General features: G+C 45.2%; 5 protein-coding genes and 5 non-coding genes across 11 annotated transcripts; 8 read left to right on the top strand and 2 right to left on the bottom strand.

The window, feature by feature from the left end:
• Positions 1-19378: 19378 nt before the first annotated feature.
• On the top strand, positions 19379-37046 carry Tgm6 (transglutaminase 6). Its single transcript, XM_042694651.1, has 12 exons — positions 19379-19548; positions 19956-20198; positions 20713-20831; positions 22158-22286; positions 23641-23818; positions 24544-24682; positions 26350-26453; positions 26529-26774; positions 27460-27801; positions 34780-34934; positions 35179-35312; positions 36893-37046. Exons 2-12 carry the CDS (start codon positions 19991-19993, stop codon positions 37044-37046), a joined length of 1908 nt encoding a protein of 635 aa, XP_042550585.1. The 5' UTR covers positions 19379-19548; positions 19956-19990.
• A 16221-nt stretch (positions 37047-53267) lies between these two features.
• Positions 53268-61260, bottom strand: Snrpb (small nuclear ribonucleoprotein polypeptides B and B1). The gene is made up of 7 exons (XM_042694731.1): positions 61128-61260; positions 58695-58846; positions 56976-57087; positions 55622-55774; positions 54865-55003; positions 54194-54319; positions 53268-53407 (listed from the first exon to the last, which is right to left on the bottom strand). The coding sequence occupies exons 1-7, from the start codon at positions 61128-61130 to the stop codon at positions 53382-53384; spliced, it is 711 nt and encodes a 236-aa protein (XP_042550665.1). The 5' UTR covers positions 61131-61260; the 3' UTR covers positions 53268-53381.
• A 7431-nt stretch (positions 61261-68691) lies between these two features.
• Tmc2 (transmembrane channel like 2) lies at positions 68692-106884 on the top strand. The gene is made up of 20 exons (XM_042694625.1): positions 68692-68725; positions 69253-69300; positions 72305-72620; positions 75294-75446; positions 81220-81310; positions 85922-86003; positions 86367-86473; positions 87619-87717; positions 88668-88810; positions 90724-90871; positions 91063-91251; positions 92670-92849; positions 94548-94697; positions 96681-96809; positions 100316-100383; positions 101137-101376; positions 102352-102477; positions 104100-104178; positions 104845-104950; positions 106667-106884. Exons 1-20 carry the CDS (start codon positions 68692-68694, stop codon positions 106882-106884), a joined length of 2706 nt encoding a protein of 901 aa, XP_042550559.1.
• Positions 106885-116699: 9815 nt separating this feature from the next.
• Nop56 (NOP56 ribonucleoprotein) lies at positions 116700-122789 on the top strand. The gene is made up of 12 exons (XM_042694262.1): positions 116700-116784; positions 116941-117030; positions 117342-117456; positions 119040-119201; positions 119339-119537; positions 119871-120058; positions 120156-120307; positions 120439-120539; positions 120890-121038; positions 121270-121391; positions 121584-121721; positions 122336-122789. The coding sequence occupies exons 1-12, from the start codon at positions 116782-116784 to the stop codon at positions 122705-122707; spliced, it is 1791 nt and encodes a 596-aa protein (XP_042550196.1). The 5' UTR covers positions 116700-116781; the 3' UTR covers positions 122708-122789.
• Positions 118841-118912, top strand: LOC122120584. The gene has a single exon (XR_006149746.1). It is a non-coding gene; the product is annotated as a small nucleolar RNA SNORD110 (small nucleolar RNA).
• On the top strand, positions 119628-119758 carry LOC122120577. Its single transcript, XR_006149742.1, has one exon. It is a non-coding gene; the product is annotated as a small nucleolar RNA SNORA51 (small nucleolar RNA).
• LOC122120583 lies at positions 120601-120686 on the top strand. Its single transcript, XR_006149745.1, has one exon. It is a non-coding gene; the product is annotated as a small nucleolar RNA SNORD86 (small nucleolar RNA).
• LOC122120575 lies at positions 121119-121185 on the top strand. The gene has a single exon (XR_006149739.1). It is a non-coding gene; the product is annotated as a small nucleolar RNA SNORD56 (small nucleolar RNA).
• On the top strand, positions 121438-121509 carry LOC122120574. Its single transcript, XR_006149738.1, has one exon. It is a non-coding gene; the product is annotated as a small nucleolar RNA SNORD57 (small nucleolar RNA).
• Positions 122790-122807: 18 nt separating the features above from the next.
• Positions 122808-129446, bottom strand: Idh3b (isocitrate dehydrogenase (NAD(+)) 3 non-catalytic subunit beta). Of its 2 annotated transcripts, none has more exons than XM_042694263.1 (12): positions 129388-129446; positions 129159-129239; positions 128930-129028; positions 128689-128809; positions 125204-125264; positions 124996-125128; positions 124777-124910; positions 124585-124687; positions 124345-124491; positions 124009-124103; positions 123846-123906; positions 122808-123231 (listed from the first exon to the last, which is right to left on the bottom strand). In XM_042694263.1, the coding sequence occupies exons 1-12, from the start codon at positions 129421-129423 to the stop codon at positions 123142-123144; spliced, it is 1161 nt and encodes a 386-aa protein (XP_042550197.1). In that variant the 5' UTR covers positions 129424-129446; the 3' UTR covers positions 122808-123141. The 2 variants fall into 2 exon arrangements, with proteins under 2 accessions (XP_042550197.1, XP_042550198.1); XM_042694264.1 differs by having other exon boundaries at positions 122808-122913.
• Between the last annotated feature and the right edge of the window lie 12130 nt (positions 129447-141576).

Genomic DNA, 141576 nt, shown 5'->3' with positions numbered 1-141576 from the left:
GTGTGTGTGTGTGTGTGTGTGTGTGTGTGTGTGTGTGTGTGCTTATTCGGGGCTTGAACTCAGAACTTGGGTACTGTCCCTGAGCTTTTTTTGCTCAAGGCTAGTGCTGCTCAGACCTTGAGCTAAAGTTCCACTTCTAGCTTTTTGGTGATTAATCAGAGATAAGAAGTCTCATGGCCCTTCCTCCCTGGGCTGGCTTTGAACCTCAATCCTCAGATCTCAGCCTCGAGAGTAGCTAAGATTACAGGTGTGAGCCACCAGCCCTTGGGCTTAACTTCTTTTTATTAGCATTAATTAGTTGTACATGGGGCAGGGGCTCACAGTCTGACATGTCAGTATATGCATACAGTATGCCCTGGTAAGGCTTGCTTTATGCTTCTGGATTTATTTGTTTGGAGTTTGTTTGTTTGTTTGGGTTTTGTTTTGTTTTTGTTTTAGGGGGCTAGGGATTTTTGCAAATCTCTTTATCTAAATGAAAGGTTTAATAGAGAACAGATGGGCTCTCACAGGGCCTGCTGCTTACAGTTTTTGGCAATATTATATATCATGTAGCATCTAGAACACTCCATGTATGAGGGAATAAGAGTGAAATAGGGAAATTAACAAGTGAGAAAAGCTCAATTGAGTTATGAAACTCCCTTCAAAGATTCTTGGGGACTGTGGCCCTCCCTTTGAGGACCACTGCTTTAGGTGGAGCTTTCCAGAATGTAATGTGAGGGAGAATCATCCACCGAACAGTTCACATACAGGGTCTTGTTCAGGGGCTGTGCTGGCAATGTTCTATTACTGTAAACCCTGAGGTAAATCAACTTTTTTGTTGTTGTTATTGGTCATGGGGCTCGAACTCTGGGCCTGGGCACTGTCCCTCAGCTCTTCAGTTCAAGGCTCTACCACCTGAACCACAGCACCACTTCCAGTTTTCTGGTAGTTGGAAATAAGAGTCTCCCAGACTTTCCTGCCTAGACTAGCTTTGAACCACGATCCTCAGATCTCAGCCTCCTGAGTAACTAGGATTACAGGTGTGAGCTACTGACACCCCCGTGTTAAATCAACTTTTACAAAGAAAAGATAGATAGGCACTGGTGGCTCATACCTGGAACGCTAGCTACTCAGGAGAATGAAATCTGAAGATCAACAGTTCAAAGCCAGCCTGGGCAAAAAAGTCCATAAGACTCTTGTCCCCAGTTAACCACCCAAAGCCAGAAATGGAACTATGGTTCAAGTAGTAGAGCTCTAACCTTAACAACAACAACAACAAAAAGAATACTCAGGAGCCAGGTGCTGGTGGCTCACACCTGTAACCCTAGCTACTCAGGAAGCTGAGATCTGAAGATCATGGTTCAAAGACAACCCAGGCAGAAAAGTCCCTGTGAAACTCTTATCTCTAATTAACTACTTATAAACTGGAAGTGGCCCTGTGGCTCAAATGGTAGAGTACTAGCATTGAGCACAAAGAAGTTCAGGGACAGTGCTCAGGCACTGAGTTCAAGCCCCACAACTGATAAAAAAAATAAATAAATAAACTAAGGTTTGCTTTAGTCTTTTCAGCTTGTGGTCAACTGGCCTGTTGTTTTGGGTCTGTGGCAAGACAGCATATCATGGCAGGAACACCTGGCAGAGCAAGACCACTAACCTTATTCTCAAGACCTGAAATCAGAAGAAGAGTAGCTAGCGGTTCTTCCATCTCCTTCCAAGCTGACAGACCAGATGATCTCCTCATAGCCCCATCCCTTAAAGTTTCCACCATCCCCCAGTAATGCCAAGCTGGGGAACAGAGCTTTACTCTAGGCTGGGGCCTGAGGGTCTACTTTGGTTTTCTTTAGTGACATAGTTTCACTGCATAACTCAGACTGGCCTTGAAATTATAATTTTCCTGCCTCTGCCTCTTGAGAGGCTGAATATAAACTCTGCTTTTCTACACATCCCCTCAGTGATGCCAAAGCTACTGGTTCAAGGACCACATGCTCATAGACTCTCATGAGTGATCCTGCCTCAGACACAGCCCACAGCAGCATGAGACGGATGTCCTGTGCCTTGAAAGAGCATAGAGCCGCCTCAATCCTTACAATTAAGATAATAGGAAGCTTAAAAGTAAGCAAACCTAGGGCTGGGAAGGTGGCTCAGTGGTAGAGCGCTTGTCTTGCATGCCTGAGGCCCTGGGTTCGATACCTCAGCACCACATAAGGAAAAAGAAAAAAGCTGGAAGTGGCGCTGTGACTCAAGTGGTAGAGCGCTAGCCTTGAGCTGAAGAGCTGAGGGACAGCGCCCAGGCCCAGAGTTCAGGCCCCACAACCGGACCCAAAAAAAAAGTAAGCAAACCTAAGAAAATGGTCTGTTTTTCCCAAGGAGACTACTTCGGTTTCAAAGTATTATTTCTTGTTCTTTTTCTTTTTTTTGGCAGTACTGGAGTTTGAACACATGGATCACATTTGCTAGACAGGTGCTCTACCACTTGAACCATGTCTTCAGCCCTTTGTTCTAATCACTTTTCTACTAAGTTCTACTTTTTTCCCCTGGGCAGTTTGGACCACAATCCTCCTACCTAGAACTTCCTGCATAGTTGAGATGACAAGTATGTACCACCACACTGAGTTTATTGATTGAGATGGGGTCTTGCTAACGTTTTTTGCTCAGCTTGGCTTCCAACCTGATCTCTTGATCTCTGCTCCCTAAGAAGTTGAGATTACAGGTATAAGTCACTATGTCTAGCCAAGCTAAAATTATTTTTTTTAACTGACTCGGTATGCGAAGAACCCCCATTTATTTCCTTCAAGGCTCAGGGCCATGCACAGGCCTCTGCCACCTTGTTCTAGGCTTTGTTGATCCTTTTGTACCTTCCTACTTGCATCCACCTACTGAAATGTTCCCATTTCTCTCTATTATATCAGAAAGGACTGGAGGCTTTCACATGACCTCTCCTGGGATCTGGAATTTGGTGCTAGGGAACAGACAGGCAAACATTGTGGTCTTCAGAGGCAAAACTGTAGCCCCATAATGGCTTCAGTCAAGAGGCTTGGAAGAAATTGCCCATTGTAGTACAACTTGTATAGATAGAAGGCAGCCAGGTAGACAGAAGGGGAAGCTCCAAGCAGCCAAGAAGCCTGCAGGCTGTGATGGTGAGGCCAGGCCTTCCCAGTGGGAGTTTTATCTGGCCTGTGTTTTGTAGCAGGAACAAGAACAATTGTCTGACAAGAGGAGCAGCCCAAGAATCATACAACAAAGCAAGCCGGGCATCGTGGCTCACAACTGTAGTCCTACCAATTCAGAAGGGGAAGATCCCAAAGATTGTAATTCAAGGCCAATCTGGGTAAAATGTCCACAAGATTTCAGTATGTACCTGTCATCCCAGATACTTCAGAGGCTAACATCAGGAGGATTATGGTCCAGGCTGGTCCCAGCAAAAAGTTTATCAGTATAGTCCCTGCCTAGCAAACATAAAACCCTAAGTTCAAATTCCAGTGATACTACAAAAAAAAGCTTCTTTGCTGATTTTTCCTCCCCTGATTTTAATAATAAGCCAAGCGCATATAGTAAAGTCAATCAACTTCAGCAACTATGAGCAATGCTAATAATTACAACTAATACGTCTTGGCTAAGTGCCAGGCTCCATTCTAAGTGCTCTGTGTTACAAGCATTTGAATTTCACAACATCCCTATGAGGCAGATACTACTTTTACCTTTCATCTTGCCAAGAAGAAACTGAGGCACAGAGATATTGAATTATTTCACAACATGGAATGGTGCAAGCTGAAATTTGTGTCAACAATCCACAGCCAAATCTGCAATGCAGCTAACCCTTAAAAACCCATTATTTACACTCATCTAAATAACTCATTCTTAAATCTAACTGCAAACTGTGGTCTCCTGCCTGAGCAGGACAAGAGACAGTTATTAACAAAATATAATTTTGCTTTGTTGTATTTATTTTGTGATGTGCTGTGGCTGAATTCCACCTTGGCTTTTTTTTCTTTTCGCTTATAGCTGATGCTCTACCACTTGAGCCATGCCTCTTGCCCAGCATTTTACTTGTTCATTGAAGATAGAGTCTTGTGGACTTTTCTGTCCAGTCTGGATTCCAAAGGAGAACCTCCAGGTCTCAGTTTCCTGTGTAGCTGAGATTATAGGCATAAGCTACTGGTATCTGGCTGGAAACCATCTTGTTTAGCATCTTCATGTAACCTGAGTGACCTGGAGGTTGCTGCTGAAGCTGAGTAAAAACAGCAACAAAATACCACTTGGGAAAAGTTACTATTGTGTTATCAAGGTCACTGAAGGCTTAGAACTTGACCCAACAGCAAGCATTCAGGATCTGAAGAGATATAAGCAAAAATACTACTTTGAAAATATTTGTGGACTTAAAGTGAAGATTAGTAAAACATTCTTTTAAATGATCTATTTGAAAGATAGTATACAACCACTGTAAAATATCCCCCAAGAGCTTAAAAATCAAGTTTCTCCCTACTTCTGGCCTCTACTGCAGAAAGAAAGAAATGAAGGAAGGAAGAAGAAAGAGGGGGAGGGAGGGAAAGAAGAAAAGAAAGAAAAATGAAAGAAAGAAGGAAAGGAAGGAAGGAAGGAAGGAAGGAAGGAAGGAAGGAAGGAAGGAAGGAAGGAAGGAAGGAAGGACAGACAAAATTTAACTTTTTGCTTTTAGCTTACCAAAGGTGCCTGGATTGATCCACCTTTGTTTATTGAACAGCTGTGATATATTTCACTGCGTGCATCTATCATGATTTTACCTGTTGATAGGAGACACAGTGCCTTCATTTGCCATTATAATCGATGTTGCCATAAATATCCTTGTACAGAAGTCTGAACCCAGTGTAGCTCCATCTGGCAGACAGATTCCTGTAGGTGAAATTGCTACCTTGAAGAATGATCAGTCTCAACAATCTCAGAAACTAATGCATTAAAGAAATACACAAAAACACATTCCAAAAATATTAAATTTCTTTAGAAGGGCAGGAAATGAAATGACCCAAATCCCTGTGGATTTTGGAAGAGTAAGCTACATCACATCCAGGCACTTGAGATGATGCCCATCTTGACAGAAGATTGGCACCATTCTATGACTTGAATAAGAATGAAATACATGACTGAACTCAAAGGGCTGGTAATAAAAAAGAAGGCTACATGCAATTAGAGCTGGGTAGATATATATGCAAATGTTTGTGGTGATGCTCATGTGTGCTCTCTTCTGTTTCTGTATCGCTTGAGTCTTTCTACTTGAGTATGCATTACCTTTATAGTCCTGAGAACAATTAACTACTTTTAAAGCATCTGATTGCTTCACAGACAAGGACTTTAACTCACAGTGTGCTCACTAGATGCTGGGCATTGGCCCAGGGGTTACAGGGTACAGGGTACAGGGTTCTGAGTTGCCCCATCTTCACTTCTATCAGTAATCTCTAGTCTGATCCTTCAGAACCAAAAGCCAAGCACTGGTGGCTTATGCCTATAATCCTAGCTCTTCAGGAGGCTGAGATCTGAAGATCATTGTTCAAAGCCAGCCTAGACAGACAAATCCAAGAGACTCTTTTCTTCAACCAAAGAGCAAAAGAAAGCTAGAAGTAGAGGTGTGGCTCAAGTGGTAGTACACACACACACACACACACACACACACACACACACACACACACACACACACATACACACACACACAGTGAGTAGCTCATACCTTACCACCTTACTTCACAGGTGAAGGTACCAAGGCCCAGAGAAGGTAAATGATCTGCTGAGGATCACACAGTCATTTGGTCCAGAAATAACAGAGCCCAGGGCTCTACTGCCAAGCTACAGCTACTTTGGAGTATGAATGGTAGAGGTACGATCTTAAATCTCCTGTCTTCCAGACAGACTCTGTCCAGACAAACCCAAGATGAAACAGAAGAGGGCTAAACAAGACTGTCATTAGTGGGGAGGAGCCTGACCCTGCACAGGCAGAAAGGAAGCTTCATGAGAGCCCGGGGTTTGCCCAGCCATCAGGCAGCAGGCTGCGGAGTGGAGGGCAGGTGCCAGCTGACAATAATTAGAAGGTAACCTGGGCCTGCAAATAGCCCATTAAAGATCTTGCTCTGTACCCACTAGAACACAGCCTCTTTGCTACTTTCTAGAATAAATCCAACCACATCAAACACTCTGGGTTTTTTACACTTTCCTGAACATTGGGGTAATCCCACAGAGCTGGTACGTCCCATAGCACTGGCATGCAGCCCTCTGCCTGCCCCTGCCTGCTCCCTTTTCACAGGATGCAACTCCCACCCCCACCACCCTGCTCAGCCCGCGCCAAGCCTCCGAGAGAGACAGCCCCAAGTCACCCATCAAAGCCTTTCCCCTACAAAGAAAAACTTCCCAACCAACTTCAATAAAAATTAAATCCCCTCCATTTAATTGCACATCAGACTTGAGAGGCTTGGAATGCTAGAGTCATTGAGCCCAGAATCTTAAGAAGACTTTGAGCTAGGATGGCTCAAAGAATAAGTTCTTTCTTTCTTCCTTCCTTCCTTTCTTCTTTCCTTCCTTCCTTCCTTCCTTCCTTCCTTCCTTCCTTCCTTCATTTATTTCTCTTTTCTTTTCTTTCTTTGCCAGCCATTGGGGTTGAGCTCAGTACCTGGGCACTGTCCCTGAGTTTTTTTTTACTCAAAGTTAGCACTCTACCACTTTGAGCCACGGCACCACTTCTAGTTTTCTGAGGGCTAATCAAAGATAGGAGTCTCACTGACTTTCTTACCCAGGCTGGTTTTGAACTGAAATCTTCAGTTATCCTCCTACATAGCTAGGATTACAGGTGTGAGCCACCGGTGCTCAGCTTATTCTATCTTCAGCAGGAGACACTCCCCAGATTCTGGGAGGGGAGAAGGCTTGCCCACCGTCATGGATACCTGTGGCTGCCAGGTTTCTACATGTCAGGCTGGCACCAGCTCACAGAGTGAGCAGGTGAGCCTCACCTCTGAATCAAAGGCCTTGATCATCTCTTCTTCTTCTTCTTCTTCTTCTTCTTCTTCTTCTTCTTCTTCTTCTTCTTCTTCTTCTTCTTCTTCTTCTTCTTCTTCTTCTTCTTCTTCTTCTTCTTCTTCTTCTTCTTCCTCCTCCTCCTCCTCCTCCTCCTCCTCCTCTTCCTCCTCCTCCTCCTCCTCCTCCTCCTCCTCCTCCTCCTCCTCCTCCTCCTCCTCCTCCTCCTCCTCCTCCTCCTCCTCCTTCTCCTCCTCCTCCTCCTCCTCCTCATACTTCTTCTTCTTGTCCTCATAAGAGTCCAGGTCACAGGGAGGTCTGCAAGATATCCAAAGGACAAAGGACCCAAGGAGAAGCCAAGTGAGGGCTTTCCTCTGGTTTCTGGAGTCATTGTACCCCAGGCAGAGACCAAAGGCGATGACTTCACCACTTTCCCACCTTAAAGCTCCAAGGTCCCAGGCAGGGTTGTTTGCCTACAGTGGAAGGGATGATGGGCTCTGAGAAATAGTTCAACCCCCAAATTAGGAGTGACAGTCAGAGTATGCCATGCTCACTAGGGGAAGGACCAGTGAGCTAGGCTCCTTCAGCATCCAGATTCTATCCACAAGACCGAGGTACCCACTTTACATTGCTGACCTGGCTTGGTCACAGCATGAAGTGAGCAGTAGGAACTGGGCTTCAGCCCAAGTGTGGAGACCAAAGCTGCCGAGCCTGCTGTGTCTATGTATAGATGTGTGGGTGGGTATGGGGTGCTGGGGGCATGTCCCTGCAAGATCAGAGGCCAGTTCTACAGAGGCCGAGGGGTGGGAGTAATGGCCCCAGAAGGAGAAGCGACAGCCCTGGATGGGGCATGGTGCTTGGTGACTCCTGCTCTCTGGTCCCAGCTGTGCAGTTTGTCCCCAGCTCAATTGGGGTTTCTCATCTGAAGGTTGGAGGGGTAAGGATGGCCAGCCATGACCTTTAACCACACACCCTCTCATCTGTTCTGCTTTGTGTTGGCCTTGTGGCCGTTCTGAGCCTCAGTTTCTCCTGTCGTACAGCTCTCAACCCAGCCACTCCCACACTGGACATCTTCTAGGTACAAACCAAGGCAATTACTGGGTGATTATGTGTGGTGTAGGTGTCATTGATGGGGGGAGGAGGGCCACACCTCCTCTTCGGAGTGCTGATTTTCCTGCCTAGCAGTGCCCTCAGAGCTTCCTTCTGGATGCAGGCTGGGCTGGGACTCTGACACAGCGTCCCGACGGTCCACACAGGGTTGTGCAGAAGAAAGGGGTCTGTCAGACTATCTCATGGCAGGTGAGTGGGCAGGGCCTGGGGACTTGGGACATGTGGCCCCTGAGCTTTTGGGGGTGTCTGTGGATAGCACTTTGATCGTTACTCATTAGGCTTTGAGCTGTTCTCTTGTATGCATTAGAAAATGGATGGAAAGAGCTGGACCCAGAACCACCCAGCAAGTCTATGAGTTGAGGCTAGGAGTTAGGAACAAGATGGTGAAGGCAGAACTCTCAGCTCCCCATGACTTAGTGCACATTATAGGGATCCAGAGACACTTCTGGGCATAGCTGGGGGGTATGGGGAGGAGAACAAGGCTGCAGAGGCTACATCCTGTCCTAATTCCTGCCCCAGGCAGATCTGGCAGGAGCAGCCCCATCTGGCCCTGCATTAAGGAATGTGCCCCTGGTGCCGCTGTCTTCTCATCTGTTCGATGGGGGCTAGAATACAGATTATCTCACAGGCTGCTGGGAATAGGGACCAGTGAGCTGCCCTATACTGCCCCCAATAGTTCATGTGGACCTTGTAAAACAGCAGACTCGGATAAATGGGTCCCCTGGCCTCAATGAAGAGTGGAGAAAAGAGAGGGGTGGGGGAGTGGAGCAAACTTCTTCCCTCTCTGCCAACTCAGGTACTTGTCCTTGGACGCTAGGTCAACCATTGGAGCCAGGCCCTATGCTTCAGAGGTCTCTAGAGAGGTCTCCAATTCTTTTTTTTTTTTAACTAGGGATTGAATCAGGACCTTGCACTTGCTAGGCATGTGCTCTCCCACTTAAGCCACACCTCCATCTCCTTCTTGCCATGGTTCTTTTCAAGGTTGGATCTTACCTTATGCCTAGGGCAGCCTGGACTTTATCTCTTCTACCTGTGCTTCTTTGTGTTCACTGGAGAATCACAGGTGGATGCCGCCATGTCCAGCCATGGGTTGAGATGGAGTCTCTTAAATTTTGTTCTCTCTGTTACCCTCCAGCTGTGATTCCCCCCTCAATCTCCACCTCACCAATAGCTAAGATTACAGGTGTGAGCCACCACACCCAGCTTAAGCTGTTTCCAATTTTATGCCTGCCATTTTCTATTATTCAGTAAGTAGCACGTGACTATACTGTGAATGAACTCTTGTTTACCTTTTGACTTTCAAAGGCAGGTATTTCCATCTCCTTGTCCTATTTCAAGTTCCTCTTCATATTTCCTCCTGGCATTATTACCAAGTAGCCAGGCTGTCTGGCTCCTGGGATGGGCGTACTCTGCAGAAGACAGACCGTACCCTCCATCTCCACAGCTGGGGCCACCTTCCCATCAGCCCTCATGGAGCACAGCGTCCTTTGCTCTTGCCAGGGTCTGATTTCCAGGACCCACCCTAATGGGATACCACCTCTTTCCTAACCATTTAATAAAGTAGCAGTCTTGAAACTGACAGGACTTAGCTTCATTGCTGTGGAAGAATGAAGTAGGGCTCTAAGGGTGAGGTCTCTAGCTAATTCAGTGAGTTGATCACATCTCTCTCTGAACCATCTAGATTGAGCCAGGTACTGGTGGTTCATGGCTATAATCCTAGCTGCTCAGAAGGCTGAGATGTGAGGATTGTGGTTCAAGGCCAGCCCAGGCAGGAAAGTCCATGAGATTCTTATCTCCAATTAACCATCAAACAGCTGGAAGTGGAGCTGTGACTTGATGGTAGCCTTGAAGGAGAAAGCCTAAGGGACAGCACCCAAGCCCTGAATTCAAGCCCCAGTACCAGTACAAAAGCAAAAAAAAAATGTTTGGGTTGGATCCATCTTGCCCTTCACATCAAGTATTTGGTGGATTAAATGCTATTCTGGGTCCTTCTAGATTCTTGGGGCAAGGGCTGAGGGGTGGGTATCTGCTCCTCACAGGAATAGGCTATGCCTATTACGTGATCTTCACATGAATAAGATGCCAGAGCCTACTGGAAAATGTGTCCTTGATCAGGGAGAGCCCCCTCCTCCATCCAGGATAGATATCACCAGGTGATGAGAGCACTCTTCCTTACAGAGCCTGGATGTGGCTCCAGATCTTCCTTACTCGGTAGAATTCTTCAGTAGTTCCTACCAGTGGATGAGTGCTCGAACTGAGATATGACCCTTTTCCCATTACTGAGTTGCAATCATCGTGCAGCTCAGAACTTGTAAGAGTGGGAAAGTCTGTGTGACACTGGCTCTGGGTAAGCCCTTGGTTGGTACTGATGGACCACTGTCAGTGGTGAGAGACAAACCATCAGCTTCCCACAGGCCCAGGAAGGAAAGGGACATTAGACAGTGGCCCCAGGAAGGCCCCAGGCAACTCCCTAATTAATCATTTAGCTGGGGAGCTCAGGTGCCCATGATGCATGCTATGGACAGAGTCATAATGGGACCATTAAAAACCAATTATCCTGAGTCCAGAGTTTGGGAGATATTGCTGGCTTCAGCACAGCTTCCTGGGCTCAGCCTCACTGAGTGCCTACCCAGGCTGGAGCAGAGTCGTGGGGAGGCTAGCATCATCCAGCTCCTTGGCAAGAGAGAGAATGCTATCGTGGCCTAGGCCAGGTGGGGATAGTGGGGACTGGGTGGATGGGAGGCAGTCTTCTACTGTGCTCCCTTTCCTGCAAGTAGTACTGTTTCTTAGGGTTCATTATTGGGTTGGCCACTGAATCAGTGAGCTGGAGAGGAGTGGATGAAGTTGGCAGAGAAGCGAGTGGTATCCAGGACCAAGGCCAACGAGGGACCTTGATGCTAGCAGGATGTGTGTGGATTTCATGGTTCTGGAGTCTAGGAAGTCACATATGGTCATCCAGGCAGTAGAGTGTCTCTTTTCTGTTGGAACCTCAGTTTCTCCATAGCAACAGGAGAGACTGATAGGATGAGCTGAAAATTGTTCCAAGGAAGTGTTGGCCCTGTAGTCACTCAATCAAGAGACGGAGAAGAAGAAAGAGAAAAGGAAACAAATATGTGAAGGAGTTGGGGATGGGAGGGTAGGAGTGATGAGCAGTTTTGTCCTCTTTATCAGGGGCTACACATGCCTCCTTCTCCCAGCCCTATGTCTTTGTGAGATAAAGAAGTTAGGAAGGAAAAGCAGGTTTGGGAATGTGACAGCTTGAGAGACAGGGATTATGGGGTGAGGTGTGGACACTAATCCTTAAGGGCAAACCCAGGATGCTGAATATCAGCTTTCTCGTCACAAGCCAGCCAAGAGTCAGGGAGAGACATTCACTGAGCATCTGTTAGAGCCAGGCTTTATGGAACTCTTCATCTAGTAAAGGAGAGAGACAGTAAGCAAAGGACTCTAACTCCATCCCTAACCACAGGTCTCTAAGAGCAGGACCTGAGCTGAGCATGTAGGGAGGTGACATTGAGTTGATTTTGACAAGGAGTCTAGAAACCATCTCACATATCTATCTCCCTCTTCACCATGGGCTCCCTTCCTCCTGTGCCCAATGATCTGTCACCAGAACAGCAAAGAGGACATCGGTCAAGAGAAAACTGAGTTATAATCACTAGAATGGTCACTTTTTGCCTGTGGGATCCTGAACCCCAGCCCTACCCATCATCCCACAAAAGGCAGGTATCAAGGGTAGGATGCTGATGGGTGTGGGTGACTTTGATTGCCTAGGGAGTAGCTGTAGGGCCAGATCACATAAGGACAGGGCCTGTGAGAGATCCTGGGATGTGGGGAGGTGTTGAGCTGGAATGGGAGAAAACAGGCTGAGATCTCTAGATTATAGCTTTACAGAACCTCCAAGGAAGACGTGTGTTTTATTTTTGGTTTGAGTGTGTGTGTTTTTTTGTCCTACCACTTTGAGCCACAGCTCTACTTTGGGTTTTCTGGTGGCTAATTGGAGATAAGAGTCTCACAGACTTTCCTGCCTAGGATGGCTTTGTTCCTCAGATCTCAGCCTCCTGAGTAGCTAGGATTATAGACGTAAGCCACCAGCACCCACCAGGATGTCTTCTTTGAGAGTAGTTGAAGAGCAGAGTACAGGTAAATGCGAAGAAGTTGCAAGAAGAAAGTCTTCAATTTAGCAGAGGAAAGACCTGCTAATATATAGATGGTGAGGAGCTGCCTCTCCCAGGGCTGAAATTGGGATAGCAATCTAGTGTCCCCAAAGAGTTTGACTGAGGGAATTTGACCCTGGGCAGGATGCTGTGAAAGAAAAGGCCTTTGAGATTTGGGTATAACAATGATGATAACAGTTCTGAGTCATCCCACCCGCTTCTTCCCACCTGTGCTACAGTGTCAATATCTCATAGAATGACAGGAGCTAGTCTGAGGTGTGGCCAACCAATAATTGAATCCTCAGGGCTTGAACCCATAACCCAAAGTCCAAAAGCCATCATCAAATCCAACTCCTTTTACATCCACCCAAGACCATGCCATGGCTGAGATAATTACCGCCTACCCAATAATGTCATTGCCTGCTCCTGACTCACCCCCCAAAAGGAGAAAAAGAAAAGAAACCTCAATAGTATCCTACTCTTGCTCGCACCTGCCCACGCTGGGCTGGGAAGTAGCAAATTGAATTCACAAGCCACAGAAGTTAATTGTCCTTTGGCAAGAAGCCTCCCTCTTCCATCTCTGTTTATTCTTTTTTCTTCTTTTTTGTGGTACAAGGTTTCAAACTCAGGGCCTTGTGATTGCTTAGCTTCTTTGCTCCAGTTGGCACTTTGTCAGTTGAGCCATGTCTCCAGCCTTCTTCCTGGTTATTTTGGAGATGGACTCTAGCATCTTTTTTTCTGCCTGAGCTGGCCTTGAACCATCATTCTCTAGATCTCAGCCTCCTGAGTAGCTAGGATTACAAGGGTGAGCCACTGGTATCCGATTTCAGCTCTTTTCCTATGGCAGTAAGTGGGAACCTGGACTTCTAATGGCTCTTCTGGCTGTGCTGTTATCAATTTCCTACACAAGTCTGTGTTTTCAGACTAAACAAAGGCCGCCAAAGCTCTCAACATTCAGGGGTTTTCAAGGCCTGTGCCTATGTAAGAACTACTAGGACTAAATCCTGGGAAGATTCGGGTCCGCTTTCTAATCTAAGAATGTGTTTCAGTTTCTGACACATGGAGGCGCTGTGAAACACAAGTCCTGCGTAGTCCTGTTCACCAAGCAGGAGCTTCCAAGCTTGGTATGCCTAAGTCAGCTGTGTGAATTCTTACTTGCACACTCAGTCATTACCCCAGTCAGGGTGCCAGGCTTTTCCATAAATCTTTCATGGCAGCAGTCCAGACAAATCACAAGTAGAGACCAGTTAGGAACTGTTGCTAAACTGCAATGAGAAACATGGCCCCTCTGTTTCAGTTATGTACCACAGTGTGACAAACCACTCCCACACTTAGGGGATTAAGACAACAACAATCATTCTTTTGCAATCTGAGCAGAACCCAGCAGGGCCAGCTCATCTCTGCTTCATTTGGTACCAGCTGGGGTAGCATGACTGGGGGCTGAAGGATCTGCTTACAAGTTGGCTCACTCCATGGCTGCCAAGTGGGGGCTGGCTGTCAGCTGTCAACTCAGCAGGCTGGAGGCTGGAGGCCTGTTCCTTTCCATGTGAGCTTCTGCACAGCCACTTAGGCTTGTTCATGGCATGGTGGCTGGGTTTCCAAGAACAGGAACTCAGGGGAGTCAGGAGGAAGCCGTAACAATGTTTATTATCTAGAAGTCCATGTCAGTATTGGAAGTCGGAGTATTGTTCTGTTCTAGCTAAAGACTTAACAGGAGGTGGTCTATAAACTCATTTTCTCAATGAGAGGATTGTCAACATCAAATTGTAAGAGAGAACGTGAGGTGAATGAAATTGCTGCAATTATCTTTGCAAAATAGTCTTCCCTACTCCCTGAAACTAAAAGATTATGTGATGGTCCTAGGATCTTTAAAAAGTGAAGCATTTTGACCTGCCCTATCCAGACTAAGGGTCTTACCCAGACTGAACCCACTGTTCTGATGTTCAAAGTTCAAGCTTATATAGTATTTTGGGATCTGGGACTACTGGGTCAATGGGTCCGATGGGGTCAGAGGTCGAGGTGTTCTATACAAGCACAGACTCCGGAGCTCTATCAATTCCAAGGCCATGTGACCCTAAGTCTCTGTTTCCTCATTGGTGAAGTTGATATTATATTCATACATCCCTCACATAGCTTATAAAGATCGAAGAAAATAATATTTATAAAATACTGAGAAAACTGCTTGGTTCACAGGAAGTTTTACTAAATAAAACCTATGCAATCATTTAGAACATAATTACTAAATATCTGTGGTATTCCTAAGCACTAAAGAAAATAGAGGGGCTAGGCTGTAGCTCAATGGCAAAGCACTTGTCTAGGAAGTACAATGTCCTGGGTTCAATCCTCAGTACCAAAAAAAAATGAAAATAGAGGCAAGAGCTACAGGCTAGGTACCTTAGGCAAGGAGTAAGTACTTAGTGCTATTACTAGATGGTCAAATTCATGTTCTGCATTCTTTTTATATTGTATACTTTCAGCAAGAAGTAGAGCATTTTTCCTTTCCTTGAATCTGAGCAGACGTTTCTAACTACCTTGACCAATGGAATACAATGAAGGGAATGAGTATGACTCCTGAGATCAGGTTATAAAAGATGGCAGCTTCCCTCTTGTGTCTCAGATCACTTGCCCAGAGGGAAACTAGCCACCATGCCACAACAACACAAAAGTAGTCCTAGGAGAGGCCCATGTAGAGTGGAAAGGTGGTTCTCAAGTCATGCTAAAACCAGTCCTCCAACTGTTAAAGTTAACCATCTTGGAAGTGTCCGCCACTTCCTTGGTCTCAGGCAAGCTTCCAGATGAATGTAGCCCCTCTGATGTGTGACTGCAACTGCATGAGGAAGGCTAAGCATGGACTGACCATCTGGACACAATTCAAGCTCCTGATTCACAAAAGCCATTAACAATAGAGGATGATCCTGGTTTTCCTGAATGGAAACTCTGAGTCTGGAAAGTTGGTAAAGCAGCAACAGCTCTCAGTTCTTGTCAGGTGCTGGTAGCTCATGCCTATAATCTTAGCTACTCCAGATGCTGAGATCTTGGATTCATAGTTCAAAGCCAGCTTGGGCAGAAAAGTCTATAAGACTCTAATTTCCAATTAAAAAAATAAAACTATCAAAAAGCCAGAAGTAGAGTGATGGCTCAAGTGTAGAGCAATATCTTTTAGTGAAAAAAGCTCAGGGATAGCACTCAGGTCCTGAGTTCAAGCCCAGGACAACACCCAGAAAAAAATTATATAAGCTCTTCTCCTTATAACAAATATCTTCTAATACCTTTTTCTGTCCTGAAATCAAATTGATGCCTATTAAGACCACCATGAGTCATTTTTTTAATGGGCATATTCTAACTGTAATTAATATAAAAGGTAAATAAGAGTAGATCACATCTTAGTTGACAACATTTGACTTCACTGGCAGACATGACAAAGTGGTCAGATGCTACTGTATGCAAAAGCATCCTGAAGATGGCACCTGCCAATAGTGACTCACTCCTGTGGGCTGTGTTGGGCCCTGGCTCCACTCAAGCAACATTAGCATTTGTGAGAGGACTTTCCAAAAAATCCTGGAAGCTTTTCCAAAAACAAGGAGCCTGAAAACGTCCCAAATAATGTAAGCATATTGGGGTTTTTCCTCTGGTTGCTGTGACAGAATGCCTGACATAAACAACTTAAAGGAGGAATGATTTTCCTCGGCTCTGATTTCAGAAGGTTCAGCCCATAGTCACTTGGCCCCAGGAGCTTGGGCAAAACAACATGGCACATGGTAGAGGAGAGCTGTTCACTTCATGGTGGACAGGAAGTGATGGGGGAGAAGACAGGAAGGATCTAGGCAAGCTATAGAGCTTGCCTAGGAAGCTCTAAGGAAACTCCTCCAGTGACTGATGTCCTCCAACTAGGTTCCATCTCCTTTTCACCACCTCCCAATAATGCTGTCATTTTATGAATCCATCAAGAGATTAACTCGTTGATTAGGACACAGAACTTGGAACCCAATCACTTCCCAAAATTTACTGGCTAGCAACCAAGTTTCCAATTCATGAGCCTGGCAGAGGATATTTTACATTCAAACCATAACATTTATGGCATAGTTGTCAATTACATAACAGTTGCATTCTTAGGAATTCAGTAAATTTTAAAATGTTACAAAACCTGCTGAGTATGCACTTATAAAAGAGTTGTACTTGGGGCACTGATAATAATAAATAGATTTTTTTCTGTATGAATATGCAGTGGGACAATTTAATATTGTGTGGGACCTGGAACATTCATCCTATCCTTCGCATTTCAGGATATCTGACACTTCTGGTCTCTTTCTATCATTGCAGCAGCCAAACAATGTTTTTGCAAATAGCCAAAAAGCTCCTGGGGGAACATCATTCCCTGGGCCACTCCCAATGAGAACGGCTCTGTCTCCACATAGAACCACATAGAAAGAATAGCATGTGCCAAGGTCCTGAAGAGGGAGCATGCCCAGCAGGTTTAAGGAACAGTAAAAAGAACGGTGTGGATAAAGAGATGAGAAAGGTGCAGAGAACCCAAAGACCCAGAAAGATACCAAAGGGTTGTGAGTCACTGTCAGGATTTCAACACCGCTAAGAAAGTTTCAAAGATGTGAGGTAGAAGAAGGGTCCTCCTGACTGCTGTGTTGAGAATGGGCCCTGGGGCCCCAGAAGAGAAGCAGGAAGCCAGTAAACACTGACTACATCTAGAAAACAGGCAGGATGGTAGCACCTCCTTCATGGAATTGTTACATGCGAAACTTTTGTTATTGAATTTGCATTATTCCAAACCTAACAGCTGCTTCTACAAAGGAGAGATAGACTCCATTGGCAAGGACATCTCAGAAGACAATCATCAACACCCCAAACAAGAGGGGCCTTAGGTCATGGTGAGGTAGGAAAGTGATCCTTGGGCCTATATGCTTGGGCAGAATATCATGGGAATAGGAGCACATGCTGAAGGAGAGCTGTTCACCTGATGGCAGACAGAAAGTGAAGGGAAGGATACAGGAAGGAGCCAGAGCAAGCAAGCTATAGACCACATGGGCAGGAGGTTAGGAGGCCTGTCTGACATAGAAGATCTAAGGCTGGAGGAGCAGGGATGGGAGGATTCTGTTGGGTCTTTTGTCCAAAATGAAGGCATTTGGGCAGATCATAAGTAGTCTGTCCAATTTCAATGGGACCTCCAGTGGAGATTTGGGTGCAGGCATGCTTGTAACAAGACAGGAAAGCAGTTTAAGGGAGAAAAGCTCTTCACGCTACAAAGCAGTTCAGGGGATAGCATTAATTACTCTTCTGCACAGCTCAGAGGGATCTTCCCAAGGTACAAGCCAGATTATATCTAGCCCTACTCTAAATTCCTATTGAATTATCATGGCTCTTAGGATAAAGGGAAGACTCTTCACCCCTTTCCAAAGTGTTGGTGGTCTGGACTGTGCCTTCTTTACAGGGCACTTTCTCTTACCTGTCAGAAGTTACCAAGCTCCCTCTGCTCCTGGCACCATGGCTTATGCCTGTAGGCCAGGGCCCCACCAGCCCTGCCTGGTGATCCTGAGCTCCCTACAGCTCTCTTTTGGGAGGACTTTTCAAAGCCTACGCCTAGATTTGTGGTTTAATGCCACTCCCCCCACGAGGCTTTCAACTGCCTCTGTCAGGTCCAGTGTACATTTTATATGTCAGGTCTCCAGCACCCAATATCACACACAACACCTAAATGAATGAGCCCCAGATAGATGGAGGAAAAGGACAGTGTGATTGAAGCCAGGCTTATTATACTCTTCTCCTCTGGGAACACAGTCCATTTCAAGACTCAGCCTCATGTTACCTTCTCAAAGAAGTCTTGTTTATCATCCTTCAGACCACACTGGGCCCTTCTGTCATGTGTCCTTCAATTCCTGTACTCCTCAGTATGTATCAAAATAATAATTAGTCAGGTGGGGCTTTACCCATCCACATGTCACCCCAATAACTACGCTTATTTACCTCCTGCCTTCTAGGGGCCCTCAGGGACCAGAAATTTTCCTCCCAGCAACTGCAGAGGCATCCCTATTCCAAGTCTGCAGAGGGTACAGAGAGATCAGGTAGAAAGTGGCTAAGCCAGTAAATGGGCAAGTCAGGATTTGAACTCATGTCAGCTGCTCCCAAAGTCCCACTGAGTCACCCAGCCTCACCATGCTCTCATCCACTGAAAGTGGCTCTGTCTCTCCTGTTCACCAATATACTTCCAGCACCTGGCAAAGAGAATGTATAGTAGTACATCATCACCAGTGTCAGATTTACTGTATGCAAATTAAAATTTATTTCTAACTCCAAAGTGGATTTTCTTGGCACTTTCTTGGTCATTCACAAATATGCCGTAGAAAAGGGGGGAGGGGAGCCCTACTTTCATATTCCCAAATGAAGTTAAATAGGCACTGCTCTGACTTCAGGTTTCTGTTTTCATGCGTAAGTAAATATCCTTTCTTGGTTCATTTTAAACCATGCTTTTTATATTTCTGTGCTTTTTTGGGGGGAGGGGGTGATTTCACAGCTTACAACAGCCCTGGAGCATAGGATGTCAGGGTTGTCTAGTGCTCTTAAGTGTAAGAAAAGTTGTCTAAGTGCTCCAAAGCTGTGTGGTGCCTTGCAGGGAACTGTGTGTGTTTTCAAGAAATTTTACTCAGGGGTGAATTACAGTGGTGTTGGTAACAGCGAGTTCAATGGCAAACTGACAATGCATACTGACTAAAGTGTCTTTAAACAAAAACACAAAAAGTTATATATTGGTGGGTTAATAATTAAGTTTGGACCCCAGAATTGCAAGGACCTACCCCTTGTGTTTTGCTTGCAGACAACCCATTCAGACTTTGCTAATTCAGTGTTTGCAGGGGCTTTAAAGACCTGGCTCTGATGGCTCAGGCCTATAATCCTAGCAACTGAGGAGGTTGAGATCTGAGGATAACAGTTCAAAGCCAGCCCAAGCAGGAAAGTCCATGCAACTTTTATTTACAATTAATCACACACACACACACACACACACACACACACACAAAGATGGTAACTATTACAAATAATGAGAATCAAAAGCAGATGATAAAGTGTTAGGATGAACCACAACCAGCAAGAGGAAGCATGGGAGAACCAGCCAGGCATCAGCTCACCTTCCTGTCCTCTGCCTTCATAGGGATCAGAGTCACCAAGGTGGACTGGCAGCGGTCTGGGAATGGTGCCGCCCACCATACCCAGGAGTACCCTTGCCCAGAGCTGGTGGTTCGCAGGGGCCAGCTGTTCAAACTCACCCTGGATTTAAGTGGAGACCTGGACAGTGAGGAGGCCCTCGTATTCACAGTGGAGACAGGTAACTGGGCTCACCAGCACCCCCTACAGGTGGGTAGTAGAAGAGCTGTGTCTTAAGATCTAAGACACTGGTCAGCAGCCCAGGCTTAAAGGAAAGCCAGCCTCTGCTGGTGGGCTGAATCTAAAACCCTGAAGGCATCTGATATTAGGAATCCAGGACTCTGGAGCTTTTGGAGCCCAAGATCATCTTTCCTTTCCCGGACAGTTGTAAGGGAGACTTTGGGCATTGTCACTTTCTCCTGGTCCTAGAGAATGGCTGGAGTCAGGACTGACAGGGGAATCTTCTGTGCCACTGGCCTGTTTGTACTTATTGGGTCCTTTTCCCCCACTGTCCCCCAGCATTTCAAGAGTGAAGGCTGGGCTTCTCCAAAGAGGCAGTGCCTCCTGATTCTTTCTTCCCTCTGCCAGGGCCCCAGGCATCCGAGGCCCTCCACACCAAAGCCATGTTCCAGACAGCAGAGCTGGAGGTAGGCGATACCTGGACAGCAGCAAAGGGGGAGCAAACAGGGAACACCATGACTGTCAGCCTTGCCAGCCCTCCCAATGCTGTCATCGGCCGCTACCTGCTGAGTGCCAGGCCTTCCTCCCGCCAGAAACACAGTGACCGGAAGCTGGGGGAGTTCATTCTCCTGTTCAACCCTTGGTGCCCAGGTAGGAACTGCAGGGGCCTGATGGCCAGAGAGGCCCAGGAGTGGTGAAGAGCTGGGATTTGGGAATCAGACCAACTCTGCTAAGTTGCTTCCCTCAGCTTGACTCCTATCTGAGCTATGGGACTGCTAAGAGCCTAACTCTTGGGGATATGGTAGGAAACCACAGAGCCAATGCTGTCAAGTACAAAGTCTACCACAAGACCTCAGTAAGGGGCAGTGAGGGTTGGTATGCCCCTTGATGTTTAAGGAGTAGGAGGCTTCTCTTGGCATCAAGGAGGGCCACCCAAAGGGTCAGGACTCACCAAATCCTCATTCCTTGTGTTAGTGGGGAAATATCACCAAGGAAGAGTAGAGCTTGACAGGCTAGCAGCCTGGAGGCTGGCAAACCCCTCCTGCCCCATCCTATCCCAGTCAGCCTCCAGGCTCCATCCTGCAGCTCAGCCCTGTCACAGCCCCTTCCCAGGTGGGCAGGGCCAGGGCCCCAGCCCACACCAGGCCTGATGACTGCTTTTCAGAGGACGATGTATTTCTGGCCTCCGAAGAGGAGAGACAAGAGTATGTGCTCAACGACAGCGGCATCATCTTCCGAGGCGTGGAGAAGCACATTCGAGCCCAGGGCTGGAACTACGGGCAGGTCTCCAGGGGCAGAGACAAACAGGGATAGGGATGGGTCATGGAAAAAGTCAGTGTGAATCTTTTGTCCACTCCTTCCTGGAAGGATGGATGGGGTCCATCCATCCATCCATCCATCCATCCATCCACTCATTATCCATTTGTTGGCTATTCCTGTGCCAGAGCCAATGTTGAACCTTTAGGAAGCGGAGATATTTTGAAGATAGCTTGGAAGTCAGTTCTGTGTAGAATGATAAATCTCCTCAATCATTGCATCTTAAGCCATAGTGTATCTCAGAATCACACAGAGTGCTCCTTAAAACAGACAAGTGAGCTTCTCCCCCCAGAGTCACTGGGCTGAGCAGGTGCAGGGCCAGGCCTGACAATCTACATTTTAATGAGTTTCCAGTGATGCTGATAATTGGGGCCTGGTACTATCCTTTGAGAGTCACTATACTTTGAGAACTCACAGATGTAGAGGGCTGGCTGTCACTTCGATGTTAGTTATAACAGATTGAGGAAAATGAGGGTAGGAGAGATGGAAGCAAAGAGGGTCTCAGAAGAAAGTGAAGGACCCACACATACACCCTGGTGGTTGTGGAAGGTTTCCCAATATTAGGGTTGGGTCTCCAAAGTCAAGCAAGGCCTAGACAGGGAGAGGGAAGAGTTGATGGGTCAACTCCAGGTGGCAGGGAAGTGAGTTCTGGGCTCCCTTCCAGGAAGTGAGGAAGCTGGTACAGATAAGTTAAGGACTTGACCCCTCTCTAGCTGAGGAATCTGCCACTGGCCACTAGTTGAAAGCATTTGGGGCTCAGGGCCTGGGTATAGATGATACACAGGGAAACTGAGATTCCATCTAAAGGCTTACTACTACTCAGCACCCACTTCCTGTTGCCATGGAGACAAGTCAGCTCAGAAGCAACAGTCCTTCCACATTTTCAGAGGGGAAAAAAAAACAAAACCAAATCAAATGTTTAAAATTTTCTCCCAGTTTTTAAGTTTTGTCAACTATTCCAAACATACCTGGCTGAAGATATGTAGGCAAAATGCCTGTCAGTGGGGCAGGTCTGCCTCAAGAATCACAAGGCTTTGTGCCTTTAATGTGAATAGTGGGGAGACTGGGTAGGGGGTTATTGAGAAAGTGAAGGACATGGTCAAGGTCGTGTCTCTGGTTCCCCACGTGACTCCTTGAGGGTTTCTGATGGTTAGGGATGTCTGTGATCTATCTAGGAGGTGAACTAGGGCAAGTTACCCTGCCCACACATACTTTATTAACCAGGTGGGTTGTGTGAGGGTCTGGGATTATGGCAGAGGCATCAGCCTCTGAGCACAGCCTCTCTGGGAGCAGTTTGAAGAGGACATCCTGGACATCTGCCTCTCCATCTTGGACCGAAGCCCTAGTCACCAGAATGACCCAGCCACCGATGTGTCCCACCGCCATGACCCTGTCTATGTCACCAGGATCATCAGTGCCATGGTGAGGACCCCAGACCAACCCCAGACCTACAGCTAGAGAAGATTCTCCCCATTATCCCTGTGTCTTGTTTTATACCCAACCTTGTGGTGAGGAGTTGAGGCAGGGCACTGGGAGCAAGACTTGTCTCTGCTTCAGGATGCTTCAGCTGGGGGTGATGAGTGGGGTAAATGGCTGCAGAGGTCTGAGGCTGTCTGACTAACCTTAGATCTGGGCCCATTGTTCTGGTTGTTCCCTGCTTATCTGAGGCTGTTGGAGTTGGAGCTGTCCAAGGTAGCTTCCACATCCTCCTACAGGCCCCTAGGCTGGCGTGGCTGGAACAGCAGGAACTGGCTAGTCATCATGTGTTCTGTTCTTGCAGCCTCTCCATGTGGCTAGTGTGGGCTTCCTCGAGGCAGAATCACACATAGCAGCTGGCTTCCCCATGCCAGCAATTGTTCCAAGAAAGAAGAAGTAGAAGCTGCCAGCCTTCCAAGCAAAGCCTGGGCCCAGGAAACTGGCCCAGCAACACCTCCACCATTGTCAGAGATTTAAAGAATTCCAGGCCAGCTCAGACTCAAGGGACACAGACCCCTGCCTCCCTGGAGGCCCACTTGAATTGGCAGCTCAAAGGCCTACAGCCAGCCTCTACCTGGTGTAGGAGTTAAGGCCTGGGCTGGGGAGCTGAGATTCCTAAACTAGGCAACACTGTATTTCTCATAGTTAGTGCCCTCAATTCCTCAAGACCTCAGAAACATGGAGGACAGGGGAATTCACAGTGGTGACCAGTCCCTCACAGTAAAGTATTATAACCCAATAGACAATATTATAACAGATGGACAGCCATGCTGGCCCCAAGTCCAAGTGAGCTCATGCAAGCTCACTAAGTGATCTGGACAAATCCCTTCATCCCTCTGAGCTTCAGTTTTCTCATCTGAAAAGGGAGAGAAGACAAGAATAATAAAATGTGTATAGTAGACTTAAAACAGGTTAATTTTAATGTGCAAATGCCAACCGTCTTTGCAATGATGGTGCTACCCAGAACCCCAAAGTATAGAAAACAGGAAGCACCCTGAAGTCATAGATGATTTTAGCAACATAACATGCAATACAGTTGCAAATTATTAATAGCACCCCAAAAAAGTAGGCTAGATTTCTTTGGGGGGTAGGGAACTCTGTGTGTGTATGTGTGTGTGTGTGTGTGTGTGTGTGTGTGTTGAGGATCAATCCCCAGGCCTCAAGAATGCTAACCGCATGATCTACTACTGAGTCACATACCTGCAACCTGAGAAAAGCAGATATTTGAAGACAGCAGAGCCCCCTCCCCTCAACACCCAATTTTCAGGCAATATAAACTAGCCATACCTCCTGTGCCCAGGTGAACAGCAACAACGACCGAGGTGTGGTACAAGGCCAGTGGCAGGGCAAGTATGGCAGCGGCACCAGCCCCCTGCACTGGAGAGGCAGTGTGGCCATTCTGCAGAAGTGGTTCAAGGGCAGGTACAAGCCAGTCAGATATGGCCAGTGCTGGGTCTTCGCTGGAGTCATGTGCACAGGTACCATCAAAGAGGGTCCCTCTCATCAGCCTGGGCCCATGCATGTGCTTATTTACATATATTTGCATATATTTGCATATATTTGCATCTGCTGTAATCAGTCTTCATTCACAAGGAAGAAATGGAAGCCTGATGAATGAATAGAGAAACAGGACTTTTCTTTGTGGGGGGGAAGGGGGTGGAGGGGAAGGGGCTGGGCTTGAACTCAGGACCATACACTATCCCTTGGCTTTTTCACTCAAGGCTAAGCCACAGCAGCAATTCCAGGTTTTTGCTAATTAATCAGAAATAGAAGTCTGTTGGATTTGTCTGTCAGAGCTGTCAATTAAGATTCTCAGATCTCAGCTTCCTGGCTAGCTGGGATTATAGGTGTGTGTCACTGGTATGAACCCTTTATTCTTGACTTTTGATCTTTTCTTTGGCAGAAGTCCATCTCCCTTTGCCTCTAGCTCATTGAGTGGTTTAGGTGGGTTTTATGGTCCCTTAGACTAAAGGTGACATGTGACCCCAAGATCTTGCCAGCCTCAGAGACTATCTAACAAAATGCCCAAAGAATGGTAGTATTTCTGAGGGCAAAGAGTCTTAGCCTTGTCCCCTGGCAAAACAGATGACAGACAAAGACTGAGGGGAGGGAGGAATAGGTAGACCCTTCTGCTGGGGCCAGGTGCCCCTCTCTAGGTCTGGGTCCCGCAGCTCCTCTTACCTCCCAGCCTTCTGCTCTGCAGTCCTCAGGTGTCTGGGGATTGCAACCCGGGTGGTGTCCAACTTCAACTCGGCCCATGACACTGACAAGAACCTGAGTGTGGACAAGTATGTGGACTCCTTTGGGCGCACCCTGGAGGACCTGACAGAAGACAGCATGTGGTAGGTCCCAGGGCACGGTGACTCCAGGCTGAGGTTAGAGGCTGCTCTGCCCAGCCCAGCCCAGCTCCAAATGCTCCATTCTCTTTCTTCTCCTCATATAGACATTTATTTCTTTTTTATTTCTTTTTTTTTGGGGGGGGTCCGGTAGTGGGGCCTGAACTCTGGGCCTGGGCGCTGTCCCTCAGCTCTTCAGCTCAAGGCTAGCGCTCTACCACTTGAGCCACAGCACCACTTCCGGCTTTTTTCTTTTTGTTTATGTGGTGCTGGGGAATCAAACCCAGGGCCTCAGGCATGCAAGGCAAGCAGTCTACCACTGAGCCACCTTCCCAGCCCCTAGACATTAATTTCTATATGGGGTTTCTGTCACCACTCTGGTTGGCAGGCTCACCCCTCTTGACCCCAAATACTTCTCAAGACATCTTTTTTTTTTCATGGCTTGGCACCAGTGGCTCACACCTGTAATCCTAGCTACTCAGGAGGCTGAGGTCTGAGGATCATAGTTTGAAGCCAGCCCTGACAGGGAAGTCCATGAGACTCTTATCTCCAATTAAAAAAAAAAATCTGGAAGTAGAGCTGTGGCTTAAGTGATTGAGCACCAGCCATGAATGTAAAAGCTAAGGGACAGCACCCAGGCCCTGAGTTCAAGCTCCAGTACTACCATACACACAGAAAGAGAGAGCAAGCAAGCGAGAGAGAGAGAGAGAGAGAATATTTTTCCAAAGACAGAGACTTCCCCAAGAGGAATTCTGATGACCTATATGATGCCAATCAAGTCAAACAAAGCAAGAGTTGGATCTCCCTCTACTGCTTTCTTCCTGTGTGACCTTGGGCTAGTAAATATCACTTCCTGGTCTTACATTCTCACCATGAACATAGGAAGTTGAAAATAAATGGGGGGGAGGATTGGGGGGGGGGGGCGGGGGGAGGCTGGGAAGGGATGTGAAGGGTAAACAAAGGAGGAGGCTGCAATGCTTGATAAGAAATGTACTCATTATCTTGCCCATGTAATTGTAACCCCTCCGTACAGTATGTTCACAATAAAAAATAAAAATTAAAAAAAAAGAAAAAGAAAATAAATGGGGAACTCTTTCCCAGGGGTTACTCTACGTTTGTCATAGCCCAGAGATATACACATTACATTCTTCAAACACACTAAGCTTTTCTTCTTGCTTCTCAACTTTTGCACCTGCCATTCCTCCTGCCAGAAACATTGGTCCCTTCATCCCTCCTCTGGTTGGCTCTTGTATAGTATTTAGATCTCACCTTCAATGTCATTTACTTAGAGTGAGGCCTCCAGCAGTGAAGAACTAGCACACAGCCCTCCTTTTCTTCACAACATTTGTTGTCGCTTGCACTTATTCTGTCTGCTAGCTTAACACTGCCTGTGTCTCTCCCCTTTGTGAGAATGTAGGCTGCCTGGAAGCAAGAATCCACTCTTATTTGCAATAGCTTTTCTGCTATCTTAAAAAGGAATGTGTTTGTTATATACACACATGCATGTATACACACAAACATGTATGTGAGTGGCAGGTGTTTATCAATAAGATTGAGTGACAGCACAACGTTCATGCCAAGTTGAGATCCATCCCCTGGTCTAGGGCAGGGCCTCTCTCCTTCAGGCCTCTGCTCACCTGTGGCCTCTGCTCACCATCATCTCCATGTGGCAGGAATTTCCATGTGTGGAATGAGAGCTGGTTTGCACGGCAGGACCTGGGTTCCTCTTACAATGGCTGGCAGGTTCTGGATGCCACGCCCCAGGAGGAGAGTGAAGGTAAGACTCTGGAGGCGGGCCCCAGATCCTGCAGTTCCTCCCCAATATGGCTCACATCCACCTTTTCTCTCCCAGGTGTGTTTCAGTGTGGCCCAGCCTCTGTTACTGCTATTCGAGAGGGCGATGTGCACCTGGCCCACGACAGCCCCTTTGTGTTCGCGGAGGTCAATGCGGACTACATCACCTGGCTGTGGCATGAGGATGATGAGAAGCGGGAGCGGGTCTATTCGGACACCAAAAAGATCGGGAGGTGCATCAGCACCAAGGCTGTGGGCAGCGACTCCCGTGTGGACATCACCAGCCTCTACAAGTACCCTGAAGGTAAGGACCACATGGAAGCCTTTATCAATTTCCCCAGGATGACTGGTGGGCTGCAGGCGGCCTGGGGCTGGATCCTCTCTAGAATGTTAAGGTGAGGATCACAGCTGGAATCATACCTCCACTTCTGGCTTTTTGCTGGTTAATTGGAAGTAAGAGACTCTCTTTGATGTATCTGTCCTGGCTGGCTTTTAACCTCAGATCTCAGCCACCTGAGGCTAAGATTTACAGCCTCAGGATTACAGGCATGAGCTACAAGCACTGTACCTCCACTGTTTCCAAATCAATAGAACATTCCCTTCAGATTCAGTTCAGAGCTTGTCCCTCCTCTCCTCCTGAGCAAAACTACTGCAGTGATCCCCTCCCACCCCCCAAGGTTGCTGGAAGAGGGGACTGGTCTGCTCCAGACACCTCCTCCTGGGGAGGAGCGTGAGGTCTTGACTGGCTGTCTCCATTAGAGCTTCCCTGTTTGAGTCTCTCTCCTGCTTAGATAAACTAAGGCTCCGTAAGACAGGTAAGCAGAGCTCCCTCAGGGAATACAAAGCCTACTTCCTCCTCTGTGGCCAGTCCCACTGCTTACCAGTCAGCCCCTTCTTGTTGCTGGCCTAACGTTGATACATGGAAGGCTGGGCGGAGGCAGGGGGAGGGCCGCCGCCGCTGTGATGGCTGCGTTGGCCGTGTCCCGCAGGGTCCCGGAAGGAGCGGCAGGTGTACAGCAAGGCGGTGAAGAAGCTGCTGAGCGTGGAGGCCTCGGGCCGCAGGACCCGCATCCGCAGGGCCGGCGGGCGCGGCCTCTGGCGTGAGGACCTCCTGGAGCCCGCCACCAAGCCCAGCATCGCGGGCAAGTTCAAGGTGCTGGAGCCGCTGGCGCTGGGCCACGACCTGAGGCTGGCTCTGTGCTTGGCCAACCTCACCGCGCGGGCGCAGCGGGTCCGAGTGAACATCAGCGGAGCCACCATCCTCTACACGCGCCGGCCGGTGGCCGAGATCCTGCACGAATCCCACACCGTGAGGCTGGGACCGCAGGAAGGTGAGCCCGGGCCTGGCCTGGCCTGGCCTGGTGGGACCTGGCAGTCCACCCCCTTTGCGGGGGCATGGAGAGGGGTGGGAATGGGGATGGGGACGGAGTGTCGTTCATTCTGGGAGGAAGGGTGCTCGGTGCTCCAGGCCTTGCCCTTCGTCCCTACTTTACAGAAGGGGAAACTGGGGCCTGGAAATCATGATCACTCCGTCTACGATTTTAGGACAATAAAAGCCCACAAATCACCTGGTAGTAGCAAAATGGCCTGAGGGGGAGGTGATTTGTAGTCAGCCCCTACATCATCCCAATTAGTCGGCTCCCGGCAGCCCCATAGTGTGCGGTGTGCTAAGGGTGACCTTTCTAAAATCCAAAAACACGCCTGGAGTCCATCGGGCTCCAGATACCCTGCCTCAGCAGCTGCTCCGTAGGAACTGTTCACTGAGTGCTGATGTGTGCCAAGCCATCCTGAGAACTCAGAGGGGAGGAGAGGCAGGACCCGCAGCCGCTCACGGGTCCCAGGGGTGGCTCCATCCTGCCAACGAGGAGAAAAGGCCTGTCCAAAGTCACAGAGTTGATGCAAGGCATACAGAAGGCACACCCAAGTCCCCCGGCCAAGGTCGGGGCAGGGCAAGGGCAGAGGCCTCAGCTGGCCCAGCCACTACAGGCTGTGCAGTAAGGCCACTGTAAAGGTCATTCATGCTTGGTGTGGAAGCCATGCCCTAGGGACAGTTGTCTAAAATCCATCCTCAGAACTTCATCCCAACAAGAAATGGTCCCGGGCCTTAGGAAGGATTTTGTATATTTTAACTAACTTTATTGGTTTTGTGCTAATATATGAAGAGTTTTGTTTTTGTTTGTTTCATGATCTTTAAACACATAGCACTTCATGTATGATGTACTGAATGGGTCTCCTCTTCATAGCTTTTCTTTGCTCTGTGTGTCTATCTGTATATATGTACATATGAAGAAAGAAGTATAGATATGTATAATAAGCCCATTTTATTTACAAGTTTATTACATGCTAGTTTTTTTAACTTTTTAATTTCTTGCCAGTCCTGAGGCTTGAACCCAGGGCCTGGGCACTGTCCCCAAGCTTCTTTTGCTCAAGGCTAGCACTCTACCACTTGAGCCACAGCACCACTTCTGGCTTTTTCTGTTTATGTGGTACTGAGGAACCCAGTGCTTCATGCATGCTAGGCAAGCACTTTACCACTAAGCCATATTCCCAGCCCCTACTACATGCAGTTTTGACCAAGCGTGGTCAAAAACTAAACTTAAAAATCGAAAGGAATTCCAGAACAACATGCTTGATTCCCACACACACTTCACAGCTTGGCTGACGGGAAGATGCTCCCAGCCCCGCCTTATCATCAGTTGTATTTAAACCACTGTGTGACCTGCTGAGTATTCCCTGCCCTTAATTCTGTGAAAGTCTGTCTCCCAAAAAGCAAATGATGTCTAAAGAGCAGGGTAAAAGTGAATGTGCTTCATTTAAGTAAAAAATCTGAGATCTGTTGTAAGGTGGAAGTTGAGTGGCATTATGGGAAAAATAAATCAAGAATTGGCAGTACAGAGCTGAACTTGGCATTCTGGGCATGGGTGGATTTTCCTCAGCTTAGTCTCCATGGATCCATGAACCTGGGGATACTAAAGTCTACAGTGTATGTGCATGCACATGTGTGTTTCTTCGTGTCTCTTCAGTTATCTCTCTCTCTATGTGTGTGTGTATATACATATGTATATTTCTCCTCACTTTCTATAACTTTTTATTTATCTCTGTTTCTCTGTATATATGTCTCTATCTCTGTCTCTCCAAGTCTTTCTATATGTCTATATTTACTGCTGACTCTATTCATCTCTATATGTCTTTATAGACTAGATAGATAGATAGATAGATAGATATTCTCTCTGTACTATTTATCTATGTCTTCTTTCTCATACCATCTAAACTCTAAAGATTCAGTGAACAAAGTTGAATTGCAGTTGCTCCTCTAGACCAATTCCTGGCAAGTGCACTTTATGAGTTTTGACAGGGATGAAAACACATGAAGGAGGTGCCACACATTTTTTTTAGCTCTTTGTGTCATTTTCTGTCACAAAATCTAAATCACAGAATAACACTTCATAATAAAATATTAATTAACATTCACTTTCCCCTGGCTTTTGGCAATTTTTTCATGTTGAAAGTAATACATATTCATTAAAGATTTCAAAAGCCAAAGAGAAAAATTGCCTGTGATCTTACCACCCACCTCCAAACTGTTAGCAAGTTTCCTTCCAACTTTTAATGCCTATTTGCTTTTTGAAAAACATAGCTCTAGTTAAATATTGCAGATACATTCACTGGTGCCCTACTCTTCTTGCATCGTAATTTAAATATTTTATAAGCTCTTTATAGATACAATGTAATTTGATAACCAATGTTTAAATAAATATATAGTGATTTATTTTTTAATCTTTTGAGTAGTTACCAGAACATTGCTATTAAAAACAACACTAAAGTAAATATCTTGCCAGAAAAATACTTTTTTTTTGGTCCCATCCTGGGGCTTGAACTCAGGGACTAGGCACTGTCTCGCGCTTTTTTGCTTGAAGTTAGCACTCTACCACTTGAGCTACAACTCCACTTTCAGGATTTTTTGGTAGTTTGTTGGAGATAAGAGTTTCACAGACTTTCCTGCCCCAGCTGGCTTTGAGCCATCAATGCCCAGCCAAAAAAAAAAAAACTCTTTTTTTTTCTTCTGGATTTTGGGCTATGTTCTTAGAATAGATTCACAATGATGGAATTCGTGAGCCAAATTAGTTATTAAAATATGTCATTTATTAAAATATGTAACTTACTTCTTAATGAATAGGCCGTATTTTAGTTGTTAAGTTTTTGAAATATGTCATTTATTAAAATATGTAACTTACTTCTTAATTAATAAGCCGTATTTTAGGTGTTAAGTTTTTGTTTGATGGTACTGGGGTTTGAACTCAGGGCCTATCAAGAGGAAAGAACAGAGAGTTCCCATCTCCCCTCTCTACCCACTCTTCTCTGATTAATATTTCCCATTTGTGCTACAATTGATGAGCCAGCACCGTGTCATTGCTTTTAGCCAAAATCCAAAGCCAACATTATAATTTCAATCTCAATGTTGTATATTCTCTGGGTTTTGAACATGTGTAGCATGTAGTTGCTATTAGAGTCATACAAAACAATGTCACCACCCTCATAGTGTCATCTTCAGTGTTTTGCCTGACCTTCCTGCCTCCCTTCCTACCTCCCTACCTCACTTTCACTCTCCTTTCTTTCCTCTGTCAGAGCATCTCCAGCCAACCACTGACCTTTCAACTATGTCCATGGTTTGTCTCTTCTGGAATCATAGTTGGAATCATATAGTTTATCACCTTTTCAGGGTGGTTTCTCTTCCTCAGCACTATGTACTTAGGAACCTCCCATGTTTTGCTTGTCCACTGAGATCTCATTTTCTTTCACCCCTGAGTAGTATTCCATTATGTGGACATACTGTTTTGTCTATTCATCTTGACAGTCTCCAACTTGGAGCAGTTAGAAATCAAGCTACTTTAAGTGGCTGTATGAGTCCATTTTGTGCTACTACAGTGAAATAGTTAGGGCAGCCAGGTGCCCTAAGTAATCCTGTAATCACACCTGTAATCCTAGCTATTCAGGAGGCCGAGATCTGAGGATGGCAGTTCAAAGCCAAAGGAAAGTCTGTGAGACCCTTATCTACAATTAGTCATAGAAAAAGCCAGAAGTATTGATGTAGTTCAAGTGGCCAGAAGTATTGCTGTAGTTCAAGTGTTAGCTTTGAGCAAAAGGAGCTTAGGGACAACCCAGATCCACAGTTCAAGACGCAGGACTAACAAAAAAGAAAAGAAAAAGAAAAAAAGAAGTACCTAAGACAGGATAACTTTATAAAGGAATGAGGTTTAGAGATGGAGAAGATAGCTCAGAGGCAGAGTGTATCTCTAGCATGTAAAAGGTCTTGGATTTGATACAGAGAGAGAGACAGAGAGAAAGAGACAGAGACAGAGAGATAGTTATCTAACTCACAGTTGTGCAAGCTGAAAATCCAAATAGCATGTCATAGGCTCTGACAAGCAAAGGCCCCTGACAAATGACTGGGCATATGTTCGCAGGAAAGATTATATCTCAGAAGAAGGAAGCAAGAGACACTGGTTTCCCACCGTGTCTTTCAAGAACATATATCCCCTAAGGAATACCCTGAATCCCCAGCTCTGAAGGCCCCACCATCTCCCAATACTGTCACCATGGAAACCAAGCCTCCAATACATAAACAGACAAACCAAAAGAATATCCACGTGTGGAGGTTTGCAGGGGCATAAGTTTTCCATTTGTTTGTATAGAGAGAAGGGATGTCAATGTTGAGGTCATATCGTAAGAGCAGGTTTCATTACAAAGGACCTAACAAGCTCTCTTCCATTATGGCTGCCTTCCATCATGGCTGCCTTCCATCATGGCTGCCTTCCATCATGGCTGCCCTCCATAGTTTCTGTTCTCCAGTGATACTGCCCAGCTCTGGATGCTGTGTGCTTTAGATTCTTGCCATTCTCGCAAGTATGTCATTGTGTCTCGTTGTTGTTCTACTTTTCAGTTCCCTAATGAAGTATGATGTTGAGCATCTTTTCATATGCTTATTTAGCATCTGTCTTTCTTCTTGGAAGAAGCATCTAGATCTTTTTGCTCATTTTTTAATTGGGTGGCTTGTTGTTTTATTGTTGTGTTTTAGGAAGTCTTTGTATACTTCAAATAATAGTCTTTAATCTGACATGTCTTTTTGTAAATATTGTCTCCCCAGGTCTGTGTCTGACCTCATTCTCTTTTGTAAGGCAGAGTTTTTAATTTGTGTGTGTGTGTGTGTGCGCACAGACGAGCACACTCAAATCCTGGGGCTTGAACTCAGGGCCTAGGAGATGTCCCTGAGCCTTTTGTGCTCAAGGCTAATGCTGTATTTTATATAATGCTCCACTTCTGGCTTTTTTTGTGGTTAATTGGAGATGAGTCTCACGGACTTGCCTACCTGGGCTGACTGCCACTGATGACTGGCCAGATTTTTTAATTTTAATAAAATCTTTTTCATCATTTTTCCCTTCATGAATCATGCTGATATAAGAAAGTGACTTTTTATATTAATCCTTTATCTTATTAGACCTTTCTATAATCAATAGTTTGGATAATCACTGTCAATTCCTTTGGATTTCCTACATATAAGCAAATGTGTTATTAGTGAACAGACTTTTAATTCCTTTTTTCCCAATCCTTTATTTTTTTTCTCCTGTCTTTTTTTTGCCATTCGTGGGGCTTGAACTCAGGACTTAGGTGCTGTCCCTGCTGAGTTTTTTTGCTCAAGGTTAGTACGCTAATGCTTTGAGACACAGCTCCACTTCCAGTTTTCTGGTAGTTAATTGAAGATAAGAGTCTCATGACTTTCCTGCCCAGGCTGGCTTCAAACTATGGTCCTCAGATCTCCGCCTCCTGAGTAGCTAGAATTACAGGCAGGAGCCGCCGGTATCCAGCTTCCTTTCCTGTCTTATTGCACTAGCTAGGAATTCCAACATGAAAAGGAACAGCAAGAGGGAATATCCTTACTATGATCCTGGTCTTGGAGAGAGTTTCTAACTTCTCACCATTAAGTTTGAAGTTTGCTGTAGGTCTTTTGTTATTCTTTATCAAATCAAAGATGTCCCTTTCCTTTCTGTCCCTAGTCTCCCAAGAGCTCTTATCATGGATGGATGCTGGATTTTGTCAGATTCCTTTTCTGCATCTATTGTGAGAGCTGTGTGCTTTTTCTTCTATTGATTCTATGGGTACATTGATTGACTTTCAGTATTGAACTAGCCTTGCACATCTGAAGTAAATCCCGCTTTGCTTATGGTATACAATTCATTGATGGATTCAATTTGTAAGAATTTTGTTGAGGACTTTACATCTTTGTTCATGAGAGATAATCATCCATAGTTTCCTTGTCATCTTTCCATGATTTTGGTGCTAAAGTAATACAGCTTCATGGGCTGAGTTTGGAAATATTCCTTACTTCCAGCTTCTGGAAAGGACTTTAGAGAATTTGTATAATTTCTTCTTCAAATACTTGGCAAAGTTCTCTAGTAAACCCATCAGGGCTTGCTGCTTTCTGTTTTGGAAAGTCATTAGTTATGGATTATATTTCTTTCTTTCCTTATCTGTTGATTTTGATAGAGTGAGTGAGTGCTGGCACTGAGGTTTGAATCCAGGGTTTTTACTCAGCTGGAACTCTACTATTTGAACCATGCCTCCAACCCTGGTTTTTGCTGGTTGATTAGAGATAGAGTCACCCAGATGTTTCCACTGGGGCAAGCTTCAAACTGCAATCTTCAGATCTCAGCCTTCTGAATTTCTATGCATGAGCCATCTGCACCCAGCGATATTATATTTCTTTGTGTGCATTTGAACCAAGTATATCTTTCAAGGAAATTTCCTGTGTCAAATTGGAGGGCATATGCTTGTCCATCACATTCCTTTATTATCTGTTATATACAGAAGATCTGTGGTGATGTCCCTTCTTGTATTTCTGATACTAATGATGTGTATTTCTTAACTGAGCCTAGCTAGAAGCCCATTGCTTTTACTGATTTTTTTTTCAAAGAATCAATTTGAGGTTTTGTTGATTTTCTTTGATTCCTGCTTTCAGTGAACATTGATATCTGTTCTAATTTGTTCTCATTCCCTTTGTTCTGTTTATAATGGGTTTAACTTTTCCAGGTTGGCAAAAATAGAAGTTTCGATTATTAATTGAAAATCTACCTTCTCTTCTTCTACATTTGTATTCAATGATAAAAATTGTCCTGTAACATCAGGTATGGTGGCTCACATCTGTCATTTTAGCTACCAGGGAAGCAAAGATTGAGAGGATTATAGTCCAAGGCCAGCTTAGCTGGATACCATGAAGAAGAAGGTCAAGCCCCAACTCCCATCTCTGCTTTCAGAGAAGAAGATACCAGTGGCAATATCTTACTCTCAGTACAAAGCAGACCTGACAGATGACAAGAAGATCCTATTGGCCGCCATGTGCTTTGTCACCAAAGGAGAGAAACTGCTGGTGGAGAAGGACATTACTCTGGAGGACTTCATCACCATCAAGGTGACTTCGTCCACATCCACCATGCTGTTCCTAGCAGAGCTCAGGATGGGTGTCCTTGTCACCGGCTTCCTCTCGAGGGTGGAGAGGATGTGGAGGCAAGGGACGGCTGTGACAGTGATGCTGTCATGGGATAGGTGGAGGCAGGGGACACAAATGATGCTCCACCCTCTGGCAGAGCCAGGACCATGGCTTTCATGGGGTGATGGAAGGACTCGGGGTGACTCAGTGCTGCTACTCCCCTCAGGTGCTGGGGCCTGCCGTGGTGGGAGTGGCTGTGGCAGTGGAGGTGATGGTGGTCAACCCCCTCTTGGAGGGAGCGAAGGACTGTGTGCTGATGGTGGAGGGCAGTGGCCTGCTCCAAGGACAGCTCAGCATTGAGTAAGTATGTGGTGGGGAGGCCCACCAGGAGAGCCCACACAGACACAGAGTGCAGCCCATAGAAAGTCTTTATTACTAGCAGGCCAGGACTACAATGGGCAGCCCTGAGTTCCCTTTGAGGGCCACTTTTAAGCAAAACTTTACGTCCTTGTTTGTTCAGGGGTGGAAAGTCCTTAACAGTTCTTTCCTGCAGGTGCAAGCCAAGTAGGAAGTTACAGAAGCATAAGTTAGACAATGCTGTAAGCAAGGGCAGCATGACCCGTTCCTATGATTGTCTCTATGGTTGTTACCTAGGAACATAATCAGAAAAATGGCAACATATATCGTTAAATGTCAAACTATAAGGAACTAGTCTCATGGGTGGGGGTGCAGTCCTTTCTTTAAGATGGAGTCACAAAAGCAAAATGGAGTTACAGAGGCTTAAGAGTAAGCTCTAAGACAGTAAGTTTTGATAAGCCCTATCACAAGAGCCAGCCAGGGAATGGGAGAGAGAGAGAGGGGCCACCTACCTAGGTGAAGGCCAGACAGGAACAAGTCCACTGCCCACACAGATCAGCCTTCGCCTTTAAGCATCACCTAGCCACCGACTTACCCATCACTCTCTCCCTCATCGGCTCTCTCTCCTTCATCACTCTTTTGGTTTATTTGTTTTTGTTTCTTGTTTGTTTGGTTTGGGTTTTTGGTTTCTCACCTCGCGGCACAGAGGGCTCACATAGCCCAGACTGGCCTAAGACTCGCCATCGTCCTGCCTCTGCTTTCCAAGTACTGGGATTCCAAGAATGCGCCACCACACCCGACTTCATTACTCTTTCATCACGTTTCACTCCCTCATTCTCTCACCTGTTTATTCCTCTACCCAACTCCATTTTGACTGGATCGTTCATCCACTCATTCATTCTCATGCTTGCATTTACAAAGGAATGGGCTTCAGGAAGATAGTGTTGTACATGTATCACATGTACTTCGATCATATTTACCCCCTCACACACTCTTGTTCCCCTTGCTCTGGTCTTCCACACATACTCATGCCTTATTTCTCATGGTTTTATTAGCATCAGTGAATGGTGCCAGGGCTTTTCACTTTGACCTACAGTCACACAGTGCTCCTCGATCAGCCTCACCCCTCCAACGCTCTTCTCCGGCATCCCCCTCCTCCCTCCCCTCCTTTAACTTGCTCACTTACTCATTTGCTTATGCATTCATTCCCTTTCTCACACGTTCCAGTCATGCACGGCCTCATTTACATGGTCAGTCACTCACCGATTCACTTCCATTATTCACTTTCTGCTCATGCAATCCTGAGCCACATGTAAATTGTTGAGAAGGGAGTTGGCCCTTCCCCTGAGAAGAGTATGATTTGGGCAAACAGGGGACCCCCAGCTTAAGTCCAAAGGATCCAAGGTAGCTTTTGAATGAGAGTGAGGTAGGGACGGGGTGGGGTGAGGCTGGAAACACATGATGAAATGTGAATGGTAAGTCACAATGTGACCTTGGCCTTGAGGGTTCCTGAGGAGCCATGGACTGGCCGACCAGACTCAGGAGAGAGGACTGACGCTCTTTCCCCTTGCTTGTGTCTCCAGTGTGCCCATCCTGGAGCCCCAGGAGAGAGCCTTGGTCCAGTTCAACATCACCCCCTCCAAGAGTGGCCCGAGGCAGCTGCAGGTGGACCTCGTCAGCCCCCACTTCCCAGACATCAAGGGCTTTGTGATCGTCCACGTGGCCACAGCCAAGTGATGGGCCACATGGGGCTGAAAGGAGGATGTGGCCCCCTGATCCTCCTGTCCATCTCTCTGTCTCTCCCATGTAGGAGCCAGGAGCCCTGAGTTGGTCCTGCTTCAGTCTCTATCCTACTCTGTGAGTTTAGGCAAGTCCCTTTCCTCTTGGGCCTCAGTTTCCCCATCTGTGAAATGAGGTGTTAGGTTCAGTAACCCTTACCCTTCTGGACAAATGGCTTGATGTAGGAACCTAGAGATCCTCTGTTTTTTCTTTCACCAGCTGTGAGGCTGGCACACCAAGCATCCAAGGAGCCCTAGTCCTCCCACTTCTGCCACCTCTGGCCAGCTCACTTACCTCTCCTCACTTCTCTCCCAGCTCTCCAAGTGCCCTAACCACATCCAGATCCCAGACTCCTGCCCCAGGCCTGACTGGCAGCCCAAAATGTTAGCGCTGGAACCTGAACATCCCCATAAACTCCCCGCAGAGCAAGAGGAGCTTGCCAAGAATACAGGCAGAGTCAGAGGCCTGCCATTCATCCCATTACAATGCTACCCCCAAAGTCATGTTTCTAAAAGCCAGGATATTTTTAAGCAGTGGGAGATTTTCCCTCAATAGAGACAAGTTCTCTGCATCTCAGGGCCTTCAGCTGCTTGAAAACAGTTGAAGACGACAAAGGAGGGACACCAGACTGGACTGTATTCTCCTAAAACCAACAGCCCCACGTCTGATCTGCCTAGCTAAAGCCACTGTTTCTTTCTTTGGAAAGCAGAACAACACTGACTTTTGCAAAACATCTCCAGCAGCCTGCACTCTGCCAATCACGAGCTTGGATTCAAGTCAGAACCCAGGATAAAGCAGCCACCACCAGCCTTGAAGATGATGGTGATAGCTAGGCAGTGCCGCTCTGAAATGGTCTACACAATAAAAGAATTAAAATCTGTATCACAAGTTAGGAGATCTGAATGACAGCGACAACACAACTGACAGCAATTCAAAGAATAATCAGTGTACAAGGTTTTCGCCGAGAGAGTCAGGCAAAGACATGGACAAGCGTGTGATGGACGGTCTTTGTGGCCCCTTGTGTGGGCACTTCTCTAGTGATTTCGCAGGATGTGGGGATGACACTTGGCAACCAAATGAGTGGGAGTGTTTAGAATCAGGCCCTTGGGTTGCCTTGGTTCCAGGACACCACACACACACACACACACACACACACACACACACACACACACACACACAAACACACACACACGCACGCGCACACACACACACACACACACACACACGCACGCACACACACACACACACACACACACACGCACGCACGCACCTTCCCAAACTAGGTTTTTGGTCTGGGTCCCAGATTACAAGGGCAACCATAGATTGCCTTATGACAGGCAGACATTTCTTTGGGGCTGGAGTCAACAGGCCTTAAACCACTAATAAATGGAACCCTCCAGCAGGTAGCTCATGGTGTGGCCCCACACTCCCCACTCTTCCAGCATGTGCTTGTCTTCTTCAAGGTTACCTGCTCTAGCTGATTTTTCCAGGAAGCCAATTCTGAAGAAGTTGTATCCAGGTGACAGCCTCAAAGGACCCCATAAGCAGCTCCAGTGATGAAACTGTGAGGTGTGTGTGTGTGTGTGTGTGCGCGCGCATGAGGAAAGTAGCTAAAGACTACAAGGGCCACCTGCCAGCTAGCTATTTCCTGTTCAACTCTCCTACCCTTGACACCTCTCAGCTGAGCTGAAGTAGCACTTTTTAAGAGGAACAAACTGACCCCACAGGTTAGCTCAGCCTGGCAGAAAGCAGTGGCTAACTCAGCAGCCAATCAGAGGGCACTGGCTGGGGGTGAGAAAGGAGAGAGGACAGCTCAGAGGTCTAGCCTTGGAAGAATTGTGCAGACTCAGATTACCTGTGGCCAGCAGGATAGAAACGGGTAGTTCAAGACTGAGAACATACAGGCTCACGCATGTAATCCTCGCTGCCCTGGAGGCTGAGATCTGAGGATCACCGTTTAGAGCCAGCCCTGGTAAACAATTCCAAAAGACTCTTATATCCAACTAATCAGCAAGTAGCGAGAAGTGGAAGTATGGCTCTAGTGGTAGAGTGCCAGCCTTGAACAAAAAAAAGTCAAGCAAGAGTGTGAGGCCCTGAGTTCAAGCCCCAGTACCAGCACCAAAAAGAAAAGAAAAGGCTGAAAAAGACTTGGGCTTGGAATTGACTTGGCTGGTTATGGTTATGAGGACCCCAAAGGATGCTAGCAATAGGCTTTACATGAGGTTCCCCATTCTTCCGCTAAGTCACTTTGGTTCCTTAAACACAATCTAAACATCCACAGGAGCACTGGACACTGCACTGGGTGGTGGGGGGTTGGGGAGGGTGCTCCAGTTTCTGGAACTTGCTTGGCAAGCTTTCCCATCAAGGCCTAGAGTAGGTATTTTAGGCCTTGCCATCTACAAGATCTCTTGTAGTTGCTGAATTCTGCTTCTATAGTGTTGAAGCTGTCATCATGTGTAAACAGATGTGTATGGATGTGTTTCAATAAAACTTTATTTACACGAACATGCAGTAGGCTGAGTTTTAATCTGGGGTCAAACAAATAGTGTCATTGACCCCCAAACAGAGTCATATCTCAGAGCTGGGCTGCCTCATGACCCTGAGGCTAAAGCAAACAGTTCTTTAACCTTGTTTTACACCAAGTTGTGGCTCCTGCCATGTTGAATCCTGACTTCAGATGGATAAAGACAATTCTGTCCATACAGTGCCCTGACCCCAAACTAATCTCTCTGAAGCCCTACTGAAACTGACCTCAAGATCCTGAGCCCACACTCCAGTCCAGTCCTGATCTCTGACTGAATTCTGATCTCAGACTGAACCTGAACCACATGCCCAGACCTGACCTCACTCAGACCCAGCTAGACCTGGCTGTGGGCCTCCACTTTTGGATTTTCTATCTAGATCTGAGCTTCTGAAGTGGGACCCACATCCCAGCCCCTCGACCTGTCCTGTCTTCTGGGACGAGTACTCTCTCCTTCCTTTCCCTTTGAGGACATTGGGTAGAAACACTGGAGAGGCATGACAAATGCCTTGTCCCTCTGTCCCAGGTGAGAATCTTCATTCACAGCCCCGGCCTCATAGAGCCTCTGATCTGGTCTTCCTGCCGTTCTTCCTCTAGTCACTTAGCCTCACCTGTTTCTCAGGAAGCCAATCCTGAAGTGGAGCCTAGGGTACAGAATACGGACTGAAGAGTGACCTGGGGACGATGCCAGGGGCCGGGGATGAAGGGAAGTGAGGTGAGCAATTGCACAGGAATGATGCATGATGCATCGGAATCCCACCAGCAGCTGTGGAGCTGGAATGGGCTGGGCAGAAAGGACTGGACCTGTCACTGATTTGCCCAGAAAAGGGTGTGACTTTGGGCAAGAACTCACCACAGCAGGGACGTCCCTGAATCAGATGGCAGCCTGAGTGAGGCTATCTGCTGGCAGCACCTCACCAGCTGGAACAAGCCCCACACTGCGGGGGTCTGGACTGGGTCCCCAGGCCCCACTCTGCACTCATCACCTCCCAGGACAGGACAGCAACACAAGGTCCTCACAGGGACCCCTCCAGCTAGGGAAGACAGAGATTAATCATGACATTTTTGAAAGCTGTAGAGAGCTGGGGGTGTGGATCTGCTGTTCAGGACCCAGCTAGCAAGTGGGAGGTCCTGAGTTCAATCCCCAGTACGGCCAAAAAGAAACAAACAGAAAATAAAAAGATATGGAAAGCAAAATGAGAAAGTAAACAAGTAAATAAATTCTTCCCTCCCCCCCCCAAAGCTATTAAATTTAGGGATGCCAACAACAAAATAAAAGTGACAGCCTCAGGAGAGGACCATACATGCATCACTAGGAGCAAGTCAGAATTCAAACTGCAAATTTTGAAGTACAATCTCTACTAAATACATGTGGCTTTCACACTGAGGTAAAGTCAAATAATCCTAAATCAAGCAGGTAAATAACTGTCTATCCTAAACTGAATCTCTGACCCCTCTGTCCTCTCTTAACAGAAAGGAAAACTCTCAGCTCCTCAGGTCAAAAACTCTTTGTCCTATTTTTCCCCATCAAAACCTCACAAAACCTAGCTGCAAGTGATCGCCATTTTCCCAGAATCCATCTGTCTCCCACTACCACCATCACTAGTCCGATTCACACCTATCAGTTCCGGTTTGGAACTGTGGGCACCCTGCTTCTGCTCCTGTCTCCACCCTGCCCCTTCTCCTCCAAGCAGTCAGAAGGACACTTTCAGTTTGTGAGTTACAAAATATCATTCCTTTGTTCAAGTCCCTTCCATGGGTGCCCCATCCCATTGAAAGTGAAATGAAGTTTCCTTCAGAGCCCAGGGCTCCTCTCTGACTTCTCCTCCTCGTATCTCACTTGTTCCTTTATACCAGGAGATCTCTTACCAGTCAGGGTCTACTCATGAGACAAAAGCATGTGGCAATGTGTATGGGGAAACATACCTTCAGGAAATGGTTGTGAGCTGGGATCATGGCTCAAGTGGTAGAGCCCAGGCATATAAATGTTTTTCATATGAGGGGGTAGGAACAATTGCAGGTTAGCTAGGAAGAAATAGAGAACACCAAAGAAACCAGGAATGGCAGATTTTAGGAGTCCCTAGGGTTGAGGCAGAGTCTAAAGAAGAGCACCTTCCCTGCCTGCCCTGAGCAAGGTGGACTCAAGATTTGCTGGAAAGAGCATACTTTGGCTCCCTAGAGGACAGAGAAGCCACCGTGCTGCCTCACTAACAGAATTTGCTAGAATCTGCCCCCCAGGTACCAGAGAAAGCCCTTCCTGGAATATCTTCCTCAGAGGAAGCTACTGAGGGCTGAGGGCTGCTATGCCCTGCAAACGCCATCTTCCCTACAGAAGCTGATGCCAGAGAAATCGCCCAGGCTTTGAGCCAGGCACTGGAGAAGGGGGCAGGCTGCAGAAGCCAGCAGAGAGGACCCCTCAGAACCAGCAAAGAATGCCTCTCTTCCAGCAATGTATCTCTGGCACCCTCTACTGACAAACCTAAATATCATACAAAAATTGAGATACAATAAGCTGCTACCTGCTGCTCCCACCCTCTTGATGTTCTGGGGGGGGGGGGGGGGGGAACAACTCTCAATCTGGTGCCCTTTGCAGTTGCTGTGCCCTCAATCAGAAATTTTCTTGTTCCCAATCATATCCCTCCCTAACTGCTCTCAGCAGAGCTATAATCTTGGAACTCTCAGGTTTTCTCCCTGATTTCTTTTATCCACAGCAGAGATTTCTTTTCTATACTATCCTTCTCATGTTATTGTTTGTTGCCTGTCTTTCCTTTCTACAGAGGACTCTCTTATTCACTCTTTTGTATACACCAAGGAAGGGAAGGGACATGGGGGTGGGGAATGGGCGGGGCAGGCCAAGGCCTAACCTGTGTCAGTTAGCCTTCCTTGGCACAGCAGAGGAGACACAGTTACACTGAGCATGCCCCCAACACAAAGCATTCTGGAAACTGGTGTGTTCTTTCCTTGATGCCAGAATAAATACTGTCCAGGGCTAGGTGGGAGACTATCTCATGTATAGAGTAGCCAAACCCTGAGCTACACATCTCATTACCTCAAAGAACAGAGTATAGTAAGATTCAAAGGAAAGGCCTTGTCACAAACGTAGACCCAACACCAATGATGACAAGGATTTATTAACCCTCCCTACACTAGGCACATTACCTCAGTACAGATTTAAGTTTACATGAGGTAAGGTACTTTTGTGCTTTAATATAAAGTCTGACTCCATTTTTTCATAGGTGACTGCTCACAGCCCTCAAGCACCCAACCCCCACTACGTACACATGTCTCATTCTCTTGACCCAGGTCAGAGAAAACCCAGTAGAAGCCTGTGGACTGCCTTCTCCAGATCCAGGCAAGCCGTGGCCCTCCTGTGAGACCCTTATATTGGGTACCCCTAGGACAAATACAAGAGTGCATTAAAGTTCCTTTTCCAGCTGGGAATGTGGTTCAGTGGTAGAGGGTTTGCCTAGCATGCAGGAAGCCCTGGGTTTGAATCCTCAGGACCACAAACACAGAAAAAGCTGGAATTGGTGCTGTGGCTCAAGTGGTAGAGTGCTAGCCTTGAGCAAAAGAAGCTCAGGGACAGTCCCCAGGCTCTGAGTTCAAGCTCCAGGACTAGCAATTAAGAACAAAAAAAGAAAGAGAGAAAGAAAGAAAGAACAAGAGAAAGAAAGAGAGAGAGAGAGAGGGAGGAGGGAGAGAGGGAGGAGGTAAGGAAGGAAGGAAGGAAGGAAGGAAGGAAGGAAGGAAGGAAGGAAGGAAGGAAGGAAGTTCCTTTTCCTTCATTCACATTATGTGCTGAGTATACAGATCAGTAGGAAGATACTATACTGTCACATCACACTTGATATACTGTTAACTTTTATTTCTTCTTTATAATGCTAGGGATTGAACCCAGGGTCTAGTAGGCAAGCACTTCACCACTAAGCTGCACTCCATTTTAAATGTAATGCCCCTTTTCCTCAATAACTCTTACTTCTACATGCATACATGCTTACATGTACCCATACCTGAAATGGGACAAAGGTCCTTCACATCCTTCTTTGTTTAAATAAAGTGCATTTTATTTCTATATAAACTGAAACAATATAAAAAGTAAGGAAAAAACAGTCCCAATAGCCATGCATAAGACAGCCCATGCATTTTGTTGTTCAACTTTCCCCTGATAGAGCATTTCTGCCCCCTGGTGGATTTTTGCCTTCATTATTTCACCCTTTTTTCTTTAATGTACAGTTTTAAAATTTGGTAATGTGCTGGGCACTGGTATCTCACACCTGTAATCCTAGCTGCTCAGGAGGCTGAGATCTGAGGATTGCTGTTCAAAGCCATCCCAGGCAGGAAAGTCCATGAGAGTCTTATCTCCAATAAACTACCAGAAAACCAGAAGTGGCACTGTGGCTCAAGTAGTAGAACGCTAGCCTTGAGCTGAAATGCCCAAGCCCAGAGTTCTAACCCCATGACTGACAAAAAACAAAACAAACTTGGTAACACACTTACACTATCAATATTTAAAAGGTTCTAAACATAGTCTAAAACTCTTCCTTTTGTTTCTGTTCCCTTCAAACCAGATTTCTTTCTCCATGAGCAAGCAAATAGGGCAAATCCGTATACAACCTCGCAAAGATACTCACTGCACATGTCTACATTTAGTGACCATTATTTTCTTTCAGCTCCTGCCTGTAAGTCATGAATACTGCTCCTTAAAACTTAGAAAAATCCAGCCTGGCACAGTGACTCATACCTATAATCCTAGCTACTCAGGATTCTCAGACCTGAGAACTTTAGTTCAAAGCCAGTCTGGGCAGGAAATGCTGAGACTCTTATTTCCACTAAACTACCAAAAAAGCCAGAAATGGAGCTAGCTGTGGCTCAAGTGGTAGAGCACCAGCCTTGAGCAAAAGAAGCTCAGAAGCCAGGCATCAGTGACTCATACTTGTAATCCTAGCTACTCAGGAGGCTGCAATCTGAGGATCTCGGTTCAAAGCCAGCCCGGGCAAGAAAGTCCATTAGACTCTTATCTCCAATAAACCACTCAGAAAACCAGAAGTGGTGCTGTAGCTCAAGTGGAAGACCCACTAGCCTTGAGCTGAAGAGCTGAGGGATAGCACCCAGGCCGAGTTCAGACCCCACAGGGTAAAAAAAAAAAAGAAGCAGCAGCTCAGGAACAGTGCTCAGGCCCATAGTTCAAGCTCTAGGATCAACACACACACACACACACACACACACACACACACACACACACACACACACGCATACAATCTCAGAAAAAAAAATATTTCCATACAAGCTAATAAATTGCTGTTTGATTTGTACTCAAGAAAACTCAGAAATGAATTCCCCAGATGGAGGAATGACCAAGTTATGGAGAACGTATGTCCATTACAAGATATTTTTAAAAGATAATGCCAAGGGCTGGACGCGTGGCTTAGTGGTAGAGTTCTTGCCTAGCATGCATTAGGCAGTGCATTCAATTCCTTGGTGCCACATAAACAAACAAAAAAATATATAATACTCAAAAGAGGAAACAGATTTTTAAAAATTATAGCTTGTTACATCTCATAAAAACACAGTATGGCAATGATGTACCCATTTTCAGCTGCAGGACTAGAAAATGTACTTTTTCCTGATAATTACCAATTCTGAGAAGCATTTTGTGAAAAAAAAGTAAGTTGTGTCTGATTTGTAATAGGGAAAATTAGCTCAAGCTTTTAAGTTAATTAACTTTAATCAACTTTCTTGTTAATCAAAATGTTTACATCCTTTGACTCACAAATTCCATTTTAACTACCTGAATATATGATAATACTTAGCCAAAAAATATGGTCATCACATTACTAGTGAAAAAATCTAAGCTAATGTCCATAGAGAATTGGTCAAGTAAATACTCGTATGTTCAATTGATGAGATACTGAAGTCATTATCTTTGTAAAGCTTTGTAGATATGTTTGATATCAAAAGAAATATGATTACAACCCCAAAAGGCAGATATTTGGGAGTGTTGAGGCTCCTTTTTCCTTAGGTATGAGTGATTACTTTCAACCGTTTTTTGTAGTTTTTGTTTTGTTTTGTTTTTGTGCAGCTCATGGGGCTTGTCTGGGCCTGGGCATGGTCCCTGAGCTTAATTTTTCACTCAAGGCCAATGCTCCACCACACGAGCCACAGCTCCACCTCCAGCTTTTTGCTGGTTAATTGAAGATAAGAGTCTCACATAATTGTCTGCCCAGGCTAGCTTTAAACTGTGATCCTGGGATCTCAGCCTCCCAAGTTGCTAGGATTACAGGCATGAGCTACTGGTACCAGCTCAACATTCTTTAATGAGCATGTATATATAATACAAAAAATTTTAATAAAAAAGAAAGTTTCTTCTTAGAATTAGTCACTGTGTTAATATTACTTTGCCTATTAAATGTGCATTAAATCACATCACTTTACTTGACAGTAAAGTGATTTGGTTAGAAGACTAAGTGTATTATATTTTCTTTCAAATTTGGGCACTCAATTTGTAATTGGTAGTTTATTTTAATTGCTATTTTAATAATAAAAATTGAATCTAAAAGGTTATGGATAAAGCTCACAGTATTAGTAAAGTTAAGCCCTATAGAGGCTAAGAAGGTAGCTCAGTGGTAGAGTGCTTGCCTTGCATGCATGAGGCCCTGGGTTCAATTCCTCAGCACTACATAAGCAGAAAAGGCTGGAAGTGGCACTGTGACTCAAGTGGTAGAACACTACCACTTGACAAGCTGACAAGCTGAGGAAAATGCCCTGGCCCAGAATTCAGGTCCCACAGCCAAAAAGAAAAAAGAAAAACAAAAAAACCACACAACTTTTCAACTCTTAGATAATTCTATCCAAGAGACAGCAGATATTTCCAAAGATTCAGTACTTTTCCTCTTAAAGAATTGGCCATGGGCTGAGAAGGTGGCTCAGTGGTAGAGCACTTGCCTTGCATGCATGAGGCCCTGGGTTCCATTCCTCAGCACCACATAAGCAGAAAAAAAAAAAAAAAAGCCTGAAGTGGTGCTATGGCTCAAGTAGTAGCATGCTAACCTTGAGCTGAATTGCTGAGGGACAGCCTTTTAGTACAAATGAGATTTCCTGCAGAGGCCTGTGTTATCTTAGCTGTAACTGGAAACACTGAGTTTGACTCAATACTATAACAGAGCCACATCCTCTGCTAACTACTAAAAGGGGTGGTCTTTCCAAGAGAAAATATAAGAGGTGCTATCAGAAAAGAGAAAAAAATGGTTTCTTGAACCTCCAACCTCCCAGGTTGTTGGTTTTTGTTTTTGTTTTTTTCCAGACCTGGGCTTGAATTTAGGGCTTGAGTACTGTCCCTGAGCTTCTTTTGCTGAAGGCTAGTGCTCTACCACAGATCCACTTCTGGCTTTTTCTGTGACTAATTGGAGATAAGAGTTGCTCATTCTTTCCTGCCCAGGCTGGCTTCAAACTATTATCTTAAGATCTCAGCCTTCTGAGTAGCTAGGATTACAGGGATGAACCACAGCATCTGGCATAATTTTATCTTTTTTTTTCCTTTGTTGGTCATGGGGCTTGAATTCAGGGCCTGCACACTGTCCCTGAGCTTTTTCACTCAAGGCTAGCTCTACCACTTTGAGTCACAGTGCCATTTCCTTACCAGGTTTTTGTTTTAGTTTTTCTTTGTTGCCCATGGGGTTTGAACTCTGGGTCTGGGCACTGTCCCTGGGCAATTCAGCTCAAGGCTAGCACTCTACCACTTGAGCCACAGCACCACTTCTAGTTTTCTGGTGGTTAATTGGAGATAAGAGTCTCATAGGCTTTCCTGCCCAGGCTGGCTTTGAACCATAATTCTCAAATCTCAGCCCCCTAGGATTACAGGTGTAAGCTACCAGCACCCGGCTCCCACTTGGTTTTAAAGCACTCGTTTCTGTCTATTCTGGAGTGCCTCATTTTCATCTTACAAAGAGACCAGTTAAACTATGGGGCAGCCACTGACAGTCAGACCCCCACCTCAGGGGATAGTGTTGTGGATTCAAAGGCCATCCTTGGCTAACAAGCGGCCAAATGTCCCAAAGCCAGGCTCAAACACTAAATGTCCTCATCCGATTCCAAACCCTTACCCAACACTAAACCCAGCCATCCTAGCCTCTAATATATGATGACTGCTTGGAACTCAAAGTCTAGGTACACTCAAGCATAAAGGACCTTCAGGGTGAACACCTGCCAAGCTCTAAAAAGTATGATATGTTGATAGGAGCAATTCTATCAATGGTGCTCAATGACAGGCTGGTTATAGCATCTCTGACTATGAGATTATTGATGCCAAAGGCCCCCCTTCCAACACACCCAAAAAGCTGACTGGGGCACTTACTTAATAAGAGGGGAGATTATATATACAGATTCCAGTTGTGACTTCTCAGCGATCCACGATACAAATGGAAAGAGTCATCTTCATAATGCTATCAGTGAGGAAATTTTATGGACTAAAGTTCCATAGACTATTTCAGGGAGCAAATGACCCTGCGAAAGTGGCAGTTGTAGCCTGCAGGGGGCATCAGAGGGGAGACTCAGAAATAAGAAAAGGAAACTGTGGAGCTAAACGTAAAAGCTTTGTGCAGAGAAATTCAACAGCTGCCTTTGATCCTCTCCAGGCCTCGACAAATTTGTTCCCTCCTACTGGGAGGAAGACAAGAAGAAGCAAAAAGGGCAGGCTTTCAAATGTCTCCTCTCAGCAGGGTTGGCAACTGACAAGCAAGGAAAAGTCTGTTGCTAGAAAAGGTGACCTGCCTGATTATTACATTTGCCCATAGTTCAACTCATTATGGAAAAGAAACTCTGTACAACGAGCTTCCGAGTAATTAAAGCTCTAGATTTAAAGGAGATCATAGTTAAACTAACAGAACAGTGTGTTATACTGCCAGAAAAATAACATTGCAATGAAGCCACCTGTGCCTCATGAAAAAGAACAATACAAACCAGAGACATGAGAGGGGACTGACCAATAGATTTTACAATCACGCCAACAGCCCCAAGGGCAATTTATTATCTCTCAATTCTTGCAGATATTTTTACTAGGTGGATGAAAGCCTTCCCTTACAAAAAGAGCAGAAATTATTCAATGATTTTTAGAAGGGGTGATCTCCAAGTTTGGGTTACATGGATCTATCTAGTAACAAAGGACCCACTGGTATTTCAAAGATAATGGGAAATTTTTCCACATACTAGGAATACAATACAGGTGTTACATGTGACATGGAAACCCTGACAAAACTGAATGAGTAAATCATATACTTAATCCATCACACACTTGACCAAACTGTGTGAAAGCTCAAAGTTTGGTTAATACTTGTACCTATGGTTCTGAGCCACATCAGAGCTGCCTCCAAGGAGAAACTCAAGCTTAACATCTTTATTTTTGTTTATAAGAAGTGGCGCTGTAGCTCAAGTGGTAGAGCGCTCGCCTTGAGCTGAAGAGCTGAGGGACAGCGCCCAGGCCCAGAGTTCAAGCCCCATGACCGACCAAAAAAAAAAAAAAAAAAAATCTTTTTGTTTATTTAGCCCATACTGGGGATTGAACTCAAGGGCCTTGAACTTGGTAGGCAGGAATTTTATCACCTAAATCATACCTACAGCCCTTTACGGGGCGGGGGGGGGGGGGGGGGGGGGCGGTGTGTGTTTAGTTTTTCCCCCCTTAGAAATCCTCCTCCTTGGAAGTGGTGCTATGGCTCAAGTGGTAGAGCGCTTGCCTTGAGCTGAAGATCTGAGGGACAGCACCCAGGCCCAGAGTTCAAGCCCCATGACCTGTAAAAAAAAAAAAAAAAAAAGAAATCCTCCTCCTTCTGCTTCCTGAGTAGCTAGTATTACAAGCATGTACCTTCCATCTTTTTACATGAGTAATTTTGTTGTTTATTTACTTTATTGTTATTATAAAGGTGATACACAATTACAATTATGAGATTACAATTACGAGTCAGGTAACAAGTACATTTCCTTAGTACAGTGTCTTCCATTCCCTCACTCTCTCCCAGTCTCTCCCAATGCACTCTATCTGTGCGTCCCAGTCTTACTGTAGATAACAAGCATGCACCACTGCACCCAGCCATTGCCTGGAGATGAAGTCTTTCTTTTTCCCCACCAGGTCTGGGGATTGAATTCAGGGCCTGGGTGCTGTCCTTTGTGCTCAAGGCTAACGCTCTACCACTTGAGTCACAGTGCCACTTCTGACTTTTTCTGAGTTTATTGGAGATAAGAGTCTCATGGACTTTTCTGCCAGGGCTGGCTTTGCCAATTTTCTTTTTGCCTGAGATGGCCTTACACTGCCATCCCCCAGTCTCTACCTCCAAACTGGCTAGGATTAGTCTTGAGTCACTGCACCCAGCAAGCTCAGCACCTTTAAAATGTTGCATTGAAGGTCCTCTACAGGAGGGAACTAGCTCTAAAATACATCCTAGAAATTGAACTGGCAATAAATATCTAAGGTAGATTATGTTGCCCCTTACTAGGCAAGGAACCTAAAATTTCCCTCTATGAAGGTAAAGACTTCAACCCCTGTGTACCAAGTATTAGACACATTTGAAATCTGAAAGTCCAGATCTTCTCAACCTAACTCCATCTGGACAGGACCTTATTTAATATTACTAATTCTCTCCTTAGAATCATTATACTAAAATTAATATACTAAAGACTCAAATATATACTAAGGACTCAAATAATACTATACTAAATACTAGTAATAATAATAAGGCCTGCAAATGCATCAATGAGCTGGGACCAGGACTCAAACTAAAGCTAATCAGTAGGTAGAGCCAAGCAGTAAATAACTCATTTTACCCTTCTCTCCTAATTGGTCTGCTTGTGCAATTTCTAATCTTCTGAATGCTTCTCCTTTGTGTCTTAACTAAAGGCTTAAAATTACATTTGAGGCAACTGTAAAAAAGGACACAACAGTAAGCATTCCTTCCTATGTTTTTAGTTGGCCTGTTTGCCTGTTACTTAACAGTATTTTAACCTGCTTCCTTGGGACATTAAGTCTGTATTTTCTGGGTTATATAAATTAAGAACATCTAATTTACTGACTTTACTCATGTCAGAATTAGATGTACCTCGAAACATTTGAGAGCAAAACAATTATGGGAAGAATTCCAAAAATGGCATCAGACAATGTCTCTGGTGATCCTAAGACTTCCCTTGCTTTAGCATCAACAGTTTCATTCCTCTCACTAGGAAAAGAGCACCCATCAGCCAGAAGTAGTTACAAAATGACTTCCCACTCTGAGCCCCTCTAAAATGAGAAATGTCTCTAGGGAACTTATTACCCACTAAGCAAGGTAGTCACTTTTAGGAATGAACTTCTATTAATGCAACTTCAAAGTTCCTTTATTTTTAGCTAAAATTTTATGATATATGCTGAGAATGGCCATGGGCATTCATCTACCATTTTAACCCTTTGAACATGTGTTGTATCCATGACCCTGATTTTAAGTATGAACAAAAATGTGCCTGCTATCTTAAATTATAACCTCAAGATGGATATGCACAAGAATGTGTCCACCCCTAAAGTGCTTTCCTATAAATATGCACAGGTTCTCTAAATAAAGCTTCTGCCTCCTTTGGTTTAGGGAATTGCTCTGGAACCTACTCCCATGCTCTCCTTACCTGCTGCATGGAATAAATCTGTTTTATGCATTGGCTGTTTTGGCTTTGTACTCACCAAGATGTGAACTCATTGCATTGTTACAATCTATTGATAGACCAGTTTTACCTTTTGACTGTTATGTTGCTGAAACCTAAGTTCTACATAAACCTATTTTCATCCTCTTGGGGACTGAGAATTTTCTCTATATTCACATACCTGACACCAATTCTAGAGAGCGCCACACCCACCATTCCTACTCTCCAGTCACAACACAGAATACTTCTGTGACAAGATGGGGGGAGAGGGGAGGGTCTCACTTACAATCAATTGTCCACTAGGCACCAGCTTTCCTAGGTCATGTCAGATCCCACAGAAGAGCTCAGGCTTGTCCTTGGGTACAAGCTGCTAAGCTTCAAGTGTGACCTGACTCAGGAACCAGCCATAAACTTAAGGGTGGAAAGGACTACTGTCTCACCTCTCGTTAGTAATTTCTAGGATGGCTCAGAACTCAGAGGAACACTTAGATTAAGGATATTATAAAATATGAAGAGGTTGTTAAGGTAGTATGAAGGGACTCAGCTTTCCTGCCATCTCCAGGCATAAGCACTCTCCGTGTGTTCAGCAAGCTGGAAGCTCACATCTCACTGTACAAGTTTTCAAGAGCCTGGTCTGCAACCATCCACCCTCTTCTGGTGACTGTTCACACTATACGGCTACCTAAGCACCCATCCTGTCACTTCATTAATATCAACTTGGGTGTTACTAAGGCGATTATGACTATTGCACAGGAAATTCTAAAGGTTTGGGAGCTTGGCAACAGGCACCAGGGACAAAGACCAAATAATCCTACATACCAGATTTATACAGAGCAGTTGGACCATATGGCAATGCTGCAGCGCTGAGTAACTGCCGAGTCTGTTTCCCCTTGCTGCTGCATCTTCCAGCCCCACCTGCATGGCACCAGGGCTCCTTTTTGGCTTTTTCACTAGTCATCCTAGTAGGTGTACAGTAGCAGCATCTTGCATATTTTGATTTGCGTTTCTTTGGGAGGAACCAAGAACTTGAATGACTTTACAGGTGCTTGTTGGCCATTTATCCTCTTTGAGGAACTATGTACTAAATTACTTGGCTCATTTTTAAAACCGTTTTCTTTTATTGCTCGAGTTCTTTGTAAAAATCTATGGCTCTTTTCTTCTTAGTATGGTATGTTCCATTGACTGATATTAAAAAAAAAAAAACCCTTACATTCCTAAGGAAACCATAACACTCCTACAGTACTCCTCTTGTCTTTCCTCTTCATTATTAGCATGTCCATTCCTTTGAGACAAGGCTGGGCTCAAACTCCGTATCTTCCTGAGTCAGCTTCCAAAGTGCTGGGATTACAGGTATTCACTACTATGCCCAGCTTCTCATTGCTTTTAGAAGTAGTGTTCACCTCTTATTTTCAAACCCTTGAAATTCAATATACTAAGTACTACTTGAATACTGCTCAGTGACCAGATATCAGCTGAACAAATTGGGTAGAAGAAATCAGTGATCCTTCCATTCAAATTCTATTTTTATTAGATTGTATGCATATAACAAATATACTGGTCAAGGAGCTATCCAGATGTCTTTCCAAGGTATTTAACACCTTGCTTTGATAAGCAAAACTGTGTCACTGAAGTTCAATCCTTTTATTTTCAAAGTACATGTTACATCATTTTAGATGTAATTATACACAGTAGCAGTTTAGAACTAACTTACCCTAGGTGATTCTTTCTGACTCTATTAAATATTCAATATACCAGGCTGGGAAGATGGCTCAGTGGCAGAGCACTTGCCTTGCATGCCTGAGGCCCTGGGTTCAATTCCTCAGTGCCACATAAGCAAAAAGAAAAAAGCCGGAAGTGGCGCTGTGGCTCAAGTGGTAGGGCGCTAGCCTTGAGCTGAAGAGCTGAGGACAGCGCCCAGGCCCAGAGTTCAGGCCCCACGACCGGACCCAAAAAAAAAAAAAAAATTCAATATACCAAAGACTTGTCTAAAAATAAATGCATACATCAGGTGCATTTACATTCTCTTAAGAGTTTATTATAAACCAGTTTCAGAAGCCACAGAAATAAAAGGACTATGTACAGCCTTTCGGAAAACACGCAGGGAGTTGAGGGCTGAGATGAGTCTAGCGCATTCCCGGGGGAGGGGGCCCTGAAAGGGAAACCAGACAATCCAATGAGACTACACAAACAACTGCGTAATAAACAACAGGTCTATGGCAACATGGCTTTGGGGAATGGGTCCCATGCCTCTGTGGAGCTACTTCTGTAACTATGGCCCAAAGTAAGAGAAGTTTCATCAGTGCCTGATCTGGAACTCAAATCCCCAGTTATACCCCTCTACATTTACCTAGCAACCAGAAAGAAAAACACTTTGTATGTGGCTGACTTAGAATGTCTCTAGGGTTGCCTGGCCTTCTAAGAAGGCCTGGAAAATCCAAACTAGAAACACAGGGACTCTCTAGTTTGGTTTTTTGAGTTATCTTAAGAGTTACTATGCTTTCATTGAAAGAACACAAGGCTGGGAATCAGGATGCTAAGTATTTTCTGGATCTATTTTCTTACCCATGTGGAGTCAAACTGGAATTAAGCAAGAATGCATAATAATTAGTATCACAAACCCCAGAGACCCTCTTAATTACCAGACACTATCAAATTGGAGGACATTAACAATATCCTAATCTCTGTTGGGATCTTCAGAATGAATTATTTCAATGTCCCAAGGACTCTAAGATGCTGAGAAGTACCTTGGTTATTTAGTCTGTTTTTAAGAGATTAGCATTAAAATGCTAATGTCCTTTCTAGACTAAGTTATCCTCCAAATACTCATAAGCTGAAGGCATGAAAGACCAGATATAAGTCTAAATCCAATTTCCTTCTACTTTCCATCTGCCTAGGCTCATGAAGGAAGCCAGTCAGTGCTGCTTGGGGCACTTACCTCTCATCCCTGGGGGAGGGGGCCGCATCCCTGGAGGGGGCATGCCCATTGGAGTCCCTCGGCCAGGCGGAATCCCCATTGGAGGACCCATAGGAGGCCTCATGCCAGGAGGTGGGCCCATCATGCCTAAAAGAGAAAAGCCCAGGTAACATGCCTCAAATGCCCGTCTTAAAAAGTATCAGGACAGGTGGACCCATTGCAACAAGGAGATGTACAAGTCATTATGTCAAAAAATGAACTTTACAACTTTGGTGGGGGGTGGAGGGGAGTATGGGAAGGGATGGGAAGGGGAAACAAAGAGTAGGCAACAATGCTTGATAAGAAATGTACTCGTTATCTTGCCCATGTAACTGTAACTCCTCTGTACTGTATTTCCACACAAAAAAAATATCAGGAAACATACAAAGCTGTCTACTGATTGAGATATACCTTTCTACCCTCTCAGCCTCTGCTATAGGAAACATACAAAGGAGGCACTTGAGCCGAAAAGCTAGTGCTCCCCATGGCTTTTGTCAAACTACTTCCAAAGTCAGTCAGCCAGGCTGGATTTCAGAGTAATCCTGCTTAATTATATAAACTCATCACCCGTTTCAGTCAAGGATCTATCTCATCATGAATCCAGCTAAGGCACTTCCTATCAGTTAGCACTGGTTTCTTTATGGGCTTCTCACCTGGAGGAGGTGCCCCTCTGCCCATAGGTGGAGGAGGACCCGCACGGCCAGGTGGGTACTGGGTTGGAGCCCCTGCAATACTGGCTGTGGCAGCAGCTGCAGCAGCTGCAACAGTACCTCTTCCTTGGGGGGTCATAACCTAAGAGAAGTCGGAGTTAAGCAGAATATTAGTTAGTTCAGCTTCTCATTCTCCTCCCCAACTCAGTTAAGAAATACCAGACACAAATCCCATGAAATAATCACTCAAATACCCAACTTCCACCCATCTTCTAGGCCAGAGTCTAAGGGTGACGTATAAGACTTACAAGTAAGACTGATAATAGGTTCTAAAGGTTTTTTTTTGTTTTTTTGGGTCCATTTGTGGGGCCTGAACTCTGGGCCTGGGTGCTGTCCCTCAGCTCTTCAGCTCAAGTCTAGCGCTCTACCACTTGAGCCACAACGCCACTTCCGGCTTTTTTCTTTTTGCTTATGTGGTGCTGAGGAATCGAACCCAGGGCCTCAGGCATGCAAGGAAAGCGAGTGCTCTACCACTGAGCCACCTTCCCAGCTCTAGGTTCTAAAGTTTTATGTTATCATGGAAACATTCTGCTCAAATTCAATTCAAATTCAAAATAATTTTTGTGCTCTCCTCACTTTAAAGAAACACTGACAGTCTGACAATCATGGACTGGTAATTCCACTATTCCCCAAGGGCAGACCCTCCCTTTATCTTTTGTTTTATCCACCAGAGAATGGTATCCTTTCCCCTATGTATCACCTGTTGGGATGGCCCACCAACCCCACGGACTGGTCCAGCAAGTCCTGCAGGGGCCTGGGGCATGGGAACACCAGCTGGAATTCCTCTGCCAGCAGCCCTGCCAATTCCTGGGCCGCCCGCAGCTCCAGCAAGTGGCACTCGGGCAATTCCAGTCTGAAAAATAAAGAAAACTGTCAATGGCCTAGAGAATCAGAGTACTGTTGAAAGCCCCTCAGATTCATAAGGCATTAAAACTGCTTGTAAACACTACCTGCCCACATGTGCTAACACCATTCTTCTGAAGAAGACTACATTTCTGTCACCCTGAAGCAAACTAGAACTTCAATCTAGAGAAACATGCCACAACTCAACCACCTACAGGTACTCCTATGAAAATGGATTTACTTATTCACATTGTTTGGTTTGAAAAAATGTTTCACATATGGAGCTCAGCTTGGTCACAAACTTAGAATCCTCCTGCCTCCTTCTCCCAAGAGATAGAGTTACAAGAGCATGTCACCACACATAGCTCTCCTGTGAAAACTAAACCCAGAGCAAAGACCCACGATTCCATCTGAATCAGTAAACAATATAAACTGATCTGGCAAGAAAAGGACATGAGATCTATTTTCAGCCCCAATTTTCACTGGTATACTGATACTAGGCAACTAATTCTACAATTCTGAGATTTTCCTTATCTGAAATGATGACATTATGGTAAACTGGCTATGGTCATACAGGTTTATAATAGGCTACAATAAAGTAGCCAACTTTACTGGAAGTAGGTATCAAATGTTATTGAATGCATGTTATGTGTTAATAAAGACAAAAAAGTGTGTGTATATGCATAAACCCAGGATACAATTATTCACTTGAGTAACAATGTCTTAAATGAAAAGGGGATAATAAGTTTGGTTAGATTATATCTAAAGCTTGCTCTACTTATAAGCATTTGTAATTTAGCATTAACAAACCAAGACTATCTTGGATCAAATGTCACTTTATCATCATTTACTAGCTGGCATCTTAGGAAAAGATGAGTGTAATACCTTAAGTAACTGTTACAAAGATTAAACAAAATACTGAAGTGCTCAGTGCACAGCAATCTGTAAGTGTATAAAACATACAAGCATTCTAGAGTGATAAATTTTTAGGCCACTTAGACCCTGTCATCGTATCAGGGCCATGACCCAGATGGCCTTAGGTGTGTTGCCTGCTACTCCACCACGTGTACCAACTGAGGAAGAGAGATGGTCAAAGCAAGAACTCTAGTTCTCTCTCCGTTTATGTACAGGGAATCTAACGTAGAGTCTGATTCCAGGCAGGGCCTCCTGCCTGTGGAGAATCCACCCCTGTGGATTCTGCTCAGACTCACGTCTTTAGGAGGTGGTCCTTCTACTGTCATTGAAACCAGGTTTTCCCCACGAAGCAGCACCAAACCAAGGACTCGCTTCTCTTCCCTTTCTGCTTGTTTGGAATTCTTTGGCCTAAAGAAACATTTAGAAGAAGAAAAAATGAAAGCGTTACAAAATGTATAAAGTTCAGATTCACCTGCCTAGGAGCCTCCAAAGTCTTCTTTATATTACAATCCTGACAAATGGCACATCAACTTTGTCTGAGACAGGTTCTACAGTATCCATAGGCTAAGTCTGTGACCCCTTAGCCTACCTGTTTTCTATCAAGCTAAGAGGATGCACACACCAAGAGAAGAACAAAAGAAAGCCCAAGAAAGCCCAGCCCTGCTCAGATGCTCTTCTATAGGCAACTGTAACAAGCTTTCCCTCAGTCAAGTGTTCTTCACTAGTACCTATTCAATGTCAGACAATTCCTCAAAGCAAGTGAATGGTCATCACCTCACTTCCATGTGGTATCCTTACACTACCAATTCAACCTCATAGATCTGTAATTGTCCTTTACATCAGAAATAGAAGTGATGAAGGAAAAGGTAAAAGAGCTTTCACATTCATAGAAGTTGAATTTCTACATCTGCTTGCAAGAAATTTCACATCAATTCCTCAAAAAGCACAAACCAGAAATCACCAATGAGCAACCAGAAAAAGATAAACAAAACAAAAATGTAAACTAAAGACAAAATACTGTGATTTTTAAAAACTTGTAAGATTTTATTTTTATAGTATTTTTTATTACTGTAACTGGTTTTCTGTGAGTAGACCTTCATTTCTTACTTTTAAATAGGAAAGTACTTTTTTTAAATAAGAGAAAACCCTATGGGAGATTTAATTTTTCATTGAATTTTAATCAGAACAAATAAAGACTGTCTAGAATAGTTCCACACTGATCTCCTGTCCCCTCTGTAACATTACCAGGCACTTAAGCATCTCTATGCTTTTATCCTGTACTTCTCAACCTTGAGTCACAATAGAAAATAACCCCCAAAAAGCATCAAAGGGAACTCAGAGCTAGTGACATGATATGAATACTACATGTGACACAATTGTGCATATGACCCGAAAGACACATAATCTCTTTAGACTGCAAGATGTCTTGAATATAATAGGTCAGAAAGCTTCGTTAATGAGCCAGAAGCTGAAGATTGAGATTTAAAATAAAGGAGTATGAAATAAAGTACAGAATTCTGGCAAAGCAGAAATTGCCAATTGTTTCTAAAATGTCAACAAAAATCAGTGGCCCCAAACCCACAAGGGGAGCAGAGCACTTACCCTGAAGAGGGTCAGAGGCTTCTTAAAGCAGTTTCAGACCAGGCTGCATTGTGAGAGCCCTTTAGGCTACAGCTTTACAAATAGGTAATGAGGCCAGAAAACCAAGTTCTCCCCCCTCACACACCTGTGGGGAGAACATGAGAGCCCTTTACCCCAATACCCAGGGGGACGCAAAGTAACTACAATCAAAGCCTAATAGTCCTCCTCACAACTTGCACATTGCCAAAACAAGAGAAGGTTTGCTGGACTCAGAAGATTTCTTGGCGTTCATGTTCCCACTGACATCAGTCTTCAAAAGCAGGAAAGCAAGCAGAGAGGAACCAACTACCTGCATCACCATCTGTCACTCAGCCCACCCAACCCATTCAGTTCCTTTTCCAATTCTTCCTCCCCCCAACAAGCCCTCTCCTTACTTAATCTTCCGGAACTCATCACAATCACAGAGGATCAAATTCATATGTTTGTCGAAAGCCTTGAAAGTCCCGATGAATATCCGGCCATCTTGCAGAATGCATCTCATTCTGTAGTCAATGTGCTGCAGCATCTTGCTGCTCTTGCCGACCGTCTGCAAGGATAAATCAGCAAAAGTGAGGTTCAAGTGTTCAGACACATCCAAATTTCTTTACAACCTGAATAAAAGAAGAGCTGCAAGGGCTGGGAAGGTGGCTCAGTGGTACAGCGCTTGCCTTGCATGCATGAGGCCCTGGGTTCAATTCCTCAGCACCACATAAGCAAAAAGAAAAAAGCCGGAAGTGGCACTGTGGCTCAAGCAGTAGAGCGCTAGCCTTGAGCTGAAGAGCTGAGGGACAGCGCCCAGGCCCAAAGTTCAGGCCCCACTACTGGACCCAAAAAAAAAAAAAAAAAAAAGAAGAGCTGCAAAAGGATTTGCACCCAAAAAAATTCCAATGAAGGAACAGCTTATTATTACCAGAAAGGAACTGACCAACTCTAAATTGAGGGAAATGGAATCCTCAAAGAATTTGTCTCCAAGAGCTTGCCTTCTGGGGAGAGACAAAAATCTTCTGGTGGTTTTTAAGAACATTTAACTTGCTACACTTATTTCTTACTTTGCAACTATGCTTTTACAGCTTGGCTTCTAGTGTAGCTTTACAAAAAGAGAAAAGTTATGCAGACATCATTATGTGAACTGCCATGTGCTCCTGGCATTTTCTTTCTGTCTAGAAAATCCCACCTGACATTTGATATCTTATTATCAGCTTCCCATCAGTCTGACTGGTGCAGGCCAGTCAGAGGAAGAATGGGAATAAGGAACCAGACTAACTTATCCAAATGCCTTCTCCATATGTTTGATGTTCATTTCTCTGATCCTGAGCAAGGACAACTTTCTGAACTCTTAAATCTGTGGACCCAAACTATGTCTCCAAGTTAAGACTGCCATTCTGAAGACCCAGGTACATTGTTCTGTCTTACATGGTCACTTTATTTTTATTTTTTAGATTATCATTTTGAAGGGCTTCTAATCCCCGCCCCCCCACGCTCCAGGAAAGAATAACATTTCATGTAGGTCTACAGACTGACCTACTGAGTGCTGTGTAGTCAGGCACCACGATGAGCACTGTACATCTCATTTAATCTTCTGAACTAGGCCCATTATCATTTTTTACTGATAAAACAGGCCACAAATACTGGGAGATGTGTTAAGTAACAATATGTTTCACAGGTGGAAAGCTGTGTAGTCAGCCAATTTTCCTAACTAGGTTTCCCTGCCTTTCTCCTGCTTTTTTTTTTCTTTCTCCTGCTACACAACAGCTAGAGTGACATTTCATTTTTGTTTTGAGACAATGTGTATGTAGCCCTGGCTAGCCTCAAACTCTCAACATTCCTGTCCTAGCCTCCAGGCATGGGACAACATGCTCTTACAGTGACTTTTTTTTTTTTTTTGGTGCCAGTACCAGGACCTGAACTTACTCAGGACCTCCCACTTGGCCCAGCCTGTTTGCTTGTGGTTGACGTTTTACCACTTGATCGGCTCTTCAGTCATTTTTCTAAGCCCCTGAGTTCATGCCTGTTGTTAAAAATCCTTCAAAGATAACACTTTACCAAAGATGCAAAGCCCTTAATAATCGGGTTCCTGCCAATTCCTCCCACCTCATTTTCTATTTCTCCCTTTTCCTATCAACAATTTCCAATGAGCTACCTACCCTCTTTGATCTCTAAGTTCTAGGATGTATAACAGCCCCTCCCATTTTCACCGAGAAAGTAAGGCGTTCTTATCCCGCCCCGCGCCGTTACTTCTGCCTAATGCTGAATTACTCCACTAAATGCTATTTACTATCCGTGTCCTCCACTAGAAAGTGAACTCAGGGAAGGAAGAAAATGTGGTTTTTCTGGTGCTGCCCCAGCGCCTGAGAAGTCCAAGATAAACAAGCGTAACAAGAGTTTAACTCCTCCAACCAACATTCTCATTGACCCCCTCCCCCCCTCCCTTCTTCCCAAGATTCCAGCTCCGGACAATTTCTCGGCCTCTCACCCACTTTGCTCAAGGAGCTCGTATGTGCTCCGAACCGCCCTCCCCCCCGACATGTCTTTATTCAGTCGAAGTTTACTCCGCGCCCGCAGTGTCCCGGGCATTACAGCCACCGTGCGTGTGGAGAGGCCCACGGCAGCGGTGCCACCTCCGCCACCACCGAGAGGCCCCGGCCTCCAATCCCCAGTTCCGGATTCCCTTCTTCCCGCTCCCGGCCCGGCCCGGGCCCACAGGCGAAGCCCCGCGGCCGGGGCCTTCACAAAGAAGCGCCAGCCCTCGGCTTCCGAACCCACCAGCCGCGGCCTCGACACCACAACACATTCGGGAGCCCAAACGCCGCTACCCAGCGTCTTCTCACCATGGTGGCGGCCCTGATGGATCGGATTCGCGCCGGATTCGCCTCCTCCGAGGCCTAGCTGCCCGCCACTAACCCAGTTCCCGCCGCTGCTAACGGAAATGCACCCAGCAAATTGCGGCCGGGTATGAAGCCACTTCCGGTCCCTGCCCTCGCTCTTTTTGTTCCGGCCCCTGGGGCGGAGTTATTGGCAGGGCGGAGACCCGGCTAGAGGGCGGGGCCCAGGGCAGTGTTAGCCTGGAGCTTTGAAGAATTTTAAGATCCTGAGATTCACACCTTCCTGTTTTCTGGTTTTTCTCTCCTTCCTGTGCTCACCATCTCTGGACCTTTACCTCCTACCCGGGCTCTTCCCACTACACCCACAATTCTTGATTTTTACTAACCGGTTGCAGGAGCTCCTGCCCCAGCATTTACTGGAATCCTAGCCCCAGGTATGTGTACAAATTGAAGTCCTCACCTCCATCAAGATTGAAGCTGAAATAACATTGGCACCGAGAGAATTCCCTTCACCATCCTCTTTTTAAATTCCCACCTTCCTCTCTGCCTCACACCCACCTCTGCTTATGTTTCTCCTTATTGTTGATTGCTGTCTTACTCGCTGTACAACAGTGAGATATTATCCCAGGGGGATCTATTCCAAGATTCCCAGTGTCTTCTTGAAACTGCGGATAGTACCAAGTCCTGGATATGTCATATTTTTCCTACATGTACATACCTGTGATAAACTTTCTCCTTTTCACTAGGGAATACTCTATGTCAATTTTGAGTTGGTATTATCCACTCTTGCACTCCAGGGCCATTTTTAAATAAAATAAGTCTACTTGAACACAGCCCTGACGGTCTGATAACCCATAGAGTGGCTAAGTGACTAATAGGAGAGTAGTATATACAGCATGGATATTCTGAACAAAGGGTCGGTCAGTTCATGTCCTAGGCAGGGCAAAGCAGGAAGGCATAGTATTTCATAATGCATCTCTAAATGGTGTGCAATTTAAAACTTAGAAATTGCCAGCCATGATATTTCACTCCTATAAGCCCAGCACCTGGAAAGCTAAGCAAGGAATATCATAATGAGATTCTGTCTCAGAGAAAACAAAACAAAAGGTATGAATTACTTCTTGCTGGAATGTAAAGTCCATATGGAAATGAACCTTCTTTGTATATAGTTATATTGTTTAGTACTATAATACCTTAGACATTGCTTAGGACAAAGGGCTCACTAAGTATTTGGTGAATGAATTAATAAGTCAATCTCATTATGTCTCATAATTTCTAATTGTTATCTATGTACCTAGGACCTTCTAATTTATTCCTCTCACCATAGTCTTTTTAGTGTGTGCATGTGTGTGTGTGTGTGTGTGTGTGCGCGCGCGCTATTAGTGGAGCTTAAACTCAGGGCCCTTAGTTTTTTCACTCAAGGCTGGCACCCTGCCACCTGAGCCTCACCTCTACTTCCAGTTTTTTTCTGATTAACTAGAAATAAGAGTCTTTTGGATTTTCCTGTCTAATCTGGCTTCAACCTATGATCCTCAAATCTCAGCCTCCTAAACAGCTAGGATTACAGGCATGAGCCACCAACACCCTAGTCTTTCCTAACTCTTGGTCTTTGACATCTAGCCATCTATTTGGCATAGCTGTCTAAATGGGTACAGTAAATTTAACATGTTACAAAGAAAATATTTATCCTATTCACTCTTTCCTCCCACCTCATCTCAGAGCTTCTCATTTTCACACTGCTAAGGAGTATATTCTCTTGTCCTGTTTCTGAAGTCTGTAGGTGACAACATGGAGATCCAGAGAGGTAAACAAGCCCATCCAGCGTGACAGGCAGACTGGGAATGTGCAGAGCTCCATTTGGCTCCTCAGCTGTTCCTATGCCCCCAAGTGTTACCCAGCCACCAACCCTATCATCCATGCATATATTACTTTAAATTTTTTCCAGGCCTAATAGCCATTTTTTTAATCTGGCAAACTCCAACTGAGTAAATGAATTTGCTAGAGCCTAGACAGCCCCTCTCTAGTGAGCAGATATTGACCTCAACCAATGTCAGAATGAGGGTGTGTGGGATGGTAAAAATTCTGAGCAATCTGGTTCTTTGGGAAAAGTAGGAGAGTATATAGTTGAAGAGTAGCCGTTTAGTTGGAAAAGCAATGGAGAGGTTTAAAAAAAGTTGTCCTGAAACAGTTATTAGAATCATAAAGTGGGCATGTCATTAGCAAAACTGGAGCCTAGGGCTGGATGCTGAGGGGACATTGATACTGGAGCTGTGTCTAGGGAACTTTGGACACATTATCATTGATTGTAGGAGTGGTTACAAAGCCCAGCACACTGACCCACGACTGCAGAACACTTTGAGACTAGAAGGACCTAAGCCTGGAATCCAGAATGTCCCCAGAATCTGGAAGGCTGCAGATGGACATAGCAAAAGAGTTCCTGGAACGGGAGCTGTAAACAGACCATTGAGGAACCAGATAGAGAAGGATTCACAGAGACCTGAACAGAGACAAGACAGAAGGAAGGACATTCAAGATGCCGAGCTTTCCTAGAAGCCAACAGGCAATCCATGACAAGAAAAGACAGCCTAGCTCCAGAGATCTGCTGAGTTCTTCCCTTGTACCTGGTCTGTCTCCATTCCCACCGTCCTGTAACAGGTGAATCTGGCAACATCGGTGCCAGATTGAGCCCAGAATAAATCGAGAGTATTCCTCAAAATTCCGCCAGAGGGCCAGATCGTTCCATCTTAAAATGGGTTTCTGCCCCAACCATCATCATAAAAGTGGTGGGATGGAGAAGTACTGTAACATGCAGCGATCTTCATTCGACAAACTTGGAGTTTGCCTGGCTGTCTGCTTCCAATCCTTTCTGATTGGCTCTCACCTTTCCCCTGCCACTAACCTTTCAAGATTTACCATTTCCTCCACCCCTGCCTCTCAGATTTAAACTCCATGATTTGGACCAATCTCTGTTGCCTAGAACCTGAGTCAGGGAGAAGACAGAGCTCAGGATCATGTCCATGGAGAAGGAGCCTCTGAATATCTCTTTCCACACCCGTTTGGGCATACAGAACTCAGCTCCTGACTCCTGTGGCCCAAGGATCCATCTGTTCCATCCTCTATGGTACTGTACTCTTTAAGACTGCTGGATCCGTTATAAGGAGAGCTCTAGGTCTTCAGTCTTCTCCAAAGACAACCCTTCCAACTTATTGGAGATAGAGCCCAACCCAAAGTTCTCCATCCTACATAGTCCTCAAGCACATTCCATGGTCCATTTATGTGGTGGTGTTAGAAGTTGTGCTGCCAATTGGGCTTCTCACTTTAATCATATCACACTTCAATTCCTCTGTTTATATAACTTTTGCTAGAATGTAAGCTTTTTTCTAGCTGTACTGAGATTTGAACTCAGGGCCTTGCACTTGCTAGGCAGGAGCTCTACTACTTGAGCCATGCCCCCAGCTACAATGTGAATAGAATCAAACAGGCCCACATAATAGATTTCATTATCTTTCCTGGTAATTATTCTTCCCTGCCCCTGATAATGGGCTTGACCTTGTGACTTGCCTGGAACAACAAAAGGTGAGTGAAAGGAACAGTGTCACTTGAGAACAATGCGTTTCCAAAGGAGACATTTGTTCTGCTGTAAACCTCCCCATAGTCCACCACTGTGACTCACTCATCCTACAGATGACTTATACAGAGCCATTTAAATAAAATACAAAGATGTAAGTGCCATTGATAGGAAATCTCCATCCTTTCTACTTGTTTTGCTGTGAATATAAAACCTCTACAAATGAAGTCTGCTTGTACAAAAAGAGAAAAAAGAAAAACAGCTCCAGTGGTTGAGCACTGGCCTTGAACACAAGCAGACAAGTGAGAACACAAAGCCTTGAGTTCAAGCCCCAGTACCAGCACCATAAAGAAGGAAGGGATAAGGGAGGGAAGAAGGGAGGGAGAGAGGGAGGGAGGAAGGTAGGAAGGAAGGAAGGAAGGAAGGAAGGAAGGAAGGAAGGAAGGAAGGAAGGAAGGGAGAAAAGACAGTCTGTTCATAACTCATACAGAAAAGCTCTTAGGAAAAGGGAAGCATTGTTACCAGCAGATCCCCACATTCTCCCCTCCCCTCCCCTCCCCCGCATCAGCATCACCCATTCCTCAGCTCTTTGGAATGAGTGGGAAGGGGGGGGGGGGCGGCAGTGATACAGCAGCAGCTCTCATTCTCCAGCTAGGGTGTTACCAGCTGGTAACTGGATCCTCCCCATTGTGCTGCTTTACAAGGTTCTGTGAGCGACACTGGATGTTTTGTAAGCAGATACTCATAGCTAATTATATCTATATATGCTTTTAATTGGAGGGGTAAATTAGTGAGATAGTCCTGGAAGCTTCCCTATTGACAAGGGTTTTGTGATGAAAGTGCCTCTGGAATTGGGTGCCCTGCAACCTGTGCTTGGGATCGCTCTTGGTCATTTTTTTTCTTGCTGTAATATTGGTTTTATTTTCTTCCATCACACTCCTGAAAGATTATTACAAAGCTTACTATCCTTAGTTTAAGCTGTAGCAATGTTCAGCACCCTGATGAATTATGAGAACACCCCCTCCCAGTATTATTACTTCTCAGGGCAATGTTTATTTCTGTTGAGTTGAATGCACAATCAATGTAAGTTGAATAGTAATTAGGCTTGGCGCTAGTGCCTAGCTACTCAGGAAGCTAAAATCTGAGGGTCAGTTTGTAGCTAGTCCAGGCAGGAAAGTCTGTGAGACTCTTTTCTCTAATTAACCAGTAAAAAGCCAGAAGTAAAGCTGTGGCTCAACTGATAGAGTGTCTGCCTTGAGCCAAAAAAGACAAGCAAGAATGTAAGGCTCTGAATTCAAGCCCCAGTATTCAGCAAACACAAAAGTATTAATTAGATCAAGACTTTGAAGGAAAACCAATTTTATGACAGGTTAAAAGGCATATTTTTGTGCTACCTAATTTTTTTCATTATCTTCAAACTAAATTAGTTTTCTAGTTTTCTTAAAACTTGCAAGTGGGTAAAATCAAGAAGTTTTTATAGGCATGTTGAAATCACACTTATGCCAAGGTCGCAAGACCCCTCCCCGCAAGAAGACCACCGAGAGTCAGACTCTACAGCTGTTTTATTTAAGCAGGCTGCAGCTCGGGCCTCATCCTACACTCCAACACAGACACAGCGGAGCCCAGGAGGAGAGCCCTGAGCTAAGGATTTGCAGGTCTTATAAAGGCACACAATCAACCAGGTGTTTTGATTACCACCACGTGTTGCTTTGCTAGACAGAAACAAGCAATACGTGGTGGTCACTGCCTCAAACTTTAACCTTTCAACACAAACAATTTTGTTTTGAAACAACCTATTTTGAATTCAAGGCCTCATATTTTCTAGGCAGGCACTCTTCTACTTGAGCCATGCCCCCAGCCCTTTTAATTTGAGTTATTCTTCAAATAGAATCTTTCATTTTTGCCTAGACTGACCCCAACCACAATCTTTCTATATATGCCTCCTATGAAGTTGGGATGGTGAACCATACACTTCACCACACACTTCATAGTTGGGTTTGGTCTCCGACTGTCATCCTTCCTCACTAACACTGCCTCCTGAGTAACTGTGCTTCAAGCATCAGCCGCCAAACCCAGCAGGAAAGGCAAATCTTGAGGAATATTTGCAAACCCCATGATCATAGCAGAAAAAGAATCTTCTAAAAGATTGCATTCAGTCCTCAGATACTAGATCCCACCTGACAGTTATTTAAGGACATAATTTGTCCTCAAAGATAGGCTGTTGTCATAAGATTCTGGAGCTCATCTTCTACAGAGAGTTCTCAGGATAGTCTCATAAGCATAAAGAAAAAGACAAAATGCTTTGTGTTTAGCACTTGAGTTCCAAAATTGTTTCATTCCTGTAGAGTCAGCAGGGCTGGCTCCCCGCACACAGGTTCCTTGCCAAACAGGCACCTGTAGGCTCACTGTATAGAAGGAACGGATACCAGTGAGGGCCCCTTGCTGCCCTGCTGCCCCACTGACCCCAGGGCCGAGTAGGTCCTGCATGAACCAGTTGGATCTGAAACCAAGATGAGATGACAAAGGGATACGTTTAGAAGCTTGAGATGCTGCCACACATGGCAGTTCCTGTGCCCCCTCCCTTCACTAGGTGACACACTCTGTAGCTCCTGACCCCTTGAAAACTGGGCTAGTTAGGGGATATAGGTCTGGCCAGAGGCTGGAGATGTATGAAACCTGAATGAGACTTGTTTTGTTTTGTTTTGTTGTTTCAGTACTGGGATTTGAACTGAAGACTTGGCACTTGCTAGGCAGGCACTCTACCACTTGAGCCAAGCCTCCATCCCTTTTTGCTTTCCTTATTTTTCATATAGGATTTTCACTTTGGTCCTGTGCTAATCTGGATCCCCACTTATGCTACCAGCATAGCTGAATGACTGGTATGAACCACTGTACCCAGATTTTTATTTCAATTGAGCTCTCATGAATTTTCTCCCTTAGGCTGGCCTTAAATCACAATCCTCCTGATTTCTGCCTCCTACTGCACAAGTTTCTCTCTTTTTTCCTTTCTTTTTTCTCTTCTTTCTTCTTTCCTTCCTTCCTTCCTTTCTTTCTTTTCTTCTTTCTCTCTTTACTTTCTGTTACTGGGGTTTGAACTCAGAACCTCTCATTTTCTTGACATAGCTTGCTTGCTCGACTGGCACTCCACCACTTGAGCCACATCTCCAGCCCAGCATTTTGCCTGTTAATTGGAGAGTATGTCTCACAGACTTTTCTACCTAAGTTGGCTTTGAACTGCAGTCCTCCACATCTTAGCCTCCTGTGTAGTTAGAATTACAGGTGTGAGCTACCAATGCCTGACCCAGAGATGGTTTTCAAACAGCCAAATCTGCCCTCCAGAAGGCAGCAGTGGGCAAAGCTACTGAGTGAATGAACAAGTGGCTGAAGTGGGAACATATATCAGGGTGGGCTCAGGATTCGTAGGCCAGAACCAGAATGAAGGTTTCTGGAACCTGACCTAAGGTTGGTGATTCAAATGACCAGGGTCCATCCTGGGAATCTGCATTTTAAGTAGAAGCCCAGATGGCAATTTACATAATCATCCTTGAGTTCTCCTGTGCCTTTGTCCCAGGCAAGGCTAAGGCAGTAGGAAAGAGCCCTAGGATGTAGCTCGCACCTCCCCTGGCTGGAATGCCAGTGGTGTCATTGCCAGGAGATGAGCCTGTGGTTCTTGGCCCTTCCAGGGCCCCTCATTTATTAGTAATGCCTGAAACGTGAGCCCACAACACCCTTAGCAGGGAAACATGAGCAGAGGAGTGTGCAACCGGATTGATGGGCTGGGAATTTGCTGCCTCTTTCCCCAACACTCTCTCTCGATCTCTCTCTCTCTCTCAAACTTTGCCTACCTCTGCATTCAAGCTCAAACCAAGGATCCCTGGCTTCTATCAAGGCCCAAGAAGGGAGGCCAGACATAATGAGGACAGGAAAGCTTCCCAGGATGGAGATGTAGAGTGACAAGCAAGCTATGTAAGTCTTTGTGGGACCCAGGGAGCCCTGCTGACCATGAGCCATCAGCTAAAGGGCCTGGAGAAGGAAGGTGAGTCCTAGCCTCATCCTGGAGAGATCCACCCCATAGGGGGTCCCAGGCAAAGTGGGGCGTGGAAGCCATCTGCACAGGCATGGGAGACCTGGCATTTGTGTATTGAGTGACCTCAGACTGGCTATTCAGCTTCTCCCTGTTTCCTTGGGATGACAGCACTGCCTTCAAGGGCCTCAGGAGACACTGAAAATGATCTTTGTGAAAGACTGTGCCTCGAGTCCCTGATGGGGGCCATCACAGGCCCCCCAATGTCTTTAGAGCCCCCAGGGTCTCTCAGCCTCCTATTCTGACTTTAGTTGCCTGTTCATCTCACCACTTCCTCATGAGGGTGGGGGTGGAGGGGTTCTGACTCCAAGACTTTTTCAAAGTGTTAGAGAAATATCCCAAGCTAGGGACTTGGGGCTTGTTAAATAAAATAACTGGAGCCAGGTTCCAGTCTGAGGGTTCTTCCCATGACAGTGGGGTGCTGGAGGAGAAAGGACTTTGCAGAAGGCAGCCATTTATCCTGTTCTTGTCCCTTCCAGCAGGTGGTGGAGTGAGAGGGAGGGCCCGGAGTGGGCATCCACACCCAGGTGAGAAGGGCTGGGGGGGGGGGGGGCCAGTGGATGATTCACCACCACAGCCCTGCAGTCCAGCTGCCAGCCCCGCAGCTTCCTTCCTCCCTTCCTGTCTCCTTCCTCCCTCCAACCTTCCCTTCCTCTCCCAATCATTCACTCTACACAAGCTGTCCTGGGAGGTGGGTGGCTTAACTGGAGAGGGAACAGAATGTCACAGAGAGCTATTCTGCTCCTCAGCCATGAGTGTCAGGGGAACATGCCTGGGGATAGAAACACTTTGACCAGAGCCTTGCAAAGCCAGAATATTCACTAGCCAGGGGACAGGACAGTGTGGGGCTGGCGGTGGACAGGACAAGTCCCAGGCCACTGCACTGTAGAGGGCACTCTCAGGCCTCCTAAGAGTCCAGCAGTAGCAGATGCCCAAGCACCTTCCATCAGAAATGTGATCACAGCTCGTCAGTGAGCCCGGGAGGGATCTAGCCACCACCAAGGAGAAACTGGGGAGCCCCAGGAAGCCACAGGCAGGGGAGAACCACACACACACTGCCATGAGGAGAAGGGATAAGTAGTCACACACACACACACACACACACAGAGCTTGGGCCCTATACTCCAGGCCACAAATGATGATGGTTGAAGGACCATTTCTTCTCTTCACATCCCCAGTGAGGCTGGACCCCACTTGTAGATGAGGAGGTATTGAGGCCTTTAAGGAGTTGGAAGAGATCACTCTACTCAATTCTGCAGGGGATAGACTCAGCCCCATGTGGAGAAGGTGCCACCACGACCTCCCTCCTCCAACAGGGACTGCTACTCCTTCCTCACGACTCCCCACACTGGGTCCTGACACGTCAGTGAGGGTGGGGCAGGCAGCTTTGATGGGAGACAGGCCTGGATGCACCCCTGGAATTCCCACAGCCCTTCCTGTACCCACATCCCCTCCTCCCTCCCAACCTCTCATTAACCTTTCTTATAGCATCTCACCCCTTTGTAAAGCTACAGTCCACCCATTTTAGAATTTCTGTAGAAGTCTCATAAAAATTCCAATGTCATTCTTCACAGAGATAGAAAAAAATCATGCTTTCCTTCCTTCCTTCCTTCCTTCCTTCCTTCCTTCCTTCCTTTCTTTCTTTCATTCATTCTTTCTTTCTTAAGGAAGGAAGGAAGGAAAGGGAAGAAGGGAGAAAGGGAGGGAGGGAGGGAAAAGAAAGAAAGAAGGAGCTTGGGCGCCAGTGGCTCACAGTTGTAATTCTAGCTACTCAGAAGGGTGAGATCTGAGATTGCCGTTCAAAGCCAGCCCAGGCAGGAAAGTCCATGAGACTCTTATCTCCAACAAACCACTCAGAAAACTGGAAGTGGCACCGTGACTCAAGTGGTAGAGTGCTAGCCTCGAGGTAAAGAGCTGAGGGACAGTGCCCAGGCCCAGAGTTCAAGCCCCATGACTGACAAAAGAAAAAAGAAGAAAAAAAGAAAGAAGGAAGGAAGGAAAGAAAGAAGGAAGGACAGAAGGAAGAGAAACAAATTATTTAATCTCAAAATACTCCGGTATTTTTCAGCAGTCTTCAATTATACAGAGGTTATTGTCCATGCCTATGTGTTCCAGTATTCCCTTATTCTTTCCTGTAGTAGTTTCAATGTTTCATGTTTCGCATTAAAATCCTTGATCTGCTTTGAACTGATATTAGTACAGGGTGAGAGGTAGGGAGAAAAGCACCATTTCTTGAAGAGGCTTGTCTTTTTTTCCCACTGTATATCTTTGGCTCCTTAATCAAAAATCAGATGGCTGTAACTGTGTATATTTATTTTTTTTTTAATTTTTTTTTTGTGTGTGTGTCCGGTCATGGGGCCTGAACTCAGGGCTTGGGTGCTGTCCCTTAGCTCTTCAGCTCAAGGCTAACACTCTACCACTTGAGCCACAGTGCCACTTCCGGCTTTTTTCTTTATGCTTATGTGGTACTGAGGAATCGAACCCAGGGCCTCATGCATGCAAGGCAAGCACTCTACCACTGAGCCACCTTCCCAGCCCATGTGTATATTTATTTATGGGTCTTCTGGCCCATTGGCCTTCCTGTCTATTTTTGTGTCAGAATCATGCTATTTGTGTTCTACCACTGTATAGCATAATTCACAGCAGGTCAGTATTGTGATAACCTCCAGAATTTGGTTTTCTAAAGATTGCTTGGCCTTTTCAGTTCTTGTGTGGTTCCACATGAATTTTAGGCATGATTTTTTTTCTATCTCTGTGAAGAATGACATTGGAATTTTTATGAGACTTCTACAGAAAAAGATAGACACAGGAGAAAAAAAGTATACAAGTTCATTTAAGTTGTTTTAGTGTGTGTGTGTGTGTGTGTGTGTGTGTGTGTGTGTGTGTGTGTGTGTGCCAGTTCTGAGGCTTGAACCCAGGGCTTGGCACTATCCCTGCATTTTTGTGCTCAAGGCTAGTGCTCTACCACTTAAGCCACAGCTCCACTCCCAGCTTTTTTGTTAGTTAAGTGGAGATAAGAGTCTCACGACTTTCCTATCCGGGCTGGCTTTGAACCAGGACCCTCACATCTCAGCCCCTTGAGTAGCTAGGATTACAGGCATGAGCCACCGATGCCTGGCTCACTTAAGTGCAATATGCCTGAAATGAAAATCAGAAGATCAAGAGGGAAACTCTTTTTAAGGCCAACAATTTAGGGAATAGGCTTGGAGGACAAAAAGCTAATGACAACTGAGAATCAAGAACCTAGGCAAGATTGTTTGTTGTTAGGTTCTTCCTGGCCTTACTGTGTGCCATTCTTTCCTAAAAAGCAACAGAGCAAGCCACTGCAGGGTGGGTCTTCAGGGGGATGGGGAGGGAGGTCAGAATAACCTTCATTCTCCATTCTCTTCAGCAGAAAACAGTCTATGCACCAAGATGCAGGGGTCTCAACCCCAGGACATCTTGGACTTAGGATTTCTCACAGGGTGGGGTGGGACACTTTCTGGTGGCTGAAGTTGGTAGGTCAGTACTGTCTCCTTTCTGCCCCTTCAGGTGACAGATCAGGGAGGAGACCCTCGACAAAGCGGACTTCCAAAGCCAAGGGTTCACGGGTCCAGCATGGAGTCCAGCCCAGCCAGAAGGAGAGGCCTGGGGGCAGCCCTAGACCTGGGTCTCCCCGGAGGAAGCCCATGGACCGCCCAGCGCGCAGGAGCAGGCCCGAGGGGCTGCGCCGACTAGAGCGGAGCTCAGTGGAGGAAAGGACCTGCCAGGGAAGGAGGAAGAGAGATGGAAGGACTTCCTTCAAGGAGCAGAGAGCACACCCAAAGAAGGAAAAGGAGGTTGTGGGGAAGGAGCTGAAGAAACCCAGGTGAGCTGTGGTTCTGATCACGTGCTCCCCATCCACTGAGGACTTTCATCCTCTCCTGTCACCCCTCCTTTGTGACAGCAGCCTTGCGCTTGCTCCTGCTTCTATCTGCCCTGCCTTGCACCAGGGTCACAGGGGGAATGGTCACTGGACATCTCTCACTCGGTGGACACCGTCATAAGTGACACCTGTCACTTTGTGAGGAGGTGGCCTAAGCAGCATGGGACAGGATCGCAAGACCTCTGAATTTCAGCCACTGACTCAGCTCTGCTGTCCAACACAGGAGCTGAGGAAAACCATCTACTTCAGACTTGAGGATCACCCCCAAGGCACATCCCTTCCCCTACCCAAACCATTATTTTTCTTCTTGAAACCAGGAGTTGCTCTAAACTTCCATGACTTCTGCCAGTTCTGAAATTCTAGGATTGGGGAATTTCACTGTTTTGTTTGTTTTTGTTCCACTAGTGCTGGTCCATGCTGGTCCAGCTTAAATCTGCAGGTCAGGGTTTTCAGTTTACTTTTGGGTGAACTGATTTTGATAGGATGTCTGTCACTCTCAATGGAAATAGTTTAGACCTTAGTTGATTCTCCTGTGGCAATGACTGGGGATGCTTTTGAAAAAGTTTTTTTTGTTTTTTTTTTTTTGTCTGTCATGGGGCTTGAACTCTGGGCCTAGGCGCTGTCCCTCAGCTCTTCAGCTCAAGGCTAACACTCTACCACTTGAGCTACAGCGCCACTTCCAGTTTTCTGGTGGTTTATTGGAGATAGGAGTCCCACAGTCTTTCCTGCCCGGGCTGGCTTTGAACCACGATCCTCAGATCTCACCCTCCTGAGTAGCTAGGATTACAGGCGTGAGCCACCAGCGCCCGGCTTTGAAAAAGTTTTGAGTGTTAGGATTATGACAAAGAGCTAATGTTTCTTCTTCTGGTCTCCCTCCATCTCTGTTTCTAGCTCTCTGTCTCCTTCTGTCTGTCTGTCTCTCTCTCTCTTTCTCTCTCTCTCACTCTCTCTGTCTCCACATCCCTAGCACTGGGGTTTGAACTCAGGGCCTGGCACTTTCTAGGCAATCCCATTACCACTTGAGCCATTTCTCCAACCTTTTTTAAAAGTTGATTTCGTTATTTTTCTTTTAGGGCCAGTCTCACACAACAGTCCTTCCATCTATGCCTCCTGCATAGCTCTGGGATTACAAATGTATACCAACATGGCTGGCTTGTTGGTCAACATGGTATCTCACTAACTTTTTTGCCCAAGCTACCCTCAGATCTCTACCCTCCTGATATCTGTCTCCTGAGTGATCCAATGTCAGAGCCACAAGCCAAATGTAGCTGTTGCATGCTTGAAGCAGTGTGTTCCCTCAGTGTGACTGATGAACTAAATTTCCACTTTAATTTGTTTTGACATCATTTTAATTCAGTGTTGATACTATTGATGCAAGAGTGAGTTTATTTAACTTGGAAAGATAGATGTAGTTTTTAAATCGATTTGATTTGACTTTAAAGCCAAAACATGTCTTCTACAAAAAGATAATTTATCACTGAAGATGCAGACGTCAGGAAAATGACATCTTGCCACATGATTCACTTATTGGGAAACTTTATATTGAAAACAATTTGCCTATGTGAATCCACCTTTTCAAATACAACTTTATGAAATCCAAATACAGATCAAATATGGCCAATGGAAATTTAATGTCTGCATTGACATAATCTTTAAGTACAAAGTGGATAATGTATTTGGAAGATAGAACCAAAAAAAGACTAAAACATCTCAATGCATTTATTGAGCACATGTTCTAACTCTAATTTTGATCTGTTGGCTAAAATGAACTTTCTGCTGGAGGAGGGGGTGAGAATATAGGTGTTAGTGCTGAGGCCTGAACTCAGGGCCTGAGCACTCTCCCTTTAGCTTTTTCACTCAAGGCTAGCACTCTAACACTTGAGCCACATCTCCACTTCCACCTTTTTTTGGTAGTTTATTAGAGATTAGAGTCTCACAGAATTCCCTGCCCAGGTTGGCTTTGAACCATGATGCTTAGATCTCAGCCTCCAGAGTAGCTAAGGGTAATAGGTGTGAGCCACTGGTGCCTGGCTTGAAATGAGGTCATATGAATACTAGTTCTATCCATTTCTTGTTACTATTTAAATGTGGCTACTAGAAACTTTAAATTACAAGTGGCTCACATTCTATTTCTCTTGGGCAGCACTGGTGTGGGAATGGAGAATTCAGAGAGAGAGAGAGTTGAAGGACACATCCTTGTGGTGTCATGGGCTACAGGACAGAGCTTTGGTCTCACATGACAGGTAGTAGAGGTCTCTGGGGGCAGGAGCAGGCTTTGTCAGCCTTTTAAGAGTCATGCTATGGGCTGGGAAGTTGGCTCAGTGGTAGAGCGCTTGCCTTGCATGCCTGAGGCCCTGGGTTCGATTCCTCAGCACCACATAAGCAAAAAGAAAAAACAAGCCGGAAGTGGCACTGTGGCTCAAGAGGTAAAGCGCTAGCCTTGAGCTGAAGAGCTGAGGGACAGTGCCCAGGCCCAGAGTTCAGGCCCCACGACCAGACCTAAAAAAAAAAAAAGAAGAAGAAGAGTCAGGCTGTGAGCTCCTCCACGTTCAGACCTCATGAATCCCTTCCCCCTCCTTTCTACCTCTCTGAGTCTTCCCCTGGCTCTACCCCTAGGTCATCTTCCTTGGTCTCCAGTACCTCTAGCGATGAGTCTCTATCTGAGGAAGAACTGGCCCGGATCCTAGAGCAGGTGGAAGAAAAAAAGAAACTCATCGCCACCATGCGGAACAAGCCCTGGCCCATGGCAAAGAAGCTGACAGAACTCAGGTAAGCAACAGTCACCTGAGCTCTCCATCTTGACCAACTCCGGTTCTCAGTGTCCACAGGGCTCAGCTCCTTCTGATGGGGATGGGATCCCTTCCTCCTCTTTATCTCAAGAGGATGCGACAACATGGAGATTCATCTCCCGACCCACCCCAGCGTAAGCACATGACACAGCACAGAAATCAGATGCACATGATGTTCCCCAGTGAAATCAGCATTCTCTGAGCATTCTTTCTGTATGCCCCCAGCCTCTCTCCATGTGCACCCACTCCCATAGGCGGTGAACTGTACAAGGAGTGGAAGGAAGGTCTGTAGCCCAGTGCCTGGCCCTGTGGGGAATGCTGCTGCATGAAGATGGTTCTGGAAATGATCATGCCACTTGCCTCTTACTTGCAACCCAGTGCTTCTCTGGTTTCCATAGGAAGGGATGGCATGCCAAGGAATTTACGATAGTCGCATCTCAAATGCAGTTCTGAGCTGAGAACAGACTTTACACTGCATAAGTTTTAGCCACCAGGGCCCAGCACAAGCTCTTCTATTTAAATTTAAATTCATTTAAGTATATATGGTGTTGATAGTTAATAACGGTGTGTTATATACTTGAAATTTTTTCAGAGTAGATATTAACGGCTCTCACTACAAAAAATTTCTAAGGTAATGCATAGTACCTAACTTAACTTTAATTAGTTTGATTTAGCCATTACATATCATGTTATATACCAAAAATAAGTACATTTCTTAGTTGTCAATCAAAATAAGGTAGAAAAAGAATTTATAACCATGGGCTGGGAAGGTGGCTCAGTGGTAGAGCGCTTGCCTTGCATGCCTGAGGCCCTGAGTTCGATTCCTCAGCACCACATAAGCAAAAAGAAAAAAGCCAGAAGTGGCACTGTGACTCAAGTGGTAGAGTGCTAGCCTTGAGCTGAAGAGCTGAGGGACAGCGCCCAGGCCCAGAGTTCAGGCCCCATGACCGGACCCCTCCCCCCCCACAAAAAAAAACAACCAAAAAAAAAAAAAAAGAATTTATAACCATAAGCGGTAGCTTGTGCTTATAATCCTAGCTACTCTGGAGGCTGAGATCTGAGGATCGTGGTTTGAAGCCAGACCAGACAGAAAAGTCCCCATAAGACTCTTATCTCCAATTAATCACCCAAAAACCAGAAGTAGCACTGTGGCTCAAGTGGTAGAGTGCTAGCCTTGAGCACAAAGAGGCTCAGGGGCAGGGCCCAGGCCCTGAGTTAAAGCCCCACAACTGACCAAAAAAAAAGGAAAGAAAAGAAAAGAAAAAGAAAAAAATTAATCAGGTGCTGGTGCCTCACACCTGTAATCCTAGGTACTCAGGAAGCTGAGATTTGAGGACTGAGGTTTGAAGCCAGTCTAGGCAAACAAACCCAAGAGACTCTTATCTCCAATTAACCAAATAAAAGCTACAAGTGGAGGTGTAGCCCAAGTTAGTAGAGTACTAGCCTTGAGCAGAAAAAGCTAACCAAGAGCTTGGAGCCCTTAGTTTAAGCCCCAGTATTTAAAATGCAAATATTCCACATGGCTAGCAGCTACAGGTTATAGGACAGGCTCAGCTGTAGGGAATGATCTGGCTTCTTTCCAGCCTCCTCCTGAGCTCCTTTACACCACTCTTTTCAGGCTGGTTCTTCCTCCTCTCAACAGGTCTGATCAGCCACCTGTCACTCTCACACATCCTTACCTTCCCTCAGGTGTCACCTGAACACATCTTTTATTAACAGTGGAAAAAGAAAACCACAGATGCTGTTGGAATGAGATCTCCAGCTGGCTGGAAGTCTGGGCAACCGGCAGAAGGCTGCCCAGAGGGGACATTTGCATGTGTGCTTGCCTCTAAGGGCAGAGTCCCTCCTGGTAGGGACTGCTGGTAAGGTAGGCAGTGACTAAGGCCTAGGAAGCAGAAGAAACCATGCATGTCTCCCTCACTGAGATATCTCTCTCCATCAAATCGTGGGTTTCTTTTTTTTTTTTTTTTTTTTTTGGGTCCAGTCGTGGGGCCTGAACTCTGGGCCTGGGTGCTGTCCCTCAGCTCTTCAGCTCAAGGCTAGCACTCTACAACTTGAGCCACAGCGCCACTTCCAGCTTTTTTCTTTTTGCTTATGTGGTGCTGAGGAATCGAACCCAGGGCCTCAAGCATGCAAGGCAAGCGCTCTACCACTGAGCCACCTTCCCAGCCCAAATCGTGGGTTTCTTTCCTCCACACCTCCCTTCTTCCTCACCCTTTTTCTTTCCTTCCCCAAGAAGCCTCAGTGTAGGCTCAAGTCTAAGGCTCCCCAGTCTCTGGGTCACCATTCAACCAGGCTCTGCCCCAAAAACCTTTGCTTTCTGGGAAGTTCATCTGGCTAATTCCCACACACCCAGTAAAGAGTGAGGCCAAATGTCCCTTCCTTACAGAAGTCCCCATTCAGACTCAGCTGTATTTTGTTCCCCTGATCCCCAAAGCTCTATCCTCTCACCTAACAACAGAGCTGTGTGTTATTTACCAGTTAACAGTATTCCTCTTTTACAAATGGTTCCCATTGGCTGAGTGCTTTCCAGGGACCAAGCACTGTTCTGAATGTAGCATGTATGAGTGCAGCTCATTTAAACCAATGAAGGTACCACCCCACTAATGAGGAAAGGGAGGTGACAAGTTTAGTGGCCAGCTAGGATTTGAACTTGGGAGTTTGGGCTCCAGAACCCATATGTTCACTTATAATCACCTCTCCAGAATGGCCCGGTATTCTAGAATGTACCCCTTTGCCGGCTCTATGATTTCATCTTCTGGCAGTTGTCTTCAGCTGCAGGTAGCTTTCCCAGACTACATCCTCCATTTTAGAGGAAATTTTTGTTGTTTTTTTTGTTTGTTTGTTTGCCAGTCCTGGGCCTTGAACTCAGGGCCTAGGCACTGTCCCTGAGTTTTTGCTAACACTCTACCACTTGAGCCACAGTATCAGTTCTGGATTTTTCTGTTTAAGAAGTATTGAAGAATCAAACCAGGGCTTCATTCATGTTAAGCAAGCACTCTACCACTAAACCACATTCCCAACATAGAAGCAAAGTTTTAGAAAACAGCCCAGCCATGCAGCTGGTTAACCCAAGTATAATAACTGTAGACTCTAAGAAGAATAGCAAGGCAAGAAAAGCAATTGCAGTGAATTAGAGCAAATCTAAGAATATGCCTTTGCCTCATCCAACTGGCTTTGGCTGCTCCTCAATCTCTTGGACTAGTTTCCTTCCTTGGGCCTCTCTAAGCCTCATTTTCCTCATTGGTACAGATGTGGAAAATAAATACCTCACAGAGTTGTTCTATAAATTCAGAACTATTCATGTAAGTGCTTTAACATAGACTATGAAGTTGATAAATAGTAATTATTGCTGTTATCAAGACTTGAGCATCTTCTATGCCAGATTTTATGCTGGCTGCTGAGAGATGAGGTTGGGCATGAGAGAAGCACACAGACCTGATTAACAATGAGGTAGGAAGTGATATTGCTGTAAGAATTAGGGTCCATCGGGGCTGAGAAGGTGGCTCAGTGGTAGAGCGCTTGCCTTGCATGCCTGAGGCCCTGGTTCGATTCCCCAGCACCACATAAGCAAAAAGAAAAAAAACCCGGAAGTGGCGCTGTGGCTCAAGTGGTAGAGTGCTAGTCTTGAGCTGAAGAGCTGAGGGACAGCGCCCAGACCCAGAGTTCAGACCCCACGACCAGACCCAAAAAAAAAAAAGAATTAGGGTCCATGAGTTGGAGATACTGCTTTCCTCACTGTCAGGTGAGACAATTGCCTTTGTTAGAAGCTTGATATCTCAGAAAGTTATCCAAACTCTGTCTTCAGAGTGAGCAAAAGATGTCTACCTCTAGAAAGACAGAGTTTACACACTTTTCCTCTGTTCTTCCCATTACAACTGAAACCCTAGATGTTACACATAAGGCTAACAAAAGGAGATTTGGTGGAGAGAAGGTAGCAAATTGGCTAAGAATGGCAGGGCATTGAGTTCCTTGGGTTTTCTTTTTGTCTTCTGTATCTCAGACTGGACAATGGAGAAGCTGGCAACCTCAATGTATTAGCTGGGCTGTGGTTCCCATCTAGGGTTTGAAGTCCTCTTGCATGCCAACTGGCTGCTGCCCCTCCCATACTGCGCAGAGAGGTCCCCTCCAGAAGAGCCTGGGCAACAGAGGGTTAAGAATTTCCTTGTTTAGTTTAGAAGTAAAGCTGTGGTCCAAAGTGGGAGAGTGCTAGCCTTGAGCCAATAAAGCTCAGAGATAGAGCAGAGAATGATGATGATGATGATGATGATGATGATGATGATGGTGATAATAATAATAATAATAATAAATGGACACTCAGGAAGTTCATTAAAAAAGAAAAAAAAGAATTTCCCTGCTTCTCACTTCTCAGACATCTCTCTCTCTCTGCCACATCTGCCCTCTTTTCCCTGCTTTGTATGTTTTAAAAGCTCATATAATTACATTGGGCCTATTCAGATAATCACAATAATCCCTCTATTTTAAAGTCAGGAATACACAATACATACACACACACACACACACACACACACACACAAATACATAAATATAAGCTGGGCTCTGGTAGCTCATACATATATTCCTGGCTACTCAGGAGGCTGAGATCTGAGGATGGTGTGGTTCAAAGCCAGCCTGGGCAGGAAAGTTCATGAGACTCTTATCTCCAATTAACCACCAGAAAACCAGAAGTGGCACTGTGGCTCAAGTGGCAGAGCCCTAGCCTTGAACTAAAGAGCTCAGGGACAGTGCTTAGGCCCAGAGTTCAAGCTTATAGCCTGCACTGGGTCTTGAACTCAGAGCTTCAAGTTCTTATTTGGCTTTTCCATTCAGGGCTGGCACTCTACCATGTGAAACACATCTCTACTTCCATCTTTTTTTGGGGGGAGGGTCTAGTCGTGGGGCCTGAACTCTGGGCCTGGGCGCTGTACCTCAGCTCTTCAGCTCAAGACTAGCACTCTACCACTTGAGCCACAGCGCCACTTCCGGCTTTTTTCTTTTTGCTTATGTGGTGCTGAGGAATCGAACCCAGGGCCTCAGGCATGCAAGGCAAGTGCTCTACCACTGAGCCACCTTCCCAGCCCTTCCACTTCCATCTTTTTGCTAGTTAATTGGAAATGAGAGTTTCATAGGCTGGGTGCTGGTGGCTCAGGCCTATAATCTTACCTACCCAGGAGGCTGAGATCTGAAGATCTCAGTTCAAGGCCAGCTCAGGCAAGAAAGTCCATAGACTCTTTTCTGCAATAAACTACTCAGAGAAAGCCAAAAGTAATGGTGTGGCTCGAGGCTCAGGGACAGAGCCCAGGCCCTAAGTTCAAGCCCCAGGATCTGCTTTAAAAAAAAAAAGTCTCATAGACTTTCCTGCCCAGGCTGGCTTTGAAGCATAATCATCAGCCCCTGAGTAGCTAGGATTACAGGCATGAGCCAGGGGTACCCAACTAAAGAGTTTTAATTACATTTTCCATGTCTTTTTACATGTAATAATTTATTCACAGTTGGACCATGAAAGGGCAAAGAGCTAGGAGAACAATGACAAAATACTGCCCACCACAAGTATCTTCTATACACAAATATTATTCTTGGCACTCAGAAATGTCAAGAGACTCAACAGACAAAATGCCCTGCCATCATTGAATTTCTGTCTTAATTAAGGCTATAAACACATACAGGCTTTCAACCTCATGCAAGTCCTTGTGGCTGAGATGTCCTTGAATTGGGTGCTAATTGAATTCCTGCTCATTTTTTCGCCTGCCCAGGGAGGCCCAAGCATTTGTGGAGAACTATGAAGGAGCCTTGGGAAAGGGGAAAGGCAAGAGGCTCTATGCCTACAGGATGCAGATGGCGAAGGTTAGTGCTGTAAGGAAGCAAACCCCGAGGAGGGCCTACTTCATGAGAGGGAGGATATTTTCAGTGGTTTTTACTACTGTGTGTGCATGTCTGTCTAGGTCTGTCTGGGTCTGTGTTGTGTGCGCTGGTCCTGGAGCTTGAACTCAGGGCATAGGTGCTGTCCCTGAGCTTATTTTGCCCAAGGCTAGTGCTTCACTACTTGAGCCACAAGTCCATTTCTGACTTTTTGATGGATATTGGAGATAAGAGTCTCCTGAGCTTTCCTGCCCACTCTGGCTTCACACCATGATCCTTACATATCAGCCTCCTGAGCAGCTAGGATTATAGGCATCAGCTACAAGCACTTAGCTTTTCTGGATATTTTTTCAAATGGAATCGTGTGGCCTTTTCTCTCTAGGATGGCCTTGAACTTCAATTCTCCAGATCTTGTCTTACTTAGTAGGTTGTATTACAGATGTGAGCCACCAGCACCTAGCTCCTTATCATCATTACAAAAAAAAAAAAATGTGGTGGGGTGGGGTGGGGGTGGGGGTGTGAATGTTTTCTGCCAGCACTGGGGCTTGAACTCAGGGACTTACATACTCTTGATTGGATTTTTTTGCTTAAGGTTAGTGCTGTACCAGTTGAAGCAGACCTGTACTTCTGACATTTTGCTCATTAACAGAGATAAGAATCTCTTGGATTTGCCTACCGAGGCTGATTATCCCAACTTGGGATCCTCAGATCTCAATCTCCTGAGTGGGTAGAATTACTCTTATCTCCAATTAACCACCAAAAAGCCACAAGTAGAGGTGTGGCTCAAACAAATAACCTTGAACAGAAAAAGCCAAGCAAGTGAGCACCAGGCCCTGAGTTTAAGTCCCAAAATCAGCATGCATGTGCATGCACTTACACACACACACATACACAGAAAGAGAGAGAGAGAGATATACAGAGACAGAGACAGAGACAGAGACACAGAGAGAGATTTGTGTGTCAAATTAACATCTAGTTCTTTTATTGTACCTCCTTTTTATCTGGGAATGCTGGGGATTGAGCCTCGGTCCTCCCACATAGTAGGCAAGTATTCTGTCACTGTCCTACATCCTCCCAACCCCTTGCACTGTCTTATTAATGCCAAGTTGTTCTAGTTTTATCTGATTATGTATATAAAGATGTTTTTGTAGGGTTCTTCTGAATGTGATATCTCATTCCTACCCTAAAGTGTGGATTAGTAATTCTAAGACAGTTTCCATAGACAGCAGTGACTCTGGACTTCATGATCTTCTCACTACTTCAATGAGAAAGACTATAGCACTTCACATTGTGTTTATAAGAGTTATCAGCTCAAATAGACTTACTAAGGATGAGAAATCTTCTAGTTATAGTTTATTAAGACTTCCATTTTTATTATATTCTATTTTTATTAAACACTTTTCCTTGTTATGAAACCTCTTTCTTCTGAGATACTATCAGTTGCAGTAAATTATTTTTAATTCCACAGATATATTTTGGTGTTATGGTATTTTGTTTATAGTTTTGTTTGTTTATTTGTTTGTTTTTGTCGGTCATGGGCCTGAACTCTGGCTCTGGGCACTGTCTCTGAGCTTCTTTTACTCAAGGCTAGCACTCTAACACTTGAGCCACAGCACCACTTCCAGCTTTTTCTGTGTATGTGGTGCTGAGGAATCAAACCCAGGGCCTCATGCATGCTAGGCAAGCACTCTACCACTAAGCCACCTTCCCAGCCCCTATTGTTTTTTATGTAAGTTTTCATAAGATTGATCTAAATGTGTGTGTGTGCGTGTCTGTGTGTGTGTGTGTGTGTGTGTGTGTGTGTGTGTGTGCATATGCCCATGCATGCTGTCTTGGATGGATTTGAGTCAACCACCACTTGAAACCTGTTCCCTACATGTAGCTGGAGCACAAGATGACATGAGTACTGACAGCTCAGTCCCAGGGCCAACTGCCTCATCTCATACAGTCCTGAGGCAGGGACTTGGGGGTCTTCTGCCCTTGCCCCACCCAATCTAATTTTCTGAGCTGAACCAATAAAGAGCAAGCATTTCAATGGTCATCTTCTCCCAGGCTCCCGGCATAATTTGCCATCTAATATGTCTACAGCCTTGAGGAACTGTCAGGTGGTTGGTTACCAAGGGACCTGTGAGCAGGCTGCGCCATCTGGCTGCATCCATTGCCCCTGTGGGACCCCAGCCTTTGCATGTCTACATATTTCATACTGATTGTATCAGCATCCTGACATGAGATCGATCTCTCAAGGGACAACTCACATGAATAAAGATTATGAAACTGATATATAAAACCAGATACTGAATTATTCATTTATGAGGAGAAATGACTGGTGCAAGTGCCAGAAAATTCAAAGTCCACATCAGCAATGTTTTTCATGTTGGCTAGTTGAATTAGTTCTATGGAAAGCTAAACCATTATCTCAACTGCAATCTATTAATGAAAGTCACTGCCATACAAGCCAAAATACACACAGCCCAGGGCATCACAAAATGCTCGTGTTATGCAGAGCTAATAGGAAGATGAATAAGCAAAAGATTATTTTTGAGGACAGAATCAGAACCAGGGATGGGGGATTAAGCTGTGGGGCTACAGCAGCCCAAGGCTATCATCACCTGCCATTCAGATTTTTGTATTCAGCCTTCTGCTTGTGAACCTCTCACCTCTTCTGTATCTACAACCATATCATAATCATTCTACCAGCTTGTGCTGGAAACCACATCTGGAAAACCAGGTCTGGAGCCTGCCTGCTGCCTTCACATAACCCTTTCGCCCTTTACTATATTTACAAGGGAAATAAAATCTCATCTCCTGCATAAGTAAGTTTTTAGGAGCCTTTTTAATAATAGCAACAACAACTACAATTTCAGGATCTGTTCTCTCCTATCTCCTAATCTTCTGTTTTCTAAGACTTTTTTTAAATTCCAAGTGGATTTAATCCAGAAACAGGGATTATGGACAGCATCTCCTGGAACGATCAAAAGAATAACCCATCACATAAGATGCTTCCATTTCCAGTTGATATAAACTCTACGTATCAAACTGTAGACAGACCCGTGTGCATTCATCTGCATTCTCTCAGTGTAACAAACACTGAGATAATTGACTTATGAAGAGAAACATTAGTTAGACTAGCATTTTTGGAGATTCTAGTCCATGAGCGGCACATCATGGTTGGATCATATAGCAGAGCAAAATAGTCACTCATGGCCAGAATGCAAAAAGAGAGGACAAAGGCCAGGTATGGTGGCATTTACCTGTAATCCCAACAATTGAGAAGCCTCTGCAGAAGAATCTTGAAAGTCAGGCTAGCCTGAGTTACATAATAAGATCCTGTCTTGGGGGAAGGAGGGAAGGATTAGAGGAGTAGCTAGAGTTTCATTATTCCCTTCAAAGGAACATCCCCAGATAGGTGCCATTGGCTCACACCTGTAATCCTAGCTACTTAGGAGGCTGAGATCTGAGGATCACAGTTCAAAGCCAACCCAGGCAGGAAAGTCCATGAGACTTTTATCTCCAATTAATCACAGAAAAAGCCAGAAGTGGCACTGTGGTCCAAGTGGCAGAGTGCTAGCCTTGAGCAAAAGGAGCTCAGGGACAGTACCCAGGCTCTAAGTTCAAGCCCTGAGACTAGCAAAAAAAAGGAACACCCCCCCCCCCCAATGAGCTGAAGATCTCTCACTACATAATACCTTTTTTGGGGGATGTGGGGGGCGGTCATGGGGCTTGAACTCATGGGCGCTGTCCCTGAGCTCTTCAGCTCAAGGCTAGTGCTCTACCACTTGAGCCACAGCGCCACTTCCAGTTTTCTGAGTGGTTTATTTGAGATAAGAGTCTCACAATCTTTCCTGCCTTTGCTGGCTTTGAACTACCATACTCAGATCTCAGCTTCCTAAGTAGCTAGGATTATAGATGTGAGCCACCTACACAATACCTTTTAAAGATCCCACAACCTCCAAATAGCACAACGCTAGGGAAACAAGCCTTTAACATGTGAGCCTTTTGAGGATATCCCAGATCCAAATTATAGCATGGTAGGAGGGGGGAAATAACCTTCTTTATTTCGTTCATAAAAACAAAGCTGTTGGTTAGTTCCTTGGGAGAAGAATGAACAGCCAAGGGCTGAGATCAGTTTACTATTTCTACCAGCCTCATAGTTTAGCACCAATTCTTATAAGACGTAGGTATGTGTCTGCCTGCCAGGTATGAATATAAGACTTGTGAAATCTTTTTCCCTTGAATTTTTGTTTTAAGATGAAGAAAATTGTATTAGAAGTTGTTAACTAAATTCAACAACCTGTGCACAGAATTTCTAGGTTTGTATAAACTGTCCAAACCTGAGGTATCCTCAGCACTAGAGACCAATAGAAGGCATTGCTGTTGCTCTGGAATTTCTCTCACATCACCCCTCACTTTGAGGAAGCAAGAGTTTGTGAGCCCAGACTCAAGGTTGCACGAGATGAGGACTCCAAGATGGCACCCGAAGCCACCCACAGGTCAACTGCACGTTGACTTGATGCCAGTAGCATGTCCCCGGGACGTGCCTCCTTGTACTCCAGCTCCACATGTTAGTTACTGAGTGTTTTACTTGTTTCATTTCAGAAATGGGTCAAGTTTAAGAGAGACTTTGATAATTTCAAGACTCAATGTATCCCCTGGGAAATGAAGATCAAAGACATTGAAAGTGAGTTCTTTTAGTGTCCTCCTATAGTTGATTTCCCCAAGGATTTGGAATGTGTACTGACCTTTATATTGGATTGTTTCATAGCTTCTGTTGGCGTAGGGAAGGAAAGAACTTCCTAGAGTAGTTTGAGACTAGAAAGAACAAGGCTTGAACTGAGCTTCCTCCCTGTCCGGTTGTGGATGCTGTGGCAGGTCTGTTGACCCTCACAGAGTCTCAGGTTTATTTATCCACTAAAAGGAAATGGAGGTCAGGCTATCTAGTCTCACACCAATGTGAAACTTGAGTCTAAAACGCACACAAAATACTCAATGGAGTCGATGTTCTCTATCCGCACACTTAGATCTTTATCTTTTCCCTCTCCAGGTCATTTTGGTTCTTCCGTGGCATCCTATTTCATCTTCCTCCGGTGGATGTATGGAGTCAACCTTGTCCTTTTTGGTTTAATATTTGGTCTAGTAATAATTCCAGAGGTAAAAAAAAAAAAACAGAATGTGCTATTCTTGTCTTCACAGGGGGAAAAAGTCTTTCCTAAATGAATATATAAATTTAAGCCAGTTCTGATTTCCTGCATCAGTGAGGATGTGAATGAGGGCAGGTGTATGAGGATACTCAGGCAGAGCAGGAAATGCTCTATTGTCCAGCAATAGAGCAAGAAAGCCAGAAGTAGAACTGTGGCTCAAGTGGTGGAACACGAGCCTTGAGCACAAAGGCTCAGGGACAGCACCCTAGGGTGCTGATTGAGGATATACATGCAGAATTAAACAATAGGGAATTGGTCAAGTGCTTTTTTGGTACATGTATGCATGATTATATACTTTTGGAGTCTTTTTTGGAGGGGGGGGTCCGGTCATAGGGCCTGAACTCTGAGCCTGGGCGCTGTCCCTTAGCTCTTCAGCTCAAGGCTAGCACTCTACCACTTGAGCCACAGCGCCACTTACGGCTTTTTTCTTTTTGCTTATGTGGTGCTGAGGAATTGAACCCAGGGCCTCAGGCATGCAAGGCAAGCGCTCTACCACTGAGCCACCTTCCCAGCCCCTGGAGTCATTTTTATTATGTCCTATGACATAGGAAATTGATCATAGTATTAAGCTAAATACCAGACTAAAAGATGTATAGAACTCAGATAACTTTGATGAAATGTATCATTGACAGGCAATCTTTGTCAATAGGTAATATGTAAATTTTTTTCCCAGTCCTAGGGCTTGAACTCTGGGCTTTGGTGCTGTCCCAGAGGGTTTTTTTGTTTTGTTTTGTTTTGTTTTCTCAAGGCTAGCACTCTACCACTTGAGCCACAGCTCTACTTCTGGCTTTTTGGAGATAAGAGTCTTGCAGACTTTCCTGCCCAAGCTGGCTCAATCCTCAAATCTCAGCCTTCTGAGTACATAGGATTACAGGTGTGAGCGCTGGTGCCTAGTTTATATATATATTTTAAATGCTCTTCTGTATATTTTCTGCAATGTGTATTATTTCATTTTTAATGAGGAAAAATCATTAATGTCATTTAAAGAGGAAAACAGTTGTCCCCTGCTCTGAGAGGAAATGTCTGATCCAGTCTCTACACGTCTCTGTGTGTTCCTATTTTCTCATTTGTGCTCCTGTCCCTCTCGGTCACCAGGTGCTGATGGGCGTGCCCTATGGAAGTATCCCCAGGAAGACTGTGCCTCGGGCTGAGGAAGCAAAAGCCATGGACTTCTCTGTCCTTTGGGATTTTGAAGTATTATCAACAACACACCAATGAACTTCCATTTTGTGTTTGGAAGGCCCAGGGTTGCCTAGAGAAACCTGCAATGATTCATTTAGTTATTGAAAAACTAGTGCTTTCATCAAATAGGATCCCAGAGTTAGAGAAAATGCTTTTCCTATAGTTCTCGTTATATCCAGAGAGCTGTGGGAACTTTCTCCCTTATCTCCTCACGTATACATAGCCCTTAAAATCCCCATTCCCTCTGCTCCCAGAGCAGACTGGCCCTGTCACTTTCCTACCTCAGATATTCATTCCTTTCCACTCCCAAATGGAAGGACTGCCAGTCCCAACCCACTACCTGGCAGCTCCCTTTTCTCTAGTCCTGTGTTGTGGGGTGGGGTGTGTGTGTGTGTGTGTGTGTGTGTGTGTGTGTGTGTGTGTGTAGGTACTGGGGTTTGAACTCAAGCCCTGTCCCTGACCTTTTTCAAGGATGGCACTCTATCCATTGAGCCACAGCTCCACTTCTGGCTCTTTTGGTGGCTAATTGGAGATAAGAGTCTCTCTCATAGGCTCTCCTGTCCTAGCTGGCTATAAACCACATTTCTTAGATCTCACCCTCCTGAGTAGTTAGGGTTACAGGCATCATGTTCAGGTCTTGGGAGGAGAAACAATTGGGAGCATTACATACTTGTGTGGGCACACACATACACACAACCTTTATCCCCCAATTTCATTGTGTAGCTCACAATACTTCCCCTCCCTCCTATACTCAGTGTGACAGGGAAATGTGAAGAAAGGGACGGGTGGACTCTGGAGTCACTAGGGGAGTAAAAGGAAGAGCAAGAACAACCAGAACTCTTCCTTGGGCCCCTTAGACTCCGTTAAAACTCAGAGCCCCAAATCTCTGGTGGAATGGAAGTGTCTGAGACCCTCTGCTCTGAACTTACAAACCCTGAACATTTGCATTTACTGTCCCACAGGGCTACATCAAATATTCTGCACTCTTCTATGGCTACTACAACAACCAGAGGACCATTGGGTGGCTAAGGTACAGACTGCCCATGGCTTACTTTATGGTGGGGGTCAGCGTGTTCGGCTACAGCTTGATGATTGTCATTAGATCGTAAGTATGACTGTCTCCTAAACAGATGTTGACTTTTTAATCACATAAACAATCCTTCATTAGGTCTCACTGTGGCTACTTACTTTCTAATGGTGCACTCAGAAAAAAAACCATGGAAACAAATACACAAAACAAATGCAGGTTATCAAGTGTGAGTATAAAAGTTATAAACCAGGTAATATGGAAAGTTCTTGGAAATGCTGTAGAAACACCTTTAGATGAGGCTGAGAATTGTCGGCCATGCTGAAAGCCTGAAGTGCAGAATTTTGGACAGAGGAAGAGCATGCTCAAAGCACCTGAGGCAACAAACATCCCTGTGTGTCCCCAGACTGTCAAATGTCCAAAACAGCTTGAGAGGGAGCATTGTCTCTGGGAAAGTGAGGCTGGAGGGCTTTGCAAGGCTTGTTTCTGTTTTTCTCTAGCACTTGGAACTAAGCCTAGCACTTAAAAAGATAAAACAATTAATTTAAACTAAATAGGCACATCTGTGGTGAATCACCACAGCCTCTCTAGCCCAGGATCCGCCTGTCACTGTGGTGGTCAGAAATGACCTTTTAATATGACTATGTCTTTTAATTCATACTCTTAGAAAAAAAATGGCCAAGCTCATAAATTACCTTCATAAGGGTCAGGAGACCCATCCAACCATTGCTAAGAGTTTGTGGTGTGAGAGTTATGATCCCCTGCAGAACACTGACCACCAGGAGAAGAACCATAGGGGTCCTCCATTCCCAGGGTAGCATGGGTGGCTGTGTCTCCTGAGCACTCTCAGAGCCTGATTCGAATCCCAGAAAGGGAGATGGGGGAGCTTGACTAGGCTTTCTGCTGTATCCTCCCTCAAGGAGAGAGTACTGCTGTTCACAAGAAAGACCCTGCCCAGTACTCAACCATGAGCATGAGGTGCTATCAATTCACTTAGCACTATTAAATTAAAGAGAAAGGGCTGGGAAGGTGGCTCAGTGGTAGAGTCCTTCCTTGTATGCATGAGGCCCTGGGTTCAATTCCTCAGCACCACATAAGCAGGAAAAGTTGGACTTCTGACTTTGGCTCAATTGGTAGCAATTGGTAGAGCACTAGTCTTGAGCTGAAGAACTGAGGGACAGTGCCCAGGCCCAGAGTCCAAGCCCCACAACCAACAAAAAATAAAAAATAAAAGAGAAATAACAAGAAGAAGGCTTGATTTTATTTCTTGGCCCTCATGTGTTTTGGGGGGTTTTTTGCCTGCTTTGATCCTTCATAAGCAGAGAGATAGAAAATGTTTTTATGATAGACTAAAAAAGCCAAGTCCTACAGGACAGCAAATGCAAAAAGCCAAAAGGTAAAAAGAAATGAGGGAGGAACACTAAATCCCCTACAGTATCAACAAAGCCCTTGCTTGGAATGCTGTGATGCCCACAGCTACACAGGACTGAACTCCCAGGAGCATGGAGAGGTAGGATGAAACAGGTATATAACAAGGAAGGCTCAAGCTTCTTCAAGCCAAGCTTGCCTTAGAAAAGGATGTGTTTCCTGATGGCCAGATCAACCTCTCCAGGGGTTACTAGGTTTTATATCAGAGAGAAATAGATGTGTTATCCAAGAAAATAGATGATTTGAGAGGAGAGATCCCTTATAGAACTGGCAAATGTATTTGCAGGTAACCCAAGCCACAGAAAATCAAGTGCTATGGTGGAGGACAAGGGCCCTGAAGCCCATGGGCTCCTTGTGGTCCAATTGAAGCCATGTGTGTTTTCAGGAGACTCTGAATTTGGTGGTGGAGGGAAGGGCAAGTGCTCCGGATCTGGTTCAAGTTCTTCTCTGGCTTATTCCCTCATTAGATGTCTAATACCTTGCCCACAATGTAGGCCAAGGTTTTCTCGGGGTAATGTAGCAGAAATAGGACAGGCATGCTGACAGGGCTTTGTTCCCTCCAGGATGGCCAGCAACACCCAGGGGAGCACAGGTGAGGGAGAGAATGATAACTTCACCTTCAGTTTCAAAATGTTCACCAGCTGGGACTACCTGATTGGGAATTCAGAGACAGCTGACAACAAATATGCCTCCATCACTACCAGCTTCAAGGTAGTCACCCCAGAGTAGTTCCCACTTCTCTAAGGGGCAGGATATCTCTTCTCAGGGCACAGGGCATTCCATCACCCCTCTGTTACTTATTTCTGGAAATACAAGGAAGTAGTATTCTCAGAAACCCAACAAGCATGGTTCTTGTTGCTTCCTGGCCTGATATTAGTCACATCTCCTTTGCACACACTAAGGAATCAATAGTGGATGAACAAGAGAGTAACAAAGAAGAAAATGTCCATCTGACAAGATTCCTTCGTGTCCTGGCCAACTTTCTCATCATCTGCTGCTTGTGTGGGAGTGGATATCTCATTTACTTTGTGGTGAAGCGATCCCAGGAATTTTCCAAAATGCAGAATGTCAGCTGGTACGAAAGGAACGAGGTAAGAAGGATATCACTGGTGGAGGCAAATGCTGGAATGGCTGGATTTTGTGCCATTCAGAAGACTTCCTGGAAGTTTGTATTATAGAACTTGTTATAAAACGTAAAATCATATCACTTTCAATTAGCATGAAATCTTGAACTGAGAATCATCTGTTATTAGATGTTAAGAACCGAGACTTAGCCGGGCGCTGGTGGCTCACGCCTATAATCCTAGCTACTCAGGAGGCTGAGATCTGAGGATCGTGGTTCAAAGCCAGCCCGGGCAGGAGAGACCATGAGACTCCTATCTCCAATAAACCACCAGAAAACCGGAAGTGGCGCTGTAGCTCAAGTGGTAGAGCGCTCGCCTTGAGCTGAAGAGCTGAGAGACAACGCCTAGGCCCAGAGTTCAAGCCCCACGACTGACCAAAAAAAAAAAAAAAAAAAGAACCAAGATTTATAACTACATAAAACTGGAATATAACATGTCAATCAGCTAGGTAGCCAGTTGTCCTAATACCAATTATTTTAAAAGATGATTCTTCAGCCCAGGGAAATGGCTCAGACTTGTAATCCTAGCTACTCAGAAGGCTAAGATCTGAGAATTAAGATTTTAAGACAGTCAAGTAGAAAAATCCATGGGACTATTATCTCCAATTAACCACCAAAAAGCCAGAAGTAGAGGTATGGCTCAAATGATAAAGTACCTGTATTGAGAGAAAAAGCTAAGTGAGAGCTCAAGGCCCTGAGTTCAAGTCTCACTACACACACACACACACACACACACACACGTTAGATCCAAATGCCAAAGTCCTAACTACTACTGTTGGTTCCTTTTTTTTTTGACCAGTTCTGGAGCTTGAACTCATGGCCTGGATACTGTCCCTGAGCTTCTTTTGCTCAAGGCTAGCACTCTACCACTTGAGCCACCATTCCTGGCTTTTTCTGTTGATGTGGTACTGAGGAATCATACCCAGGGCTTTATGCATGCTAGGCAAGCACTGAACCACCAAGCCACATTCCTAGCCCCTGTTGGTTCCTTTCTATGACCTAAGCTTCCTGTCTTCAATCCTCTTGAGTTGAGGGCTATCCAGGTGATTCCTGTCTAACTCACAACTTTTATAGAACACCAAGCACTACCCCATATGTGAACTCACTTGCTTCTCGAGGAAAGTTTGCTTTTTAAGTCAATGTTAATCGCAACAATCAGGAGAGCAGCCAGTACCCTAGGAATTATGATGTGTGGGCATGGGCTGACTGTTCAGGGTTATGTTGATGGCTTAGCTAAGGCCACACAGAAAGATGGGAAAGCCCAAAGGCATCTCTAGGGACCAAAGAGGGGCAACAGGGAGAGGGATGGCCATGGGGTACAGGAATGGGGGCCAAGCAAGGTAGACTCAAATAACATAAACAACCCAGGCTTTCTGGATTTCTCAGGTGGAGATTGTGATGTCCCTACTTGGGATGTTTTGCCCTCCTCTGTTCGAAACCATTGCTGCCTTGGAGAATTACCACCCACGCATTGGGCTGAAGTGGCAGCTGGGGCGCATCTTTGCCCTCTTCCTGGGAAACCTATACACATTTCTTTTGGCCCTGATGGATGATGTCCACCTCAAGGTAAAAACCATAAGCTTCACCAATGCCTGCTACCCACTGCATTCCCTTTTGAAGTAAAGTATTTTTCACTATGCATAACTTAATGCAATAAATGTTGGAAGTTTAGAAAAGGAAAATGAAGAATGACCACAGATGCCAGTATTTTGTTGTGATTCTTTCCTGATTTTTTTCCTTAGGTTATCCTTATTTTTTTCATGTTACTTGGCATGGGTAATATTTTATCTGCACCCCTTTCTATATTATGATTTAAGCAATATCCTGTAGAGGTGATATGCCCTCATTGACTTTGTGGCCCACCAAGGCGTCCCAAAGTTGTGGAGTGTCCACTATGTGAGGTCCTCAGGCACAGCAGACCTGTAGGAAGATGTAGTCCTGTTCCAAGAGCATTCATGCTCTGGGGTGGGAGACAGACTCATTCATTACAGCATGGTGTGGGCTGTGCTGTGTTGAGAACAAGCCCAGGGCAGCATGGAAATGCATCAAAAGTGGTCTAGGCTGTCACCTTCAGGAATCTTACCAGGGGGAACTGCTGGTGCCACAGGGGTGTTGAGGATGGCTAGAGAACGGAGTGGAGGGAAAGAAGTGAGAAATTAGACTGGAGGGTAGAGGGCCAGATGATATACACTCCCCAATCCTCTGTCCTCATTATTGCACTACAGGAACTGTTTCTTGCTATTAACAGGAAACAGTTGGAAGGGTCTAAGTGTCAGCTTGACTGCATGTGGCCTTTTTCCTCATTCTGTTGCTTCCTTTCTACCCCAAGAGTCTGTCCCACACTCCTGAGCCACACATTGTCTCCGTGAGGCAAAGTTCTCTCTTAGCTCTCTTGTTTCCTGTGACTACTTAACTTCCTGAGTTGTATGTGGCCAAATGTCACTGCCTCCAGAAAGTCTCTGTGTACACCCACTATCTAACATGGATATTCTTCAGCCTCCAGAGAAAGCTTCCCACAGCTTGTATCACTCTGTTCTATAATTGTCTTTCTGTTCATCCCGGTTGTTTATGAGACTGTGAACTTCCCAATAGAAACTTCATCTCTCTTGATCACTCCTGGGTCACCACTGCCTAGTATGCCCAAAATAGACCTGGAATAAATTATTTTCAAAAAGTAATGAATGAGCCGGGTGCCAGTGGCTCACGCCTATAAACCTAGTAATCAGGGGACTGAGATCTGAGGATGGAAGTTCAAAGTCAGCCTGGGCAGGAAAGTCTTATCTCCAATAAACCACTCCACTCGAAAACTGGGAGTGGCGCTGTGGCTCAAGCGGTAGAGTGCTCGCCTTGAGCTGAAGATCTGAGGGACAACGCCCAAGCCCAGAGTTCAAGCCCCATGACTGACAAAAACAAAAACAAAAAAGTAATGAATGACTGGATGGATGGATGAATGTTGGATGGATGGATGGGCAGGCAGATGGATGAATGGGTATGGGGGTGGATGGATAGGTGGGTATGTGGGTAGATGGATGGGTGGATGGATGGAGAGATGGTTAGGTAGATTTATGCTTACTTAGAGAAGATAATGAACTAACAGTGAAGAGCCAAGGACTTGAAAGCCTAGAAAGAATATTTTTGAAGAGACTGTCCAGGAACAGAGTCCAGATGGCAGGATTACAGCATTTGCTAATTTAATTGCTCCTGTGGAAAGAGTTGAACCATTACTGGCTCCTTCCAACCCCACATCTCCATCTTCTGTTCTAGCTTGCTAATGAAGAAACAATAAAGAACATCACTCACTGGACCCTGTTTAACTATTACAATTCCTCAGGTTGGAATGACAGTGTCCCCCGGCCACCCTTGCACCCTGCAGATGTGCCCCGGGGCTCTTGCTGGGAGACAGCTGTGGGCATCGTGAGTAGTTTCACTCCCTGCAAAGATGATCCCTTGTTTTCAGTCTCAGTTCTTTGTTTTCCTTTCTTGGTATTTCCATGTAAGCAATAACCCAAAACACTCATCAACTGTCCACTCTAACAAGCACTTCTTAATCATCTTGGAAAGCACAAAATGAGGGGAAAGCATATCCTGTGTTCCCTGAGAACTCCAAATCTATTTCTGACTTGAATATTGTGATAAGAGGCTGCAGGCATGATTCAAGTGGTAGACTTCCTGCCTAATTAACATGAGGCCCTAAGTTCAAATTGCAGTACAGAAAAAAAAAAGAAAACATGTGATAGAGTCTGAATCTTTCCAGGTTTATCTTTCTATCAATCTGTTGATATCTTTATATACAAAGAACAAAATCTGATTTAATAGGAGGTAAAAGAGCCAGCTGTGGTCCCCAGGGATTGATGGTCTTAGAAGGGACAACTGACATTTCAGAGCAGGTTGTAAGCCTGGAGATCCTAGTAATAACCACTCTGCACTGGGTATCCCTAACATACCAGACAATTTACATATGTAATCACCAGGCTTCTCATTAACTCTACAGGGGTGATATCATTATCAACTTCAAGATGTTCCCAGAAGCCTGGTATGATACTCAAGCCTATAAACCCAGCTACCTGAGAAGTAGAGATCAGAGGATCATGGTTCAAGGCTAGATCCATCATAAAAGTTCAAGAGACTCTATTTCAACCAATGGCTAGGTGTGGTGGCACATACCTGTCACCCTCAGCCAAATGGGAAAGCACAAATAGACCAGGTGACCAGGCATAAGATTCTGGAGGTATGGCTCACAATTGGTAGAGTAGCTGCCTTGCAAGTGAGAGGCCCTGAGTTCAAACTAAAGTACCACAAAAAAGGGTGTTCCCATGTTCCAATATTATTCCAAAACCATGCAACTAATAATATATAGAACTGTGATTTAAGCATCCTCCAAAGCCTGAGACCCTTTCTCACATCACCACTTTCTTTTATATGTGTGTGTGTGTTTCATTGTAAAAATACTGTACAGAAGGGTTACAGTTACATGAGTAAGGTAATGAGTACATTTCTCATCGAACATTGTTACCTCCTTCTTTGTTTTTCCCCTACCATCCCTTCCCTCCTTACCTCCCCAACTCCTCCCTCCCCCCCACAAGTTGTAAAGTTCGTTTTCAACATAGTGTCTTGTACATCTCATTGTTACAATGTGTCCTTATTTCAGCATTTTGTTATTTCCCTTCCCCTCCCCAAATTAGAAAAATGTATATACAAGATGCAGGACACCAGCATCAAATACAGTGAAAATAGGGGTTATACCGTGGGGGACGAACATACAAGAGAAACAAACAAACAAAAAAAAATCACACAGTACATTGTAAATACGTTAAAAGCAATAGCAAGCAAGAAAAAAAAACTACTTGTGTCCCTATCCTGGGGTTCGTTTCACTTAACATCATCTTATATGGTCATATGTACATAGCTTTTGACCTTTTCTGCTTGTCCTAGACTTATACTAGTTATTGCAAATAAGGGAAACCATGGGACCTATGTTTCTTTGGGCCTGGCTTATCACATCACCACTTTCTATAAAGAACTCGAAGGTAGCCAAGCACTGGCACCTCACACCTGTGATCTTAGCTACTCAAGGATCATGATTCCAAGCCAGCACAGGCAGGAAAGTCTGTGATGTTCTTATCTCCAATTAACTATCAAAAAAAAGAAAACCCTGGAAGTAGAGTACTACTGTAAGTGGTAGAGTACTAGCCTTGAGCACAAAAGTTAAAGGACAGCTCCCAGACCTTCAGTTCAAGCACCAGGACTGCAAAAGATGGGGAGGGGGCAGGGGAGAGAAAACTAGAAGGTCATAGCAATGGGGCAGTGGGTTCAGGTGAGAGTTTGTGTCTGCAGTCAGTGGGAGAAGTAGGTAAGGTAAAACCCTGACCACGCCCATTATCTGTGTTCTTCTTTTAGGAATTCATGAGGCTGACAGTGTCCGACATGCTGGTAACCTACATCACCATCTTGGTGGGGGACTTCCTCCGGGCTTGTTTTGTCCGGTTCATGAATCACTGCTGGTGCTGGGACCTGGAGGCTGGTTTTGTAGGTTACCCTTTCCTATACATTCTGCAGTAAAGGTGTTCTAACCACCTTCTTTGATACTTAATATTGGATGAATTTCTGTGCATCTTTGGATTCTTACTGCAAATCTCTGCTCTGTGAAGCAATGCAGTATTTAATCTTCATTTCCTTTCAGGGCTCTCTTTGTCTTCACTGAAGCAATTCTGCTTTTTTCCCCTTATGACCTTATCTGGGCAATGGTGGCAGACAGCTTTGAGAAAAGGCAGACCGTGCACTTCAGTTCTGGGAAAAATGCCTGGGGGACATTACTCTCACCAGGGAGGCTGAAGTCCTAGGATGGATATGAATATTTACCAAGTCCTGAAATATACCAAGAACACAATAGCTATTGTACTGTTTTCTGAATTATACCTGGAGAAATTTCTTTTGACTCTTGTTTTTTTCCACCCAGAATGCTCCTCTTCCTTACATAGGTAGCAAACTGCTTATCCCAAACATGTGTCATTGGTGCCAAGAGGGTCTACAATGACTTCCTATGTCTGTTAGCCCTCTGGCCCACCCATTTGTCTTATGCATGTCTTTCTGCAGAACCTCATTGGTGACTCATCAGTCATTGGTGTTGGGGGTGAAAGGAGTCTCCCTTAACTGGGCTCCTAATAAAAGGCTCCATATCTTGGTTATCTGTGTAGCCCTCATCCTGGCCCACATTAGGGTGCCTGACAAGTAAGGGCCTCAGTTACAGGTTTCTGTTATTCTTTTTTTAGTACCACCACAATTTTAAACAAGTCTACTCAATTCCAGCCACAGAAGACTTCATAACTATGTCTGAGAATACAGGCAAAAAAAAATTTTGGTGCTCAGAAAGAATGACATCTTTGGTAAACTGGCCTCATATTGATTTATAATTTCAGTAAGATTCCAAAGTTATCCTAAAGTTTATTTTAAAAATAAGCATCTGGAATTATATCTAAGAAAACATTTTAGAAAGAAGACCAAAATGGACTAGAATTACCATTATTTAAAAAACATAGCTGGGCGCTGGTGGCTCACACCTGTAATCCTAGCTACTCAAGAGGCTGAGATCTGAAGATCACGGTTCAAAGCCAGCCTGGCAGGAAAGTCCATGAGACTCTTATCTCCAATAAACCACTCCAAAACAGGAAGTGGCACTGTGGCTCAAGCAGTAGCGCACTCGCCTTGAGCTGAAGAGCTGAGGGATAGGGATAGCACCCAAGCCCAGAGTTCAAGCCCCACGACCAACAACAACAACAACAAATATATATATATACGTGTATATATATATATATATATATATACGTATATATATATATACGTATATATATATATATATATATACGTATATATATATATATATATATACACATTAAAGATGTAAAAATTAACAAACTTATGAATGGAACAAACTGAAATATCCAGAAGTAGATACAACCAATAGTGGGATTTATGATATAGGAGCCTTTCAGATCAGTTTGGAAAAGGATTGTATGAAAATGAACTGGCAGTGGGGAGGAGATCGTACCTCTCTCACCAGTTCACCTTGATAAATTAATTGTTGGTGAATCAAAGTTTTAAACAACAAAAAAATGAAATCGGGCTGGGAATGTGGTTTGGTGGTTCAGTGCTTGCCTAGCATGCATGAAGCCCTGGGTTTGATTCCTCAGTACCACATACACAGAAAAAGCTGGAAGTAGTGCTATGGCTCAAGTGGTAGAGTGCTAGCCTTGAGCAAAAGAAGCTCAGGGACAGCACCCAGGCCCTGAGTTCAAGCCCCAGGACTGGCAAAAAAAAAAAAAAAGAAATCATAAATTTATAAGGGAAAGCATTATAGAAGCTTAGAATCTTGAGGAATGGGAAACATTTTTCTAAGCAAAATACAAAATGTAAGTGTTTAAAATATTAAAATCTAACCTTTAAAAATCCCAACCTTTAACCCACAGGCATTTGTATTACGCAGTTTTCCTACTTTGATCTATGTTTTTCTAGCCTCCTTTTCTCTTTTCCCTAATTCCTCATTCTTCCTTTTCTTATTCTTCCTTTTCTTATTCTTATCACCCTTTCATCTGCACATCTAGAAGACAAATTGAGAAGCAGATATATAAATAAACATGTTTCAAGAGATTCTCAGCTTTATATTGTTTCAAATACTTAACAAGTCATCAAAAATGAAAATTAATTAGAAAGGAAATATACATAAGTCTGTATTTTTGTTTTGATTCGTGTGTGTCTGTGTGTGTGTATATGCACACACACACACACTGCTTGGTCTTGGGGCTTGAACACAGGACCTGAGCACGGTCCCTTAGCTTGTTCCTCAAGGCTGGCACTCTACCACTTGAGCTACACCTCCAGTTCTGAATTTTTACTGATTAGAGATAAGGGTCTCACAGACTTTCCTGCTCTGGTTGGCTTTAAATCACTATCCTCAGATCTTAACTTCTGAATAGCTAGGATTACAGGCATGAGCCACTGGCACCAGGCTTTGGCCTTTTTCTTTCTGCAAATTGCTCCCATACTGGAGGAAGACAAGAAGGAATGACAGGTAGAAGAATAATTTGAAAAAAAAAAAGAATAATTTGGCTTTTATTTGTTACAAAGGTGTCTTTCCATTTGATTCTTCAATTAATTATTTGTATCTCATTATTTATTAGATTTACTCCTGGATTATAATTTCAAGGTTAATTTCTGATTAAATCATGTATAAAATATTCTTTTAGGGATAAGCTCCTCCCAGGAACATAGGGCCAGCCTATAGGCTGTAAAAGGTAGTATTAACAGTTTTTATTAGGAAAAAGTTTCAGCTTTGAGAATCTCAAAACTTTCCTTTAAAAGGCAAAAACCTGTCGGGCACCGGAGGCTCATGTCTGTAATCCTAGCTACTCAGGAGGCTGAGATCTGAGGACTGCGGTTCAAAGCCAGCCTGGGCAGGAAAGTTTGTGAGACTCTTATTTCCAATAAACCACTAGAAAAGTGGAAGTGGTGCTATGGCTCAAGGGATAGAGTGCTAGCCTTGAGCTGAAGAGTGCAGGGACAGCGCCCAAGCCCAGAGTTCAAGCCCCACAACTGACAAAAACAAAAAAACAAACAAACAAACAAAAAAAAAAAACCCTGCTGGGCATTGGTGGCTTACATCTATAATCCAAATTATTTAGGAGGCTGAGATCTAAGAACTGTGGTTCAAAGCCATCCCAGAAAGGAAAATCCATGAGACTTTTATCTCCAATAAACTACAAAAAAAAAAAAATATGTTGTTGTAGCTCAAGTGGTAAAGTGCTAGCCTTGAACAAAAAAGCTCAAGCTCAGCACTCAGGCCCTGAGTTCAAGCCCTAGGATCAGCACAAACAAACAAAAAGCCTGACAAAGAACATCAGACTTCTTTTTCAGCAACATAGCAGCCTCTTTAGGATAGATTGGCATTGGTTTAATAATTGGCTGCTGACACCACCTAACATTCTCTCTCTCTCTCTCTCTCTCTCTCTCCTATTTCTCTCATTCCCTCACTCCCCCAGCCTTCATATGCTGAATTTGATATTAGTGGAAATGTGCTGGGTTTGATCTTCAATCAAGGAATGATCTGGTGAGTTATCCAGTTATCAAGGAATGATCTGGTGAGTTATTCAGTTTATCTATAGATCACCTAATTTGGGGAGTCAAAAAAACTAGTATTAAAAGTTAGTTGTTTTTTTTAAAGCCTAGAATCATAGGCTTGGATAAACTACCTTAGCTTCTGAGTTCCCTCTTTCACATGAAAAATAGAAGTCAAAGCTGGATGAGAACTAGAATAGTTTCTGACTCATCCACATGCTACTTAAAAGCTAGACAGAGAAGAGAGAGAAGGAAGTAGGGAGAAGAGGAAAGAAGGGAGAAAGAAAAAAGGAAAGGGAAAAGAAAGAATGAGGGAAGAGGGGAAAATGAGGCAGAAAAACAGAGAAGGAGGCAGCTAAACAAAGGAACTTCCTTCTTTAGAAAGAGAGTGAAAGAGGAGGCTGCATAACTTGAGCCAAAGACACTTGAGATGCTAAAGAAAGCCTGACAGCCACTATCCCATGGTAATGCTATATATGGAGACCATGGAGAATATAGGTTAGTACAGTAAAATCTTGACCAGTGCCCAAGCCAGAAAGGCTCAGTGTATCATTCTCCTGAGGACTGGGTGGCTATGTCTGGGTGACTAATGTCCTCACTAAATGAGACACCCCTGATCTTGAGACCTACAGAAAAGCAACTTGGTCTCATGCTCCTAAACCTATCCATCTCATTTCCTTCTATCAGCAGTCCTTCACCTTTCTTATTACCAGGCCAACTAGGTGTCCCATTTCTGCCCTTCAAGGATGGGCTCCTTCTACGCTCCAGGACTGCTGGGCATTAATGTCCTGCGCCTGCTGACCTCCATGTACTTCCAGTGCTGGGCAGTGATGAGCAGCAACGTCCCCCACGAACGTGTGTTCAAAGCCTCCCGGTCCAACAACTTCTACATGGGCCTGCTGCTGCTAGTGCTCTTCCTTAGCCTCCTGCCAGTGGCCTACACCATCATGTCCCTCCCACCCTCCTTTGACTGCGGTCCATTCAGGTACAGAATCTCAGGTGTTGGGAGCAGGTCCTCTTGAGACATTCTGAGTAGGGCCTGGCTTAGAATTCTAGTTCTGGTTTCATGTCAGCTTGTTAAGGGATCATAGAGCTTTGGGTAAATCATCAGTGCCATTCAGTAGAGCTTTCTGCAAGGTTGGAAATGTTGTATACTACCCAATATACAAAGTTTTCATTTTATCAGCCTCGGGGGAACTTTTTCTATGCCAGGAAGCTTTATATTGGTGTTGTAGCTATATCACAAGAAATTTTCTCCTATTAGAGTGTATGAGAAAGCTGGATATAGTGGCTCACACCTGTAGTCCCAGTTATTTGAGAAGCCAAAGTAGAAGGAATACTTGAGTCCAAGAGTCTAAGGATAGCCTGGGCAGCATAGCTAGACCTTAACTCTTAAAAGAATAAAGAAGACAGGTGCTGGAGGCTCACTGTAATCCTAGATACTAAGGAGGCTGATATCTGAGGATTTGGTTCAAAGCCAGCGTGGGCAGGAAAGTCCATGGGATTCTTTATCTCCAATAAACTATTCAGAAAAGGCCAGAAGTGGCACTGTGGCTCAAGTGGTAGAGTGCTAGCCTTGAGCCAAAAAAGCTCAGGACAACACCTAGGCCTTGAATTCGAACCCCAGAACTGGTACCAAAAAATAATAATAAAGAATATGTGAGACAAAAAAAACACACACACATTTTCTTGTGAGGAATCAAACAGAGAAGACCATTGCAAATTGAGAGGTTGTGAAGTAGGAACCAAGGACAGGAAGCTGCGAGCTAGGGTTCAGACTCAGCTATACATCCTGGCCTGAGAGGCAGGCCCTAGGGCATTGTTTCCTTACAGTCTACTTGGAGCAGAGATCTGGTTCTACCAGGAAGCAGTAGTAGCTTTGGAGCTGTAAGGTGTGGACAGGGCAGGTATACCCTATGATCATTGTTACAGGCTGTCTTGTGTCCACTCCTCTTTTCAGTGGGAAAAACAGAATGTATGATGTCCTCCAGGAGACCATTGAAAATGATTTCCCAACCTTCCTAGGCAAGATCTTTGCTTTCCTTGCCAATCCAGGCCTGATCATCCCAGCCATCCTGCTGATGTTGTAAGTTAGCCATGGACTATGGCTAGAACCTTCCCTTACAACTGAGACTTCCTGAACAGGTCCTTCTATTTTCCCTTGCTTCTACTAGATTCCCCAGAAGCAAGTTCCCTGAGAGAGAGAGAAAGTCAAGTGCCGGCAGTTTATCAGAGAGGGGGCTAATAATTGAGACAAGGAAGGGAAAGGGAAAGGCATGGCGCTTGATGATCTCTCAATTGTGTGTGTGTGTGTGTGTGTGTGTGTGTGTGTGTAGCAATTCTGGAGCTTGAACTCAGTGCCTGGACACTGTCCCTGAGCTTTTCCACATCAAGCTTTTGTGTGGTTAATTAAAGATAAGAATCTCACAGACTTTTGTGCCCAGGCTGGCTTCAAACTATGATCCTCAGATCTTAACCTCCTGAGTACCTAGGATTACAGGCATGAGCACTCACTGATGCCTGGCTCTCCTAGTTTTAAAGCTTCTGTTAAATCTGGTTAAATCTCTGGTTAATGACTAATTGGGAGAGACTCAGAGGCCTGGCCCAGGGCAGGCCTCAGAAAAGCAGACATCGGTTCCTTTGCCTGTTCTTTTCCCCACCATCTGTCCACAGGTCTGTGAGTCCCTGATCTAGAGTCACATGATAGCCTCAGACCCCCTGCATTGCTCCAAGAACAGTGTAGTTCCTCATCTCTAGCTGAATAGAGCACTAATGCAGTCACCCAACCTTGAGAAGGAAGGCTCAGAAAACCCATGATAGAAGAGCTTAAGCTTAAGATTCATGGAGGATAATGACTAATAAGGATGGCCTAAAAATTCACAGGTAAATAGCAGAGCATGCAACTCAGATGATGTTCTGGCTGTGTCTCCCTCCCCCCTTTCCCCCCCCCCCCCCACCCCGAGATGCTATAGTACACAGCTATAGGAAGCCCAGGTTGCAGCCTCAAAGGACACCAGTCATCTAGGGAGCCAGTGGGACCTAGACTCTAAAAGTCCTAAGTCCAGACATGCCAGTGTTTCCTGTGTATGACCTTCAGGGCATCTGCAGTTATGTTGCTAGGCAATCATGGAACATCTCTCTTCTCATAGGATTTAAACATTATAGAAAGAACTTTGTAGAAAAGCTTTGTAGAAAAAGATTGTAGAAAGATTCCAATGAATACTGAAGGATGGGATGACCTTGGACAATTATTTCACCTTTCTGAATTCCCAGGTATGCCCTGTAAATGTGAGGGTCATCCTTTGCAATCGACAGTTTTCATCAAAACCAGGGAGATATGGGGCGTATCTACACAGGGCACAGAGCCCGGCACAGGGAGGGCAGGTGTCCAAAAACATGAGCAGCTTCTGTAGACAGAAACCTACCACTCCCTCACTCTTCAGATTTACCAAAAGAGTGGTGATTCCTTTTGACAACCTTTAATGAGCACTCTCAGAGACAGAGATTATGTTAGTCATGACCACATTCAATAAACTGGAGAAGCAGTTGTGGTTTCCAAGACCCTCTCCACGCTGAAAAGAGAATTTGGGATATAGGGCCTCCCTCAACTCAGCCAAAAAGCAGAACCCCATCTTGACTTCTGTGGGAAAGTGCTCTCAGCATTTTCCAACATTCCAGGACTACAAGCAGCATGTTTTTCTCTTGCAGCCTGGCCATCTACTACCTGAACTCAGTTTCGAAAGGCCTTTCCCGAGCTAATGCCCAGCTGAGGAAGAAAATCCAAGCAGTGAGTCTATTGGAAATTTCAACCTAGAGGGGAGAAAGCTGTCATGATTCTGTTTCTTCCTACTTTTCTGGTTCCAATTGTATGATCTCCATGGCTTTCTAATAAACTAAATCCCAAAGCATACACATATATTGTGACCGTTTGGTGGGAATCCATACTAATAATGAGAAATTTTTCTAAAGAACAGGAGAAATGCATTGGGCTAAGCCAGTGCTCATACATAATAAAGCCAGTACCTACAACAATTTCCACAGAGTCAAACTAATAATATAAGATGGCCTGGGTGCTGGTGGCTGATGCCTGTAATCCTAGCTACTCAGGAAGCTGAGATCTGAGGATGGTGGTTCAAATCCAGCCCTGGCAGGAAAGTCCATTAGACTCTTATCTCCAATTAACCACCAGAAAACCAGAAGTGGCGCTGTGGCTCAAGAGGTAGAGCTGAGGGACAGCACCCAGGCCCAGGCCCCGAGTTCAAGCCCCACCAAAAAAAAAAGGAAAAGGAAGGGAAGGGATATACAGAAAACCATTGGCAAGAACTGAAAACATAGTTCTACTCTCTACACTGCACTTCTCCCGTGGGTTCTAAGCTTTAGACACCTAAGTTCTTGGCTGGAACTAAAGTTTTTTGTGAGTTGTTGTTTTGTTTTGTTTTGTTTTTTCCTACAGCTTCGTGAAATTGAGAAGAGCCACAAATCTGTCAAATGCAGAGCTAGCAATTCAGAAAACAGATCAAAACACCAAAATGACACTCAGCTGCAACTTACTAAAGAAGGTAAATTGTTTCCCACAATGATGGCTTTTTACTAGGCCACCTGGAAAATTATCAAGAACATATCATGTGAAATTGGATTGATATAGGGTTGGAATCAGAATGCTGATGATGATCTAAGTGAACTCGGGAAGTTAATATGGGACTAAACATAGCACCTACTTCCTTCACGAAAGGGGAAAGTACATGGAAAGTGCTTAACCCAATTCCTGGCACACAGAACACATCAATGAATACTCACTGGTAGTAGAAGCTTGTGTTCTCTTAAAAAAAAAAAAAAAAGAAACCTCTGGAATATCTAGAAGAAAAGGACTCTTAAGAATTTTCATGAGAAAAAATGTCTCAGAGCGTTGAAGGGGAGTGATCACAGACCAGCTCCAACTCAGGAGGGAAGAAAGGTCAAGTAAGAGCCTCTGGGGTGGTTCCATTTTCCAGAGACTATTTCTGCTTTTAAGTTAAACATTGTCAGCATGTGATAATGATGGTCCTGGGTTTGAAAACTGAACAAGATACCAAGAAATGACTGAATTTCAGAGTTAGAATTTTTTACAAATGTTTCAATTCTTTTCTTTTTTAATTATACATGTATATATAATATTTAAGTAGTTGTACAAAGGAGTTATCGTTCAACCAAGTAGTTTATTAGTACATCTTGATCAGTGTTACCCCTTTCAATGTCGCCCCTTCCCTCCCTTAATTTTGTAGGGTATACATTTTTATTGAACTTTGATTAGCCTTTTTAAGGAACAATACTATTTGAGTTCTTCCCTGAATCTACCATTTCAGTCAATGCATTTGTGTACACTTACATACTACCCAAAGTGTTTACTTATGCCAGTACTGGGGCTTGAACTAAGGGCCTGCTTGCTGCCCCTTAAGTTTTCCCCACTCAAAGCTGACACTCTACCAATTGAGCCACACCTTCATTTTTTGGGTAGTTAATTGAAGATAATGTCTCATGGACTTTCCTGCCCACTGGCTTCAAATTATGATCCACAGATCTCAGCCTCCCAAGGAGTTAAGATTATATGTATGAAACATTTAAGTGTTCCAATTTCTTAGGCATTACATTTGATTTATTCTTTTTTTTACTACTTTTTTTGTGTAGGTCCTGGGACTTGTACCCAGGGCCTAGACATTATCCAGCTTTGGTGCTCAAGGCTAGTGTTCTACCACTTTGAGCTATAACACACAGCAATATTTCCTGCTTTGGGGTAGTTAATTGGAAATAAGAGTCTCACAGACTTTCCTGCCTGGGCTGGCTTTGAACTGCAACCCTCAGCCCTCAGCCTCCAGTGTCTGGCTAAACGTAGATTTTTTTTTTTTTTTTTCAAAATGAAATTGAATAAATCTAAGCCCAGGCTGGGAAGGTGGCTCAGTGGTAGAGCGCTTGCCTTGCATGCATGAGGCCCTGGGTTCGATTCCTCAGCACCACATAAGCAAAAAGAAAAAAGCCAGAAGTGGCGCTGTGGCTCAAGTGGTAGAGCGCTAGCCTTGAGCTGAAGAGCTGAGGGACAGCGCCCAGGCCCAGAGTTCAGGCCCCATGACCGGACCCAAAAAAAAAAAAAAAAGAATAAATCTAAGCCCATGAATGATATTATAAATACCCAAAGTACCCTTGGCAGAAAAAGGCTTCCCCACTTACAGCTTCAGGGTGGCTCCAGAGTGATCAAGCTATGCAGAATCTCCCATATCTTCATTCTTATCTTCATTTTCCAGAGCCCATGCCTCTCTCTGCTAGCCAATGCCAAACCCTGGACAAGAAGACAGGGAATACTGCAACCTCCAGTTCTGCCAGGAAGATCCCACAGCCGGCCTCCAGGCACCTGACTGGTTCTCAGCCTCTGGGAGTCAAACCAGATGCTGGACAATCCCAGCCTCAAACGCACCCCTTCAGGTCAGCCACTGGAAAGAGTATTCAAAGGACTCCCCGCTGACAATTGGGACTTATAGAACATAGGTCCTGGGACTGATCCTCAGCTCCCACCCTTTCACACATCCCAAACTGGTGTTCTCCTTGCCTTTCTCAAACAGGCATGGTTTCTTTCCTCTTATTTAGGATGAATAGTTTTTGATTACTTACTTGGTCTTAGCCACTAAAAGAGAAGAACAAAGGCTTCCCCTGGCTTGTGGGAAAGGGTTGGAGCAGAAGCCTTCCTTGTACTAACTGCTCTTGCCCATGTCTTGGTTAGGGCACCTTTGGGGCTCACTGGCTAGTGGTTTCCCTCAGCTCCAGACTTACGGAGGAGTGGGGTGGGGTCAGGATGACTCCCCTCTCAGACTTCATAGAGCACATGTTGGGACCCTGGTTTCTGCATAACCTGGAGGCAATGCAAAAGGGCTTACCTTTCTCACCATCACCTCTGCCCAGAGGAGGTAAGGTGGTTTAAATAAAAGATCCAAGACGCAATGGAAATAAAGGCAAAGAAGCCCAAGTCTCTACATAGTAAGTGAGAAGGAGAGTGATGCCCAACATCCAGCCTGAGGAAAGCTAAGGCCAACGAAGCTCAAAACATTCACTGGAGCCTCAGCAGCAAGACTAAGAAACAAGTTCTCCTGATCTAACTGAGGGAAACTTAAAGACTGCTCAGAACAGAAAAGTATTTTTAATGCAGCAAGTTTTAAAAAAGAATTTGATAACCTGCTTACTGGACAAGGAATCTTGAAGGTGACTTCTTTGCAGAGTTTTGAGAAGGCACAACACAAGAACCTTGTTTCTGGTGATATATCCATTTAGTTCTATGCAGAATGTCTCCTAGTGGGCATTTAATCAGTCACACCATTAAGGAGACTGCCAGCAGGGGCAAAGACTTAGCAGGGCAGGAGTCTAAGGCTCTCCTACTGCCCCCAAGCCATCTTACAACTGGCTTCTTCCTTTCATCTGCTTGTGCTGCTAGTGTGACTTCAGCAGCAAGGGGCGGCCATCTTACTCTGACAAGAATGTCTCTTGAGCATTCTAAAAGGAATCCTCTTGGGCTGGGAAGGTGGCTCAGTGGTAGAATGCTTGCCTTGCATGCATGAGGCCCTGGGTTCAATTCCTCAGCACCACATAAGCAGAAAAAGCCAGAAGTGGCACTATGGCTTGAGTAGAGCGTCAGCCTTGAGCTGAAGAGCTGAGGGATAGTGCCCAGGCCCAGAGATCAGGCCCCATGACCGGCCAAAAAAAAAAAAAAAAAGGAATCCTCTCCCTTGGTCAGTGTGGTTACAGCCATCACTCAGGGTCCTACAGGCTCTCAAAGGCATCTCCTACACTCTGAAAGTCAGGCAAAGCTCTAATGAAGAGATTAGTAAGATTTCGTAATAAATGATGTTCAAGTTCCAGTTCCTTCTCAAATTAGAGTCACATTTCACATACAACCTGATATGGCCTGGGAATGGAGCCATATGACCAGTAGAAACCGGATAAAATTCTTTACCATAGTCCATCTCCAGGAGAATTAGAGAGGTAGTGATGAATCATTTCCTCGAGGCCCCAGCAAGCCCCCAATCCAATACTGCCTGATTGTCATCATAGGCCTCCTTCTGAGAGCAAACACACTGGTGTCTGTATGCTTACCCAGCTGAGACTTCATCATAGGAATACAGTTACTCTAATCTAGCCAGTCAGCTCTGGAAACTCCATGAAGAGCCACCCCTTCAATATCGTCCTGTCTGGGAAAAATGCCAGTCCCAGGGAAAGGAAGACACGGGGAACCTGCTTGCTAGTTATTATGCTATGTCTCAGATGGTTACCAATGTGCCTAAACACCGAGCACAATTCAAATATACTCGCTCTTCTAATGAAGCTTTATTGTTTGTTTGTTTGTTTCCAGAGCTGGTCCTGGGGCTTGAACTCAGGGCCTGAGTAGCTAGCTTTTCTGCTTAAGGCTATTTCTCTAGCACGTGAGCCAAAGCTCCATTCCAGATTTTTTTTAAATAATTGTAGATAAGAGTTTCATGAACTTTCTTACCTAGGCTGGTTTCCAGCTGCAATCCTTTTTCTTTTTCTTTTTTTTTTTTTTTGTCGGTCGTGGGGCTTGAACTCTGGGCCTGGGCGCTGTCCCTCAGCTCTTCAGCTCAAGGCGAGCACTCTACCACTTGAGCTACAGCGCCACTTCCAGTTTTCTGGTGGTTTATTGGAGATAAGAGTCTCACAGTCTCTCCTGCCCGGGCTGGCTTTGAACCATGATCCTCAGATCTCAGCCTCCTGAGTAGCTAGGATTACAGGCGTGAGCCACCAGCGCCCGGCTCCAGCTGCAATCCTTAGCCTCCTGAGTAGCTGGGATTACAGGCATGAACCGCCAGAGCCTGGCATAATGAAACATATTTTTATATAAAGTAATGTACTTGTTATGTATTGTGAACCCATTCTTGCTTTCCCAGGCTGACTCCTACAGGAGTTTAGCTCAAATGATACCACACATGCCTAGAAAGCATGAGGTCTTGAGTTCAACCCCTAATACAACCAAAACAAAAAAAAACTTCCAAATTGCATCATGAAGATTTAACAATTTGGGTAAAACTACAAAAATCCTAACATTAGGGCTGGGAAGGTGGCTCAGTGGTAGAGTGCTTGCCTTGCATGCATGAGGCCCTGGGTTCAATTCCTCAGCACCACATAAGCAGAAAAAGCCAGAAGTGGTGCTGTGGCTCAAGTGGTAGAGTGCTAGCCTTGAGCTGAATACTGAGCGACAGCACCCAGACCCAGAATTCAGGCCCCATAACCAGCAAAAAAAAAAAAAATCCTAACATTATAAGTATTCAACATATAACAGATATTGTCATAGGCATAGAAATAATCTGTTTCAAGCCGCGCACCAGTGGCTCATGCCTATAATCCTAGCTACTCAGGAGGCTGAGATCTGTGGATCTCGGTTCAAAGCCAAACCCAGCAGGAAAGTCCATGAGACTCTTATCTCCAATAAACCACTAGAAAACTGGAAGTGGTGCTGTGGCTCAAGTAGTAGAGCACTAGCCTTGAGCTGAAGGGCACAGGGACAGCGCCCAGGCCCAGAGTTCAAGCCCCACGACTGATGAAAGAAAGAAATAAGGAAAGAAAGAAAGAAAGAAAGAAAGAAAGAAAGAAAGAAAGAAAGAACCTGTTTCAGGTTTTAACAATACACTTACCCTATACTCCTCATTAATGTCTGGGCCTCAGAAACTGCCAGGTCTTCAATGCCCAAAAGAAAAAGACCACTGGGTGATGACCTACCCAAGAGGCTTCTCCTTCTTCTGTGTCTGTGTAAGATGTATATATGTATAACTCATGACAAACCAATGTTGTGGCATTTTCTTTCTATATTTGAGAAAGGTTTCAGGAATTGCTAGAAGCCCTTTCAACTTTGTGTGTGTACACATGCACATGTGTGTGCACACACATGCGAATACACACACACACATTCATGTACAGATACTAAGGCTTGAACTCAGGGCCTCCAGCTCTCACTCAGCTTTTTCCCACCCATAGCTGGTACTCTACCACTTTAGCTCCACCTTCAGGCCAGCTTTTTTTTTTTTTTTTTTTTTGGTCGTGGAACTTGAACTCTGGTCTGGGGTGCTGTCCCTGAACTCTTTAGCTTACGGCTAGCATTCTATCACTTGACCACAGTGCACTTCCAGTTTTCTGGTGGTTTACTGGAGATAAGAGTCTTATGGACTTTCCTGCCCAGGCTGGTTTTGAACTGCAGTCATCAGATCTCAGCCTCCTAAGTAGCTAGGATTACAGGCGTAAGCCACCAGCGCCCAGCTTCCAGTCCAGTTTTTTGCTGGTTAATCAGCGATAAGAGTCTCAGATACGGGGCTGGGAAAGTGGCTCAGTGGTAGAGTGCTTGCCTTGCATGCCTGAGGCCCTGGGTTTGATTCCTCAGCACCATATAAACAAAAAGAAAAAAAAGCCAAAAGCCGGAAGTGGCCTTGCTAGCCTTGAGCTGAAGAGCGGAGGGACAGCACCCAGGCCCAGAGTTCAGGCCCCATGACCGGACCCAAAAAAAAAAGAGTCTCAGCTACTTTCTGCCTAGGCTGGCTTCAAATCATGATCCTTGGATCTCAGCCTTCAGAGTAGCCAGGATTGCAGGTATGAGCCAGCAGTGGCCCAACCCCTTTCAAATTTGATAAGAATTTTCTCACTCACAAAATGAGTGTAAAGTGTGGCCATCTTGTGGTGGTTGTGTACAATTTCCTTCTCTGAAGCTGAGGATTTTAAATTGTACCTTTTATTTACAGTCTCATTAATCTTGCCCAAAGCAAAAGTTCTGGTTCAAGTTACACCAAAATGACAGCTGTGGGCTTGGCCAAATGAAAAAAATGTCAGGTGATTTTGTAAAAATCCTTTCCCAAAAGTGAATAATCTTTTCTACACCGAAGGAGAAAAAAATGTCTCAGGAGCCACTTGATTAAAGCCTGAAGCACCCAGGAAACCCACAGTCTCCTCAGAACTGCTACCCATATGGGCTATTTTCTCAGTAGGAACACATTCGTCAATCTGTCTTGCACATCAACCACCTCCAGATTAGTCTCCAATTAAACTGTTGGATGGACAATCAAGAATCTGATCTGAGACAAACCACTCATCATTTCATTCAAAGCTTCTCTAGATTTTAATCTTCTAGCACCTTCAGTCTTGTCTACTGATCAACTTGAATTTGACACCTCTAACTGGTTCTTATTTCTGCTTTTTGCTTCCACACTCCATCTACACAATGACCTATGAATACCCTCCAAACTGTCTAGCCATGAAGTCCACAAGTACTAGGCCACATTTTCCAGTCAACCTCTATACCACTGCATCTGAGCCCTGAATTACTGTTAAACTCCGGTGACTGTGAAGTCTCCCCCGCTCAGTCCTTTATAGCTTTCAGTTTGTGCTTTTTGTTGTTTTGTTTTGTTTTTTATTTTTTGTCAGTCATGGGCTTGAACTCGGCCTGGGCGCTGTCCCTCAGCTCTTCAGCTCAAGGCAAGCACTCTACCACTTGAGCCACAGCGCCACTTCCTGTTTTCTGGTGGTTTATTGAAGATAAGAGTCTCTTGCACTTTCCTGCTGGGTCTGGCTTTGAACCGTGATCCTCAGATCTCAGCCTCCTGAGTAGCTAGGATTACAGGAGTGAGCCACCAGCTCCCAGCTCAGTTTATGTTTTTCAGACAAGATCTCTCACTTTTCTTGCCTTTCATACATGAGGCCCTGGGTTTGGGGTTTGATTCCTTAACACCACGTAAGCTGGAAGTGGTGCTTGGCTCAAGTGTTAGAGCACTAGTCTTGAGCTGAAGAGCTTAGGGCCAGCGCCCAGGCCCAGAGTTCAGGCCCCATGACTGACCAAAAAAAAAAAAAGATCTTCCACTTTTGCCTAGACCAGCCTTGGATTATGATCCCCCTAACTCCACCTCCCACATAGCTGGTATTAAAGATTAGAGGCACATAGCACCATGCCCAGCCCCATGTTTTTTATACTTGTGGGTTTGTTGTTATTGTTGTTGTTGTTGGTTTTGCCAGGATTGATATCTGAACCAGGGCCTCATTGGCTTGCTTGATCATTTGCACACAAGGGCCTTATGCTTGCTTGGCTTGCTTGCTAGGCTGGTGCTCTATTATTTGAGCCATGTCTCCATTCTAGCTTTCTGCTGGTTGATTTGGAGATGGAATCACAAAAGAGTCTTCTTCCTTAGGCTGGCTTTGAGCCTCAGTTCTCCAGATTTAGTCTCCTAAACATGTAGGTGTGAGGCCATCATTTACTTTTTCTTGAATCCAACAAAACAAGCTAACAGCAGATTTGTCCCTTTGGGTCATATGTGCTGACACATTCTCCAGAACTTCCACACTGAACCCAATGAAATGGTTAGTAAAGTGTAAAAATGCTAATACAGGTTAAGTATGTCCAATCTGAAAATCCAAAATCTGAAATGCTCCAAAATTCAAAAAATTTTGAGTGCCAATCTATCACCACAAGTAAAAACTTTCTACATCTGGCCTCATCTTCCTGATTGTAGTAAGAAAAAAAAAACAAACAAACAGGCAACCAGGGCTGGGAATGTGGGTTAGTGGTAGAGTGCTTGCCTAGCATGCATGAGGTTCTGGGTACCATCCCTCAGAACCACATAAACAAAAACAAATAAATAAAGTTAAGGACTAGAACAGATGTGTATTTGGCATGTGCACTTACAAAAATAAGAACTGGCAACCAAAAATGATCTGTCTTGCCAGGAGCAGTTTGTTCATGCCTGTACTAGCTACTCAGGAGACCAAGATTTGAGGATCTCAATTCAAAGCCAGTCCAGGCTGGAAAGTCCTTGACACTCTTATCTCCAATTAATCAGCAAAAAGCCTGAAGCTGTGGCTCAAGTGGCAGAACATCAACCTTGAGTGAGAAAAAATGCAAAGGGACAACACCAAAGCCCTGAGTTCAAGCCGGAATACCAGCATAAATAAACTATCTCCAAGCCAGGTATGGTGGTACATATCTATAGTCCCTGAACTCAGGAGACTTGATTTTGAGGACAACCTGCAGTACATAGACCTAGACTCAAAAATAAATAATTAAATTATCTTCAGGCTAACAAATTTTGTTTCAACTTGAGTCCCATCCCCTAGATATCATATAAATGTAAATATCCCTAAATCTACCCTCCCCTCCCCCCAAAAAATCTGAACTCTGAATCACTTCTGATCCCAAACATTTCAGATAAAGGATACCCAAGTACTTCTAGTAATGAGCCCTTCTGGTAATGAACCCAGTCCTCATTATGTACAGGCAGGTGATTCCAAAGACTATCCATGCCTCACTGAGGAAATACATGAACACTAAACAGCATGGAACCAATTAAAGCCTGCAGCAAGGAAGCCCAGCGCTCGGAGACATTGAGCATCTGGCTGAGATCAACATACTTCAGGACAGAATGGAAAGGCTCAGGGAGTAGTCTGAAGTATCTATTTAAAAGTAAGCAGGCAAGCAAGAAGGGGGGAGGGAGAGAGAAGAAGAGGGAGGGAGGGAAGAAGGACAGGAGGGAGAGAGGAAAGACAGGAGGAAAGGAAGGAGGGAGGGAGGAAGGGAAGGAAGGAAAAGGAGAGAAGATGAATGAGAAAAAACAATGGCTTGGAAAAATCTAAATCACAGGTGAATAAAAGTCCACTTTGTGGTGCTAATGCCTCATACCTGAAATCCTAGCTATTCAGGAGGTTAGGATCTGAGGATAGTGGTTTGAAGCTAGCCTGGGCAGGAAAGTCCATGTGACTCTCATCTCCAAAAAAAAATCTTGAAAGTGGAGTTATGGTTCAAGTGGTACAGTGCTAGCCTTGAGCAGAAAAGCTCAAGGACAGCATCAGGGCCCAAGATGAAGCCCTAGGACCAGCACACACACACACACACACACACACACACACACACACACACACACACACACACACACACACACACACACACACACACACACACACACACACACAGAGTTACTTTGGTGATGAAGGTCTGAACTGAGCAAGAGCACTGAATTTACTGACCAGCACAAAGGGAAGGAAGACATGGTCTGTGACATTACATTTGCAGCTGCACACTGAGATCAGGATTGTATTGGGGAGATATTTTAATGAAAGGACAACGATGAGAAAATCGAAGGAATGTTGTATTTTAGTATCTATACTATACCTTTCCATCAAATCACAAGCATTTGCATCTCACTAGTTGAGATAACTTTTCTTCAGACATATAACATCAACAGACTTTCATGAGGGGCCCCTTTGTTGCTAGAGTTTCAGAACCACCCAAAGGATGACTGTGATTGTCTTTCGGCTCATTGAATGACTCTGGGTTTTGTTTTTTTTTCTTAAATATATCCTGCTCTAATACTCAGATATATGATTTTAGTTTACATACGTGTATGAAAAAGATGTACTGTGTAATATCTGTGTATGTTCAATGGAGACAAATACAAACCAATACTTCTTACATATACTGTTTCCTCTTAGTTTGTAAAACATTAGCCACGAATGACTGATTAATGGATTCTGAGTCCCACTTGAAAGCCTCTTCCTAGTGGATAAGCACCTGCAATCAACCCCCAGTAAGATTTAAGATTAAGTACAGAAATAATAAAGGACTGGGAATGTGGCTTAGTGCTAGAGTGCTTGCCTAGCATGCATGAAACCCTGGGTTCAATTTCTCAATACCACATCTACAGAAAAAGCCAGAAGTGGCACTGTGGCTCAAATGATAGAGTGCTAGCCTTGAGCACAGAGAGGCTCAGAGTCAGTGCCCAGGCCCTGAGTTCAAGCCCCAGGACTTGCAATAATAATATAGCAATAAAAATCACAGCATTATTTTCCATTTCATTAATATTTTCCATTTATTTTGGCATTTTAAATATTTATAATGTTTCAGACACTCCAACATACTAAAATGTAAACAGGTTGATTTTGCGACTCAATTTTAAAATGTGAAAGACAGTAACAGATTCAGGTTCATGACTGTAAGTCAGTATGTGTTAACTATTTGGCATCTATATTTGAGGCTTTTATGATTCACCAACCATATTTTCATTGAGTACAGTAAAAATAAAAGAATATTTGGGGCTGGGAAGGTGACTCCGTGGTAGAGCGCTTGCCATGCATGCCTGAGGCCCTGGGTTCGATTCCTCAGCACCACATAAGCAGAAAAAAAAAGCCAGAAGTGGCGCTGGGGGTCAAGTGGTAGAGCGCTAACCTTGAGCTGAAGAGCTGAGGGACAGCGCCCAGGCCCAGAGTTCAGGCCCACGACCGGATCAAAAAAAAAAAAAAATACTTCAAGTCTGTCAAATCACTGCATCATTTAAGAAAACAAAATACATGAAGTGATGTGAAGTAATTATGGCAAGTTATTGTTTTAAATCCTCTTAGAACGATTAATGTATCAGGACATACATGACAAGAATAGCTAAGTTTTCGAATTATAACCCTCAATTAGTTATTTAAAGCAAAAGTTATTTAAAAATAGTCACCTAGAAGACAGTAAAGCAGCTCCCATACATTCGGAGCTACCTGAATTTGGGGCCAAAGCAGCAGGTGGGCAAACACGCGGCCCCGCAAAAGTAACCGGCCTAGGAAAACCTAGAACTGTCTTCCTTTTCTACGTGTCTTCACTTAAAAAGAAAGAAAGAAAACGAAAATGATGATAACGATAATAATAGCAATAGTGGTAAGTCTCCAAAGCAGAAGGAAAGCGACCAGCCATGGGCCCTGAAGGCTGTGCGCATGCGCTCTCCGCACCCCGCGCGCGCAGCTGAAACAAAACGCGGAAAGCGCGGCCTGGCGCTCGGAGGTGGAGGTGGAGGTGGAGGTGGAGGTGGGGGTGGGGGTGGGGGTGGAGGTGGGGTGGGGCCTCTCGTGGTGAGGGCGACCCCGGGCGGCAGGCCGGGACCGAGAGGTACAGAAGCACAAGAAGGAATGTGAGACCCTGGGATTGCTCTGCCACCGGAAGCCGGCTCTGAGGCTCTACGGTCTGGAACGATCGCCCGGGCCCACGTGGGTCCGGCTTCCCGGGTTTCACCGAGCTCTAACGCGCAGCACTTAAGAGGACAAAAGCATGCGTGACGGGACTGTTCCTTCCCCAGCCCTGCAGGCCGGCAGGCCCTCAGGGCCCCGCGCGTCCCCGGCAACCGCGCTCGTGAGCCCGCGCAGCCGCAAAAGGCGCAAAAGAAAACCGGTTCGCTCGCTCCCGGCGCCACCCCTGCCCGCTTTCCGGGCGATCGCATCCCGGCTGCCCCTGCGAAGGCTCGAAAATGGTACCGTCTTCAGCCTCTGATTGGTCGACCCAGAAGGGGCGTGGCCTCTGGAGCCTGTTTCCGCGCGCCAGAGCCTGCTAGCCGCATTGCGAGCTGGGCAGGCAGCAGGCGCCATGGTGAGGAGTGGTTGCCATTTGTGGGGGATGCAAAGGCCGTGGTTTGGGTCTGGGTTCGGGTTCGATCCCGAGGTCTGGGCCAGTGTCTACTGTGGGAGCGGGACTAAATGAAATCAGGAGCTTTGCTGACGTTCGCGGCCCGGCTCCCTGTTCCAGGTTCTGTTGCACGTGCTGTTCGAGCACGCGGTCGGCTACGCGCTTCTGGCGCTCAAAGAAGTGGAGGAGATCAGTCTGCTGCTGCCGCAGGTGGGTGCCCTCGGTGGGCTTGCGCTGCAGCCCCTCCAGCCTCCGAGCCCCAGCATGCACCGCGCCCTCCCACGTGGCCGGCCCAGCGGGTTGTGGGGAGCTGGAGGCCGGGGATCCTTACCTGGGCTTATGATGAGCATCGTTTTAGGAGCAGTTAGAAATGAAGATTCCCCCACCCTCTGACTCCACCGATTACAGTAGAACGGGGCCCATGTATCCGTGTACATAATTGCTACAGAACTGATAACTTGCTGGTGGCCTGCGCTGCAGAGGCCCGGAATGCAAGAAAGGAAACGCGTGTCTTTCCACAGGTGGAGGAATGTGTGCTCAACTTGGGCAAGTTCCACAACATCATTCGTCTCGTGGCCTTTAGTCCTTTTTCCTCGTCGCAGGTTGCCTTGGAAAATGCCAATGCGGTGTCTGAAGGTGAGTTGGCCCACCCACGCCAAGACATTAAAGACAAGCAAGATGTAGTTCCTACTTCTACCCTCTTGGAGGACTTGTAGTGAATACTGTCCCTTTCCTACCTGGTTCATTCTAATGGCAATAACTTACTGGGAAGTATTTTGCAACTTAAAAACAGTTAATCTGCTGCGGGAGCTGGTGCTCAAGCCTGTAATCCCAGGTACTCAGATCTGAGAATCCTGGTTCAAGGCCAGCTGGGGACATGAGACTAATTTTTGTCAGCCCCGAGGTTTGAACAATGGCCTGGGCGCTGTCCCTGAGCTCATGAGCTCAAGGCAAATGCTCTACCTACCATTTGAGCTACAGTGCCACTTCCGGTTTTCTGGTAATCAATTGGAGATAAGTATTTTCTTGCCTGTGCTGTCTTTGAAACGTGATCGTCAGATCTCAGCTTTTTTTGGGGGGGGAGGTCCAGTCGTGGGGCCTGGGTGCTGTCCCTCAGCTCTTCAGCTCAAGGCTAGCCCTCTACCACTTGAGCCACAGCACCACTTCCGGCTTTTTTCTTTTTGCTTATGTGGTGCTGAGGAATCAAACCCAGGGCCTCAGGCATGCAGGGCAAGCGCTCTACCACTGAGCCACCTTCCCAGCCCAGATCTCAGCTTCTGAGTAGCTAGGATTACAGGTCTGAACCACCAGCAGGTAACATAAAACTTTTTTTTTATTTTTTTGGGTCTGGTCGTGGGGCCTGAACTCTGGGCCTGGGCACTGTCCCTCAGCTCTTCAGCTCAAGGCTAGGGCTCTACCACTTGAGCCACAGCGCCACTTCCGGGCTTTTCTTTTTGCTTATGTGGTGCTGAGGAATCGAACCCAGGGCCTCGAGCATGCAGGGCAAGCGGTCTACCACTGAGCCACCTTCCCAGCCCCAAGTAGCATAAAACTTATCTCCAGTTAACCCCCAGAAAGCCCGAAGTGGCGGTGTGGCTCAAAGTGGTAGAACTCTAACCTTGAACAAAAGAGTGGGCCAGTTACTAGGCCCCTAGTTCAAACTCTATCACCTATTAAAACAATTACCTTAGTGGAGAGTGGTGCCACAGGCCTACAGCACCCAGGAAGCTGAGGCATAAGGATGAAGAGGTCAGCCTAGACTACGTGGCAGGCAATAACCTTGTCTCCCGGGAGCTCTCAAGTCTGAGGACTATGATAGTGTAAAGGATTGGATAAAGGGCATAATCCAGGATGTAGGCACTGAAGTGATTAATGATATCTTGAGTGAAAAAGCCCTGTTTGAATGGTAGGCCGATAAAAAGGCAACAAGGCAAATACTGTAGAGTATGTTTAAAGCTTTCAGTTGTGTCCAAGTTCTCATGCTTGGGCTTTTTAACACAATCCTCCCAGGTCCCAGGCTTTGCAATGATGACTTGTGAATCTGTCAATCCCCTGAGAGAGTAATCGTTGATGTCTCCTTCTCTCTGAGCAATGCCTGAGGGGGAGGGATTTAAGCATCCCAGACTGCTCTGCTGGGCCTGCATAATCAGCCATGGGCTAGGATTCTTTCATAATGGAAGTATCCTCCAGCATGTTGAAGAGTTTTGTTCTGTCTTGAGGTGTTGTTCATGAGGACCTTCGCTTGCTCCTGGAGACCTACCTGCCTTCGAAAAAGAAGAAAGTACTCCTGGGGGTTGGGGACCCTAAGATTGGTGCAGCCATACAAGAGGAGTTAGGGTACAACTGTCAGACTGGAGGTGTAATTGCTGAGATCCTGCGAGGTAAGATAATTCTGGATATTTGGGGGGTGGGTTATAGAAACATCCTAGGGTATTTGAGGTTGCTTCTGCTTGCCTGAAGACCACTGGATGCAGGAGCTATCTCAAGGCCCTTGCTCACAGTCCTGCCCTCATCTTAGGAGTTCGTCTGCACTTCCATAATCTGGTGAAGGGTCTGACTGATCTATCAGCTTGTAAAGCCCAGCTAGGGTTGGGACACAGCTATTCTCGTGCCAAAGTTAAGTTTAATGTGAACCGGGTAGACAACATGATCATCCAGTCCATTAGCCTCCTGGACCAGCTGGATAAAGACATCAATACCTTCTCTATGCGTGTCAGGTAAGGTGCAGGGGCCACCCCTGACAGTGAAGTCATTGGCCTGTAGTTTAGTTAATTTTGCATCTTGAACAAGGCAGAACCAAGAGAGCAGGCCTCCAGGTGCTTACCACAGGCTGTGTTCTTACACTGACTGTATAGAAAGAGGAGGCAGAATAAACCTACCCCATATACACCTCAGCCCAGGCCTGTGCCTAGTCTGTATTGTGAATGGGGAGACAAGGGCTAGGGAGGATTTAAATCTGATTTATCATTTCCTCCAGGCAGAATAGGTGTAAGGAAGCTTTACTGTTTGATACAACAGTTAAGCCAGGGTGTGATTGTGCCTTTTTGCAGGGAGTGGTATGGGTATCACTTTCCAGAGTTGGTAAAGATCATCAATGATAATGCCACATACTGCCGCATTGCACAGTTTATTGGAGACCGGAAAGAGCTGAATGAGGAAAAGTTGGAGAAGCTAGAGGAACTGACAATGGATGGAGCCAAGGCTAAAGCTATTCTGGATGCCTCAAGGTCCTCGATGGGTCAGTGAAGAGCCCTGCAACCAGTAGAACGTATTGGGGTGTAGAGCTCTGGCGCTCCCTCTGCACCCAACCCCCCTTCACACTAGTTGTTTCCTAGGAATGGACATATCAGCCATTGATTTGATAAACATCGAGAGCTTCTCCAGTCGTGTGGTATCTTTATCAGAGTACCGTCAGAGCCTCCACACTTACCTGCGCTCCAAGATGAGCCAAGTAGCCCCCAGCCTGTCAGCCCTAATCGGGGAAGCGGTAGGTCATAGGAAACAAAGAAATCGGGGAGGAGGTTGTTAGTATTCTTCTCCAGGTGCGGAGGAAAGCAGGGCACATGCAACTGGTCCCCAGCACTTTCCCATTTCTCAACTTACTAAATCTTTTTCCAGGTAGGTGCTCGTCTCATTGCTCATGCTGGCAGCCTCACCAACCTGGCCAAGTATCCAGCATCCACAGTGCAGATCCTTGGGGCTGAAAAGGCCCTGTTCAGGTACCAGTGAGGGCACCTGCCCCTCTCAGGTGCCACTTCTGGTGCCCACTGCTTGTTTGGGGATCACGGTGATGGCTCTTCAGGGCTCCCTGACCTATAGAGGCCTCTGCTATAGGGGTGATGGCCAGTCCTGGTGTCTGAGTGATTTCCCAGGGCCCAGCAAAGGGACTGAGTTTCCAGGTCAGCGACATTGGGTGCCTTCCCTTTGCTTCTGGGAGTGATCTCTGGGTTGGCATGTTGTGTTGGGGTAGAGAACCCAGTCCAGCCTGAGGCTGGGCAATGGCGGAAGGAGAGCTGCCTTGGCTTGATGGGTTGCAATTTCTAATCTCAAATTCTGAAAATTCTCTCAGAGCCCTGAAGACAAGGGGTAACACACCAAAATACGGACTCATTTTCCACTCCACTTTCATTGGCCGAGCAGCAGCCAAGAACAAAGGCCGTATCTCCCGATATCTCGCAAACAAATGCAGTATTGCCTCCCGAATTGATTGCTTCTCTGGTATGGAGTGGGGAAATTGCAGTTGAACAAGAACTGGGAGGGAAGGGAAGGGAAAGGGAGACCAACTACCTTCACAGCTTCTACAATGATGGTAAATATTTTTCGTCAACAGAGTTCACTTAGTGTTGACACATTGGGTCTGAGTAAAGCTGAGGGTAGAAGGATACTGGAGGTGGGCAGTGTTTGTCCCTCCAAGAGCTGACAGGTTTTGTTTTCCACACACAAATTCAGAGGTACCCACAAGTGTATTTGGGGAGAAGCTTCGAGAACAAGTTGAGGAACGATTGTCCTTCTATGAGACTGGAGAGATTCCACGGAAGAATCTGGATGTTATGAAGGAAGCAATGGTTCAGGTCAGTGGACTTTGTTGGGTGGCTCCTGAACTTTTTAAGAGGGTTTTGGAGGTGATGAGCTGTTTTGGCCTGACCTTATGGAGTGGAGGCAAAAATACTGATTTAATGAGCCTGATCCAAAAAAAGGAGAGGGAATCTGATAAGCCAGGAGTCTTTAAACCACTCAGCACTTTTTGTTTGTTTCTTGGTCAGGCAGAGGAAGCAGCTGCTGAAATTACTAGGAAGCTTGAGAAACAGGAGAAGAAACGCTTGAAAAAAGAGAAGAAGCGACTGGCTGCACTTGCCATGGCATCTCCAGAAAACAGCAGTAGTACTCCAGAGGAGAATGAGGTCAGTCAGCAGGGAAGTCTTCCAAACAAGCAGATCATAGGTTGTAAGATCTCCAAGAGCAGAACAAAGGCTTTGCCTACAAGCTATCATCTGTTCAGGCCTTTGAACAGAAACATCTAAAGCAAGCTCTTGATTCTATAGGAAGCAGATAGGCGCTCAGAGGGCTTGGTCTGGAGCTCAGCTGGTTGTGTGGCACATACCCCATTCCCTGGGCAGGTGTGCTCTGTCCTCAGCTGCCTTCCCAGTCTTCAACCAAGGGGGTAGTATAAATTCCTGCTCTGCTTGTCCCAGAAAATGCTCTCTGGTCACGGGGGTGGGGTGGGGAGGTCTTCAGTGTGGTGGACTACAATCACTTGGGATTTTCATTGTTTGACACTTCTTAGGGTTCCTTTTGGAACAACTTGGGTGATGGCTTTATGACCAGAAGGGAGGGGGTTTTCTCTTAAGTTGATCTTCACCTGTTCTCTCTGACTTCCACTTAGGAGCTTTGAGGGTGGAACTCAAGCCAATCAGCCATCCAGCAGCACTGCAGTTTACCTTTTGCCTTGATTCTAGTGGGGGGTGGGGGGTGCACATGCCATGAATAACACTGTTCTTGTGTCTCTTCCCATTAGGAAACACATGAAAAACCCAAAAAGAAGAAAAAGCAAAAGCCCCAGGAGGCTCCTCAGGAAAATGGGATGGAAGAACCGGAGCCCTCTGTCTCTTTCTCCAAACCCAAAAAAAAGAAAGCTTTTTCCAAGGAGGAGTTGGTTAGTAGTGATCTTGAAGAGATAGCTGGTGGCAGCCCAAGTCCTCTCAAGAGGAAGAAGCAACCTAAGGAAGTGGCAAATGAACCTGAAGAGGCAACCAGCCTCCCTGTTCCCAAGAAAAAGAGGAAATTCTCCTCCAAGGAGGAGCCAGTCAGCAGTGGGCCTGAAGAGGCTGCTAGCAGCAAAAGTAGTGCCAAGAAAAAGAAAAAGCTCAAAAAAGCATCCCAGGATTAGAATGGACATTTCCTGGGGGGGAGGGCATGCCCCAAGGTGACCTTTCTCATACCATGTCCTAAACCCCAATAAAACAAACAAAATTGTTTTCTCAAGACATTTTATTTAACAGGTATGAGCATGACCTAGGACTGAGGCAGGGCAGCAATGACAGCATCAGTGAAGTCAATGCAAGTAGCATAGCCACCCATGTCAGAAGTTCGGACCTGTGGGGAAAAATTGCCATGATCTTGATACCTTGTTAGAGGTGGGGCCCTACCTAACAAAATCCACCCACCACCAACCAACACAATTCCCTAAAGAAGCCAGCCAGGACAACCTAGGTCCCCTATAAAAGCAATTATGGTCCACTGTCTAGAGGTTCCAGGTCTCCTTTCCTGGTCCACTGCTGAAGGGTAGCATGGTCCTTGTGAAGTTGGAGGGAATAAAGGGCTCTACCCCCCATGCTGGGGGTTCAGGTGGCTGATGACGGACTTGATGAAGTCAGTTGTGGTGCTGTAGCCGCCCATGTCTCGAGTCCGCACCTACAACCACCACAGGCAGTAGCCATGGGGAAGAAGAGAAGAGAGCCCATGAAGTGGGGCAGGGCAATGTGATCAAGGAAGATGGAATCCAAGACAGGTGACAGATGGCCAGAAGATGCAATGCGGCAGGAGTGGAAGGAGGTAGCCAGGAGTGGAGGAGCAGAGACCTCACTACTCTAGAGCTACTGAGGGATCCACTGCCACCAAGGCAGAATAAGAAGCCAAGCAAGCAGTGGGATGGGGAGGAAGATGCACATCAGAAAGGATGAGGCTATGTCAGGAAATGAGACAGACCAGGTGGGAGGAAGGAAAGAAGGCTTGTAGGTATGACCAAGGTGAAGGTAGCACCTCATCCTTCATGCTCTTCCCTGCCACTCCCATCAGCTGCAGGGTCTGCATTCGGATGGCCCAAGAAAGAGGCAGTGGATGAAGCAATGGAGCAGAAAGAAAGAATAGATGGGAACTAAGGCAGACCAAGAAGATGAAGCAGCCAAAAGAAGGGAGGTGAGCAGCCCTGCAAAAGTCAAAGAGCAGATGTTCTGGGTACCAAGGAGACTCCTTTTCAGATTCCTCATAGTGTCAAGGCCCTGAACCCAGCACTCTTTTAAACTCACCTTGCCAACTTTGATCACCTTCTTCACGGCATCTGCTATCACAGTGGAGTGATATTCAAGACTGTCAATGGAACAGGGTGAAACTGAGATTCCATCCAAAACACCTGCCCCTGACTTTCCCATCTGTGCTACCCCTTACCACACCCAGCCTCCCATGCCTTACTTGAGATGCCGCAGCATGTTGGAAGCTGACAGCAGCATGGCCGTGGGGTTGGCTATGTTCCTGCCCACTGCTTGAGCAAATGGGTGCCGGGCACCCTGTAGAAAAAAAAGAAGCCAGTCTCAGGGAGGAGGCAAGCATAAGCAGAGGCTGAGGTCCAGAAAGGGCATTATGTGTGAAAGGGAGAACAGGCTAGGGTCCCTGACAAGTATTGGGGGAATCCCAGGAAGAAGCCAGGGTCATTTAGGAGGAAGAACACTAAGATTGGGAGGAATGAGAGAAAAGAGGCCTGAGGTCAAACAGGGGAGTACAGATGATGGAGAAAGCAGCCTCGCTCACCGTCTCAAAAACTGCATACTCTGCACTGTAGCTCTCACCGGGGACCACACCAGCTCCCCCAACAAGACCAGCAGCCAAATTATCAATGATGTTTCCATAGAGATTGGGCATCACAAGTACATCAAACTGGTAAGGATTCTGTACTAGCTAAGGAATAAGGTGGGCATGAAGAAGAGAAATGAGTTCTATTGCCTGCTTTCCCTCTGTACTGTAACAGGAGAGACATGGGGAGGGCCTCACCTGCATGCAACAGTTGTCAATGATCATTGTCTCAAACTTGATTTTGGGGTACAGTTCAGCAATTTCCTCACAGCATTGCAGAAACAATCCATCTCCAAGTTTCCTGGTCATAGGCCAAAGGGAACAGAATCAGTGAAGAGAATGTGAAGCTACCTTCCTATGAGCCATCCCACACAAAGGCACGCAACTCACATGATGTTGGCCTTGTGGACAGCTGTAACCTTCTCACGGCCCTTCTTGGTGGCATAGTCAAAGGCAAATTTCGCAATCCGCTGAGACTTGCTTCGAGTGACAATCTTCAGGCACTCAATCACTCCCTTTGCACTCTGGGTAAGAGATGCAAGAAGATCTACCTCTTTCCAACTTCTATTCATGTCCCCGCTACCCCCACACCCATTTCTGGAGCTTCACCTCATGTTCCAGAGAGCTATACTCTCCTTCCGTCTGTTCTCGAATGATCACCAGGTCTAGATTGTTGTGCCGAGTCGGGTACCCAGGAAGTGATTTCACATGGACAACATTGGCAAATAAGTCCAACTTACGCCTAAGGTAGATAGCGCCATCAGCTCTGTGCTTGGTGCTTAGTACCTCTCTCTCCCAAGTTCATGCATCCACCTACCTCAGCCGCATACCATAGGAGGTAAGTTCCCCCTTATATTCCATCGGGGTATGGATCTTCCCTGTGGAAACCAAGTGTGGAGAGCAGTGTTAGGCATAGACCAAACCTAAGAAAGCAGAGACCAGTGTCAAATCCACCCAATAAGATAGTACAACTCAAGACTCCCATCTCCATCCCCAAATCTATGACCCTTAGTTGCCTCTGGGAAGGGGCAAGCAAAGGCAATATAGTTACAATCAGAACATCTTAATTTACTGCTTTATTTACCATATATAACTTCTGTTGAAACTTCAAAATGGTCTAATAGAGGACAGGTAGTTTTCACAATAGGTTGAAACAATACTAGAGAGCTACAAGTTTTCTTGATATTTCTATCTACTTTTGTGATAGTCTCATCTGTGACAAATGCCTGTCAGGCCAAATGCCTATCAATCCAAAATCATCTGACCTGCCCTCAGGGAGCAAATAATACACAGGAAGACAGGTAAGATGAACAGTATTAGCAATACAATAGGAGTACTGAGAAACAATCTGTTCTTGTAATAATAGGAAAAATGACAAAAGAGCTGGTGCTTCAGTTAGTCCTTGGTTAAGAGTGCAGTGGGTTAAATAGTGTTTCTGGAAAGTTGATGCCCTAAAACCCAGAAATGTGATCTTTGGGAAAAGACTGCAAAAGGAAAGAATCTTGAGAATTGTTCTATGCTATAAATCCAATGACTTAAGTTCTTCCTCTTAGAGAAACAAAGGGGCTGGGTACAGTGGTGCATGATACTACTTGGGAGGCAGAGAATGGAAGAATCACCATCCAAGGCCAGCCCAGGCAAAATATTAATGAGACCTCATCTCAATCAATAAGCTGGGCATGCTAGTGTACATCTGTCATCCTAGCTACAGAGAAGACATAGATAGGTGGATCAAAGTTCAAAGCTGGCCTCTGGCAAAAACACAAGACAAGCCAGCACTAGTGGCTCACTCCTATAATCCTAGCTACTAGCCGGGAGCCTGTGGCTCACGCCTGTAATCCTAGCTACTCAGGAGGCTGAGATCTGAGGATCACGGTTCAAAGCCAGCCCAAGCAGGAAAGTCTGTGAGACTCTTATCTCCAATAAACCACTAGAAAATCGGAAGTGGCACTGTGGATCAAGTGGTAGAACACTGGTCTTGAGCTATAGAACGCAGGGACAGCGCCCAAGCCCAGAGTTCAAGAAGCCCCACTACCAACCCAAAAAAAAAAAAAATCCTAGCTACTCAGGAGGCTGAGATTTTAGAATTGCAGTTTAAAGCCAACCCAGGTTGAAAGTCCCCATGAAAGTCTTATCTCCAATTAACTATAAGAAAACTGGAAGTAGTGCTGTGGCTTAAAGTACTAGAGTGCTAGCCTTGAGTGAAAAGAGCTAAGGGACAGTGCATAGGCCCTGAGTTCAAGCCTCATAACACACACACACAATCATCCATCCACAAAGTAAATAAAAAGGGTCGGGGGGCATGTTCAAATTGTAGAACAACTACTTAGCAACTGTATGGCCCTGAGTTGAAAACACACACACAGACACAGGAAAATAAGAACTAAAGAAACAGTGACATTTGCGGGGGAGGGGGAGAAAGCCATATAAAGTAAGAGGAAAATCACATCTAAAAGTCTAGGGCCAAAAAAGCATAGGCCTCTAAGCTTTTAGAGGGACTGTGGCCCTGTCATCATCTTAGATTCATACTTCTGGCTTCCAGAATTGACTAAGAGAACTTTTTCTTTTTCTTTTTTGGTCAGTTGTGGGGCTTGAACTCTGAGCCTTGGCACTGTCCCTGAGCTCTTCAGCTCAAGGCTAGCACTCTACCACTTAAGCCACAGTGACACTTCCCATTTTCTGGTGGTTTACTGAAGATAAGAGTCTCAGGGCTGGGAGCTGGTGGCTCAGGCCTATAACTCTAGCTACTCAGGAGGCTGAGATCTGAGGATCACAGTTCAAAGCCAGCCCAGGCAGGAAAATCCCTGAGACTCTAATCTCCAAGTAACCACCAGAAAACCAGAAGTGGCACTGTGGCTCAAGTGATAGAGTGCTAACCTTGAGCTGAAGAGCACAGGGACAATGCCCAGGCCCAGAGTTCAAGCCCCACAACCAACCAAAAAAAAAGGTCTCAGGGACTTTCCTGCCCAGGCTGGTTTTAAACCGTGATCCTCAGATCTCAGCCTCCTTAGTGTTGGGACCCCATTCTAATAACAGTGCTCTGAGAGGAAATGATATCCTCCTTAAAAGCATTTCCCATCCTCATGTCAGTGACAAGCAGTACATGGCTTGCTAAACATCCATCTTGTAAGATTGGCCCCAACTACCAAGTCAACTTGGGAAATTTGTAAATCCCTGATAACAGAGCTCAGAGAACCAAGGTTGGGAGCCAGGTGGAACATCCAATTAGTAACAAGCACATATGAGGCTCCCATTTCCACTGAAGTTACTGACCCTTGCCTTTTGCCCACCAAAACTGCGCACCAAAATCGGCCAGAAGGATTGGCCAGTTCAAACAACTGCCCAGAGATGGGTTACAACCTAATTGGTCACCTGCGTGTGACCCAACAGGACTATGCAATTTTGTGTGAATTTTACAACCCTATTGGTCACTTGTATGTGTCCAGCTTGTCCCTTGTGGTCAATCTGCTATAAAAATAGGGTCAGACAATAGCCCAGGGTCCATCTCTGCCGAGGCAGTCCCTGACTGACCAGTCTGTTTCCTGATGCTAGGTGTGAAAATAAAGCTTGCTTAATGCTTTGTGTCAGTCTTGCTCTTTTGATCACAGACCGGATATTGGGATGCTGCCTTAATTGGGGTACCCTATTAGGATTACAGGCATGAGACACCAGCACCCGGCTCTGAGAGAACTCCCTCCCAGAACCTGTGTTATTTTTAGCCACCCACCAAGCTGTGGTGTTTGTTACAGCAGCCACACGAAACTTATACTGTGAGAACTCTGATATGCAGAAAGAAAGGGCCAAGTCAAAGCATTACGTATATTTGGACACCAAAGCAGTCAAGTTGGATCAAAGCACAGAACAAGTGTTGTGGAAACCAAAGCAGAAAAGCCAAAGGCCTGTTAAAAAGAATTTAACGTGCCTATGTGAAAGTTAGGCATTCAAGAGAAGAGATGTGAAAGTTGAGACTGTAAGGGGTAGAACTGAAAGCCCAAGACTGAAAACAAAGCACAGCAGCAGAAGGGAAGACAAAAGAAAAGGGGCAGCCATACCAGCAGTCTAGAAACAGTTTCCCAGACTTGATAATGAATGATACAGTATCAACAGACACTTAACCCTGCAGAGACAGCTGACAGATGACCTGACTTCCACACTCCCACTGAGAAGGAACAAGTGCCCAGGTATCAATTAGTAGACATTTTTGGAAGTTGATGTATTCCTATGTGTAAAGTGAGGATTAGTGAACATTGCTCACTTAACTTTACATGACAATTCTACAGGATGGCAAGAGGGCACACATACCTATAATGGCAACCTTGTTCACCCTCATGGAACTTAACACCTGCTCCAGCTTCTCCTCCGAAGCCATATTCTGCACTTCACTCAGATGATGCTCCTGGAACTCCACTGGGACATCAGCAGCCTTCAGGGACAGGTCCCCCCCCAAAGAAGCACAAGATGAAGAACTTTCCTCCTCCCAGCAGCGTGATCGAGTCCCCCCTACCTCCCTGCACTACTCCCCCTCCCCCGCCAGGCCACTCACCTTGAACACCTCCTTGACTGCGTGCATGAGCTCGGGCCCCACGCCGTCTCCCGGCAGCATGGTCACAGGAAAGGCACCCTCCACTCTCATGTCTGCGGCCTGTGAGTAGGGCCAGCACAGCTGAGGCAGGGACCGGGACCTTGCGAAAGGTGGGGTCGGGGAGAGCCAGGGGGTAGTCGCGAGGAAGGCACGGGGGGGTGGCAGAGGCGCCAGCGGCAATCGCCCGTACCTGATTCTTGGAAGCAGCAGGCGCGACGGCCGTGGTACTCAGACCTCTCCATGCCCCAGGGAACCGGGAGGCGACCACCCCCTGCGACAGAGGCAAAACAGCCTTCAGCAGGGTTCGGGGGGATCGGATCTGGGGCTCCTATACCCCAAACACTGAAGGGACCGCCCCCCTCTCTCCTGCCCGGCTTCCCGGCCCAACCGCTGCCGCGCGCATCCCACCCGCGGCTCACTCGGGTCAACCAGCGGACACCGCTCAGCGCCGCCATGTTCAGAGCAGCACGGAAGTCGCGCGGGAGTGACGCAAGAAGCGGGCGCGGCCCGGGAGCCCGACTTCCGGTCCGTCCTGGAGAGAGGTGGGTGGTTCTGTTTCGTTCCCCCGCCATGCTGGGCCTTCTTTCTTCCCCCGCTGACCTTCCTTCTCCCTAGCGGTGGAGGGTGGCGGTCACCCAGCCGCTGCGTAGCTTTATTTTCAGTCGCCATATTTAATTTATGACGCGACTTCAGGATGTTATTAAAGGGGGATTTGTAACCCTAGCCAACGAGGGACCTGCGGTGCAGAGCCCGTTCCGGAGAATCTGTGCAAATGGTTTTTGTGTGTGTGTGAGTGTTAACTCTTAACCAGTACGCTCGGAACACATGTCAGACACATTCATTAAGTGAACACCGCACGATGCACGCAGATGTGTGAAAGTTACCCTGCAGTTCATCAAATTTCCCTGTCGTTTTTTAAAAAAAAGATTTTTTAAATTATATTCTTATTTATTTTTAATTTTTGGTGCCAGTCCTGGGGGCTTGAACTTGGGCCTGGGCACTGCCCCTGAGCTGCTTTTGCTCAAGGCTAGCACTCAACCAGTTGAGCCACAGCACCACTTCTGGCTTTTTCTGTTTGTTCTTTTATTATAAAGGTGATGTACAAAGGGGTTACAGTTACATAGGTCAGGTAAAGAGTACGTTTCTTTTTGAACAGTGTCACCCCTTCTCTCATGCTATACCAGGGCTCCTTCTCCCCTCCCATACCCTTCCCTCCCTCTGCAGTTGTTCCTCTAAGTGTTCGAAGCTTGGACTTCTCAGAGCAGGATCATAATTGGTACTACAAATTAGTTCAAGCCTGTAAGTGGGACTAAAAAGGGGAACTGATGCTTAAAATCCCAGTCATAGGCAGGACACCAGTGGCTCATGCCTGTAATGCTAGCTATTTAGTCAGGAGGCTGAGATCTGAGGATCGCGGTTCAAAGCCATCCAGGGGTAGGAAAGTCTGTGATACTCTCCTTCCTTCCTTCCTTCCTTCCTTCCTTCCTTCCTTCCTTCCTTCCTTCCTTTCTTCCTTCCTTCTTTCCTTCCTTCCACTGGGCCTGAACTCTTGTCCCTGAGCTCCTCAGCTCAAGGCGAGTGCTCTACCACTTGAGCCACATTGCCACTTCCAGTTTTCTGGTGGGTCATTGGAGATAAGAGTCTCATGGACTTTCCTGCCCAGGCTGGCTTTGAACCATGATCCTCAGATTTCAGCCTCCTGAATAGCTAGGATTACAGGTGTGAGCCACCGGTGCCCAGTTACTCTTATTTCTAATTAACCGCCAAAAACCCAAAAGTGGAGCTCTGGTTCAAATGGTAGAGCACTTGCCTTGAGGAAAAAAGCTTAAAGGACAGCACCCAGGCTGTGAGTTATGGCACCCTACCACCACCACGCACACAAAGGCAGCAGAAATGTAGGGGGGGGATTTTTTGCTATTGTTGTTGTTCACTTTTTCTAGATAACTCATGGCATAAAAAAGTTAAGTACTTGTTACAGATACACTTTCATACACTAAAAGTGGATTGCCTCTAAGGTGAGAACAAGTAACTTTTGACACTTGAGAACTTATTGAGATCGCCTATGAAGAAGTCCTATCCCTAAATCCAGTCTACAGGTAGTTGGGAAGTTCAATTAAAATATTTTCTCTCATAGACCTTGTGATTATATGATCCATTTTAGGCTCCTTTTGCATTTCCTCATTATTCATGGCTATCTGCTACTTGTATTGGTTACTAATAGAAATAACAGCTATTTTCATGTTACATATCATTTGCAATAGTTATCTTGAAATATCCCTTGCTCTTATTCCTTCTTGGATACCATCTGTCCCAATGCTAGATTAATATATTTATAAAGCAGTACACATACTGCCATATTACAAGGAAGCATTCTTATTATCAACAGAATACTTTAAAAAATGTTACTTTATAAGTGTAGAGGCTGGGAATATGGCTTAGTAGTAGAGTGCTTGTCTTGCATGCATGAAGCCCTGAGTTAGATTCCTCAGTGCCACATACCCAGAAAAGGCTAGAAGTGGTGTTGTGGCTCAAGTGGTAGAGTGTTAGCCTTGAGCAAAAGACACTCAGGGACAGTGCCCAAGCCCAGAGTCCAAGCCCCAGGACTTGCAAAAAAGAAGAGAGAGAGAGAGAGAGAGAAGGGGGGAAGAGAAAGAGAGGGAGAAAGGGAAAAGAAAGACAAAAGCTGGGCACTGGTGGTTCACACTTGTAATCCTAGCAATCAGAACACTGAGATCTGAGGGTCACAGTCTGAAGTCAGCCCATACAGAAAAACACTTGAGACTCTCATCTCCAATTAACTACCAAAAAAAACTAGAGAGGAGCCATGTGTCAAGTGGTAGAGCACTAGACTTGAACAAAAAATGCTCAAGGATAGTGTTCAGGCCCTGAGTTCAAGCCCCAGGGCTGGCACCAAAAAAAAATGAGGAACAAGGGATCTACAGGTTTCAATGACCTTCCAAAGAGGTCTGTGGCAAGCAATGAATTCAGAATTTCTGTTGTTGGGCTTATGGGTGTTTTTCTACATCTGAATTACCAAATGGATAATACAACAAATAATTCCTTGAAGACCGAAAACTGAAAAAGATTCTTATGTGAGCAAGACTTTAATCTGTGATTAAAGGATAAACAGGATTACAGAAAAGTGTCCAAATGCCAAGGAAAATGGAGTTGTAAACAATGATGGTGTCTAGGATCAGGTTGCCTATAGGCTGTTATAAGTTGTTAAGCAAGTGACTTACTGAAGAAGTATTCTCAGGAGTCACATGCATGAGCAGAAGAAGGAAGAATAAGGAGCTTTAAAAAGTTAAGACCTCAGTCTGATCTGGGGCACTCTGGAGCATAAGTAACATCTCAAGGTTATCCTGTTTGAAGGATTACTAGCCCTTCTTTGGATTGTATGACATAGGCCAGACCCAACCCCAACCAGAAGAAGGAGATTGTTAACACTAAAGCTGCTAGGAAGAATGAATGACCAAGCCGGGTGACAGTGGCTCATGCCTGTAATCCTAGATACTCAGGAGGCTGAGATCTGGGGATTATGGTTCAAAGCCAGCCTTGTCAGGAAAGTCTGTGAGACTTATCTTCAATTAACCACCAGAAAACAGGAAATGCCCTGTGGCTCAAGTGGTAGAGTGCTCTCCTTGAGCTGAGGAGCTGAGGAACAGTGCCTAGGCCCAGAGTTCAAGTGCCACGACCAACAACAACAACAACAAAAAGACCAGCTAGTAAAGAGGAACTGAGCAACAAAGAGAAGAGCTGACATGTATGAGGAGATGAAGCATATTTGGTGAGGCGTAACAATAAAGTAGGATGGGTGTAAGTTCTGTGGCTGAGAGAAATGGAGAGAGATCTATGAGATCAGCAACTATGAAATTTCACAAATGAACACTTGAACTCACCCAATGGTATTATTTTTCCAGAGAGATGTAAAAGGGAGTTGAGATAGCTGGCAAAATAGTAGTAGTAGTAGTAGTAGTAATAGCAGGAGATACATGAAAACTGAAGCAATCTACTGGATATAGGTGAGAAACAATTAAAGCACTCACAAAGTAGTCCTCATGGGAGTTGAATAAGAGTAAGATGGAAAGAGAGGACCTTGCTTCCACTAGGACTTTGGGAAGTAAAACAGCTGGTAGTGATAATGAGTCCCAGTCTATCATTCCTCCACTTTGGGCTTTTTTTTGTCTTAGACTTTAACTCAGAAGCCAGATGCTGTCTCTTGAGTTTTCATGCTCAAGGCTAGCACTCTACCACCTGAGCCATAGGTCCATTTCTGGTTTTTTGGTGGTTAATTGAAGAGTCTTATGGACTTTGCTGTTCAAATTGGCTTTCAACCACCTCAATCCTCACACTTCACCCTCCTGAGTAGCTAGGGTTACAGGTGTGAATCACTAGCCTATGACTTGCTTGAGTATTTTTAATTAGAAAGATTGTTTAAAAAATTGTAAATAAAGTGCAGTTTCTTACCACTTCATTTACGGTCCCCAATCCCTTTGCTCTGTCCTCAGAGGTAGTTGTCTCCTTCAAAAGCTTTTTCCTGTACATATTTGGGCATGCAGACATACATGCAGTATCTATAGTATTGTTTTTGGTGTATGGATGTGTGCTTCAGTATACAGTTTCATATTCAACATGCTTACTGTTCTGTGATTTACATTTTTCCCCTCAACACTATGAATTAGATGTCTTAGAGATCTAAGACACCATACCATGTCTTAGTAAACAGGATTATTCTTTTGTTCTGCAACACTGTACAATATAAATTGAATTTACTGAATTTATTGGGCCTTTCTTAAATTAGTGTGTATTTATTAAAGAAGTTGGTTTGCTAGATGTGGCAACATCTGCAGCTGTTATCAGCAGCATTGCTGTATATAGAGTATGTGTTTCAGCATAAAGGGGCTGTTGGCTTCTCCCTTTCTGTTCCTTTTTTTTGGGGGGGGGTCCGGTCGTGGGGCCTGAACTCTGGGCCTGGGCGCTGTCCCTCAGCTCTTCAGCTCAAGGCCAGCACTCTACCACTTGAGCCACAGTGTCACTTCCAGCTTTTTTCGTTTTGCTTATGTGGTGCTGAGGAATCGAACCCAGGGGCTCAGGCATGCAAGGCAAGCGCTCTACCACTGAGCCACCTTCCCAGCTCCTCCCTTTCTGTTTCTGAAGTAAGGGGTTACTGAGATTGGTTTTGCTGCATGATGCTGCTGCTAGACAACCAGGCTCTCTATTCTGCTCTGCCAGCCTTCATGTGCTGTCTGATGTCCTCATCCTCATTTCATAGTCGATGTGTGCCTGTTCTTCATCTTGGCATTCAGAGCTAGAAAATGGACATTCTCAGCAACACATATTTCCTTTTATAAGCAATGTTAATTGACTGAGCGTGATGGTGCATATCTGTAATCCCAGTTACTCAAGATGCACAGGTAGGATGGTAGCTCAAGACAAAAAAGTATTACACTGTATCTGAAAAAAATAACTAAAGCAAAAAAGGAGTAGAGCATGGCTCAAGTGGTAACATACTAGGCACTCAATGCCAAGCAAGTGCAAGGCACTGACTTCAAACCCTAAAGCCACCCAGAAAAAAAGAAAGAAAAAGAAATGTCAAAACTTTTCCAGGAATTTTCTCACCAGATTTCTTAGATACCACCAATCAGAGCCAGATCTATAACCATAGCCACTGTTGGAAGAATAGAAAAGAAACTGGAAAAGAGGTTTGTACAGATTGTTGGGAAAATGGAGAAGAACGGAAAAGGAATAGGCCGGATTCAATCAACAGGCCATGACTGTTTATTGAGGAACAGTGAGGGTCACAGACCTTCCCATTGGTTTGGAGGTTGTGCAAGGGACTAGATTTGGGGGTGGGCTTATGTAGCTTAATAAGAAAGCAGAGAATAAAAAAATGAGTTATGGGGCTGGGAAGGTGGCTCAGTGGTAGAGTGCTTTCCTTGCATGCCTGATGCCCTGGGTTCGATTCCTCAGCACCACATAAGCAAAAAGAAAAAAAGCCAGAAGTGGCGATGTGGCTCAAGTGGTAGAGTGCTAGCCTTGAGCTGAAGAGCTGAGGGACAGCGCCCAGGCCCAGAGTTCAGGCCCCACGATTGGACCCCCCCCCCAAAATAAAATAAATAAAATAAAATAAAAAATAAAAAATGAGTTATGGTCTCTTGAGGCCCAGGGCGATGTCCTTGGCCAAGTCCACAGTAGAATGCTCCACCTGGTGTGTGGGGCTGTTGTTTCCTGGTGGCAAAGGTTGGAATGGCCTGCCTGGGGATAAGCATGTGAGCACTCACCTGAGCGCTTTGGTTGACCCTGGGGAATAAGGCAGGACCCAATCCTTCATATTCCATCTTTAGATACATAAAAAGATGGGGAGAGGCAAGTCCTTCATAGATTGCCTTAAACATCTTGATTACAAGTGAGAATAACCTGAGAGCTTTTAAGTTTTTTCCTGCTGGGATAAGCAAGCAAACAAGCAAACAAGAAGCCCTGAGTTCAATCCCCAGTACCATCCAAAAAAATAGAAAAAAGAAATCCCCACAATATGATCCTTCATTTGTGGGCTGAGCTGATGTATCAGGATTAGATTCAGCTTCAAATGACACACACAACATAACTACACCCAAACAAGAGAGCAGTTTAGGTCTCAGTCTCCAAGTTAAATAATAAATTAAAGCTACAATGTCCCGTTACAGTGCCAGAGAGGCATACTCATCATCTCACTGGTCTGACTTGCCTAACCTCGATTCTCAAAGTCATTCAAGTCAAGATAGATATTCCATTTCTGGCATTCCAAACAAGAAGAAGGCCAGAGGAGGAAAAAAGTAGAGGCCTCCAGTTCTTCCTGGACTGCACATGCTATTTTGTATCTATGTGTCAGGTACATAGAAATGTGTCCATCTTTTCCTTCAAAACTCTAGCTTTTGTTTATATTCTAAGATGGTAACTATATTCTCAAATGTGTTTTCTAGTGTTAAAATGTCTTGTGAGCTGGGTGTTGGTGGCTCATGCTTATAATCCTAGCTACTCATTAGGGCTGAGATCTGAAGCTTGTAGTTCAAAGCCAGCCCAGTTAGGAGTGTCTGTGAGACTTATCTAGAGTACTAGCCTTGAACACAAAAGTGAGGGACAGTGTCTAGGCCCTGAATTAAAGCCCCAGAACTGGCACAATCAATAAATAAACCAATAAAAATGTCTCGTGTATATTAGTGTGATATATAGGTGATTAACTTATCTGAAATTTAGTTTCATAAAAAATACTTTTCCCCCACACCAAAAAAAAAAGTTTACCTAATTGCCCCAGTATCCTCTCTATGTAACTTTTCCTCTATCAAATACAGATGCTACTTGATTTCTGATGGAGCTGCTTCCCAATAACACATTGTAGCTTTAAGGGGAAAAAAAGTGTGTCAGTAATGGAGCTTGAATTCTAGGTTTTGCATTTGCACTCTCACTTGGCTTTTTTACTCAGAGCTGGTTCTTTACCACTTGAGCCATACCTCCATTTGGGCTTTTTGCTTGTTAATTGGAGATGAGAGAGTCTAAGAAATGTATGTACCCAGGCTGGATTCAAACCTTGAACTTCAGATCTCAGCCATCTGAGCAGCTAGGATCACAGGCATGAGCCACAAGCACCAGTTGAACCCATCTTAATCAAGTGATACTTGCTATTTATCAGAAGACCAACTCCTTTTTACTCGGTTGAGCTGCTCTTCAGGTCAAGAGCAACTAAGCTCCTGATGGAAATGAGGAGGGGCTGGGAAGGTGGCTCAGTGGTAAGAGTGCTTGCCTTGCATGCATGAGGCCCTGGATTCCATTCCTCAGCACCACATAAGCAGAAAAGGCTGGAAGTGGCGCTATGGCTCACGTGGTAGAGCACTATCCTTGAGCTGATGAGCTGAGGGACAGTGCCCAGGCCCAGAGTTCAGGCCCCACGACCGACACAAAAAAAGAAAAAGAAATAAGGAGACAAATGTCCAAGGTCAGAATGAAGACAAGAAGGAAAAGGCATATACCCTCAGATCTGACAACAAGGCCAGACAGACCTGGAAGAGGATTTTGGGAGGATACCTCCTCAGACTCTGAGCAAGAATGTCAGCTTGCTTGTGACAGTGGCAATTGAGACAGATATGGAGAATTTGATGGATCCAGACTCAGAAACCAGTGAGGACTCATGGACTGAAGAGCTTGTTCAACGTACTACAGAAGGAAACCAAGTCGACACAATATCACTTTGGCAATGTCAGTCAATGCCCTTTTGACACTTGTAGGTCAAATCTTTGAAAAACAAAAGGAGTTATTATCACTCCCAACATCCCTACCCACTAAGGATGACATCAAGACTCTCATTAAGAATCTGTATAAGAGCCCGGCACCGGTGGCTCATGCCTGTAATCCTAGCTACTCAGGAGCCTGAGATCTGAGGATCACGGTTCAAAGGCAGCCCAGGCAAGAAACTCCGTGAGACTCTTGTCTCCAATAAACCACTAGAAAACTGGAAGTGGCTCTGTGGCTCAAGTGGTAGAGTGCTCGCCTTGAGCTGAAGACAGCGCCCAGGCCCAGAGTTCAAGCCCCATGACCCACAAAAGAAAAAAAAAAAGGATCTGTATAAGGTGGGGGAGGAATCTCCAACAAGATCAAGACTCTATAAACCATATCACAGACAAGGTCAGCTATGTCCACACACACTCCACCATTCAAGATTCAGCGACCCCAATGCTACCTGCTATTCCAGTCACCTCAGGTGCATCTTCTGTCCCGGCCCTGCCATCACAGTCAGCTGCTGGTCTTACATTAGCACCTTCATCCAGTGTAGGAGGCATATTCTTAGATGAATAAAACGAGTTAAATAGATACAATAATATCTATACAATATATTGAATATCCTATATCTAATCCCCAGTTCAAGAAAATTGTCCTTGCCAGGTGCCGGTGGCTCATGCCTGTAATCCTAGCTACTCAGGAGGCTGAGATCTGAGGTTCACCGTTCAAAGCCAGCCCGGGTGGGAAACTCTATGAGACTCTTATCTCCAATAAACCACTAGAAAATCGGAAGTGGTGCTGTGACTCAAGCAGTAGAGTGCTCACCTTGAACTCAAGAGTGCAGGGACAGCGAACAAGCCCAGAGTTCAAGCCCCACAACCGACAAAAAAAAAAAAAAAGAAAGAAAATTGTCCTTTTAATTGCTTTGCATACTCTCTCCTCCCCTTAGATGTAATGGGTATCTTTCTTTTTGATATATGTCTCTCTAAACTATTTTTTATTTTGTGCTTGTCCTGGGGCTTGAACTCAGAGCCTCACTCTTGCTCGCCTGGTGCTCTATCACTTGAGCCACACTTCCACTTCTGGCTTTTTGCTGGTTCCTTGGAGGTAAGAGTCTCATGGACTTTCCTGCTCAAGATGGCTTTGAAACACAGTCTTCAGATCTCAGCCCCCTTAGTAGCTAGGATTACAGAAGTGAGCCCATCAGCACCCAGCTATTTTATTTGTCTGATCTCTTTTTGAACTCTATTAATAGTGAGTTATTTGCAACTTTTCTTTTTCCCTTCACTTTCTCATCCTTTCAACCCCTGCCCTAGTGCTTCAAGACAACAACAATAATAAAACAAACACATTGTTCTGTTCCTGATATTCTTTCACTATGTTGTGCACGCAGCTCTAATTGATGTAATTTCATTGTTACATGGAATTTCAGTTGTGGAATTTTTTTTTTATTTTTGAGATCAGGCCTCCTGTGTATCTCAAGTTGGCATTGAACTCACAATTCTCCTGAAGTACTTTATTGTATGAATATTTGACCATGTATTTCCTACTATAGACTTTTGGGTTTCCATGTTACTGTTGTTCTATTATAAACAGTGCTTTTCTGAACACTGGGAAGAGGTCCATTGGTACACTTGAGTATCTTCACCATAGTTTTTTTTGTATTGTTATTTCAATAAGAAAAACATTCTGCTTTATGCTTCAGTACATTAATAGGCATAAAAATATAAGACAAAGTTTCCTTTTCTGTAATATTCCGTATTGATCTGTTTCAAGAAAAAGAAGGAGGGGGTATTAGAAGAGGAGAAGAAGAAGAAACAAGATTGGCACCTATAGCTACTCAGTGGGCTGAAATCTGAGGATTGCAGTTTGAAGCCAGCCTGGGCAGGGAAACCCATGAGATTTTTATCTCCAATTAACCACCAAAAAAGTAGGAAGTGGAGCTGTTGTTCAAGTGGTAGAGTGATAGCCTTGACCTGAAGAACTGAGGGGACAGCACCCAGGCCCAGAGTTCAAGAGTTCAAGCCCTATGACCGACCCTCCCCCCCCCCCAAAAAAAGCTGGGGCTGGGAAGGTGGCTCAGTGGTAGAGCACTTGCCTTGCATACATGAGGCCCTGGGTTCAATTCCTCAGCACTACATAAAGAAAAAAGAAAAAAGCTGGAAGTGGCGCTGTGGCTCAAGTGGTAGAGCACTAGCTTTGAGCTGAAGAGCTGAGGGACAGTGCCCAGGCCCAGAGTTCAGGCCCTACAACTGGACCAAAAAAAAAAAAAAAAGCCAAAGATGGTGTCATGTGTTAAATATCTCACAGATGCAGGAAACATAAATTAGGTGGATTATGGTCTCAAATAGAAGACCCTATTTGAGGCATAACAAAGCAAAAAAGGTGGGAGAGTGATTCATGTGGTAGAGCTCCAGAGAAGAATACACAAGGCCCTGAGTTCACACTTCAGTAATAATAAAAACAAAAAAATGCTAGTCAAGGGCTGGGAATGTGGCTTAGTGGTAGTGTTTGCCTACCATGCATGAAGCTCTGAGTTCAATTCCACAGTACCACATAAACAGAGAAAGCCAAAAGTAGCACGATGGTTCAAGTGGTAGAGTTCTAGCCTTCAACAAAAAAATCTAAGGGATAGTGCCCAGATCCTGAGTTCAAGCCACAGGACTGGTGTGGCGGGGGCAGGGTGGAAGAGAAGAAGCTAATCAAGAGTCATTATATTGACGTGGCTATCCACTAATGGGTCAGGACTTACCAGTTAAATAAACTGTTTTGGGGAGTTTATGGCTAATTATTAATAGAATTGTTAGTACTGGGTACAGCTAAAGATCTTCTAACCTAAATGTGTGGAAATTTGTGAATACTGAGCCATGAAGTCTAATAAAGAGAATGGGAATGACATTTTCTGATTCTCAGAAAGCTGGGAGTGGACTGAGAAAGATCAATTGCTCCTAGCATTACAAAGACCCAAGATTCTACTCTAACTTTGAGCTAATCAGAAGCAAACTCCCCTGTCTGATAATCAATAAAGACCCTATTAATGGGACTTTGGAGCATCTGTTGCTGGTGAGAGACACAGGCCCCCCCGGTGCCCTAAAACCAGTTTCATAGTCTTGTTTCCATCACTGCCTTGTTCCCGGTCACAGCGGGTGAGTGGCAGTTTGCAATATAAATGGACCAGTAAATACATGTTATGATAATTCTACATTTTTGCCTATACTTGATATTTGCAAAAAGATAAGGCAAATAATTTATTGATCTTATAGGATTTTTTTCCTTTTTTTTTTTAAGTCTGAGACCAGGACTCAAAACTCAGTACCTGATACTTTCTCTCATTGCCTGGCCCTCTACCAACTGAGCCATACCTCCAACCCTGGCATTTTTGTTTTGTTTATTTTGAGAATATTCTCACTATATTGTTCAAACTGGTTTCAAACTGGTTTCTATGTATTCCAGACCGGCCTGAACTCACCATCCTGCCTCTGACCCCAGGGGTGGGGTGTGTGTGTGTGTGTGTGTGTGTGTGTGTGTGTGTGTGTGTGTGTGTGTGTGTGTGTGTGTGTGTGTGTGTGTGTAGAGGGAGGCTCGGATTCTATGCCACACTACCATGATGGCCTCTTGTTTTGCATCTCTGATTACTAAGAGAAAACATCTTCTCAATTTTTTATTGCAAATTTTTTGTTTTACTCTTCTCAGAAATTGCTGTGATAGAATGTCAAACAGGTCCCCTCTGGGGCACAAACACCAGTGGGAGAATGAGTATAGGCAGAGAAGGTGAATATGGTAGAAGTGACATTCATGTATGAAAATAGAACAATGAAAACTGTTGAAGTTTGGTTTTTTGTTTGGTTTTGCTTTTTGGTCGGTCATGGGGCTTGAACTCTGGGCCTGGGTGCTGTCCATCAGCTCTTCAGCTCGAGGCTAGTACTCTACCACTTGAGCCACAGTGCCACCTCTGGTGTTCTGGTGGTTTATTGGAGATAAGATCCTCAGATATCAGCCTCCTGAGTAGCTAGGATTAGAAGTGTGAGCCACCAACACACATCTGAAGTTGTTTTAAGAAGGAAGAAGACAGGATGAGGGAGAGAAATGAAGTAGGTGAATCTAACCAAGATAAATGTACATATGGAAATATCACAATGAAACCTCTCCATACACAACCAATATATGCTAATAAAAATGTTTCAAAAGAAAAAAAAAACAGGTGTTTGTTTTTCTGCTGTGGTGTTGATCTTTCTTTTGGGCTAATAAGAGTTCTTGTTATTTTCTGAAAAGTGATTCTTTACCAATTCTGTCTCACAAACGTCTTCTACTTCATGGCTTGTTTACTTTTTGTGTTGTCTTTATTAAGAATAGTTTGA

Source organism: Dipodomys spectabilis, unplaced genomic scaffold (assembly GCF_019054845.1).
Source record: "Dipodomys spectabilis isolate Male_0828 unplaced genomic scaffold, ASM1905484v1 ptg000175l, whole genome shotgun sequence".
Lineage (NCBI taxonomy): Eukaryota > Metazoa > Chordata > Mammalia > Rodentia > Heteromyidae > Dipodomys > Dipodomys spectabilis.
The sequence above is the reverse complement of the archived record's forward strand: the minus strand, read 5'-3'. Positions and strand labels throughout refer to the sequence as shown.

Coding starts and splice junctions, on each gene's coding strand:
- Tgm6 (XM_042694651.1), top strand. CDS start 19,991: ATGTTCCAGACAGCAGAGCTGGAGGTAGGCGATACCTGGACAGCAGCA. Junction 24,683..26,349: donor CTGACAGAAGACAGCATGTG/GTAGGTCCCAGG, acceptor TCCATGTGGCAG/GAATTTCCATGTGTGGAATG. Junction 35,313..36,892: donor CAAGGACAGCTCAGCATTGA/GTAAGTATGTGG, acceptor TTGTGTCTCCAG/TGTGCCCATCCTGGAGCCCC.
- Snrpb (XM_042694731.1), bottom strand. Junction 55,004..55,621: donor TTGGTGGGCCATCCCAACAG/GTGATACATAGG, acceptor GACTTCTCTTAG/GTTATGACCCCCCAAGGAAG. Junction 53,408..54,193: donor CCCTCCCCCAGGGATGAGAG/GTAAGTGCCCCA, acceptor TTTCCCTTTCAG/GGCCCCCTCCCCCGGGAATG.
- Tmc2 (XM_042694625.1), top strand. CDS start 68,692: ATGAGCCATCAGCTAAAGGGCCTGGAGAAGGAAG. Junction 75,447..81,219: donor AAGAAGCTGACAGAACTCAG/GTAAGCAACAGT, acceptor TCGCCTGCCCAG/GGAGGCCCAAGCATTTGTGG. Junction 104,179..104,844: donor TGAGGAAGAAAATCCAAGCA/GTGAGTCTATTG, acceptor TTTTTCCTACAG/CTTCGTGAAATTGAGAAGAG.
- Nop56 (XM_042694262.1), top strand. Junction 120,308..120,438: donor CAGCCCTAATCGGGGAAGCG/GTAGGTCATAGG, acceptor ATCTTTTTCCAG/GTAGGTGCTCGTCTCATTGC. Junction 121,392..121,583: donor TGAAGGAAGCAATGGTTCAG/GTCAGTGGACTT, acceptor TTTCTTGGTCAG/GCAGAGGAAGCAGCTGCTGA.
- Idh3b (XM_042694263.1), bottom strand. CDS start 129,423: ATGGCGGCGCTGAGCGGTGTCCGCTGGTTGACCCGA. Junction 128,810..128,929: donor CAGTCAAGGAGGTGTTCAAG/GTGAGTGGCCTG, acceptor CTGTCCCTGAAG/GCTGCTGATGTCCCAGTGGA. Junction 123,232..123,845: donor AGGTGATCAAAGTTGGCAAG/GTGAGTTTAAAA, acceptor TGGTGGTTGTAG/GTGCGGACTCGAGACATGGG.